General features: G+C 35.9%; 10 protein-coding genes, 8 long non-coding RNA genes and 1 pseudogene across 24 annotated transcripts; 4 read left to right on the forward strand and 15 right to left on the reverse strand.

The window, feature by feature from the left end:
- The first annotated feature begins 5,862 nt into the window (after positions 1–5,862).
- On the forward strand, positions 5,863–7,505 carry LOC109169955 (myosin heavy chain kinase B-like). The gene has a single exon (XM_019318871.1). It carries the CDS (start codon positions 5,990–5,992, stop codon positions 7,352–7,354), a length of 1,365 nt encoding a protein of 454 aa, XP_019174416.1. The 5' UTR covers positions 5,863–5,989; the 3' UTR covers positions 7,355–7,505.
- Positions 7,506–7,775: 270 nt separating this feature from the next.
- LOC109169951 (cytochrome P450 CYP82D47-like) lies at positions 7,776–10,096 on the reverse strand. Its single transcript, XM_019318868.1, has 3 exons — positions 9,120–10,096; positions 8,249–9,034; positions 7,776–8,127 (listed from the first exon to the last, which is right to left on the reverse strand). Exons 1-2 carry the CDS (start codon positions 10,071–10,073, stop codon positions 8,414–8,416), a joined length of 1,575 nt encoding a protein of 524 aa, XP_019174413.1. The 5' UTR covers positions 10,074–10,096; the 3' UTR covers positions 7,776–8,127; positions 8,249–8,413.
- A 644-nt stretch (positions 10,097–10,740) lies between these two features.
- LOC109169949 (cytochrome P450 CYP82D47-like) lies at positions 10,741–12,757 on the reverse strand. Its single transcript, XM_019318866.1, has 2 exons — positions 11,737–12,757; positions 10,741–11,660 (listed from the first exon to the last, which is right to left on the reverse strand). Exons 1-2 carry the CDS (start codon positions 12,706–12,708, stop codon positions 11,040–11,042), a joined length of 1,593 nt encoding a protein of 530 aa, XP_019174411.1. The 5' UTR covers positions 12,709–12,757; the 3' UTR covers positions 10,741–11,039.
- Positions 12,758–13,269: 512 nt separating this feature from the next.
- LOC109169974 lies at positions 13,270–15,409 on the reverse strand. Its single transcript, XR_002052318.1, has 4 exons — positions 15,361–15,409; positions 14,380–14,474; positions 14,139–14,220; positions 13,270–14,057 (listed from the first exon to the last, which is right to left on the reverse strand). It is a non-coding gene; the product is annotated as an uncharacterized LOC109169974 (long non-coding RNA).
- A 15,235-nt stretch (positions 15,410–30,644) lies between these two features.
- LOC109169959 (eIF-2-alpha kinase activator GCN1-like) lies at positions 30,645–94,991 on the reverse strand. The gene is made up of 23 exons (XM_019318875.1): positions 94,798–94,991; positions 94,270–94,402; positions 94,101–94,161; positions 93,835–93,961; positions 93,592–93,756; positions 93,193–93,305; positions 92,858–93,076; positions 92,647–92,743; positions 92,493–92,556; positions 92,230–92,370; positions 91,992–92,120; positions 91,705–91,856; positions 91,445–91,582; positions 90,991–91,088; positions 90,374–90,486; positions 89,996–90,127; positions 86,346–86,442; positions 45,564–45,662; positions 45,318–45,457; positions 45,078–45,217; positions 44,853–44,927; positions 44,101–44,103; positions 30,645–30,654 (listed from the first exon to the last, which is right to left on the reverse strand). The coding sequence occupies exons 13-20, from the start codon at positions 91,500–91,502 to the stop codon at positions 45,121–45,123; spliced, it is 834 nt and encodes a 277-aa protein (XP_019174420.1). The 5' UTR covers positions 91,503–91,582; positions 91,705–91,856; positions 91,992–92,120; positions 92,230–92,370; positions 92,493–92,556; positions 92,647–92,743; positions 92,858–93,076; positions 93,193–93,305; positions 93,592–93,756; positions 93,835–93,961; positions 94,101–94,161; positions 94,270–94,402; positions 94,798–94,991; the 3' UTR covers positions 30,645–30,654; positions 44,101–44,103; positions 44,853–44,927; positions 45,078–45,120.
- Positions 49,684–110,657, forward strand: LOC109169971. 2 transcript variants are annotated; one of them, XR_002052315.1, is made up of 2 exons: positions 49,684–49,985; positions 110,476–110,657. It is a non-coding gene; the product is annotated as an uncharacterized LOC109169971 (long non-coding RNA). The 2 variants fall into 2 exon arrangements; XR_002052314.1 differs by lacking the exon at positions 110,476–110,657 and adding an exon at positions 52,653–52,908.
- Positions 50,304–52,316, reverse strand: LOC109169960 (cytochrome P450 82A3-like). The gene is made up of 2 exons (XM_019318876.1): positions 51,242–52,316; positions 50,304–51,113 (listed from the first exon to the last, which is right to left on the reverse strand). The coding sequence occupies exons 1-2, from the start codon at positions 51,437–51,439 to the stop codon at positions 50,493–50,495; spliced, it is 819 nt and encodes a 272-aa protein (XP_019174421.1). The 5' UTR covers positions 51,440–52,316; the 3' UTR covers positions 50,304–50,492.
- LOC109169952 (cytochrome P450 CYP82D47-like) lies at positions 53,058–54,816 on the reverse strand. Its single transcript, XM_019318869.1, has 2 exons — positions 53,847–54,816; positions 53,058–53,753 (listed from the first exon to the last, which is right to left on the reverse strand). Exons 1-2 carry the CDS (start codon positions 54,798–54,800, stop codon positions 53,133–53,135), a joined length of 1,575 nt encoding a protein of 524 aa, XP_019174414.1. The 5' UTR covers positions 54,801–54,816; the 3' UTR covers positions 53,058–53,132.
- Positions 58,230–60,092, forward strand: LOC109169950 (cytochrome P450 CYP82D47-like). Its single transcript, XM_019318867.1, has 2 exons — positions 58,230–59,286; positions 59,379–60,092. Exons 1-2 carry the CDS (start codon positions 58,324–58,326, stop codon positions 60,000–60,002), a joined length of 1,587 nt encoding a protein of 528 aa, XP_019174412.1. The 5' UTR covers positions 58,230–58,323; the 3' UTR covers positions 60,003–60,092.
- Positions 60,587–70,991, reverse strand: LOC109169968. The gene is made up of 8 exons (XR_002052312.1): positions 70,809–70,991; positions 70,492–70,730; positions 70,245–70,413; positions 70,084–70,156; positions 69,686–69,964; positions 69,412–69,526; positions 69,047–69,224; positions 60,587–60,954 (listed from the first exon to the last, which is right to left on the reverse strand). It is a non-coding gene; the product is annotated as an uncharacterized LOC109169968 (long non-coding RNA).
- LOC109169963 lies at positions 71,054–79,618 on the reverse strand. 6 transcript variants are annotated; one of them, XM_019318879.1, is made up of 8 exons: positions 79,607–79,618; positions 79,405–79,497; positions 79,062–79,117; positions 78,800–78,977; positions 71,725–71,816; positions 71,498–71,635; positions 71,295–71,412; positions 71,054–71,146 (listed from the first exon to the last, which is right to left on the reverse strand). In XM_019318879.1, exons 3-7 carry the CDS (start codon positions 79,079–79,081, stop codon positions 71,379–71,381), a joined length of 462 nt encoding a protein of 153 aa, XP_019174424.1. In that variant the 5' UTR covers positions 79,082–79,117; positions 79,405–79,497; positions 79,607–79,618; the 3' UTR covers positions 71,054–71,146; positions 71,295–71,378. The 6 variants fall into 6 exon arrangements, 1 of the variants encoding a protein (XP_019174424.1); XR_002052307.1 differs by lacking the exons at positions 71,054–71,146; positions 71,295–71,412; positions 71,498–71,635; positions 79,405–79,497; positions 79,607–79,618 and adding exons at positions 71,909–71,961; positions 72,270–72,366; positions 72,477–72,545; positions 72,696–72,764; positions 72,845–73,314 and having other exon boundaries at positions 79,062–79,082; XR_002052308.1 differs by lacking the exons at positions 71,054–71,146; positions 71,295–71,412; positions 71,498–71,635; positions 79,405–79,497; positions 79,607–79,618 and adding exons at positions 71,909–71,961; positions 72,270–72,366; positions 72,477–72,576; positions 72,696–72,764; positions 72,845–73,314 and having other exon boundaries at positions 79,062–79,082.
- Positions 79,762–82,015, reverse strand: LOC109169972. The gene is made up of 5 exons (XR_002052316.1): positions 81,851–82,015; positions 81,678–81,770; positions 81,412–81,546; positions 80,007–80,039; positions 79,762–79,925 (listed from the first exon to the last, which is right to left on the reverse strand). It is a non-coding gene; the product is annotated as an uncharacterized LOC109169972 (long non-coding RNA).
- Positions 80,047–80,909, reverse strand: LOC109169976. Its single transcript, XR_002052320.1, has 4 exons — positions 80,821–80,909; positions 80,590–80,668; positions 80,279–80,357; positions 80,047–80,137 (listed from the first exon to the last, which is right to left on the reverse strand). It is a non-coding gene; the product is annotated as an uncharacterized LOC109169976 (long non-coding RNA).
- LOC109169975 lies at positions 82,050–83,708 on the reverse strand. Its single transcript, XR_002052319.1, has 7 exons — positions 83,583–83,708; positions 83,428–83,487; positions 83,245–83,311; positions 82,920–83,009; positions 82,769–82,829; positions 82,393–82,604; positions 82,050–82,239 (listed from the first exon to the last, which is right to left on the reverse strand). It is a non-coding gene; the product is annotated as an uncharacterized LOC109169975 (long non-coding RNA).
- Positions 84,611–86,091, reverse strand: LOC109169970. The gene is made up of 7 exons (XR_002052313.1): positions 85,976–86,091; positions 85,726–85,866; positions 85,455–85,596; positions 85,258–85,371; positions 84,991–85,176; positions 84,774–84,880; positions 84,611–84,685 (listed from the first exon to the last, which is right to left on the reverse strand). It is a non-coding gene; the product is annotated as an uncharacterized LOC109169970 (long non-coding RNA).
- LOC109169973 lies at positions 86,926–88,184 on the reverse strand. The gene is made up of 5 exons (XR_002052317.1): positions 88,166–88,184; positions 87,818–87,896; positions 87,612–87,669; positions 87,093–87,469; positions 86,926–87,008 (listed from the first exon to the last, which is right to left on the reverse strand). It is a non-coding gene; the product is annotated as an uncharacterized LOC109169973 (long non-coding RNA).
- On the reverse strand, positions 108,259–110,328 carry LOC109169948 (cytochrome P450 CYP82D47-like). Its single transcript, XM_019318865.1, has 2 exons — positions 109,141–110,328; positions 108,259–109,008 (listed from the first exon to the last, which is right to left on the reverse strand). Exons 1-2 carry the CDS (start codon positions 110,113–110,115, stop codon positions 108,388–108,390), a joined length of 1,596 nt encoding a protein of 531 aa, XP_019174410.1. The 5' UTR covers positions 110,116–110,328; the 3' UTR covers positions 108,259–108,387.
- A 249-nt stretch (positions 110,658–110,906) lies between the features above and the next one.
- LOC109169953 (cytochrome P450 CYP82D47-like) lies at positions 110,907–112,636 on the reverse strand. The gene is made up of 2 exons (XM_019318870.1): positions 111,667–112,636; positions 110,907–111,573 (listed from the first exon to the last, which is right to left on the reverse strand). The coding sequence occupies exons 1-2, from the start codon at positions 112,618–112,620 to the stop codon at positions 110,953–110,955; spliced, it is 1,575 nt and encodes a 524-aa protein (XP_019174415.1). The 5' UTR covers positions 112,621–112,636; the 3' UTR covers positions 110,907–110,952.
- A 903-nt stretch (positions 112,637–113,539) lies between these two features.
- Positions 113,540–114,357, forward strand: LOC109169776 (annotated as a pseudogene).
- Positions 114,358–130,184: the final 15,827 nt, after the last annotated feature.

The raw sequence follows: 130,184 nt of genomic DNA on the forward strand, positions 1-130,184 counted from the left end.
ATGGCTATCCTTATCCTCTCAGAAATATATGACAATTTCACGAAGATGTTAATAGGTGAAAATGTCTAAGAATTGGAAATGCTCTATCTTTGTTTATGCAACAAAAAAGAAATTGCAATGATCATAGTATTTCAAAATGACAATGAAGAATCTTAATAGGACAATGGGACAAAGCTTTTTCCCAATTTATGCATTTTATTTCTGCACGCAAAATATCAGAGTTCTGAATATTTCTTGGTATTTTCCAAGGAAATTCAACATCCTTGGACATAGATGAAGATATTTGTATGTACAGCTTTGATTTTTTGCTTATGTTGTCTTGCCCATTTTGGAGATATGTAAGTTCGTGTCAAAGAAATAGAGGGTCTATCCATTATTAGTAAGCCATACACGTTTCGTTCATTAGATGTACAATGTTTGGGAAGGAAAAAGAATCTAATGTAATTAAAACACCAAGAGAAAAGTTACAATTATTAATCTTATTTACAAACAAAATTTAATTTTCGTGTGGTTGAACTTTAAGTTTTTAAGGTATGAACGTAACGCAATTGACTAGAATCATTGGATAGAGATAATATTGATATAAATGAGTGATGTATAAGTTAAACATTTTTTTTTTATAATATTGATAATATTAATTTAAACATTTTTTAGACTTTGTGAAGATGAATGTTCAACCGGCTCAGAGGGTCAAGTCTAGCATCTCGCTATTGAAATGTTGCGCTGTAAGTATAAATAAATAAAATTATGTCTTCACTAATAGTTATAGTTTTTGAGGTAGTGGTAATCACTTATCCTCTCAATTGGTACGTATATATTGGCCCTGTTTGATAAAATAGTTAGCCTATCAGCTATTTTGGCTTATTTGACCATTATTAATTACTTGTTTAACTTGGTTAAAAAATAAATATAAGTGTTTGGTTAATTAGGTTTTTTTGTAACTCTAAAATGCTAAAATTCAAAAAGATGATCAAAACAAATTTTTCAGTTAGCTTTTTGAGAAAAGAAATTATATCAAACAGCTATTAACTAACAATTAATTTACTAAATTACTAAACACCCTTCTACAATCAGCTAATGTTAACTAGTTATACTCGCTAATTAACCCAATCAATTAAGAGCTAACAGTCATTTACCGAATATGACCTTATATAATTGAGAGTGACAAATCTAAGGAAGAGGATTATTGACAATAACGCTTGATCTTGAAAATGAAAATATTCATGTGTATGAGTTAAGTTTGATTGATGGGACGCCTAAGGGTTAGTACTACTTTACCTACTTATTATAAAGAAGAAAATGAAAATTGATTTTGAAACAATAGTAGTGCTTTTTCCTTAAATGGAAACCACTTAAAGCAGAAGCCAGGGCTGATTGACCCACTGTACAGTGCACCTTTTATAACTGCTCCTGATTTTCTTTCTTTAAAGAAAGAATTCTTCATACTATATGATATGATATTCCTTGTGTCATTTCCGATCTTCAGCATCCCTCGACCGTCCAATGTTAAAAAGCAAACCTATATAGTACATGCAACATTTCATGATCAATTATGCATGCATGTTCACCCCAAAACCCTCACCAACCAAGCTAGCTAGTGCATCACCTAATTTGTTGCTACCACGTACATATAAATAATAGGAAATTTTCACCACATGGGTGCCATAATACAAAAGTATATAGCTAATAACATCACACTACTATAAAAATTTTAATTTAGTTCTTAACAAACTTTATGCATTTTATTATGAGGGTTAAACTTGGGATCTTGTGATTATCAAGTTAAATGTCCGATCAATTCAACTAGGATTACCATTTTTGATTTAATTATTCTTTCCAAAAGGTTGAACTGGTAACTCAACTGAACATGAACCACAGAGGCTAGACCTGTGTTTACTGTGCACAAAGAGCCCCCTCACTTTGAGAGGTTGCTCCTACAGTGCCGCATGTGAGACTCGATCCTTGGTCATTCTTTCCAACTTTCACCTCTATGACCAGTTGAGCTGCCCATACATGCTTATTTTTTGATTTATGGGAAACCCGTCGCACTATCCAAAGATGCACTTTAATTTGATAAACTCGCTTAGTAACCCTAACCGACAAAGGACCACAATGATGTAAATCAACATAATTTGTTCATAATTGTCCATTTCAAATCGAAAAGATCAGTAAACAGTTTCCACATAAACAATGTTTTATAGGGACACATAGCGCATAATTTGAGGTGGCTAACTAGCTAGGGTTTACCACATTTTTAGTATGTAGGGCATTGTTTGTTTTCCTATATTAGTCAACAAAGGAGGGTTGTCCGGTAAAGAAATGGTCGCAATCATGAAACCAGCGTGACCTTCTACTCTACTCGAAACTAACAAACATGGCAGTGAGGATCCGATACCTCACCAATTCAATTAATCAGTTTCCTCTTACAGCTCCATTGCCCCAATTCAGATCTCTGCTACGATTTTGCTTTAATGGCATCATCATTTCTATAGGTCCAAACGTGGCGTTGTAGGATTGGGAAGGCTAGCTGCCACCCCTACTATTAACTCCTTTTAAAAATATAAAGTAAGGTGTCGAATATCATATTCTCATATCACGAATCTTATTTTATATATACATTGACTGATTTAACTTAACTTCGCTTGTAAAATATGAATTATTTGGTAAGAGTTCTTAATGGAGAAGTAAGACACGTCTTCAGATCAACATAGTGCTCTCAATCCCGCCAACTTGAGATATTTTTCAAACTCATATCTAAAGCTGCCAAAATAAACTAAACTTGCCGGTTTGGCCCACCCTAGCCCGCAATAAGGGCGGGATGTGTTTTGACTTTTGACAGACCCAACGAGTCCGCCCGGATAGTATTACTCATACTTTTCTACCTTGAACTAATTAATTGGTTTAGGACTAGTTCAGTACTGAATTGTCTTGTTACGATCTCTAGTAATTATTTGACGTACTCTTTTATTTTTATTTTATACTTTCTATTAATGTCACATATATATTATAATTAATTTAAAATAAAAAGTATATATAGCACAGTTATTATTATTATTTTTTCCCTTTAATTTTCTTCATCTAATGAAATTAAAAAATGTGAAAAAATATTTACTTCTAAATAAGATAATTGTCATTTTTTTTTTTTTTTTTTTTTTGTTGAGTTCATACTACGGAGACACTCGGGAATTGTGCGTTGAGATATTCGACGGTTCAACGGACCGTTGAACCTGGCGGCTCAAATGCATGTCCTAGGAAACTTGATTTAACCATAATGAGCCAATGCAACTCATGGGTGTGGTCACATCCAGATGATAATTTTTGGAAAATGGACAAAAACTTTAATCGCCTCACTAATCACGCTCTTCAATTTGTTATTAGTAAATCATAGTCATTCAACTTAGGAAAATAGCACTTTTTCTCCTGAATTATATACTTATAACACTTTTTTTCCTAAATTATTTAAGTAGCTATTTTAATCCTGAAATGTTAAATGGACATATTTATCCTTAAAATAAATATTTATTTATTTTTCTTCTCTAACAAATTATTACCACAATTTGGTTCAATCCAAACCGACACTATAGCAACCAAACCCAAATATTCTAATTACAATTTAGAATCGAAACCCAAAATTTAGAGTTTATTAAAATCGCGAACCGGAACGGCCGGTTCATGTTTCAAACTGAAAAAAAATAAAATACATTTATTGTTGAATTTAGACTATTTTAAAATAAAGACGGTTCAAAATCGCGAAATGGACCCAGAACCGCCGGTTCACGATCCAGTTTTTTCGATTCATAATTTTAATAAACTGAAATCCAAATATTGGGTTCTGGATCTGAATCATAACCGGAAACTTTTAATTCGATTTCTATAGTGTCCGGTTCAGTTCGAACCGAACCGTGGTCATCCCTACGTATACAAAATAATTTGTTGGAGAAGAAAAATAAATAGAATGTTTACTTTAAGAGTAGAAATGTCAATTTAATATATCAGAGGGAAAACTGCCACTTTTAGAAAAATTGAGGGGCTAATGTGCTTACCTGAATAATTCAGGGGGGAAAAAGTGATATATGTATCTAACTTAAGGGGGAAAAAGTGTCATTTTCCCTTCAACTTATCAACCGATATTAGACTTTTGCTTACTACGAACAAGGAGCCTCAGACTCATCATTATATTTGTTCAAGTAAATTGTTGGGTAGGGACAGTTCCAACTAAGTTAATCGACTGCGTGCTATTGGAGTACTGACTATGAATTTTTTTTGTAAATTAAATAATCAAAGTAAATTGTTATATATATAAAAAAAAATACTATGGAGTATATATTTTGAGTTGAAGAGTATATGCTTTTATCTTACAACTTGTATTGAATGAGTTGAAGGCTAAAAAAACTGATTATTACTCATGGGGTACGTGTGAATAAGATGGCATAGTCTGAGAAATGCAACTACTTAAAAACCATATAACTTGGCTAAGGAAGTATTCAAATGTCGTTATTTATGTGTGATGTACAAAATATAAAATATATAACAAATTTGGCATGTACACTACCTTAAAAATTGCTCAAGAAGATAAATTCTTGGTTTTAATATTTTGTGAGGTATGGGTAGTTTCCCTTTGTGATGGGGAAGAAGGAACTGTATGTCCAAGTTTCGTAGGTTTAAAACAACTCTAAATATATCCATCAAAGGGAAACATTAAAGATGATGCATTTTTAAAAATATTTTATTTTCTTAGAGTTTTGTATGTAGCAGCCGGCCAAAGAGAGCAGCCATATATGTAAACTTCATGCCACTTGCATTTTTTGGCCATAACAAATTAGCAACAGTGAACACTACTTACATCATTTTCCATGGGCTGCATCGAATTAATGTTCCATTGTTTTTGCATGCATGGTGAGGCTGCAAGAATTAATGGATGCACTTTGACCCGTTTTCTATTTAATACGGATCTCCTTTTTCAAACTAGCTAGGAAACCACACTAGATTAGTGTTTTGGAACAATTTAATGTAAACTTGATGTTTAGTATTTTTTTTTTTTTTTTGGGTACTACTGATTTTGTTATATTGTAGGATCTGTCCATACATACGTTTTCAACTTACTGAAGCACAAAAAGTAAATGCTCTCTTTGGGATTTGAACCTATGATATCCTATTTAAAAAAGTCACAACTATGTCACTCAACTACAGCGTCTTTGACATGTTTACTATATTTTGGAGTTTGATTCTTTGGAATGGAAAATTAGTAATTGGCCTAACCTGATTAGCTCAATTTAACATCTTATTAGTTTTGGAGTTTGATTCTTTGGAATGGAAAATTAGTAATTGGCCTAACCTGATTAGCTCAATTTAACATCTTATTAGTTAGCCCCATCAGACTATCAGAGTGATCAAAGATCGAAAAGTCCACTAGATCGACACACCCTATTAGGTAAAAAAAAAAAAAAAAAAACCTCAAAACATTTTGTTTGCTAATTTACTTTTTAGTATTTTGAAGCTCGAACCTATGACTTTCTATTTGAAAGAGTCATTCCATGCTGCAAACCACAAGGTCTAAATCAGTAGTTTAGTTATGGACATTTGTATTTATATAGTTAATAATAAAAATAACTATGAATAATTACTTATTAAATATTATTTGTGACATTATTTATGTATTTATTAATACATTAGCAAAAAGTTCCGTTTTGTTTGGGTCACCCTTCCGGGGCAAAGTTATTTGGATTTGGATGCACAAAAAGAATTTATTTAGTATATAGGTTGCATATTGGGGTATTTCCTAAGTCTTACACGTGTCATTTGGCATCGCCCTCCCGCCTATAGGTATAATCATCGGGTCCATTTTTGTATTCGCCTATAAACTCTCTCATTCACTCTTCTTCTCCTTCTCTGCACGCCTTTCCTTTCCTTTCGCTTCATCTTCTTCCCGCAACAATTTCTTCGGCCATTAATCTCTTGCCTCTCATTTCATAAGCTCGGCCTTGTACCTATGAGTTTGGGAATTCGAATGATCGTGGAAGAAGAAGAATACACAAAGCCGGCTTTGTTTGCAGAGACGGCTACAGGCGACATGGCTCATTCCAATACCACCGGCTCTTCTTCTTCCACCGACGAGGACTTCAACGTCAGAAACAGCAGCTACAATGGCTTCGAACCCAACCGTCTCAGCGGCGAGGGGTCTCCGATGATGATGTCACCGTGGAACCAATGCACCCCGTTCGAAAACGGTCCGTGGGACGAGGGCAACGTTAATGGCGGTGTCCAGAAGCTCCCCCAGAACGGCCTCATATGTTCTCTCGTCCGGGAAGAAGGCCACATATATTCTCTGGCGGCTAGGGATGGGATTCTCTACACCGGCTCCGACAGCAAGAATATACGTGTTTGGAAGGAGATGAAGGAATTCGGGGCGTTTAAGTCTAACAGTGGTCTCGTGAAGGCTATTATAATCTCCGGAGAAAAGATTTTCACCGGCCACCAGGACGGAAAAGTTCGGGTTTGGAAGGTTAATCCTAAGAACCCGTCTGTTCATAAACGCGCCGGGACTTTTCCGACGTTTTTCGACATTTTTAAGGCTTCGATTAAGCCCAGCAACTACGTGGAGGTGAAACGGAACCGGACAGCTTTGTGGATCAAGCACTGCGACGCTATTTCTTGCCTGAGCATGGACCCGAAGGAAGAGCTTTTATACTCTGCTTCGTGGGACAGGACTTTTAAGGTGTGGAAGGCCAGTAACTCGAAATGCCTTGAATCCGTCAAGGCTCACGACGACGCCGTGAACTCCGTCGTGGCAAGCGTCGACGGCATGGTCTACACCGGGTCCGCCGACGGGAGCGTGAAGGTGTGGAAGCGAGAGTCGTCCGGCAAGGGCGTAAAGCACGTGTTCGTGCAGACGCTTCTGAGCCAGGAGTGCGCCGTGACGGCGTTAGCCGTCACCAAATCCGGGTCGGTCCTGTACTGCGGGTCGTCGGACGGGGTGGTGAATTTCTGGGAACGGGAGAAGCAGTTTTCCCACGGTGGAGTCCTCAAAGGCCACAAATTGGCCGTCCTCTGCCTCGTCGCCGCCGGCAACACCGTGTTCAGCGGATCGGCCGACAAGACGATTTGTGTGTGGAGGAGAGACGGGTCGATCCACACGTGCCTCTCCATCTTGACCGGCCATAACGGACCGGTAAAATGCTTGGCCGTCGAAGAAGACAAAGAGTCGACGGAGTCCGACCAAAAGTGGGTCGTTTACAGTGGAAGCCTCGACAAATCAGTGAAGGTGTGGAGCGTTTCGGAGATGTCGCTGGATTATCCGCCGCCGCCCGTCATCCAAGACGCAGCCTGGGACTCCATTCCATCCGCCAAGTATTGATCAGACCAACACACTAGTCTAATGTTGTAGTTTGATCCATGACTTTCATTTTTGATTTGATCAGATGATGATCACCTTATTAAATGACGATGATGGAATGTTTGTACTATGATGTTTGTAAATTAAACTCATGGCAACCACTTTTCCGTTACTAATATTTTCTTGGACAAGAATCATAATCATAATCATAATACTAATTAAAGTGGAATTTGATATAATAATTACGTAATTGATTAGAGACTATGCTTAATGGATACAAAACATAAAGATACACGTACATACTGCATAATGTGTGCATGGATGATTAATAAAGAGTAGATAGATGGAAGATGGGGAGCTAGGAGAATTTTGAGTGGTGTGATTTTAATGTTGGGGGATCAGCTCGAAGTCTTGCCCTTTAACATTAATATTGTTATGGGAGTTTGAACTCAAGAGGATCAGACCAAACTTATGGATCTCGATGGAGTTTCCACAAGTTAACTAATAACCAAGTGCCTTTTGGAACATGAAAATCAGATATTGTGCAATCTTTAGTGAATATTCTATAGCCTCCAACGGTCCTGGTAAGATACAACCTTAATGTTTCTTTGACGATGACTTGAAGATAAATTAGACTATTTATATTGATTCGTTTATCCTTCTTTCCTTTCCATGCCAATTACCATGTCTAATTCTTCTTGGACCTTCTTCAGCACATTAGGGTGGTTCATTATCAATGACAGAGTCCATATTAGCATCACTTTGATCGTATCTGCTCCTCCAGCAACCATATTCTAATAAACAAAATTAAGATCATATATGGTTAGTAAAAAAAAAAAAATTACTGTAAATTTGAAAGTTGAAAGTGCCATTTTCTAAGTATACAGAACGTAAATATGTAAACAGAGCACATACTATGCAAGCAGATTTCGTGACCGTGTCAGCATTGTAACCGTTAAGATCTATCCCTTCTATTAAGGAAATCATCACGTCCATGAAATACATGGTATACATAAATACACTGCATGGTATTATACATAGATTCGTACACAATTACAAATACATATTAATCTGTGGTGACTAATAAAGATAAGCAGTTAGGCGGGGAGCAATGAAAATTTCAAGTGGTGTGGCTTTGACGTTGGTTAGTCCAGTTTTCTCTGTCATATCAATTCCTCTATTAGAGACATTTGAAAGTTCAAATGAATGTAACAAATTAGCCAACACCAAGTGCAACATTTGAAGACCAAAATTTGTTCCCGGGCATATTCTTCTACCCACACCAAACGGGATCAACTCAAAGTCTTGCCCCAAAACATCATGGTCTTTATGACTATTAGTAAACCTCTCAGGTTTGAATTCATCCGGGCTAGACCAAATCTGTGGATCTCGTTGGATTTTCCAGATATTAATGAATAGCCAAGTATCATTTGGAATATGAAATTCTGATAGGGTGCAATCTTTGGTGAAGATTCTTGGAGCTCCAAGAGGACCCGCCGGATACAACCTTAATGTTTCTTTAACAACAGCTTGAAGATACATCAAATTCTTAATATCTGATTCATTTACCCTTCTTTCCTTGCCAACTACCATATCTAGTTCCTCCTGAGCCATCTTCAAGACATGCGGATGGTTCATCATCAAAGATAGAGCCCACGTTAGCATGGTCGTGACGGTGTCTGCACCCCCAGCCATCAAAGTCTGATAAATATACAAAATTTACATATTTAATCATTCTTGTAGGACTTAAATTTAGGAATGATAATTTGATCAACCAAGAACATACCATGCAGGTTGATTTGATAACACTATCAGCACTAAAACCATTAAGATCAATCCATTCTATTCGCGAAAGAATCGCATCAATGAAATCTTCTTCCTCGTTGCCAGTTGTCTCTTTCTTCAGACGATGTTCTTGTAACCATTCCTCAACAAGAGAGTCCATTTCTTTAGCAACTTCTTTCATGGCTTTCTCATACCCTCCGATATCTAACCGTCTCAAAAAAGGCAGGGCATCGGCGGGTACAAAAACCCCAAGAAAGTTGAAAAATTCCCTCAATGCCTTCTGGCAACGCCGCCCCTGTTTTTCATCACCAACCGCCGTCGTACCGAAATATCGTTTTCCGACCACCATTTGAAGGAAGACGTTGAAAGTTAGGTCCCCGAACCACTTCTTCATTTCCACCAAAACACGACCAGAATGGTCGTCGGAATTTTTGTTTTCCGTCCAAAGCTTATAGAGCTCCTTTAGAGAGGTCTCGATCTCGGCCACTCTTATGTGCTTCAGCTGCTCAAGCCGCCGGGCGGAGAGTAGCTCGGTGGAAGTAAGTTTTCGCATTTGGCGCCAGTAAGGACCGTAGGGGGAGAAAGCAAACATTATATAGTCATAGCCCAAATGTTTGGCGGCTCGAAACCTGGGACGAGTTGAAATGTTAACGTCGTGGACAGTGGAGAGCTGTTTGGCCAATTTCCAGTCACTGACCACCAACACTCTGTGCACGCCGATCCGGATAGTGAAAGCTGGTCCATACTTGTCTGCCATGTTTCCCAGGGCAACATGCGGAAGCTTAGAGCCACTGAAGATGTGAAGGTGGCCGAGAATTGGCCACGCGCCACCCGCTTCCTGCGGTAACCTACGTGTCGTCCCGGAGTTGGTATTGCGTCCCACATAATAATGAATAAATACACACAGAGCAATTGCTAAGGCAATAATGGAAGGATAAAGGTGTTGGAGTTCCATGGGTGTTGTTTAGATTAGCTGCACGGCGAGTTAATGGATAGGTGAGATTATATAATGATGATTTGGTTTTCTTAGAATATGAACCAAACCAAAAAACAATATATCTATTTTAGAACTCAAATCACGTTTTTTTAGCTGCCCTTTCGTATACTTGTTTAATGATTTATGACATTATCAACTGCTTTAATAAAATCTTTGTAGAGAGCAAACAACCTATGAGCTTGCTGATTTACTGATTTACTGATAGTGTCTTTTATTTGGTTAGATTTGCTTAGATTTTTGGAATCCCAGTCAAAATCGCAATATATTTTGATGTTACAGAAATTATTATTATTATTATTATTATATTATTATTATTATTATATCCAACATAGGCAGAATGTCGCCATTCTTGTCGAGTGCTGATGTCTTCAGATCAGAGTCCCCCTGATGCACCTCCTGAGGTTCTCTTTTACTTACCCTATTTATTATTTATTATTTTTTTTATGATGTTATTTTATTTTTGAAATCTTATCATGATAATTTATGCATTTCATATATCTTTCAGTTTCGTTAGATTTCTTATTGTTTGATTATTTTGCAAATTTGGTTGGTCGAAAATAAGAGAACTTATAGTAGTTTGAGAATTATCTATTCGAGAAAATGTCTACAAAAACGGAATGCTGTCTGAATAACAAGTCCGTTTTATATTTTATGTAAATCAAATATAGGCAACCATCAACCATTATTAATTTTATATACTAGTTGAATTGAAAGTTACCTTTCATACATGCCAAATAAGAGCTGATAAATCACCATGCCCAGGGAAGAACATTATATATTTAAATTCATATGTTGTCCACTGGCTTCAAACTATATATATATTTCTGGCAGTGACCCATGCATGCATATCTTACATAGTATGGTATTATACATATATATGTAGATACATAGCACACATACACATACATATAATTGGGCTGTTGGCTAATAAAGATGATGGGGGAGGCGGGGAGCTATGAGAATTTCAAGTGGTGTGACTTTAAGGTTGGTTAGTCCAGCTGTCTCAGTCATATCAATTCCTTCATTAGAGACATTCGAGAGCTCAAAGGATTGTAACAAACTAGCCAACACCAAGTGCAACATTTGAAGACCAAAAGCTGTTCCCGGACATATTCTTCTACCCGCACCAAATGGGATCAACTCAAAATCTTGCCCCAAAACATCAAGGTCTTTGTGACTATTAATAAACCTCTCAGGTTTGAATTCCTGAGGGCTAGACCAAACTTGTGGATCTCGTTGGAGTTTCCACACATTAAAGAACAACCAAGTGCCTTTTGGAACATGAAAACCAGATACGTTGCAATCTTCCGTGAACATTCTTGGACCTCCTAGTGGAGCCCCCGGGTACATCCTAAATGTTTCTTTAATAATTGCTTGAAAATAAGTCAAATTATTGATGTCTGATTCGTTTACCTTTCTTTTCCGGCCAACTACCCTATCTAGTTCTTCTTGAGCCATCTTCAACACATGGGGATTGTTCATCATCAAAGATAGAGCCCATGTTAGCATGACTGTTACCGTATCTGCTCCTCCAGCAATCAAATTCTGATATATAGTACAAATTCTAAATAGTTAAAGCACATTATAATTGTTTGATAAATTAAACCAGGAGCACACATACCATGCAAGTAGACTTGATGACGCTATCAGCATCGTAACCATTGCGATCAATCTCTTCTAATCGTGAAAGCATCGCATCTATGAAATCTTCCTCGCCGCCGTTAGATCCGTCACCCCCGGCCGCCGCTTTCTTCCGGCGGTGCTCTTGTAACCAATCATCAACAAGAGAGTCCATTTCTTTAGCAACTTCTTTCCTGGTTTTCTCATACCCTCCTATATCTAACCATCTCAGAAAAGGCATAGCATCCGCCGGTGCAAAAACTCCAAGATAGTAAAAAAAATCTCTCAATGCTTTTTTGCAACGCCGGCCATCTCTTTCATCACTAGCTGTTGCCGTACGGAAGTACCGTTTTCCGGCCATCATTTGAAGGAACACGTTCACTGTTATGTCCCCAAGCCACTTCTTCATTTCCACCAAAACACGGCCACCTGAAGGGTCGTCGGAATTTTTATTTTCAGTCCAAAGCTTATACAGCTCCTTTATAGAGGTATCGATCTCGGACACTCTTATGTGCTTCCGCTGCTCAAGTCGCCGGTTGGAGAGTAGTTCTGTGGATACAAATTTGCGAATGTCGCGCCAGTATTGTCCATAAGGAGTGAAAGCAAACATTATGTAATTGTAGCCCAAGTGTTCGGCGGCGAGAAACTTAGGGCGAGAAGAAACGTGAACGTCGTGGACGGTGGAGAGTTCTTTGATCAATTTCCAGTCGCTAACCACCAACGCCCTGTGCACACCAATCCGGATAGTAAATGCCGGTCCATACATATCAGCCATGTTTCCCAGTTCAACATGAGCAAGCTTAGAGCCGCTGAAGATGTGAAGGTGGCCTAGAATTGGCCACCCCGCAGCAGCTTCCGGCGGCAATTTTTGCTTCCCGGACTTGTTATTTTGTGCAAGAAGATAATGAATAACTACACACAAAGCAATTGCTAGGAAAACAAGGGAAGGGTAAAGGTCTTGGAGGAGTTCCATGGCTCTTGGTTTGAATTAGCTGCACTGTGGTCTGTGGGTTACTGGATTATAAATGGTTTTGGTTTCCTTAAAATATGCGAACAAAACGATTAAACAATGATATATTTTAGCACGCGAATCGCATTTGTTTGACTTTTATATATAGATATACTAATATATTGATTCATGAACATCGTCAGCTGTTTTCAATAAAATCTATGCGGAGCGCAAACAACCAATGAGCTAGCTTGCTGATGTATTGGCGTGCTAATGTCTTTGTTTGATTGGATTAGCTTAAACTACTGGAATCCCATTCAAAATGGCAATATATATTTTGATGTTACAACTTTAAAAACATGTATGATGAATCTAGTACAAAAGATATCAATGCCCACACTTATTGTAAACTTTCTCGTTGTTATGATAATTTAGATATTCAAGACCATTCTCTCGCATTGTTTGCTTGAAATATTCCGACTCTGAGTAACTATTGACAAAGAGAATTGTCAAAAATCATTCAACAAAAAAATAATTTTATTAGTCAGCAATTAACATATTTGCGATTTCGCTCTCTTCTTGATGGCTCAATCCAGTTTTCACTGGCAATCTTCTTAAAATAAATCTTATTTTCATCCTCCATCAGCAACAAGTAAAATAGCATCAGAGAAAGAACCCCAAAAAACAAAAAATCATAGACCAACTAACCTTTTCATCATCAAAGTCATAGATATCCTCAGCTACATAAAATGAGATCTAAATTAGCCCAGAGAGGGGGAAATTGAAAAAAAGCATACAAGTATCCATCTTAAACTTGATAGCATCTTCTGTAAACTTCTTCATCTTGGTTCGTAGCCTCTTCTCCTTTAGCAATGGTCCTATTTATATCTTCATCTGTGATTATGCTAACAATAATTGTCGTTTTTCCAATATTTGCAGGTTCCATCGTTTTCTTTCTTCCCCATAAAGGAAATAGGGTAATTAGATGACATACACTTTGTATATGTATTTTAGAATCCTTACAATGACTTATACATTTTGTTTTCATTTCCAGGTGGACGATTCATTAATCCAATTAGAGGAGACTTATATGGATCAATTTTTTGATTGCCATTGGAGATTGGGAATAGATGGACTTTCTGTAGGCCTTATTTTATTGACAGGATTTATAACTACTTTAGCTATTTTAGCGGCCCAACTCGATTATTTCATTTCTTGATGTTAGCAATGTACAGTGGTCAAATAGAATTATTTACTTCTCGAGACCTTAAGATGATCATATCTATATCTTCATCTGTGATTGTGCTATACTGCTATCGTTGGAACAAAAAACCATCTCCTCACCAGCTGCAGTTGCTCATCCTTATTTACAGCTGCAGTGAGTCAAGCCAAGGATCTAAATTAGTTATTACAGATTACAACTATATATCAAAAATGGCAAAACCATGAGAAACCTTAGCTTTTTGCTCTGCCAGTCTTCCCTTGTTGGATAACCAAAGCATCAAGTGCAAGCTTCTTATAAGCTCTTTCAATGACCTTTCATCAATAGTATACATTGAGTTTATGTTTAGAAAAAAAAAAAAAAAAAGAAGTATGCATTTGAGTTTAATTACAGAATTCTGACAACCTTGTATAATAATAAAAATTTTATTGATTCCTTGTGCTTTGAACAGACAATAGAAATGTTTGATTCACCTTTTCTTTCACGAATGCTCTCCCATGTACTTAATTTCTCCGCACTTTGGTCCTCGGTGTTACCGCCGATATGCTTGAACAAGCAGTTAAACAGGCTGCAACACAAGCATATAAATAGAAATATAGAATACAATTGGGCTACCCAAGAAAAGAAAAGTCACAAGTCAACCAATAAGTTGTAGACAAATAAATACTAGGTATCTTGCAACTTCTTGACATTTTTTCTTGTATAATTTGTTACATCACAACATGAGATCATAGAAGAAAGAATGAAATCAAAGCAAGGGAAACTAAGATCCTCCATATTATCAAAATGGTGCACCATATTCCTTGTTGGCAGAGTAACAATTGAAGTTGTTGCCAAACTTCTCACCATGTGACACACAAGGAAGCCACGGTTGATACAAATTAAGGAGTACCATATTTCCTCCCAGCAAACCACAGGAAGAACTCTTATCACCAGAGTTTCCCCACAACAGAGCCACTTGGACACTTCCCAAAGACAAATAGTTCCTCATTAATTTTTGGACTGTAATGAAATAGCACACATCTTCTTTCTCTTCAACTTCAAACTCTCACCAACGCAGAACACCTACTAGAAATGAACCCCCCCCCCCCCCCCCCCCCCCCTTGTATATATATACAAAATCCTATTTCCTCATTACTCGTACATTAAAAGTCAATAAGAGCAGCTAAATTAAAATTAATGAAACAAGAACAAAAATTTATTTTCCAATAGGTACAAAATCAACATAAAACTAAGAATTTTTTTATGTGAATATTAAAGCTTATCATCTAAAAAAAAGGAATGAAAAAAAAAATGCTAGATTAAAATAAAAAAATATTTGATCCTTCCTTTGTTTCCTTTCCTTACTCTTTGTAGGAGGAAGATGTGGATAACAGGATCATTTCCTTTGGTGGGGGGACAGGGAAGTTGGGGGGAAAGGAGATTTTTATATAAACTTTGAAACTGAAATTTACTCTTGATCTGCCTTAACAATGTCATAAGAGCTTTCTGTACAGCATCGGACTGCACGTTTTCACCCAGAGTCATCAGGGGAGTTCATCATTTTACAGAATTGAGCAAGAATGTCAACAACTTTAGGCACATAATCTGGTGTATCCTTTTTTAAAATTGAAAATCATTTTTAAAACTAAAGAACACCTGAAATCCATTTTTAAATAAAAGAGCACACTTTAAAAATAATTTTGAAAGTGAAGAGCACACTTTAAAATCATTTTTAAACTAAAGAACACTTGAAAATCATTTTTAAAATTAAATAGCAATTGAAAATCATTTTTAAAACTAAAAAACACTTAGACAATCATTTTTAACACTAAACAACACACTTGAAAATCATTTTTAAAAATAAAAATAAAAACTTAAAAATCATATTTTAACTAAAGAACACACTTAAAAATCATTTCTAAAACAAAAAAGAATATTTAAAAATCATTTCTAAATGAGAGCACACTTGAAAATCATTTTTAAAACTAAAAAGCACATTTGAAAATCATTTTTAAAACTAAAGAGCACACTAGAAAATAATGTAAAAGAATACTTGAAAATCATTTTAAAACTTAAAAGAATACTTAAAAATCATTGTTAAAACTTGTTGAGACTCATTAAGACTCATTATTATGCTTTTATTATTTCCTATGACTGTTCAGTTTCTATGTCTGTTAGTATCCCTAGGGCCCTATTAGTATTCCATCTTCTACCTATATATATGGTGCTGTGTAGTTGCTTGTAGACAGAGTGTAAATAACAAGACAATACTTTATTCTCCAAACTCCTTCAACATGGTATCAGAGCCACCATTGGCCTGAACCCCTTTTTATTTCCGAGCATTTCGAGGATGAACAGTAGCAGTGCAGGGTCTGTCTACGCTTCTTCTTCGAAAACTCCTCATCGCAAGTTTTCATAAAATTCCGAAGAACCACCGCCGGTCAGGAAGTGCAGGCGACCCCGGCCGTCGAAGTCCCGTCTCAAACCGCCGCCGCACGCGCCCTCACGCGCCACCTCACGCGCAGCCTTCCGCCGCCACGCGCCTCCACGCGCCGGCGCGTGAGACCTCCTCCGGCGATATTTTCCGGCGATATTTTCCAGTTTCATTTTCGACCCTCCTCTGGCTTTCCTGGTAATATTCTTCCTTTTTATCAACCATGTCTTCAACTGGAACCAAGGAAACTTCTACCAATGTTGAAAATGCTACTTCTACCAATGTTGAAAATGCTATTTCTCGCTCAGTGTTTGTGCCTAATTTATCTGGAAATCCAGTTATTACCTCTGAAAAATTATGTGGGTCACAAAACTACCACTCTTGGTCGGATGCCGTTGAAATGTGGTTTATGGGCCAGGGTGTTATTGACCACTTGGAACATGGGGTAGAAACTGAGGTACCAGAAAATGAGAAGGCAATTTGGAAAAGGGTGGATGCACAACTTTGTAGTCTTCTATGGCAATCCCTTTCACCTGAGTTAATTCAACTATTTAGAGTTTTTAAAACATGTGTTGAGGTATGGAGTCAAGCCAAATCCTTGTACACTAATGATATTTCACAATGTTACACAGTTGTTGATAATTTGGTTAATTTAAAGAAGGATGGTATGAGTATGGAAGCCTTTCTTGGGAAAACTCAAAGTTTATTAACTGAGTTTAATAAGCTTTTACCCGTTGGAGGGACACCTGATGAACAGATTGCCCAACGTGAAAAGTTTTTTGTTGTTCTGGTTTTGACTAAATTAGGCCCCGAGTTTGAGAATACTCGAAACCAGATTCTTGGGGATAAAGGTGTGCCAGGGGTCCAAGAGTTGTTCAAACGCCTTCTTCAAGTGGCCTCTTTTCCTGGTGAAACTTCTGCATCCACTACAGAACAATCTGCTCTTGTGATTCAAGGAAGTCGTGGTAATAATCTGGGCAATCGGAATAAAGACCGTAGTGGGCAGAAAAATGCTAGATACTGTGATTACTGCAATAGATCTGGACACACACGGGACCGATGTTGGAAACTGCATGGGAAACCGTTGACGCTCCTACAAATGTGGCTCAACTCAAACTAGAAGAATCAGGTTCTAAAAATGTCTCTCTTGCAGAATATGAAGAGTTTGCACGGTTTAAGGCTAATGCCCAAGCTACTGTTTTCACTCCTTTGGCTCATACGGGAGAGACTCATGCTGCCCTTGTTTCTCAATCTGGACCTCTCGGACCCTGGGTCCTTGATTCAGGTGCCTCCGAACATATATGTGGTAATTCTTCCTTATTGACCCATCTCACAAACTCTAAGTCTCTTCCGTCCATTGTGTTTGGTAATGGATCCATATGTTCTGCTAAAGGAGTTGGTAAAGCAAGACCTCTTCCTGATTTACCCTTGTCATCAGTCTTGCATATACCTACTTGTCCTTTTAATTTGATTTCCATTCGTCAACTTACTCGTTCTCTTGATTGTCTTGTCACTTTTTCTCCTGATTCGGTTGTTATACAGGACCGTCGTTCGGGGAAGACGATTGGCTCGGGGTATGAATCAAAAGGGTTATACCGTCTATCCACTCCTTCTTCCGCTGTCTGTAGTGCTACTATTTCTCCTTCCCTTACTCATTGTCGTCTAGGTCATCCAAGTTTGAAGAAACTACAACAACTTGAACCGAGTCTCTCAAAGCTGTCTTCACTAGAGTGTGAATCTTGTCAATTTGGGAAACATTCAAGAACCTCCTTTCCTGAACGGGTTAATAAAGTGTCCTCATCCCCTTTTTCCTTAGTTCACAGTGATATTTGGGGCCCTTGTCGTGTCACTTCTGTGTTAGGTTTTAAATATTTTGTTACTTTTATTGATGACTTTTCGCGTTGTACTTGGGTTTTCCTAATGCAACGACGTTCTGATCTATTCAACATCTTTCAGAAATTTCATAATGAAATCAAGAATCAATTTGGAGTCTCTATTAAAGTTCTTCGAAGTGATAATGCCAGGGAATATTTCAATACTCCTTTGTCTACCCTCCTTGACTCTGAAGGTATTCTCCATGAGTCTTCTTGTCCAGATACTCCACAACAGAATGGTGTGTCTGAACGAAAGAATAGGCATCTAGTGGAAACCGCTCGGACTATGCTCCTTCACTATAAGGTTCCCTCTTATTTCTGGGGAGATGCTATCCTCCACTCATGTTACCTTATTAACCGTATGCCATCGTCTGTTCTACATGGCAAAATACCTTATAACATATTGTTTCCTCAAGAGTCATTACACAAGCTTCCGCTGAGGGTTTTTGGTTGCACTTGCTTTGTTCGGGATATTACTCCTGGTCGTGATAAACTGTCACCCAAGTCCTTGAAATGTATTTTTGTGGGGTACTCTAGGGTTCAAAAAGGGTTCAGGTGTTATTGTCCTGAGACACAGCGATTCTATGTATCACCAAATGTTACCTTCTTTGAGTACACTCCGTTCTTTTCATCTGACTCTATAAGGGTGGTGGATCCTTTTCCTGATGTCCTACCAGTTCCCTCATTTGAAGGAGGGACAGAAATACCAATATCTCCTGTTGTCCTACCTCCCAATCCATCACAAACCCACACTGTTTCTCCTTTCCAGTTCACCTATCATCGTCGGTCAAAATTACCACCAACCACTACTGCTGCAAACATTGAACCTGCTGATTCATCTCCTGAGCGGTCCCTTCCCTCGGATTCGGGTCCTGCTCCAATCTCCAGTCCGCCCATTGCTAGTCGGGTAGGTAACCGGTCTACTCGCAATCCCTACCCTATATATAATTTTGTCTCTTATCACCGGTTTTCCCCTGTTTACAATGCTTTCATCTCCAGTTTATCATCTGTTTCTGTTCCTAATTCGGTTAGGGAAGCTCTTTCCCATCCTGGTTGGCAGCAAGCTATGGTAGATGAAATGGTTGCTTTGCAATCCTCGGGAACTTGGGACTTGGTTCCATTACCTCCTGGCAAAACAGTCGTTGGTTGTCATTGGGTTTATAATGTCAAAGTTGGGCCTGATGGACAGATAGATAGACTCAAAGCTCGCCTTGTAGCCAAGGGGTATACTCAAGTGTTTGGCGTTGATTACACTGATACGTTCTCACCCGTAGCCAAGATCTCTTCTATCAGAATCTTTCTGTCTATTGCTGCCATCCATCATTGGCCTCTATACCAACTTGACATCAAGAATGCCTTTTTACATGGGGATCTAAAAGAAGAGGTGTATATGGAGCAACCTCCGGGTTTTGTTGCTCAAGGGGGGGAGACTGATTTGGTTTGCAAATTAAAACGTTCTCTTTATGGATTGAAACAGTCTCCACGTGCCTGGTTCGGACGTTTTAGTACAGTTCTGCAAGAGTTTGGGTTAGTCCAAAGCAAAGTGGATCATTCTGTATTCTACCGGCATCGACATGGTAAGAGCGTTTATCTTGTTGTTTATGTCGATGATATTGTTATCACAGGAGATGATGCAGAAGGAATACTCCAGCTAAAGCAACATCTTTTCCAACATTTTGAGACAAAAGACCTTGGAAAATTAAAATACTTCTTAGGGATAGAAGTTGCCCAGTCAAAGCAAGGGATTTGTATATCTCAACGAAAATATGCTTTAGACATATTAGAGGAAACAGGTATGAGTGATTGCAGACCTATTGATACTCCCATGGATCCTAACATTAAGCTTGTACCGGAACAAGGGAAGCCCTTTTCAAATCCAGGAAGATATCGAAGATTGGTTGGAAAATTGTTGTACTTAACCGTCACTCGCCCTGACATCTCTTTTGCAGTTAGCGTTGTGAGTCAATTTTTGGCTTCTCCGTGTGATAGCCATTGGGAAGCTGTCATTAGGATCCTACGATACATCAAGAAGTCTCCCGGGAACGGTGTTTTATACAAGGATCGTGGAAATACAGAGATTGTTGGTTATACTGATGCAGATTGGGCTGGGTGCTCTTGGGATAGAAAGTCAACATCAGGGTACTGCGTTTTCCTTGGTGGCAATCTAGTATCTTGGAAAAGTAAGAAGCAAAATGTGGTGGCTCGATCGAGTGCAGAGGCAGAATATCGGTCAATAGCCTTGGGAACATGTGAACTAATCTGGTTAAAGCATCTCTTGACTGAATTAAATCTTTGCGTGAAAGGGCCTATTAAACTAATGTGCGACAATCAAGCAGCCTTGCATATTGCATCCAATCCTGTCTTTCATGAGAGAACAAAACACATCGAAGTCGATTGTCATTTTATTCGCGAAAAGATTACATCCGGGGAAATCGTTACCTCATTCGTGGGTACAAATGATCAGTTGGCTGATATCTTCACCAAAGCTTTAAGAGGTCCCAGAGTTGAATATTTGTGTACCAAGCTTGGAGCTTTTGATATTCATGCTCCAGCTTGAGGGGGGATGTTGAGACTCATTAAGACTCATTATTATGCTTTTATTATTTCCTATGACTGTTCAGTTTCTATGTCTGTTAGTATCCCTAGGGCCCTATTAGTATTCCATCTTCTACCTATATATATGGTGCTGTGTAGTTGCTTGTAGACAGAGTGTAAATAACAAGACAATACTTTATTCTCCAAACTCCTTCAACAAAACTAAAAAAGTACTTGACAATCATTTTAAAACTTAGCATGGCAAAGAGGGGTTGAGGTGGGCATTAAGTAGTTAATTGAAATGTGGAGAAGAACCATGACCCACCATGAGGTAGTGAAATTCCTTCTCAAACAGCTCACTTAGTCTCTGTGTTTAAGAACTAGAAGTCATGCTGCAAGACATAAAAAGTAGAAGAAAATTAAAAGGTTTAGGTACTAGTAGATAAAATAATCTAAAATAACATATCACAGGGAGGTGCTTACGACTAAGGCATGTGAGGAATTCGAGGATCTTTGGATCTTGCAGGACCATTCTGTCACATTGTTTACTTGAAATATTCAACTCCGAGTAACTATTAACAAAGAGAACTGTCAAAAATCATTCAACAAAAAGATAATTTTATTAGTCAGCTGGCAATTAGCATACTCTTTCGCTCTCTTCATGGTGACTCAATCCAATTTTCACTGGCAATCTATTTAAAATCAACCTTATTTTCATCCTTCATCAGCAACAAGTTAAATATCAAAAATCGCAGCATCAGAAAAAGAACCCCAAAAAACAAAAGATCATCATGGAAGTCATAGATATCAGCAGCTGCATAAAATGAGATCTAGATTATCCCAGAGAGAGAGAGAGAGAGAGAGGAGAGAGGAGAAAGAGAGAGAGAGAGAGGAAAAAAAGAAAAAAGAAAAAGATAGCATATGGTCATCCATCTTAAACTTGATAGCATATTCTGTAAACTTCTTCATCCTGGCATGAAGTTCAGCTGTAGCGTCTTCTCCTTTAGCAATGATCCTATCCTATAACTTCATCTGTCCTATCCTATATCTTCATCTGTGATTGTGCCATCCTTGGAAGTGAAAACCATCTCAGCACCAAACCTCACCATCTGCAGTAGCTCATCTTTATTTACAGCTGCAGTGAGAACAATGATTTTATCACCAGACCCTGAATCGCGTATACGTTGCAAACGATCCATCAGTTCTGTGACCTTTGAAGACTCCTTCAGTCCTTAACATCAATTCTGAATTTATTTGCTTTAGGACAAGTGATCAGATCGTTTCTATTTAACAATTGACGACAGATTAGACACATTCCAGAAGATGGATTTCGCAAGCTTGATAACAGACATTCTCTGCACATTGTGTGTGCACAAGGTGCGAGTACATGGTCATCTACAGACTCTAGGCATATGGGACACTCTGTGTCTTCGCCGCCTTTACGGATTTCCTCAACAACCTCTTCAATGTATGGTCGAGTAGGCACCTTCTGAGAGGCAGAATCAGGGTTTGTTTCAACATACTTTTGTGCAACCTTGTCCAAATCAGGGTTTGTTTCAAGGAACTTCTGGGCAAGCTTGTCCAGGTTTGCATATTTGTTAGGGGAAATAAACTGTTTTAGAGATCAGAGTATATTTCATCATAGAGACATGTACAGTAAAGCTCTAATGGCATTTCACCTCATCACAAGAAAAGGATGGTTGCAATACTGTCTCAATCTGAGTAGCAACTCAAGAATGTTTGCAAAGCTGTGACGAACTTAGCCTTGTGATACAAATTCGTAAAACTGGACCTGGTTCATCGACAAGAAGCTGTTAGTTCCCAGTCCCAAAAATGCATATCAGATTTCGAACCACATGTCTGAATAATCTGAAAGAACCCTTGAAAATGTTGCTACTTCTAACACGACACACAAAAATAAAAATAAAAATCAGAGCTTTCTTGGAGGGTATTTAACGAGCATGAGAAAATGGGAAACCAAACAAACTTGCTGAGGCTGCAAATCTTACTTTAGATTTCTTGTAGAGAGCCTCATAGAAATCGCACTCTAATTTCGACTGTTCACACTCAATGACTTGGATGTCAGTTGGTGGTAGGACAAGAATTGGCTTTGGTTGCTTTTGTTGAAACCATTAGGTTATAGCACCATTCACTCTTTCGCATGGTATCAGAGCCTAAACCCTAGAATTCTATCCCTTTTCTGGCGCCACGAGATCCACCGCCGCTGCCGCCACTGTTCACTATTCCGACGCCTGACTTGTGGCTTTTCACCCAAAACCAAGCCCACAGGCCTCATCGGAACAGTGTCGCGATCCTAGGGCTGAAGTCCGATCGCCGATCGCCACCACCTGCACCACCTCGCGCCACCGACGTCGCTGGACAGCTGCCTTGTTTTCCGCCTGCACCGCCACGCACCATCTCCGATCGAGACACAGTCACCACCGTTAGACTAGTCTCGACGAGACGCTTCAGGTAGTGTTGTTCGTTTCTCCTGTCGCCGACCGATTACAATAGATTACAATAAGGAATGAACTAAAAGAAGATTAAAAAAAAAAGGTGACGAGGATGGAGAACATGAAAGAAAAAGATGGGAAAAAATAAGAAAATGAGAGGAAGATGAGAAAGAGAAGAAGAAGACGAAAAGGAAGAAGATAAAGAAGTAAGAAGAAAGAGAATTCATACAAGGACAAGGAGGAGAAGAAAAAGAGAAGCAACAGTAGATTAAAAAACGAGGAGAAAGAGCAATAAGAAAAATAGGAAGAAAAAGACAAATAAAAAGAGAAGTTGAAGGAATATGGAAAATGAGGAATGACTGTCACAAAATGGAGAAGAAGATAAACATTACACTTTAATGAAAAGAATAAAGAGAAAGAAGGTGGATGAGGATAAGAGAGAGAAAACGAATGGAGGAAGATAAAAGGAGAAAGAAGGGTACGATAAACAAAAAGATGAAAAGAGTGAGAAAAGGAGTTTGGAGAATAACATAAAAATTATTTATATATATATATATATATATATATATATATATATATATATATATATATATATATAGAGAGAGAGAGAGAGAGAGAGAGAGAGAGAGAAAAGGTCAACAAAGAAAAAACGAGAAGGGATGCGAATTAGAGTTGGTGAGTAAGAAAGGATGGGAACATAAAAATAACACTTTAACGAAAAGAATAAAGAGAACTTGGAGGATGAGAGTAATGCAGGAAAAAAAAGGAAGAAAATGTGACTGAGATGAGAAAGAGAAGAAGAAGAAGAAGAAGAACAACAACAACAAGATGAAAAGGAAGAAGAGAAAGAGTGGGTATAATAAGAACAAAGAGAATGAATATGAGAACAAGAGAAGAAAAAAAGAGTAGCACAAACAGAAAAGAGAAGATGAAGGAATATGGAAAATGAAGAATGAGGGTCAAAGCGGAGAAAATGATAAAAATTACACTTCAAAGAAAAGAATAAAGAGAAGAAAAATAAGAAGGTGGATGAAGATAAGAGATAGAAAGTGAAATAAAAGGAGACAGAAAAAAGACGAGAGAGTGAGAAAAGGAGTTTGGAGAATAAGAAGGAAAAGAGATGATAATAGACACATACATAGAGAGAGAGAGAGAGAGAGGGTCAACAAAGAAAAAAACGAGAAGGGATGCGAATGTGAGTGAGTAAGAAAGAATGGAAAACATGAAGGAATGAAATAGAGAAACGGATAAGGAAGATGGGAAAGAGAAGAAGAAAATTAAGAAGAGGAAAAGGAAGGTTAGAACAGAAAGAAAGAACATGATGAATATTAGAACGAAAAGGAGAAGAGAATTAGAGTAGAGTAATAGATTATGAAATGGGTAGAGAGGCGAAAATAAGAATAATGAAAATTTTGAAGTAAAAGATAATGAAAAATGAGACGATGAAGAAAAAGGAAAAAGAAAACGAGAGGAAGAGAAACGAGGGTCAAAATGAAAGGAGAGATAAACATGCACAAATGAGAAGGGAAGTTAGATGAGGGATAAAAAGCAGAAAAATAACAGGACGGAATAAGAGATGGAAGGAGAAGGAAGGGGAAGAGAAATAAAAAAGACGAGGATGAAGAGAGTTAAGAAAATTTGGAGAACGAGAAGGAAAAGTGTTTAAAAAAATAAAAGATAAATAGAATAATAGAAGGGGAAAAGAAAAAGAAGAAAAAATAGGAAGAAAATAAGAGAGAGTAAGGATATAGAATAATGTGAACAAAAAGAGAAAGAGGAGAAGAAAAAATAAGAGTAGACAAAGAAGAATGAAATGGAAGATAGTTGGAAGGAAGAAAAATAGGTGTGAAATAATGAAAAAGATGGGAAGATTAATAAGGAAGGAACTAAAAGAAGATAAAGAAGGAGGATGAGAATAATAATAAAAAGACCTATAAGCATAATTAAGGGAAAAAAGTATGAGAATTATTCAATGAAAGGATGGAGAACATGAAGAAAAAAGAAGAAAGAGAATGAATACGAGGACAAGATGGAGAAAAATAATACCTCACACCATGAGAAAGATAAACATGCACAACTAGAAGGGAATTTATATGAGGACAAGAGGTAGAAAGCTGAAAAATAACAAGACAAATAAGAAATGGAAGGAGAAGGAAAGGGAAGATTAATAAAAAGACGAAGAGACTTTGGAGAATGAGAAGGAAAGGGGAGGATAAAAGTTAAAGATAAAAGGGGAAGAGGTGGAAAAATAGAAGAGGAAAAGAAAAAGAAGAAAAAATATAAGGAAAATAAGAAAAAAGGACATAGAGAATAATGCGTAATAAAAAAGAGAAAGATGAGAAGAAGAATAAGTAGATAAAGAAAAATGAAATGGGAAGATAGGTGGAAGGAAAAAATAGGGATGAAAAGGATGAATAGATAACAATAAGGAATGAACTAAAGGAAGATAAAAAAAAAAAGTGACGAGGATATTAATAGAAATAGAGAATTACAAAAATTATGAGAACATGGGAGGAAGGGAAAAGAAGTAAGACAATTATTTTAGGAAAGGATGGAGAACATGAAAGAAAAAGAAGGGAAAAAAGAAGAAAATGAGAGGAAGATGAGAAAGAGAAGAAGAAGAAAGCGAATTAATACAAGGACAAGGAGGAGAAGAAAAAGAGAGCAACAGTAGATTAAAAAAAACAAGGAGAAAGAGCAATAAGAAAAATAGGAAGAAAACATACAGAAAAAGAGAAGTTGAAGGAATATGGAAAATGAAGAATGAGTGTCAAAATGGAGAGAAAGATAAAACATTACACTTTATTGAAAAGAATAAAGAGAAAGAAGGTGTATGAGGATAAGAGAGAGAAAACGAATGGAGGAAAATATAGAAGGGGAAGATAAACAAAAAGCGAAAGAGTGAGAAAGAGTTTGCAGACTAAGTTAAAATTATATATATATATATATAATATATATATATATATATATAGATGGAGAGAGAGAGAGAGAGAGAGAGAGAGAGAGAGAAGGTCAACAAAGAAAAAACGAGAAGAGATGAAAATTAGAGTTGGTTAGTGAGAAAGTATGGAGAATATGAAGGAAAAAGAAGGAAAGAAAGAGAGAAACGATTAAGGAAGATGGAAAAGAGAAGAAGAAAATTAAGAACAAAAAAAGGGGGATTAGAATAAAAAGAAAGAACATGATAAATATTAGAACGAAAAGGAGAAGAAAAAGAGAATTAGAGTAGTAGATTATGAAATGAGGAGAAGGGCGAAAAGAGGAAGAATGAAAATTTTGAAGTAGAAGACAACGAATAAAACAGACAATGAAGAAAAAGGAAAAAAAGGAAAAGATAAACACGCACAAATGAGAAGGGAAGTTAGATGAGGGATAAAAAGCAGAAAAAAATAATAAAAATGAAATTAACACATGGAATAAACAAAAAGCACATGAATACTAAAGCAGTCTCTTAACTAAGGCAAGATGTATACACTCAGGAAAATAATGCGGTCATTCAAAATGGAGGTACCTTCTTATTTAGAAGGCGAGCCTTAAACTTGGGGAATTTTGCCATCATTTCTTATTCCAACTCAGCTGAGCTCTTAAGTTTTACTGGACGGTAAAGTTGAGCTGTTTCGAGTTCAGGTTCCTTGGGCCTTGTCAGTGTAAGCTTAGGATTCCTCTGCACTGATTCCAGCCATACCATCCTGAAAAATAGTTTAAATTTTTAAAGAAAATGTACTAGAAAAATAATAGAACTTTTAAGCAAGTTATTTGTATTGATATGTGACATGGAACAATTCAAGCGTGGCATTGACATCTTCCTTGTACTAGATTCGAACTTCTTCATCATTTCTGCCATTGAAATAAATGGGGCTGCTGGTTCTCGAACACAAATCTGAAATAGAAATTTTCACCACGTATTAGATTCAGAAATTAATGTCCATAAATGAAATGCAAGACATAAAAATGCATACTAACCTTTCTGTCGTCTGTACGTGTTTCAGCAGTTGAAGTGAACAAGTTGCCGGTATATTTCCCAGGTCTTGTTTTATGTAGCTAAGTTTGGGGTTTGATCCTAAGGATATAAGCAAAACTGAGAACAAATTGAGGAGATCATATTAAAAATATGTGAAAAATGATACACTTAATAAGGTAAAAAATTTTAGTCAATAAATGACTCACCTGTCTAGCTTTTCCCTCTTCAAGTTTTTGCTCCTTATAGAATGATTTTATTGAGCAAAATTTGGAATTTCAGATGTAATTTTCATATGTGTTCCTGAGAGTCAATAATTGATAAGAAACATATTACACAGATAACTAGACAAATATGGAAACTAAAATAGAGATATCGACCTTGTTGCACTAGCTGGATTAATGCTTTTCACTTGTGATTCAGATTTTGACTTCAATGCAGAGGGGTTTGAGATCATACTTGCTATTGTTTAGCGGTCTGGTGCTTCTTAGCAATTAGCATCAGTTCGTTGGGCTGTTTTCTGAGAAGTTATTTTTGGTGGCTGAGGGGTGCATGCTCCCATTCAATAATCTCAGCAGTCAGTGAAACTTAATTGAGGCAAACCAAAAGTATAAACGAAGTTGATATTCACAGAGTAGAGGGAACCTTGGTAGTGAGGACAGTTTCAGAAAATTAATGTCCATAAATGAAATTCAAGGCATAAAAATGCATATTAAACTTTCTGGATTCTGTACGTGTTTTAGCAGTTGAAGTGTTCAAGGGTCCTAGTAGATTTCCCAGGTCTTGTTGTATGGAGCAAAGTTGGGAGTTTGATGCTAAGGTTCTAAGCAGAAGTGAGAACAAATTCAGGAGATCAGATTCAAAATATGTGAAAATTGATACATTTAATAAGGTAAAAATTTTTAGTCAATAAATGACCCACCTTTCTAGATTTCCCCTCTTCAAGTTTTTCTCGCTTCATAGCTTGATTTTCTTGAGCAAAATTTGGAGTTTCAGATGTAATTTTAATATTTGCGTTCCTGTGAATCAATAATTGATAAGAAAATATTACACAGATTTCAGCTCACCAAAATAAAGAGATATAGAACAAAACAAGACAAATATGGGAAGTAAAAGAAAGATATCTACGTTCTTGCACTAGCTGAATTAATGCATTTCACTTGTGATTGGGTTGCTGACTTTAATGCAGAGGGGTTCCTGATCATACTTGCTATTTTTTTTAGCTGTCTGGTGCTTCATAGCATCAGTTTGTTGGGCTGTTTTCTGAGAAGTTATTTTTGGTGGCTGAGGGGTGCATGCTCCCGTTAAATAATCTCAGCAATCAGTGAAACTACGTTGGCTTTGTCAGTGAAACTTAATTGAGACAAACCAAATTGTATAAACGAAGTTGATATTCACAGAGTGGAGCAAACCTTGAAGTGAGGACACCTTCTTACAGGATCCTTGAGAACTGATATTACAGCAGAAACAGAACCATGAACAGCTGACTACTTGTCACCAGATCCCTGAGAAGTTAGCGAAATGTAATAAGAACCATAACGCCCAAAACAACAGTAGAATACTATGCAGATGGAGCAAAACATACCAAATTGCTTCCCCGTCAGGAGTCACTTCTTGAGAGAGAGAGAGAGAGAGAGAGATATCAACAAAGAAAAATCGAGAAGGGATGGGAATTAGAGTGGGCGAGTGAGAAAGGATGGAGAACATGAAGGAAAAAGAAGAAAAGAAAGAGAGAAACGAATAATGAAGATGGGAAAGAGAAGAAGAAAATTGAGATGAGAAAAGGGGGGATAGAATAAAAAGAAAGAAATTGATAAATATTAGAACGAAAAGGAAAAGAAAAATAGAGTTAGAGTAGTAGATTATGAGCTGAGCTGAGCTCATAAGCTTTATTGGACAGTAACATTGAGCTGTTCCAAGTTCAGGTTCCTTAGGCCTTGTCAGTGTAAGCTTAGCCTTCCTCTGCACTGATCCAGCCATACCATCCTGAAAAATAGTTCAAACTTTTAAAGAAAACGTACTAGAAAAAACAATAAAACTTTTAAGCAAGATTTGTATTTACATGTGACATGGAACAATTCATGTGTGGCATTGATATCTGACTTGTACTAGATTCAAACTTCCTCATCATTTCTGCCATTGAAATAAATGGGGCGTTCTCGAACATAAATCTGAAATAGAGATTTTCACCATGTATTAGATTCAGAAATTAATGTCCACAAATGAAATGTAAGACATAAAAATGCATACTAACCTTTCTGCTTATCCTCATCATCATCTGCCATTTCTCTATCAGACGTCATCATCGTCATCGTCATCATCATCACTTTGAAATCCATCCATCTCAACCTCATCTTTAGCTTCCTCTGCCTTTGCAGCTTCTGAAGATTTAGAAGGTAGAAAATGATATCGAACATTAAGAGAATAATCGAATATACCATCTAAAGTGCAAATGAAACAAATAGAAAAACCAGTATGGGAAGAACATAGGAAAAAAAATTAAAATAGTTACTTACCAGCAAGTTGCTCGTTGTGCATACAAGGAGGTCAAGAATGGCCTTAAAAATGCCCTCTAAGCTTGCTGCTGGCATTTGATCAGCAGGAAGACTGAGCAATGATGTCAAGCCCAAGCAGCAAACCTTCTACTCATGCTGCTCCCTGCAATACCAACATGGTAATAATTAGAAACCTATCACTTTCCTTAGCTTTGTTTTTCTTATGCCTTTTACATCTCTCCACAAGAACTACAAGACCAACATATTGCTAGCTTTTAGAATTAGCCCGAGCTTCGCTTTTTTTAGTTTGTTGTAGCATATGGAACCAAAGATTGAAGATCTCTGTAGGCAACACCAAGCAGTATGCTCAGCGTAAATGAAGGGTTATAGTAAAGAGCATCAGCAATCTGTCTATAAGAAACAAATTTAGAAGTTATTTCACAGGAAAAGGACACAAACACAGAACGTGTGAATCTGTAGGGGAAAATATAGCAAAAAGAAGATCCACTAAAAAATAAAGTATCCACTAATTATTTGGTTTTAATACAGTAGACTTCATGTATCATTTAAAGATATTTCACACCCAGCTCATATATCAGGTATATGCAGAACTGCAAGTGCACTCACAACCTTTCATTGAAATTTGAACTCATTTACATGCCAATGAGACCTATGCCTCCTCAGCAGGAACAAAGGCAAAGAAACGAGTTCAAATCACAATATTACTTGTTAGATTATTAGCCACAAATAAGTCTTCTAATCATGCAAAGGAACAGTACAGACATAATCTCCATGTTTTATAGATTGGGAATCACTTCACAAAAAAAAAAAAAAACAAAAAAACAAAAACAAAAAAAACAAGGGAAACAAATGAATATGTATAAACAGAGAAATATTTAAGTATCTTACCACTTGGATCAGGAGGCACTTCAAGTATGGTGTTTCACTTCGATGCAGACATTCAATTAAGATTCTGAGATATGGCTCAACCCAGTGATCGACCTGTCCTGTGCAGTTCTGGAATGGAACTTCGATGAGCTTAGGTGCAGACTCGATGTCACTATCTTCTATGTTTTTGTCCCATCAATTTCAGGTTTTCTCTGAGTTCTCTCTATATATAGACCTGAAAAGTGAAAAATGCATATTATGGCTACCAAGATGATTCTTGTGCTCCACGGACATGTGCATGTGCATTGAAGGCACTGGATATAAAACCAAAGATCATTGTGAATAATAAAGAAATACTACTCTATACAAAAAGCTATAATAAGTAAATAAGCAGACACAATACTTACGAAAGGGTAAGGTGAACAAGCTTGGGAAGGATATGAGGCAGCACAGCACTGGTCCTGACACTGAAAGAAGCATCCAATACATTTTAAAAATCAGAAAAGGTGCCCAGGCAGATATGTAAGAAAATACACATTTGCAAATGGTTTTCAACCTTAAAATCTGTTTTAAACCATCCAGAGCAGTATCAGGGTTTGATCGTCCTCCAGAGCATGCAGAAGTGTCGGAACAATCTCATCTATTGCTTGCATTCAGGAAAGCAGTAAGAAATTTTTCATACAGGAAAGGCACAAACAAAATTGCTTCCTTCAATACATATGATGTTTCGTAACATACATAATAACTTCAATACGTTGTGAATTTAGTAAGCGTTTCAAGATAATCTTTGACGAGACAAATGTTTCATGTTTTCCAGGCATAATCCTAAATGTTCAGAAAGATCAAAGGGGAGCAAGCAAATGAAAAAGGTGCATACTTTGGAATATGGATGAAGGTTGGCCATCATGGATCATCAATCTTCACTCCAACTTCTCCAATTCATTCAACCTCTCTATGATAGCCTGCAGTTTCAGCAGAAATCAAACATTCATTTTTTCTGCAAAATCTAAGGAAAGTACACTTCACTAGAACAAGGATAAGGCACAAGAAAAATCCATCTTCTCGCGATTACACTCACCTTCTGACTTGTTTCTTGGAGCTCCCCAGCGAGAACAAATTCATCTAAGATTAGATATACCTTCATAAGAAAACAATCAATCAGAAGTATAAATTACAATGCAGCATACACAAGGTGAATACACTACCTTGTGAAAGTTAAAAACCAAATCTAACTCCCAGACATTACTAAAAAAGTGATCCAGTATCTCCACAAACAAGTGGATGCACTCTAAATAAGCCAACACGTTGTCCATCATTTCAACACAGCGAGAATGACCTTACACTTGTGATCCAAAGGTTCAGACAAATGTAGAGGACTGTTTTATAGTTGATACTCTAATAAAGGGCATAGTTCACTGCATGCCATAAATAGGCAACATAGTGTCTACGTATAGCTTATTTTGTTGGTTGCAATCCTTTTAATAGTCTCATAGTCAAAACTAGCAATGTGTAGAAATATAGTAACAGCTCATAACCCTGTGATTGGAATGAAAAACTCCTTTAATGCTTGCTCACTTGTCACTTCAATTAACTCTCCACGGCCCAAAGCTGCTTTCTCTTAATTCAGCAGATCCAAGAGATCCTACAATAGATAATAAAAGAAATTCACATAACCAAGCAATCAAAGCTCAACAATCTTGCATTCCTAATACTTGTTACCAATGCTTGTAATAATGCAAAACAGATTCCAAAATCAACAACAGCAATAATAAAACCAATCTTTATGTATCATTAATAGATTATACATAGTTTCTTACATATAATAATTCTTGGAAGAATTTCTATGCTATAATTATTAAATATTAGAAAATTTGGTATACAAATGAAGAGATTCTTTCAATTTATATTTTAAGTTCACAAACAAAAGATAAGCAGGAATACCTGGAGGAACATAAGAAGCATAGGTTGAAGATCTTTCCGGGGGCAAAATCCAGGTATTAGAACTGGTCCTTCCTGCATGTTTCTATACATCACGAACCAACTTTATATATGAAGGAAGAACTTCTCCAACTCCTTTGAGACGCCCCAACAGCAAAGACTTGATACCTGGTTTTTAATAAATATCCAATAAAGTATGCAGAACTTTGTCTGACTGAAGCCCGGAAGAATAAAACTTAAATAGTGTTAGCTAAAAAATGCAATTCAAAGAAAAGAAAGTCACATTATCATTATGTAAAACAATAAATCATGCCTGAATATCTCCAACTCCTTTGAGAAGCCCCAACAGCAAAGACTTGATACCTTCCTCGTCAATTACAGTGACAACAGTTTCTGCTGCTTTCTTGGCGAGACATTGAACCTCCGACATTTTCAAGGTGAAAGCATGACAAATGCAAATTATGCAATGAAAAAAAAAACACAAATCAACTCAAGCAATGACTCAAATTTAAATGATGTGAATGACGAAACCAAGTAAATGGCATTATGGCATAAAAATTAGGTTACTACCATATCAGTATAGCCCATTGCAGTGAGTAAAGCAGGAAGGATGGTACCCAAGGGGGGCATCAAGACAAGGTCCAGCAACCTCTGCTAAAGCTCCCAAAGCATGAGCATTGAAGGCACTGGATATAAAGCCAAAGATCATTGTGAATAATAAAGAAATACTACTCTATACAAAAAGCTATAAGAAACAGACACAATACTTACGAAAGGGGAAGGTGGACAAGCTTGGGAAGGATATGAGGCAGCACAGCACTGGTCCTGACACTGAAAGAAGCATCCAATACATTTTAAGGTGGACAAGCTTGGGAAGGATATGAGGCAGCACAGCACTGGTCCTGAAATTGAAAGAAGCATCCAATACATTTTAAAAATCAGAAAAGGTGCCCAGGCAGATATGTAAGAAAATACACATTTGCAAATGGTTTTCAACCTTAAAATCCGTTTTAAACCATCCACATCAAACATCCATTTTGCATGCAATAAGTGTCGGAACAATCTCATCAATTGCTTGCATTCCAGCAGTCTACACAAGGAACCATAATCAATTCATCATCAAACTAATATTTAAAATATAAAAACTGGTATGTCAACACACCAAGAACTAACTAGTGGTACCATGTAGAGAGTGCTGAATGCCAACACTGCTGATTCACGAACCTCAGGTCATGCTATAACATCGGAAAATATCAATATGAAAATTTCATACAGGAAAGCAGAAACAAAATTGCTTCCTTCAATACAAATGAAGCTTCGTATCATACATAACAACTTCAATAAGTTGTGAATTAAGTAAGCGTTCTAAGATAATCATTGACGAGACAAATGTTTCATGTTTGACAAGATATGAGATTGGACCGAAACAAAAAGATCAAGTTGAGCATTCTCACATGAAAGCACTCTCTACCTAAAAGACAAGAAAATTACCTCAATTATGAATAGGGGGAGGAAATGACCCAGCAACCACAATGTCTTCATCAATAAAAATATGTGAAAAATGATACACTTAATAAGGTAAAAAAAAAAAAAAAAATTGACAATACATGACCCACCTGTCTAGCTTTCCCCTCTTCAAGTTTTTGCCTCTTTATAGCTTCATTTTCTTGAGCGATATTTGGAGTTTCAGATGTAATTTTAATATTTGCGTACCTGTGAATCAATAATTGAAAAGAAACATATTACACAGATTAATGCTTTTCACTTGTGTTTGGGTTGCTGACTTCAATGCAGAGGGGTTCCTGATCATACTTACTACTTTTTTTAGTAGTCTGGTGCTTCTTAGCATCAGTTTGTTAGGCTGTTTTCTGAGAAGTTATTTTTGGTAGCTGAGGGGTGCGTGCATGCTCCCATTAAATAATCTTAGAAGTCAAGTTGATATTCACAGAGTGGAGCAAACCATGAAGTGAGGACAGCTTCTTACAGGATCCTTGAGAACAGATATTACAGCAGAAACAGAACCATGAACAGCTGACTGCTTGTCACCAGATCCCTGAGAAGTTAGCAAAATGTAATAAGAATCATAACCCCCAAAACAACAGTAGAATACTATGCAGATGGATCAAAACATACCAAATTGGCTTCCCCGTCAGGAATCACTTCTCATCCAATCAACAATCCTTATACATGGCTCAAAAGTTAAGGCTTATTATGCAAATTCCAGTGGATTGGTGCCCATATTACGGAATTAAGAATCAGACCAATTGTGAAATCCTATATATACATGCATTCAAGATTTATCTCAAAGCATAAAACAACAGCGACAAATTCACAAAGGTAAACACACAGCTGAAATTAATAAATTAACCATCTCTTCATTAAAAAGCATTTCATATAAATCAGTTAGTAAATAGTGGCTTCACATACTGTGACAGGCTGGTTATACCATTTGTGTGAAAAGAATGAATTACCTAAAAATGCCATGGGAAACATCCATTCCAACTATCGATGGAGAATACTCCACTGCAAGCAAGAAATTCATACCATCAAGTTATAATAAATCAGGGAAATGAAGAAAGAGAATAAATATGAGGACAAGTAGGGGAAGAATAATACCTCACACCATGAGAAAGATAAACATGCACAAATGAGAAGGGAGTGTAGATGAGGAAAAAGGGGTAGAAAGCTTAAAAATAACAACACGAATAAGAGATTGAAAGACAAGGAAGGAGGAGATTAACAAAAAGACAAAGAACTTGGAGGATGAGAAGGAAAGGACAAGATAAAAATTAAAGATACATAAATGGGGAAAAAGAAACGAAGAAAAAATAAGAATTATGAGAGTAATGAAGGGAAAAAAGGAAGAAAATGTGAGTGAAATGAGAAATAGAAGAAGAAGAACAACAAGAACAAGAAGAAAAGGAAGAAGAGAAAGAGTGGGTATAATAATTAGAAAGAGAATGAATATGAGAACAAGAGAAGACAAAAAAGAGTAGCAGTAGACAAACAGGAAAGAGAAGATGAAGGAATATGGAAAATGAAGAATGAGGGTCAAAAAGGAGAAAAAGATAAAAATTAAACTTTGATGAAAAGAATAAAGAGAAGAAAAATAAGGTGGATGAGGATAAGAGATAGAAAGAGAAAGGAAGAGGATAAAAGGAGAAAGAAAAAAGACGAGAGACTGAGAAAAGGAGTTTGGAGAATAAGAAGGAAAAGAGATGATAATATGGAAAACACGAAAGAAAAAGAAGGGAAGACAGAGAAACGGATAAGGAAGATGGAAAAGAGAAGAAAATTAAGATTAGAAAAAGGAAGGTTAGAATAAAAAGAAAGAACATGATGAATATTAGAACGAAAAGGAGAAGAAAAAGAGAGTAGAGTAATAGATTAAGAAATGGGTAGAGAGGCGAAAAGAAGAATAATAAAAATTTTGCAGTATAAGATAATAAAAAATGAGACGATGAAGAAAAAGAAGATAAAAAAAAAAAAAAAAAAAAAGTGAGAGAAAGAGAAACGATGGTCAAAATGAAAAGAGAGATAAACATGCACAAATGAGAAGGGAAGTTAGATGAGATATAAAAGACAGAAAAATAACAGGACGGAATAAGAGATGGAAGGAGAAGGAAGGGGAAGAGAAATAAAAAAAGACGAAGATGATGAGAGTTAAGAAAATTGGGAGAATGAGAAGGAAAAGTGGCGAAAAAAAATCAGAGATATATAGAATAATAGAAAGGGAAAAGGAAAAGAAAAAATAGGAAGAAAATAGGAAAAGAGTCGGGATATAGAATAATGTGAACGAAAAAGAGAAAGAGGGGAAGAAAAAATGGTAGTAGACAAAGAAGAATGAAATGGAAGATAGGTGGAAGGAAGGAAATTAGGGGTGAAATGATGAAAAAGATGGGAAGATTAATAAGGAATGACCTAAAAGACGATAAAGAAGGAGGATGAGAATAATAATAAAAAGAACTATAAGCGTAATGAAGGAATAAAAAAGTATGAGAATTATTCTAAGAAAGGATGGAGAACATGAAGAAAAAAGAAGAAAGAGAATGAATACGAGGACAAGATGGAGAAAAATAATATCTCACACCATGAGAAAGATAAACATGCACAACTAGAAGGGAATTTATATGAGGACAAGAGATAGAAAGCTGAAAGATAACAAGACAAATAAGAGATGGAAGGAGAAGGAAAGGGAAGATTAATAAAAAGACGAAGAGACTTTGGAGAATGAGAAGGAAAGGAGAGGATAAAAATTAAAGATAAAAGGGGAAAAGATGGAAAAATAGAAGGGGAAAACAAAAAGAAGAAAAAATATAAGGAAAATAAGAAAAAAGGACATAGAGAATAATGCGTAATAAAAAAGAGAAAGATGAGAAGAAGAAGAAAGGGTAGATAAAAGAAAAATGAAATGAGAAGATAGGTGGAAGGAAAAAATAGGGATGAAAAGGATGAATAGATAACAATAAGGAATGAACTAAAAGAAGATAAAGAAAGGTGACGAGGATAATAATAGAAAGAGAGAATTATAAAAGTTATGAGAACATGAGAGGAAGGGAAAAGAAGTATGAGAATTATTTAAGGGAAGGATGGAGAACATGAAAGAAAAAGAAGGGAAAATAGAAGAAAATGAGAGGAAGATGAGAAAGAGAAGAAGAAGAAGAAAAGGAAGAAGATAAAGAAGTGAGAAGAAAAATAAGGTGGATGAGGATAAGAGATAGAAAGTGAAAGGAAGAGGATAAAAGGAGAAAGAATATGAGACAAGAGATAGAAAGTGAAAGGAAGAGGATAAAAGGAGAAAGAATATGAGATAGAAAGTTTAAGGAAGAGGATAAAGGAGAGAGAAAAAAGACGAGAGAGTGAGAAAAGGAGTTTGGAGAATAAGAAGGAAAAGAGATGATAATATACACATACATAGAGAAAGAGAGAGACAGGAAGAGAGAGAGAGAGAGAGAGGAAAAAACGAGTAGGGATGGGAAAGAACGTGATGAATATTAGAATGAAAAGGAGAAGAAAAAGAGAGTAGAGTAATAGATTAAGAAATGGGTAGAGAGGCGAAAAGAAGAATAATTAAAATTTTGAAGTAAAAGATAATGAAACGGTCTAAAAAGTATCACATTCTAACATAAACGGTCTAAATAATCAGTGAGGATATCATTACCATAAACCAGATTTCGAGAACAGTCTAAAAAGTATCACATTCTCAAATGAAATGGTCCGATGAAAGCCTCATCTTTTTAGGAAATTTGATAAATGGGGACTTTGATGAGGAAACATACCTGAAGTAGAATACCAGTGAGACACCACCTGCAATGTGAAGACAATGCAAATGCAGCCCAGCACTCATAGTTCTCCAGGATTTTATGGTGTGTGCTTCATCCAGTACAATTCGATGCCAATCAACTTCAAGGAATATGCTACTCTCCACATCCTAAATGACAGTTCAAAACTGGCTAATGCGCATAGATCCAAATGAACAGAATAAATACACTTTCAAGCTCATGGGAAAAACATTGATACGGATCTGGAAAAGGCTGGATTACTTGCAGTTTCCCCAGGCCCATAGCATCTGCTAAGATCTGCAGAAACCACCTTCCGCAGAGAAATTAATATATACAACAACAAGAAAAACCAGACATCAAGATATTAAATTGGAGTTAAAGAAAAAAAGAGTTAACAAATAAAATTCACTACCCCTCTCTTGCTGTTTCCAATGCAGAAGGAAATTCTGCAGTTGATTCATCAGAGAAAATGTTCACATAAATTGCAGGACCCCTCCTGTTGAAAAGCTTGGTCAGCAAATTCCCAAATTAATAGAGCACTTGGCCAAATATTTTACAAATTTAGCTGGCAATCGATATATTCAGAAATTAGTTATTAAAGATTACAGGTATATATCAAAAATGGAAAAACCATAAGAAACCTTACCTTTTTTGCTCTGCCAGCCTTCCTTGCCGGATAACCAAAGCATCAAGTGCAAGCTTCTTAAAAGCTCTTTCAATCATCTTCTCCTCAATAGTATCTGCACATTGAATTATAATTTATGAATATTAATTTATGTCCATGCTGTGTTAAAAAATTTAAGCTAAAACTGAATAAACCTCGGTGCAAAAACGGAACCCTTGAAATTCCTTCTTCTGATCAATCCTATGAGCACAATCCTGAGCTTGCAAATCAACCTGTGGATTCCTGCAATGTTGGTGAACACAATACCTCGACGGGGGTGTAATACTTGGCCAAACGAGTCTTTCCTTACCAGTTTTGAAGCACAATGAATCGAATCTGCCAATTTCAAACCCAAAAAAACCATCAACCAATTTCCCAGAAAAATGAATCGAGAGAACACCCAAATGGCAATGCTTGAAATTACCATTTTGATAGAAACCACTGGACCCAAGAGACAAGACTGGGTTGATTCAGTCCAGCGTTCAGAGAAAAAAGATAAGATTTTCTGTTTTCCCCGCTGTCCTGAACAGTATATTATTTTGTAGTATTTATTCTCTTTTAAAAAAAAAAATTACGATCACGAATTTTATATTTTTTTTTAATGATAGAGAGAAACTATGTTACTACACGTGTTCTAGAAGCACTGCTCACACTTTTGCCAGCATGAATTATCACTCCTTTGAAAGCAATCAAAATAGCCTCATGAATTCCAACATCTGAAGCACACTGCCCATATCACCACAATATTGGATTTTGAAGGTTAAAACCAAAGAAAAGAGAAGAAAAAAACAACCATAAGATGAAGTATGTCACCTGTAAAGCAAATAAAAGATCACCAACCAAAGGATCAATCCTAATTGTGAGTGCACTTAGTTAACCAAGGGCAATAGCATCACTTGATCGAACAGTCCTGCAAACAATTTACATAACATTAGCTAGGAATATACATACATCATAGTACCGAACATAACAGAATAAACGAGTCTCAAAAAGAACCGAACATAACAGAATAAACGAGTCTCAAAAAGAACTGAAAAACCATAAGTATTAAAAGCTACCCATGCAATATCCTGCAAACACTTGACAAATGTTGTTTGAAGTTGGGGAAGAAAAGGCTTTAGGGCCAACCCAACCATCCATATTATGAGGCTCAAAGTTGAGAGAATTGAACTTTTAACTTGCCATGGGAATCTGTCCCCTATTTATACGAATCAACGGCGTACACCAAATAACAATTCATGAACAAGCAATCTAGAATGGGGTTACACTGGTGACCAAAGGTTCAGACAAGTAGAGGACTGTTTGATAGTTGACACACTAATAAAGGGAATAGTTCACTGCATACCATAAATAGGCAACGTAATGACTATGTATAGCTTATTTTGTTGGTTGCAATCCTTTTAATAGTCTAATAGTCAAAACTAGCAATGTGTAGAACAATAGTAACAGATCATACCCTGTGATTGGAATGACAAACTCCTTTAATGATTGCTCACTTGTCACTTCAATTAACTCCCCAAGGCCCAAAGCTGCTTGCTTTCTTAATTCAGCAGATCCACTTATAAGACCCTACAGATAATAAAGGAAATTCACATAACCATGTAATCAAAGCTCAACAATGTTGCATTCTTAATACTTGTGGCCAATGTGTAATAATGTGAAACAGATTCCAAAAACGACAACAGCATTAATAAAAACAATCTTTATGTATGATTAATATATTATACTTAGTTTCTTATATATAATAATTCTTGGAAGGATTTCTCTGCGATAATTATTAAATATTAGAAATTTTGGTATACAAATATAAAGAGATTCTTTAAATGTAAACATTAAGTTCACAAACAAAAGATAAGCAGGAATACCTAGAGGAAAATAGGAAGCACAGGTTGAAGAGCTTTCCAGAGGCAAAAACCAGGTATTAGAACTGGTCTTCCCTGCATGGTTCAATACATCACGAACCAACTTTATATATGAAGGAAGAACTTCTTCAGGAACTGAACTTATCACACTAGACAATGCTTCCCAAGCAACCTGTAAAAGAGCATCGTAAGATAAACTAGTACATTGAAGTGCATTGTATAAATGTCATGCAATGAATCAAAATAACCATCATGGTAGCTGAATCTGAATCACTTATAGTATAGTAAAATAATCAGGGTGGATATCACATTTGGAGCCTCAACAACAAGATATAGATCACTGGTTTTGAATAAATATCCAATAAAGTATGCAGAACGTTGACTGACAGAAGCCTGGAAGAATAAAACTTAAATAGTGTTAGCTAAAAAATGCAAAACAAAGAAAAGAAAGTCACATTATCATTATTCAAAACAATAAACCATGCCTGAATATCTCCAACTCCTTTGAGAAGCCCCGACAGCAAAGACATGATACCTTCCTCGTCAATTACAGTGACAACAGTTTCTGCTGCTTTCTTGGCGAGACTTTGAACCTCCAATATTTTCAAGGTGAAAGCATGACACATGCAAATTATGCAATGAAAACAAAACACAAATCAACTTAAGCAATGACTCAAATTTAAATGATGTGAAAGACGAAACCAAGTAAATGGCATTATGGCATAAAAATTAGGTTCCTACCATATCAGTATAGCCCATTGCAGTGAGTAAAGCAGGAAGGATGGTACCAATGGGGGCATCAAGACCAGGTCCAGCAACCTCTGCTAAAGCTCCCAAAGCATGTGCATTGAAGGCACTGGATATAAAGCACTCTCACATGAAAGCACTCTCTATCTATAAAGTTCAGAAGCAAACTGAATAATGAATAGGGGGAGGAAACGGCCCAGCAATCACAATGTCTTTTTCAAGCCTATGACATGAACACTCAATCCATCTTCTTTACGCGTAAAATCAAAAGAAATTCTAGAGATTCAAAGTCTCAAACAGAAGCAGGCATAATCCTAAATGTTCAGAAAGATCAAAGGGGAGCAAATGAAAAAGGTGCATACTTTGGAATATGGATGAAGGTTGGCCATCATGGATCATCAATCTTTACTCCAACTTCTCCAATTCATTCAACCTCTATATGATAGCCTGCAGTACCAGAAGAAATCAAACATCCATTTTTTCTGCAAAATCTATGCAAAGTACATTTCACCAGAACAAGGATAAGGCGCGAGAAAAATCCTTCTTCTTGCGATTACTCTCACCTTCTTACTTGTTTCTTGGAGCTCCCCGCGAGAACGAATTCATCTAAGATTAGATATACCTTCATAGGAAAACAATGCTGCATACACAAGGTAAATACACTAGAAGTAAAAGAAAATACAGAGATTCACAATAAGAAAGACTGACAAACCATACCTTGTGAAAGTTAAAAACCAAATCTAACTCGCAAACAATACTAAAGAAGTGATCCAGTATCTCCACAAACAAGTGGATGCACTCCAAATAAGCAAACTCGTTGTCCGTCATATCAACACAGAGCGAGAAAATTAGCCCAGCAAACCGCCTGTAGATTAATAGATTATCTTGTGTGCTCGGAACTGACAAGGTAAACATCAACTACAAGCCATTACAATCCCGCAGGACAAAAGAATTCACTCTCATACTCTGTAAAAGTGTCTTCAAAACGACACCCTCGGGGATTAACAGTATGTTTTATCTCATCTCCTTCTTGGATTAGTTAGTAGAACTGTGGAAGAGAACTAGCAAGTGAGAAACAATTAACTATTTCCTTCACATTCCGCTCTTCACCACAATCAACAGAGTCAGTATTCAATCAGAGCATCTTTGGCAGTACAGTTTAAGGAATCAATGGCCTCTTAACTATGAAAGGAATAGAACACACAGCACAGATCTTATCATTGCATGAAAAGTTTTACATGAGGCAATAGAACGATTTGTGAAAAAAAAAAAAAAAAAGTTCTAACACTCTCAGCTCCACAAAGTTGGTGAATTTGGGGTCTCTATTCATGACCAACCGATGAACCTCCAGAACCAGATCAAATGTTAAAACTCAGCATTAATGACACAAATGTATCGAGATATCATAGCAAGAACATGTTTTTGACTTTGTGTTTCTCGGATTCCTCGAGTGGGGTGTAATACTTGGCCAAACGAGTCTATCATTGCCAGTTTTTAAGCAGAATGAATCAAATCTGCCCATTTCAAGTCCAAACCAAACCATCAACCAATTCGCCAGAAAAATGAATCGAGAGAACACCCAAATGGCAATGCTTGAAATTACCATTTTGATAGAACCACTGGAGATCCAAGAGACAAGACTGGGTTGATTCAGTCTGGCATTTAGCGAAAAAGAGAAGCTTTTCTGTTTTGCCCGTCGTCTGGAACAGTATATTATTTTGAAGTATTTCCTTTCTTCTTTAAAAAAAAAAAAATACAACAACTAGTATTTTTTTTTTAATGAGAGAAACTATGTTACTAGACGTGTTCTAGAAGCACGGCTCACACTTTTGCCAGCATGTTTAATCACTCCTTTCAAAGCAGTCAAAATAGCATCACGAATTCCAACATCTGAATACTGCTGCCCATATCACCACAATATTAGATTCTGAAGGTTAAAACCAAAGAAAAGAGAAGAAAAAAAAAACATAAGATGAAGTATGCCACCTGTAAAGCAGAAAAAAGATCACCAACACCAAAGGATCAATCCTAGTTGTGAGTGCACTTAGTTTACCAAGGGCAAGAGCACCACTTGATCGAACAGTCCTGCAAACAACTTGCATAGCATGAGCTAGGTATATACATCGTAGTACTGAACCTAACAAAATAAACGAGTCTAAAAAAGAACTGAAAAACCATATGAATTAAAAGCTAACCTTGTATTATCCTGCAAACACTTATCAAATGTTGTTTGAAGCTGGGGAAGAAAAGGCTTTAGGGCCAACCCACCCATCCGTATTATGATGCTCAAAGTTGAGAGAATTGCACTTTTAACTTGCCATGGGAACCTGTCCCCGATTATACGGATGAACGGCCTACACCATATAACAATTCATGAACAAGCAATCTAGAGTGGCCTTACACTGGTTAGCCAAAAGTTCAGACAATTAGAGGACTGTTATAGATGATGCACTAATAAAGGGCATAGTTCACTGCATACCATAAATAGGCAACGTAATATCTACGTATAGCTTATTTTGTTGGTTGCAATCCTTTTAATAGTCTCTGGTCAAAACTAGCAATGTGTAGAACTATAGTAACAGTTCATACCCTGTGATTGGAATGAAAAACTCCTTTAATGCTTGCTCACTTGTCACTTCAATTAACCCTCCACGGCCCAAAGCTGCTTTCTCTCTTAATTCAGCAGATCCAATTATAAGACCCTGCAGATAATAAAGGAAATTCACATAACCATGCAATCAGAGCTCAACAATCTTGCATTCTTAATTCTTGTTACCAATGCTTGTAATAATGTGAAACAGATTCCAAAAACGACAACAGCAATAATAAAAACAATCTTTATGTATAATTAATAGATTATACTTAGTTCCTTACATATAATAATTCTTGGAAGAATTTCTGTGCTATAATTATTAAATAATAGAAAATTTGGTATACAAATGAAGAGATTCTTTTTAGGGCAAAAAATAAATGAAGTAAGCCTACAAAAGAATATTGACACCTATAAACTTAAATGAATCAACCAGATTTCTCATAGTATTTCAAAGAGAGAGAGAGAGAGAGAGCGGTAAGCATAAAGAACAAGCTTAAAGCACGTAATAATAATACATAGCCATAGAATGTAAAGCCAATGCTATCCCTTGTCTGCCAATCCAACTAGCACCAATATTGTCTTCACAAAAACCAGCATCACGGATATACAATCATTTTTAAACTAAAGAGTACACTTGAAAATTATTTTTAAACTAAAGAGCACAATTGAAAATTATTTTTAAACTAGAGCACATTTGAAAATGATTTTTAAACTAAAGAGTACACTTAAAAATCATTTTTAAACTAAAGTGCACACTTGAAAATCCTTTTTAAACTAAAGAGCACACTTGAAATCATACACCTATTAATAGTACTTGAACCAAATAAAAGGAAACATGCTGTGGTTTTAGTTTTCAGCAAAGGACAAGGTCAAAACATTTTATCTCACAGTATAGCAAAAACTAATTAACCCAAAAGGATGAAATAGGCAGGCATACCTTTGACAAAATCAACAAAGAAAACAAAAGGATCCACCCCATCAATGGCTGATTGCAACTCTTCATCATCAGATGAGTCATCCTCGTCATCATTGCAGCGGAAAGCACTCGCCTGAAAACCACAAAGTTTCAGCATATAGAGATGGATGTTAATTTCACAAAGGAAATGAACAGAAAACAAGCATGAACAAGATGCTTAGATGGGTATGATACAATTTGTCTCTTAATTCTGTTACCTTTGCTGCCAACGTTTGGAGCTTTAGGCTGTCAGCTTCATCTCCATCATCTGCCATTTCTGTATCACACTCATCGTCATCATCATCACTTCGAAATCCATCCATCTCAACCTCATCTTCAGCTTCCTCTGCATTTGCAGCTTCTGAAGATATAGAAGGTAGAAAATGATATCAAACATTAAGAGAATAATCAGAATATACCATCTAAAGTGCAAATGAAACAAATAGAAAAACCAGTATGGGAAAAACATAGAATAAAAAGAATAATAAAATAAAATAAAATGGTTACTTACCAGCAAGTTGCTCCTTGTGCATACAATGAGGTCAAGAATGGCCTTAAAAAATGCCCTCAAAGGCAGCTGCAGGCATTTGATCAGCAGGAAGACTGAGCAATGATGTCAAGCCCAAGCAGCAAACCCTCTTCTCATGCTCCCTGCAATACCAACATGGCAAGACCATCACTTCTCTTAGCTTTGTTTTTCTTATGCCTTTTACATCTCTCCACAAGAACTACAAGACCAACATATTGCTACCTTTTAGAATTAGCCCGAGCTCCACTTTTTTTAGTTTGTTGTAGCATATGGAACCAAAGATTGAAGATCTCTGTAGCAACACCAAGCTTTTGCAGTATGCTCAGCGTAAATGAAGGGTTATAGTAAAGAGCATCAACAATCTGTCAAATAATAAACAAATTTAGAAGTAATTTCACATGAAAAGAAGGCCACAAACACAGAGTATTTTTTTTTTATTTGAATGATAGAGAGAAACTATGTAACTACAAGTGTTCTAGAAGCACTGCTCACACTTTTGGCAGCATGTTTGATCACTCCTTTCAAAGCGGTCAAAATAGCCTCACCAATTCCAACATCTGAAGCCTGCTGCGCATATCACCACAATATTAGATTTTGAAAGTTAAAACCAAAGAAAAGAAACAAAAAAAAGAAACATAAGATGATGTACATCACCTGCAAAGCAGATAAAAGATCACCAACCAAAGGATCAACCCTAGTTGTGAGTGCACTTAGTTTACCAAGGGCAAGAGCACTAGATCAAACAGTCCTGCAAACAACTTGCATAGCATGAGATAGGAATATACATCGTAGTACCGAACCAAACATAATAAATGAGTCTTAAGATGAACCGAAAACCACACTGCGTAGAAATTAAAATAATAAAATATGATTAAATATTACCTTGCCGGGATGTTGATGGGATTGCGGCTGGATACGATATTGATGAACTTGCCGTCGACGGAGATGGCATCGTCGCCGACGGGATGCCAAGGCCTGCTTGACACCTCCGGCGTCATTGATGGCAATGACATCAAGGGGAAAATCCTTCCTTCCAATGCCAACACCTCAAGAAGTTCCTTCCAATTCTTCCGAATCCATGAATGGCCCCCCTCCTCTGCTTCCCTTCTCTGCCCTCCTCTATAGTCGAGACAGAGCAATCGGAAAAAGGAAACCCAAAATAAATAGCCGAGTAGCCGACTTAAAAATTTAAACCGTTGGAGATTTTCTTACAAATTTAATCCGTTGGAGATTTGGTGGAGATTTTCTAACAAATTTAATCCGTTGGAGATTTTGAAGTTTGAAACCGGAGAAGAGAAGGGAAGGATTGGAGGAGATTTTGAAGTTTAAAGCCGCCGGAGATTTGAGATAGTTTAGAGAGAGATGAGAGCGTACAGAGTGGTCTGCCTGTCCGAACAATGTGTTAGCCGGTTTGGCTTGGGCTTTAGATATTTATACGTGGGCCCGATGGATAATAAATTGGGATTAGCACAAGAAATGTCTATGGGTAATTAATTAGGCCACTTTTTTATATATATTTTGGGCCTTAGGGACAGTGTATATGTTTATGACCAATCGTTATGCGTTGGACCCTGTCCAGCATGCTTGCTGGACACGGGTAACAGTGCCGTTAGGCACTGTTATCTTCTTTTATTTTTTTTTTTAATTTCAGACCGTTTTGTTATAAAAGTATATGTTCATAAATTTATTACTATATGTTAATAACTGTACATTCATAACTCCATAATTGTACGTTCATAACTTTATAATTGTACATTCATAACTTCATAACTGTACATTCATAACTCCATAATTGTACATTTATAATTTTCGAAGCTGTATGTTCACAATTTTAGAGCTCTATGTTCATAATTTTATCACTATATGTTCATAATTGTAAGTTCATAATGTTAGAGCTCTTTGTTCATAATTCGATCAATAACTATACATTCATAATTCCATAACTGTAGATTAATAATCTCATAACTGTAGATTCATAACTCCATAACTGTAGATTCATAACTCTATAACTGTACATTCATAATCTTCAAAGCTCTATATTCACAATTTTAAAGCTCCATGGTCATAATTTTATCACTATATATGTTCATAATTGTAAGTTCATAATGTTAGAGCTCTGTGTTCATAATTTCATAATTGCATAACTGTACATTCATAACGGCATAACTGTACATTCATAATCCAAAAAAAATAAAAAATAACGCCGTTAACGACAAAACGCGCGCGATTTTTTTTTTTTTAACTAAATGACATTTTTTAAAAAAAAACGACGTCGTTTTGAGCCCGTGTCCACAATTCGACACGGGTCCAGGGCATAATTTGCTGTTTATGACTATACAAAAATAAAAGGGCCTTGGGTCATTACTATTATTTATGGTCTATAAATTTTTTGTAAACTATAAATAAAATATATTTTTTAATTTTTAATATATTAAAAGTAAATTATTTATATACTAAAAATACATTATATGAAATAATGTACTCTTAATATATTAAAAATGTACCTTACGATAAATAATATATTTTTAAAAAATTTAATGTTTATTTATGGTCCATTGTTCAGGCTTGTATTTCTTTGGACCACTATTGGGTATTTTGTACTTAGCATTTTGATATCAATGAAGCAATGTTGGTTTAAATTAAAAAAAAAATAACAAAAAAAAAATAACAAAAACAATGACCGGCACAAAAATAAATACATTTAAATTTAAAAAAAAAAAATTAAAACAATATACCTTACATCGGGAACGAAAATCCGCTCATCAGTGCTCCAAGTGCAACAACAATCCATCTAAATTTTAGAAACAAAACAAAAAAGAGAGATTATTAATCAACAACAAAAACATAATAATAATTGCTTTAATAACACCATTATCACGGACAAACCCAGAATTATCTATCACTCTGCTCATTGAGCTGAGGTGCAGAAAAAAATGGGTTTGGCGGTGATGAAAGTAATTGGGGGAATTGGAAATTCTTACCGCAATTGCGTCTGAATCCGAGCCCTAAATCCGGCAAAGGGAAGGGGAATGATGAGTGCCATGAAGATGGTACTGAGAGGAGTACAAGGTAAGAATTTCAGGCGGTTTAGCCAGCAAATAAACAACAAATGAAAATTTTGTAAGTTCAAAACAAACCTTAGCAACTCAAGAAGAACTTGAAGACCTTGTAAGTTCAAATTTGTCAGGCTCGCAATACCTAGTAATCAACACGTTTACAATAGATTATTTATCCATAAGAAAAGATCAAAACATATTAAATAAGTTCAAAAACTAACACCATGCGAAAAATGGACATTCTTAGTTATCCATGCTCAAAATAATAAATAAATTGAAATAAGACATTATGCTGCTTAATATATTCTCACTAACAAACTTCTTCAACCAAGCAAAATCCTTGTAGTACAGTTGTTAGCATATGATTAGCTTTCTAATAAAGTCTAGATGCTGAGATTGGGTTGGAATGTTGGATGCATAAAGCTGGCAAACACGAATTCATTCTAACAAACCCGATGCCTAATTCTATACTATGTTCGATATGACTATGTTTGATTTTGTTCCTATGTGTTCCCATTCTATCATATCCCACCATGTCTCCTTATCAAATTCTCCAATAAAATTAATTGAGCAGAAATCAAACGTAGATATGCAAGCCTTACAACCATCAATAGCATAACCAATATACGATCGAAACGGAGCTCCTGGCGAAGATAGGTAACACTGAAGTGTATGACAATCCGTGTATAGCTCTATAGACTGTTCATCACGAGGCCTTAGCCATGACAAGGCCTCTTTGCACGCGAATGCTTCGACAATAAGTGGGGAGAAACAATTCGGGAGTGAAGCGTTGTAGGCCGAAACATAACCACCTTCGGCGTCGAGAAGGATTGCTCAGATCGTGGCCAAGTTCGTGGTGTGATGATACCAGGCGTCGACGTAGCACCTTCTCGGCCGTGTTGTAGTAGTCTGGGTCGCAACGGTGGGCAGTGGCGGTGGAAGCAGCGTCGGCTTGGCTGGCAACGACGGTTTCTCCGGCTGGTGCACGGCCGGCAACCGCGTGGTGTACTTGTCGCCATGCTTGCATGGTGGCAGCCGCTGCGGCAATCAATTTCTTCGACATTGGTAGATAGGCGTCTTAAACCGCTCCATTTCGCGCTCCCCAAATATGATATAAAATTGCAGTTGCGTACATAATTCCATTAAGTGTTTAGAACATTCAAGATTGCACTAAACCATTTATGGAAAACATTTGTCACAATATTGGAGAGTGAAAGGTTAGATTGAGCCCATATAGAATTTGCATAAAATATTTCAAAATTTTATTACTATGACATAAATTATACTTCAGCTAGTAATGTAATTTATTGAGAAAATTTTAATAATTTGTAATTTTAATTACTTTGTAATACATATTAATAAAATATTTGAATATCAAATATCCTATATTAATAACTTTATCCAATTAAATCAACATAATTATTACCTAACAAAACTTTCTAATGGTGTGTTTGATAAAAGGCAGTTAGCAGAAGTATTAATTGGTTATAAAAATTGTTTGGTAAGAATGCAATTTTCATTTGTTTTTTACTTTTCTTCTACGGTCACCGATATCGTCTCACGTCTTTCCCCGACCTTTCTCTCTTCCATTAACTAGCTCTTCGTAACGCCGGCTGCAGGATGACTTGTGAGACCAAATTTTCTTCTGATTGTTTGCCTTATAATCCCTTCCACCATTTTCCTTTCTATGTTTTCCGCTTCTAATATGGTTGATTTGGAAGAATTTGTCGAGAGTGACCAGTGCGAGGAAGAGCAGATTGAGCTCCCATTTTGCCGATATGCCTTTCGATACTGATTTTTTTCAAAATCCCCTGGATGCTATGCACCTCCGGAGGTTCTCTCTTACCCTATTTACTCTTTTTTTTTTTGTTTTTTTTTTTTGAAAATTTATTGTTTGTTGAAATATTCTGATTATTTATGAATTTATTCTCTTTCATTGTTTGTTTATTTGGTAAATTCGTATTACTTTTTTTATTTTGTCAAAAAAACAAGAGAACTTAGAGTAGGTTTGAGTTGCTATGAGTTTCTGTTTTGCTTAACATAGGATGAGATTACTTACCATCTATTCGAAAAAAAAAAATGTCTTAAGAAACTCTTATGTATAGTTAAGAGTTGAATAACAAGTCTGTGTATGTTTTATGAAAATCAAATCTAGCCAACAATCAACCATTAGTTTTATATACTAATTGAATTGACAGGATTGAAAGTTCATGGAAGCGTTTTATATAATTACATTCATATGTTGTGCATAGGCTTCAAAATATTCTGGCAGTGACAAATGCATAAATATCTACACTGTATGAATAGATATATGCACACATACATATTAATGTGTGGTTGACTAATAAAGATTATGGGAGAGGCGGGGAACTATGAGAATTTCAAGTGGTGTAGTTTTGAGGTTGGTTAGTCCAGCTGTCTCAGTCATATCAATTCCTTCATTAGAGACATTTGAGAGCTCAAAGGAATGTAACAAATTAGCCAACACCAAGTGCACCATTTGAAGACCAAAAGTTATTCCTGGGCATATTCTTCTACCGGCACCAAATGGGATCAACTCAAAATCTTGTCCCAAAACATCAAGGTCTTTATGACTATTAATAAACCTCTCAGGTTTAAATTCGTGAGGGCTAGACCAAACTTGTGAATCTTGTTGGAGTTTCCACAGGTTAAAGAACAACCAAGTGTCTTTTGGAACGTGAAAACCAGACACGATGCAATCTTTTGTGAACATTCTTGGGCCTCCTAGTGGAGCCCCTGGGTACATCCTAAATGTTTCTTTCACAATAGCTTGGAGATACACCAAGTTCTTGATATCTGATTCATTTACCTTTCTTTCCTTGCCAACTACAATGTCTAGTTCTTCTTGAGCCATCTTTAACACATGGGGGTTGTTCATCATCAAAGATAGAGCCCATGTTAGCATGACCGAGGTCGTATCTGCTCCTCCAGCAATCAAAGCCTGATATATATACAAAATTTAAATAGTTAAAGAAAACTGTGAATTAGATACATGATATAAGTATATGTATTATATTTAATTTCAAGTACACATGGAAGACTTAAATTTAGGAATGAAAGAGTACATACCATGCAAGCTGATTTGATAACACTATCAGCATTGAAACTATTAAGATCAATCCCTTCCATTCGTGAAAGCATCACATCCATGAAGTCTTCCTTGCTACCTCTAACAATAGATCCATCACCTGTGGCCTCTTTCTTCAAACGATGCTCTTGTAACCATTCATCAACAAGAGAGTCCATTTCTTTAGCAACTTCTTTCATGGTTTCTCATACCCTCCGATATCTAACCATCCCAAAAAAGGTAGGGCATCTGCTGGGACAAAACCCCCAAGATACTGAGAAAAACCTCTCAATACCCTTTGGCAACGCCGCCCCTCTTTTTCATCACTAACCTCTGCTGTACCAAAGTATCGTTTGCTGGCTATCATTCGAAGGAACACATTAAGTGTTATGTCTGCAAACCACTTCTTCATTTCCACCTGAACACTGCCAGAAGGTTCAGAATTTTTCTTTTCAGCCCAAAGCTTATACAACTCCTTTATAGAGGTGTCAATCTCAGACACTCTTATGTGCTTGAGCTGCTCAAGCTTTCGGTTGGAGAGTAGTGCTGTGGAAATAAGTTTGCGAACCTCGCGCCAGTAAGGACCATAGGGAGTGAAAGCAAACATTATGTAGTTGTAGCCCAAGTGTTTGGCAGCTCGAAACTTGGGTCGAGTAGAAATGTGAACATCATGGACAGTGGAGAGTTCTTTGGCTAATTTCCAGTCACTGACCACCAAGACTCTCTGCACACCGATTCGGATAGTGAAGGCTGGTCCATACTTGTCAGCCATGTTTCCCAGGGCAACATGAGGAAGCTTAGAGCCGCTGAAGATGTGAAGGTGGCCTATAATTGGCCATCCCCCACCTGCTTCAGGCAGTAATTTTTGTTTCCGATACCTGTTATTGTGAGAAAGATAATGAAAAACTATATAAAAAGCAATAGCTACAGCTACAACAATAACTGAAGTATCCAGGTTTTGGAGAACAAATTCCATGGTTATGGTGTGTGGATTAATTGATGTGTGATTATCTATATATTTGTGCCATAGGGTGTAAGCATTTCTATATTTGATTGGATCTAAACTGACTAATATCTTTACAGAAAATTAGCCGCCGCAGTTTATTGTGGCCATGAAAATTAGGCACTGCAGTTTTTTGTGTGTTGATCAGAAGATAGAAAATGACTGCTTGTCTGCTAGCCCTTATACAGATTGTGTATAAGGAGTAGTTTTTTGTGTGTTGATCAGAAGATAGAAAATGACTGCTTGTCTGCTAGCCCTTATACAGATTGTGTATAAGGAGCCCATATAGATGCATGTGTATGTGGTCTATAAATAATTTAAATCATCTTTTGTTTGACTAAAGCATATACATATTTAAACTGATTCCTAAACACCATAAACTATTCAACTGGTTTCATAATTCTTTGCAGAGTACAGACATCCTATGAGAGGTAACTTGCTGATATACTGAGATGCTGATGTCTTTAATTATTTAAATGGATTAGCTTAAATTAGTGGAATCGCATTCAAAACCACAAGATGTTTTGATGTTACAGAAAAAGCACCTTTGGTAGCTTTAATATTTGCATAATGTAGTTTTGTTGTTGTTCAATTATTTAGTAAATTTGTACTACTTTATTGATTTGCTTGAAAATAATAGAGCTTATAATAGATTTTGAGTTGCTATATCTTTTTGTTTGGCTTATGATTGTGATGAGACTGCAAACTATCTATGTGTATTAATTTTATATAGTTGTGTTGAAAGTTACCTTTCATATAGGCCACAGAGATATGATAAATCATGATGTCCATGGATTCATGGAAACACTTTCTAGTGAATATACAAACATAGACACACATATTAATTAGATGCGCCAAAAAAGACATATATTCATTACATGTGTGATTGACTAATAGAGATGAGCGGAGAGACGAGGAGCTAAGAGAACTTCAAGTGGTGTGCCTTTGAGGTTGCTTAGTCCAATTGTCTCAGTCATATCAATTCCTACATGAGAGACGTTTGAAAGCTCAAAGGAATGCAACAAATTGGCTAAGATCAAGTGCAACATTTGAAGACTAAAAGTTGTTCCTGGACATATTCTTCTACCAATACCAAATGGAATCAACTCGAAATTTCGTCCAAAAACATCAACCTCCTTATGGCAATTAATAAATCTCTCAGGTTTGAATTCATGAGGACTAGACCAAACTTGTGGATCTCGTTGGAGTTTCTGCATGTTAAAGAATAGCCAAGTTTCTTTTGGAACATGAAAACCATATATTGTGCAATCTCCTGTGAATATTCTTGGACCTCCCAACGGAGCTGCAGGATACATCCTTAATGTTTCTTTGACAATAGCTTGCAAATAAATCAAATTATTGTTGTCTAATTCATTTACTTTTCTTTCTTTCCCAACTACCATGTCCAGTTCTTCTTGAGCCATCTTTAACACATGGGGATTGTTCATCATCAAAGACAAAGCCCATGTTAACACTACCATGACCGTATCTGTTCCACCAGCAATCATACTCTGATATACAAAATTTAATATTTCATATTACATTAAGTATACGTGAAAGGCTTAAATTTAGGAATGATAATTTGATAAACATAAATCATATACCATGCAAGTAGCTTTGATGGCGGTGTCAGCACTACAACCATTAAGATCAATCCCTTCTATTTGTGAAAGCATCGCATCCATAAAATCTTTCTCGCCGTCACAGATAGTATATCCATCACCCATCGCCTCTTTCTTCCGACGGTGATCTTGTAACCATTCGTCAGCAAGAGAGTCCATTTCCTTAGCAACTTTCTTCATAGATTTCTCACACCCTCCAATATCCAGCCATCCCAAAAAAGGCCGGGCATCTGCCGGTACAAAAATCCCAAGAAATTTAACAAAATCTCTCACCACCCTTTGGCAAAGTCGCCCATCTTTTTCATCGGTACCAAAGATTCGTTTTCCGACCACCATTTGAAGGACCATGTTGAGTGTTAGGTCTCCGAACCACTTCTTCATTTCCACCAAAACATGCCCGGAATGGTCCGGGTTGTTGTTTTCAATCCAAAGCTTATAGAGCTCCTTTATAGAGTTCTCGACCTCGGCCACTCTTATGTGCTTCAGCTGTTCAAGCCGTCGAGTGGAGAGCAGTTCTATGGAAATAAGTTTGCGAAGGTCACGCCAGTAGGGACTATAGGGAGTCAAAGCAAGCAAATAGCTGTTGTAGCCCAAGTGTTTGGCGGCTCGAGACTGGGGACGAGAAGAAATGTGAGCGTCGTGGGCCGTTGAGAGTTGTTTGGCCAATTTCCAGTCGCTAACCACCAAACCTCTATGCACACCGATCCGAATAGTGAAGACGGGTCCATACTTGTCAGCCATATCTCCTAGGACAATATGAGGAAGGCTAGAGCCGCTGAAGATATGAAGGTGGCCTACAATTGGCCACGCGCCACCTGCTTCCGGCGGTAATCTTCTTCTCCGAGACATGGCATTGCGAGACACATAATGAATAACTACACACAAAGCAATTGCTACGACAACAATGGACGGGTTAAGGTATTTGAGGAGTTCCATATTTGGCTCTTCTTTAAATTATCACTGCGGCTTAATGGATGGGTTATCCTTATATTATATAGGGATATTTATAGCTTTCGTAAAACAGGAATAAAACGAAAAAACAATAATATATTTTATCACGCAAATCATGTTTGTTTGATTTTAGAACACCACAACGTATTAGCTAGGTTGCTGATTTACAGACATGCTAATGCCCTTATTTGATTGGATTAGCTTAGATTTTTCGAATCTCATTAAAAATCGCAATATTTTGATGTTATCCAAATGGAAAATACGCAATATTATAGCTATATACTTGTACACCTAACTTAGGTGGACTAGGCTCCATTTTGTCGGCTGCGAGCATACTCATAAGTAGAGCAAATTAGCCGAGCATACACATAAGTAGAGCAAATACAAATTTTGCTCCCACGAGTATTAATAAAATAACAGTTTTGGTCCATATGTTTAATTATATTCATACTAATTTTCATCCACTACTATTGTTTTAGTATCAATTTTACTATTTTTTAGTGCCAAAATTCATCACGTTGATCACCACTCCAATTAAGACATGTTGAAATCTAAAAAATTTAAGGGCATTTTCATCATTTTCAACTTAAGATTCCAATTTGGGTATGAATAAAGGGATTTAAGTCCTAAGATCGATCCAATTTGCAGTTCTCCTTCTCACCCTACCTTAATTTAAGGAGGAAAACTACGAATTGAGATAGATTTTAGAGCTTAAATCCTTTTATTTATGATCAAATTGGGTTATTAATTTGAAAAGGACGAAATACCCTTAATAATTTCATATTTCAGCATGTCTGAAACGAAAGAGTGACCGGTATGATTAATTTTGACACTAAAACAATAGTCGTGGATGAAAATTAATAAGAATTAAACATGTGGATCAAAATTGTCATTTTGCTAATACTCGTGGGATCAAAATTGGTATTTGCTCCTCATAAGTAATACATATCATTTCTAGTATTCTTATTTGTGGTCCCTAAATTTTTCTTACCACATTTTATGCACACTTTTCTGTTGTCACATTTAATCTTTTGACCAAGTCTTCTAAGTAATACATATCTTTTTGTTTGGCTTATGATTGTGATGAGACTGCAAATTATCTCTGTATTAATTTTATATAGTGTTGTTGAAAGTTACCTTAGCTTTTCATATAGGCCACAGAGATCTGATAAATCATGATGTCCATGGAAGCACTTTCTAGTGAACATACAAACACACACGTATTAACTTAAATGCACCGAAAAAAAAAACATATACGGAGTATTAATTAGTGATTGACTAATAGAGATGAGCACGAGGAGCTAAGAGAACTTCAAGTGGTGTGCCTTTGAGGTTGCTTAGTCCAATTGTCTCAGTCATATCAATTCCTACATGAGAGACGTTTGAAAGCTCAAAGGAATGCAACAAATTGGCTAAGATCAAGTGCAACATTTGAAGACTAAAAGTTGTTCCTGGACATATTCTTCTACCAATACCAAATGGAATCAACTCAAAATTTCGTCCAAAAACATCAACCTCCTTATGGCAATTAATAAATCTCTCAGGTTTGAATTCATGAGGACTAGACCAAACTTGTGGATCTTGTTGGAGTTTATGCATGTTAAAGAACAACCATGTTTCTTTTGGAACATGAAAACCATATATGGTGCAATCTTCTGCGAATATTCTTGGACCTCCTAATGGAGCTGCAGGATACATCCTTAATGTTTCTTTGACAATAGCTTGAAAATAAATCAAATTATTGATGTCTAATTCATTTATTTTTCTTTCTTTCCCAACTACCATGTCCAATTCTTCTTGAGCCATCTTCAACACATGGGGATTGTTCATCATCAAAGACAAAGCCCATGTTAGCACTACTGTTACTGTTTCTGTTCCTCCAGCGAGTACCATGACCAAAATGAACTCCGGCCTCCATCATCTCTTCCAAATTGATGTTCCAATATATTTTTGTCAGTACCCCCCACCCCCCCCCCCCCCCTTTTATTCTTAAAAAAAAAAAAAAAGAAACGAGGAATTTTGAATTTAAAAAAAAAAAAATTGTTCCGAAGGAACCTTCTCCTCTATCGTAGATTGGACGTAGATATACGCCCCGAACCTTTATTCTTTTCTATTCATTTTTGTTTTTATTACCAGACTAAATGACCAAATTTAGATAGTGGATATACAAAATTTAATATATTTCATATAACATTAAAGTTGTATGTATGAATTTTAAATATAAACATAGATCATATATATACCATGCAATTAGCTTTTATGGCGGTGTCAGCACGGCAACCATTAAGATCAATCCCTTCTATTTGTGAAAGCATCGCATCCATGAAATCTTTCTTGTTGTCGCAGATAGTAACTACATATACAAAGATAATGAGTATGTAACTACATACAAAGCAATTGCTACGATAGCAATGGAAGGATTAAGGTATTTGAGGAGTTCCATATATGGCTCTTCTTTAAATTTGCGCTGCGGCTTAATGAATGGGTTTTATTTTATAGGGATATATATAGTTTCCTTAATAGGAATAAAACAAACAAAAAAACAATAAAATATTTTAGAACAGAAAATCAGAAATCATGTTTGTTTGACTTTCGAAAACGTAAACCATTTGTTTTAATAAAATCTTTGCATAGCGCAAACAATTGCCTGATTTACTGAATCCCATACGCAATATTATGTCTGGCTGCTTCACTGTTTGTACATTATAAAAGGACAAATGTAGCCTACAACTAACTCTACAAGAGTACATTTACAATCTTGCAACTAAATTTTAAATTCTGCAAGGTTGCAACCAAAAAGTTATAAAAAATTACTAATTTTCTTAGGTGACATCTGCCACCTAATTAAGTAGATTTACAATCCACACCCTCTATGGTTGTGGATAGCCTACGTCACATTTTCGAGACATTAGGTGTTGGACTTGGTACTTTATCGGGCTACGCCCCTATAATTCTCACGTCCTAGCACCAACCAGTCTTAAATGTTATTGACTTGAATCCGTGACCTGGTTTTGATACCACTTGTTAGGGTCAAACATGAGAATTAAGTGGCAAATGAGCTCTCATTGTGGAAGAGAATTTCGGGATAACCCATAATGGAGTAGCTCAAGTGCAAACGAGCTCTCATTGTAGACGATAATTTTGAGATAACCCGTGTTCGATTTCCACCAGTGATGATTTTTCTTGTGTCAGCTCCCATACTTCCCGGAGCAAACATGGATGGATTAATCGGGTGGTCTGGACCACCTATGGTTTACACAAAAAAAATCATTTTCATTGGCAGATCAGCACGCAAAATTTTGATGGAAATATATACGACGACAAATTAAAAGGGGGAGCACATGGCAGAACTGTACGTACTAACAATACAAATTAAATTATTGTATATATAAACCATTTACGTTTCCCCCCCCCAAAAAAAAAGACATGAAACTTTAGAGAAACTTGCTGTATATAACCACAAATCAATTAACCCAAGGTTCTTAATTATTCACACCAGGCCGGAACCATGCAACTTCTTCTTCAAAACCTTAATACATCAATTATCCTTGTATGTATATCTATTGCTTTTTATGTAGTTTTTCATTATCTTGCAAACAGTAGCAAGTCACGGAAGGAGCAAAAATTACCACCGGAAGCCGGTGGAACATGGCCTATTCTCGGCCATCTTCACCTTTTCAGAGGCTCTAAACTTCCTCACATAGCCCTGGGAGAACTGGCGGACAAGTATGGGCCGGCTTTCACTATCCGGATGGGTGTGCAGAGAGTGTTGGTGGTTAGCGACTGGAAATTGGCAAAAGAACTCTCAACTACCCACGACGTTCACATATCTTCTCGCCCAAAGTTTCGAGCCACCAAACACTTAGGCTACAACGACACTATGCTTGTTTTAGCTCCCTATGGTCCCTATTGGCGTGGAATTCGCAAACTTATTTCCTCGGAGCTACTCTCCAACCGACGGCTAGAGCAGCTGAAGCACATAAGAGTATCCGAGATCGAGACCTCTGTAAAGGAGTTGTATAAGCTTTGGATTGAAAAGAAAAATTCCGATCCCTTCGGCCGTGTTCCGGTGGAAATGAAGAAGTGGTTCAGAGACTTAACATTCAACGTGCTCCTTCGAATGGTGACCGGAAAACGATACTTTGGCGCATTGGCAATTGGTGATGAAAAAGAGGGGCGACGTTGCCAAAGGGTAATTAGAGATTTTGTTAAATTTCTTGGGACTTTTGTGCCGGCGGATGCCCTGCCTTTCTTGGGATGGTTAGATATCGGAGGGTATGAGAAAGCCATGAAAGAAGTTGCTAAAGAAATGGATTCTCTTGCTGAGGAATGGTTACAAGAGCATCGTTTGAAGAAAGAGGCTATGGGTGGCGACGAAGAAGAAGATTTCATGGATGCTATTCTGTCACGAATAGAAGAGATTGATCTAAATGGTTGCAGTGCTGACACCGTGGTCAAATCTACTTGCATGGTATATATGTCCTCTTTATCAAATTATTTTATTCGTGAATATATATCAAATACACAATTTTTATCAACTATTTAACTTTTGTATGTATAAAGGTTTTGATTGCTGGAGGAGCAGATTCGCCCATGGTCATGCTAACATGGGCTTTGTCTTTGATAATGAACCATCCCCATGTATTGAAGATGGCTCAAGAGGAATTAGACATGGTAGTTGGCAAGGAAAGAAAGGTGGATGAATCAGACATTGATCATTTGATTTATCTTCGAGCTATTGTAAAAGAAACATTTAGATTGTATCCCGGTGGTCCACTTGGAGTTTCAAGAATATTCACAAAAGATTGCACCACTATGTCCGATTTTCATATTCCAAAAGACACTTGGCTATTCTTCAATATATGGAAACTTCAACGAGATCCACAAGTTTGGTCTAGCCCTCTTGAATTCAAACCTGAAAGATTTATCAATTGCAATAAGGAGATTGATGTTTTGGGACGGAATTTCGAGTTGATTCCGTTCGGTGCTGGTAGAAGAATATGCCCAGGAACAACTAGTGCTCATCAAATTTTGCACTTGGTCTTGACTAATTTGTTGCATTCTTTTGAGCTCTCAAATATCTCTAATGGAGCAATTGATATGACTGAGACGGCTGGACTAAGCAACCTCAAAGACACACCTCTTGAAATTTTTATAGCTCCTCGCCTCTCCCCTTACCTTTATTAGCCAATTAATTATTAATTAATATGTTCGCGTGTGTGTTTGTATGTGTGTCCGTGCATCTATGTTTACTTGAAGGAGCTTCCATGCATGGACATGATGATTTGTAGCCTCTGGCCTTCCCAGGCTTCACATATCTACGTAATAAGAAACTGATTATTATGGTAATAAAAAAAATTATATTTAATACGAGCAATGCTTGCCAAGGGTGTAGCACACCTTCTAAGATGACCTCTAAGGATAACTTATGTCCCATGCTTCGAGCTTCTAAATGATAGTGGTTGAAATTGTTATTTATCTTTTGGGCAAATTAAATTCAATGATTATATTCATATATCTTTTTGGATAGGTGCTTAGTCACTTCCTAAATGAAAAATATGGCCGAACACGCAAGATCAAGCTGGAGCACAATGTAAGAATTTCACTCTTGTAAGAATATCCAATGAGCTAGCTAGATTGCTGATATACTGATATCTTTATTTGATTGGATTAGCTTAAAAAACTGTAAATATACAAATTTATATCTCTTATTTCCATTTATATATACTTTATTATACCACTATACCAGAGTCAAGTTAGTACAAATGATAAATTCCATGCTCAAATAATTTCTTGAAAACAATCAAATTTCCAATAAAATAACTATGATGCTCATGAATACTTGAAATAATAGTTAAAGATTAATACGACCACACTACAGATAAAACTTCTCTCTGCTAAGAATAATACAAAGCACCTACCAATCCAACATGTACCCTGCGCCCTTTCCTCTTGAGGGGGAGCAATGACAACCCAGAACTCCACAACATATGAAACAGTAATAATAGAGAAGAAAACCAAAGCCTCTCTTTCCCTTCATGTTGTTGAGCAACACTCTGAAGTGCGCAGGCATTATGTAATGGTCACATTACCGTCATATCATGATATGTGAAAGTGTCAAACTTATTCCAATAGGATTCTGCAACAAAGATTACTGAAAGTCACAATGGAAATTGCAAAACAGATCAAGATGTACAAATGCTTAGTGGGTGCTTCCAAGTTCCCTATCTAGCTAGTTATGAGAGAGATCTTAACAAATATGCAAAATATCTAACAATGCTCAAAGTACAAACAAAGATCATTCACAATTGCCTATATGCTTGATAAATAGAGAATACAAATCAATGAAATGAGATAATGATTTGGCATTTGGATCCGATATTCCAAGTTCAGGATACCTTGTAATGTAAAAATCAAGAACCTGACAACAAATTAGACACTAGCACAGAAGATACCAGCCCATGCACAACAATTTCCACCAAGTCATTCATTCAAAATTGCAGAACCAATTTGAATTCAAGAGCCCTCCAAAAAAAGGAAGTCATTTTACACTGACCTCATTTTTCCCCTCTTGCCAAACAAGAAAAATCGGGAAAATATTTTCCAGAAGTCATTTTTGGGCTTCCAAACGACTCTAAAGTCATCAGGCGAGTTATGAGCAAGAATGTCTACAACTTTAGGCAAGCAATAATTCATAGGTTATGAAACAGAAAAATAACCTGCTCCAAGGAATTGAGCAAAAATGTCAACAACTTCAGGCACATATTCGGGTGTATCATTTCTAAAACTTAGAACACTAGAAAATCATTTTTAAACTATAAACCACACTTTAAAATCATTTTTAAACAAAAGGGCACACTATATAATGATTTTTATAAACTAAAGAACACATGAAAATCATTTATAAAATTAAAGAACACTTGAAAATCATTTTTAAAACAAAAGAGCACACTTGAAATCATTTTTAAATCTAAAAAGAAGACTTGAAAATCATTTTAAAAAAAGAATACATGAAAATATTTGCTAAACTAGAGCACACTTAAAATCATTTTTAAAACAAAAAAGAATATTTGAAAATCATTTCTAAACGAAAGCACACTTTATAGTCATTTTTAAAACTAAATAGCACACTTGAAAATCATTTTTAAAACTAAAGAACACACTAGAAAATACCAGTCCAAAAATGATGTTCTTAGCACTTAATGCAGGGTTTTAATAAATAGAATGCATGGAGTCAGGTGACTGCATGAAGAATCAAAACACACCATTAATAACACCAAGTTAGGCCTGAGTGCAACAGCTCTGTATCATGAAGGATCTATGGTAGAAGATACACACAACCTTGATTCAAGCTACTATATGAAGAAAGTTCCAAACAACACAAAGTTCTAGTTTTGGCACAAGATCATTTGCCTTCCTAACATATAAAAAAACACAATGCATTAGGAATACTTGCAGAAGATACACACAACCTTGATTCAAGCTACTATATGAATAAGGATCGCCAGGATGCTTTTCTGTTAGCTCTCCGTATGACATAGCCGTAGGTGAAGCTGATCAGGAGGAGGCAACGAAGTGGAAGCTAAAAGTGCCAAATTGCGTTCGCACTTTTATGTGGCTTGTTGCCAATGGTGGAGGATGTAGAGCATGTTCTAAGATCCTGCCCAGAAGCGGATGCTGCCCTCTTCTTATGCAAGCTGTGCCACCATATCGTTTGGGAATGGTAGATGCACTCTTTGCAGTAACAACATAGTGGATATGGAAGTGGACGAACGAGGCGATCTTCAATAACTCTAAGAAGCTGTTAAGCGTTGAGATTTCATGGATTAGATGAAATAGGCCGGGCCTTTGGAACGGCAAAAGGCTTCTCGTCACAATCAGATCACTCCTCCTGGAAGCAACTGTGTTGTATGAGTCCTCCGCAAGAGTTTGTTAAAGTCAACGTGGATGGTTCTGTAAATCCATATACAGAATATACGTGGATGGGATTTACATATAGTATTGGCAACTGTTCTCCGTTAGAAGCAGAAGCCTGGGCACTCTTGAAAGGAATTCAGCTAGCAGTATCAATGGGGTTTAGAAAGGCAGTGTTTGAATAGCGATGGTAAGTCGAGGACTGCCGCCCATAATATCCAAGAAGCATGTAAGAAAGAGTTACGCAATCTGGAAGTATGGCAAGTTGAGCCAATCGTCCATGATCAAAACCAAGTAACGGATGCCCTGGCGAAGTTATCAGCTCACCTAATGAAATCTGAGGACTAATCGATGCTGATATTTCTGGTGTGCCTAGATGGCGGGAGGTTTATAAATCCAGCTAATTGCTGTACTACAACTTGGGTTTCCCCTTCCAGTTTTAAATTTTTCAAAAAAAAAAAAAAAAACATATTAAAAACAAAAAAGAATACTTAAAAACTTCGAAAATCATTTCAAAAAGAACAAAGGGTAAAAAATCCCAAAATGTGGGAAAAACCAGAAGGACAGAAAAGAAGAATTTCAATAACTCTAAGAAGCTGTTAAGCGTTGAGATTTCATGGATTAGATGAAATAGGCCGGGCCTTTGGAACGGCAAAAGGCTTCTCGTCACAATCAGATCACTCCTCCTGGAAGCAACTGTGTTGTATGAGTCCTCCGCAAGAGTTTGTTAAAGTCAACGTGGATGGTTCTGTAAATCCATATACAGAATATACGTGGATGGGATTTACATATAGTATTGGCAACTGTTCTCCGTTAGAAGCAGAAGCCTGGGCACTCTTGAAAGGAATTCAGCTAGCAGTATCAATGGGGTTTAGAAAGGCAGTGTTTGAATAGCGATGGTAAGTCGAGGACTGCCGCCCATAATATCCAAGAAGCATGTAAGAAAGAGTTACGCAATCTGGAAGTATGGCAAGTTGAGCCAATCGTCCATGATCAAAACCAAGTAACGGATGCCCTGGCGAAGTTATCAGCTCACCTAATGAAATCTGAGGACTAATCGATGCTGATATTTCTGGTGTGCCTAGATGGCGGGAGGTTTATAAATCCAGCTAATTGCTGTACTACAACTTGGGTTTCCCCTTCCAGTTTTAAATTTTTCAAAAAAAAAAAAAAAAACATATTAAAAACAAAAAAGAATACTTAAAAACTTCGAAAATCATTTCAAAAAGAACAAAGGGTAAAAAATCCCAAAATGTGGGAAAAACCAGAAGGACAGAAAAGAAGAATTTAGGACATAAAATAATCAAGAACAGACATGCAATGAAATTCAGACAACAGACAATGGTTGTATACAATAAACATCGAAGATTACTATCGATATTACCATGACCTACCACAGAGAAATCCAAATTCATTAATAAAAAAGCACTCATCATAAGGAATGATGAGTAGATAACAATAAAGAATGAACTAAACGAAGGAAAAAATAAGAAAATTAGAGAGAAAATGTGAGTGAGATGAGATAGAGAAGAAGAAGAAAGGAAGAAGAGAAAGTTGGGATATAATAAGAAAAACGATAATGAATATGAGAACAAGAAAGAGAAGAAAAAATGAGCAGCCGTAGACAAGGAGAAAAGAGAAAATGAAGGAAATATAAAAAATGAAGAACGAGGGTCAAAACGGAGTTAATGAAAAGAATAAAGAGGATAAGAATAAAAAGGTGGATGAGGATAAGAGATAGAAAGCGGAAGGAAATGTAGAAAATGAGAAAGGGAGAAAGGAAGGAAAGTCAAACGAAAAGACTAGAGAGTGAGAAAATGAGTTGGGACAATAAGAAGGAAAAGAGATGATAAAAAATTAAGAAGAGAAAAAGGTAGGTTAGAGTAAAAATAAAGAACAAGATGTATTAGAACGAAAAGGAAAAGAAAAATAGAGTAGAGTAATAGATTAAGAAATGGGTAGAGAGGCGAAAAGAGGAATAATAAAAATTTTGAAGTAAAAGATAATGGAAAATGAGATGATGAAGAAAAAGCGAGAGAAAGAGAAAAGCGGCTCAAAATAAAAAGAGAGATAAACACGCACAACTGAGAAGGGAAGTTAGATGAGACATAAAAAGCAGAAAAATAACAGGACGGAATAAGAGATGGGAGGGGAAGGAAGAGGAAGAGAAATAAAAAGACAAAGATGATGAGTTAAGAAAATTTGGAGAATGAGCAGGAAAAGTGGCGAAAAAAATCATAGATATATAGAACAATAGAAGGAGAAAATGAAACGAAGAAAAAATAGGAAAAAAATAAGAAAGGGTCAGGATATAGAATAATGTGAACGAAAAAGAGAAAGAGGAAAAGAAAAAATAGTAATAGACAAAGAAGAATGAAATGGAAGATAGGTGGAAGGAAGAAAAATAGGGGTGAAATGATGACAAAGATGGGAAGATTAATAAGGAATGAACTAAAAGAAGATAGAGGAGGAGGATGAGAATAATAATAAAAAGAATTATATGAGTAATGAAGGGAAAAAAAGTGAGAATTATTTTAATAAAGGATGGAGAACATGAAGTAAAAAGAAGAAAGAGAATGAATACAAGGACAAGATGGAGAAAGATAAACATGCACAACTAGAAGGGAATTTATACGAGGACAAGAAGTAGAAAGCTGAAAAATAACAAGACAAATAAGAGATGGAATGAGAAGGAAAGGGAAGATTAATAAAAAGACGAGAGACTTTGGAGAATGAGAGGATAAAAATTAAAGATAAAAGGAAAAAAGATGGAAAAATAGAAGGGGAAAACAAAAAGAAGAAAAAATATAAGGAAAATAAGAAAAAAGAAGAAGGACATAGAGAATAATGCGTAATAAATAAGAGAAAGATGAGAAGAAGAAAGGGTAGATAAAGAAAAATGAAATGGGAAGATAGGTGGAAGGAAAAAATAGGGATAAAAAGGATGAATAGAAAACAATAGGGACTGAACTAAAAGAAGATAAAAAAAGGTGATGAAGATAATAATAGAAATAGAGAATTATAAAAATTATGAAAACATGGGAGGAAAGGGAAAAGAAGTATATGAGAATTATTTTAGGAAAGGTTGGAGAACATGAAAGAAAAATGGAAAAAATGAGAGGAATTGGGTGCCCAAATTGGATTCCATTTCAGGAGTCATTTCTTCCTATCAACAATCCTTATACATGGCTCAAAAGATAAGTCTTATTATGCAAATTCCAGTGCATTGGGTGCATTCAAGATTTATTTCAAAGCATTAAAGAACAGGAGAGACAACACAAAGCTGAAATTAATAAAATAACCATCTCTCCATTAAAAAGCTTTTCAAATAAATCAATTAGTCAATAGTGGGTTCACATATCCGCCTAGAGTCAATAAAAGGGTAGAGTTTTTATTTCAGTTGGTCCATTTGGTATTTTCAGACGTATGGGGACCATGTCGAGTTCCGTCTAAATCCGGGTTGAAATATTTTATAATCTTTGTGGACGATTTCTCGAGACACTTGGTTATATCTCATGAAATCTAGGGATAAATTATTTAAAGTCTTTTGTAAGTTTTGTTCTATGGTTAAGACTCAGTTTAATAAAATGATTCAAGTTTTGCGTAGTGATAATGGGACTGAATATTCTTCCCGTACTTTACCGAGTATACGAGTCAAAATAGAATGATACACCAGTCCTCTTGTCTTGGCACTCCTCAACAGAATGGTGTGACAGAACGTAAAAATTGCAATCTGTTGGAGGTTGCCCGGGCCTTGTTATTTCAAATGAAAGTTCCCGAAGGGTTCTTGCCGGATGTTGTCCATACATCTTCGTTCTTGATTAAGCGATTACCCTCGACAGTACTCCCAGCCCAGGTTCCGTGTCACCTTGTCTATCCGTCCACTCTGTTATTTTCCCTACCACCCAGGGTGTTTGGATGCACGTGTTTTGTTCAGAATGTCCGTCCTCACAAGGGGGAAACTTAATCCTAAGTCTCTGAAGTGCATACTCATGGGGTATTCTAGCACTCAGAAAGGGTATCGGTGTTATTCTCTTAACTTACAAAGGTACTTCATATCTGCTGATGTGTCGTTCTTTGAGGATGTTGTGTTTAAAGAATTTCTCACCTCGTCTGACTGTAATTCAGTGTCAGACGATTTCCTTACATATACTGTTACCATTCCTTTCGTGGGTTGGGCTGAGACTAGGCCTCCTGTTACACAGGTTTATCACCGGCAGTCAAGAGAAGTTCAAGCGTTGTTAGGTCCATCAGCCAATCCTTCCTCGCCAGCGTCTTCGTCAACAGATTCCGATCTTCCAATTGCTGTTCGTAAAGGTACGCGTCATTAAGCTCATCCCATTTCTTCAATTGTGTCATATGTCCATTTAACCTCCTCTTCACGTGCCTTTATATCTTTGTTAGAGTCAGTTACATTGCCAACATCTTCGAAACAAGCTATGGGTCATGATGGTTAGAGACAGGTATGGGGGAAGAGATAGCTGCTCTTGAAGAGAACCAAACCTGGGATTTGGTGAATCTTCCATTCGGTAAGGTAGCTATTGGGTGTAAATGGGTTTATGTAGTGAAGATGAACCCTGATGGCTCTGTTGGTGGCTAAGGGGTATGCACAGACGTATGGTATAGATTATACCGAGACTTTCTCCCCGGTGGCTAAATTGGCTTCGGTATGCATTTTTATATCTTTGGCTGCTACTAATCACTGACCTTTATATCAATTAAATGTCAAAAATACATTTTTGCATGGTGATTTACTTGAAGAAGTTTATATGGAGCAACCACAAGGGTTTGTAGCTCGGGGGGGTCTGGAAAAGTGTGCAAGTTAAAGAAGTATTTGTACGGTCTAAGACAGTCCCCGCGTGCGTGGTTTGGGAGGTTTAGCAATGCGGTTATGAAATTTGGAATGCAGAGGAGTGCTTATGATCATACTGTCTTTTATAAACATACTAACCATGGATGTGTTTTATTGATAGTGTAAGTGGATGATATTGTAATCACAGGTAGTGATGCAAACGGAATTAGTGTTCTTAAGTCCTTCCTTGGAGCTGAGTTTCATACTAAAGATCCTAGGAATACTAAAATACTTTCTGGGTATTGAGGTTGCTCACTCAAAGAAGGGCATATTTCTTTCACAGAGAAAATATGTGATGGACCTTCTTGGTGATACTGGATTGCTTGGGTTAAAACCGTGTGATACGCAGATGGAACAAGGGGTCAAGCTTGTACTAGATGAGGGGGAGGTGTTTGAAGATCCAGAAAGGTATAGGAGACTGGTAAGGGAAGCTAAACTACCTCACGATTACTTGTCCGGATATTGCGTTTTCGGTGAATGTGGTGAATCAATTCATGAGTTCACCTACACGAACTCATTGGGAAGCAGTTGTTCATATTGTGAGATATCTAAAGAGTGCACCTGGGAAGGGGGTCATCTATGCTGATTACGGACATACAAGTGTTGAGGCGTTCTACGATGCAGATTGGGCTGGCTCGCCTAGCGACAGGAAGTCCATGACAGGGTATTGTGTGTTTTTGGGAGGCAATTTAATTTCGTGGAAAAGTAAGAAGCAAAGTATTGTGGCGCAATCAAGTGCAGAGTCTGAATATAGAGCTATGGCTCATGTGACCAGTGAGATAGTTTGGGTGCATAACATTCTAAAAGAGATGGGTGTAAAAGTGAAACTTCCTGTAAAGTTGTGGTGTGACAATCGTGCGACCATTCACATTACGAATAATCCAATATACCATGAACGGACAAAACACATTGAGGTGGATTGTCACTTTATACAAGAGAAAGTACACCAAGGACTGACATCTGCTGAGCTTGTTCGTAGTGGTGATCAATTAGCTGACATATTCACGAAAGGGTTGAGTGAGAGTCGGATGTCGTATATAGGTAACAAGCTGGGCATGTTTGATATTTATGCTCCAACTTGAGGGGGAGTGTTAGAGAAGTTGGGTTACAGTTGAGAGAATTTGGGTTAGGTTTGATATTTATGCTCCAACTTGAGGGGGAGTGTTAGAGAAGTTGGGTTACGGTTGAGAGAATTACTCTCAATTTAGGGTTTGAATTTTGAAATTAGTGGCTTAGTTCTTCCCTTGGCTTGTATATATAGGCTCTGTACATAAAACAGAGTAATGGATAATAACACAGACTACTTTTGCATACACTTTATTACAGGGATAAAGAGCAGAAAAAAATAATAAAAATTAAATTAACACATGGAATAAACAAAAGACACATGAATACTAAGGCAATCTCTTAAACTAAGGCAAGATGTCACTCAGGAAAATAATGCGGTCATTCAAAATGGAGGTACCTTCTTATTTAGAGGGCGAGCCTTAAACTTGGGGAATTTTGCCATCATTTCTTCTTCCAACTCAGCTGAGCTCTTAAGTTTTACTAGACAGTAAGGTTGAGTTGTTTCAAGTTCAGGTTCCTTGGGCGTTGTCAGTGTAAGCTTAGGATTCCTCTGCACTGATTCCAGCCATACCATCCTGAAAAATAGTTTAAATTTTTAAAAAAAATGTACTAGAAAAATAATAGAACTTTTAAGCAAGTTATTTGTATTTATATTGACATAAAACAATTCAAGCGTGGCATACTAACCAAAAATCGGAAATAGAAATTTTCAACATGAATTAGATTCAGAAATTAATGTCCATAAATGAAATGCATACTAACCTTTCAGTCTTCTGTACGTGTTTCAGCAGTTGAAGTGAACAAGTTGCCGGTAGATGTTCGAGGTCTTATTTTATGGAGCAAAGTTTGGGGTTTGATGCTAAGGATATAAGCAAAACTGAAAACAAATTGAGGAGATCATATTAAACAGAAGTATACCTTCATAGGAAAGCAATCAAACAGAAGTATAATTTACAATGCAGCATACACAAGGTGAATACACTAGAAATAAAAGAAAATACAGAGATTCACAATGAGAAAGACTGACAAACCCTACCTTGTGAAAGTAAAAAACCAAATCTAACTCCCAGACATTACTAAAAAAAGTGATCCAGTATCTCCACAAACAAGTGGATGCACTCCAAATAAGCCAACTCGTTGTCCGTCATTTCAACACAGCGAGAATTGCACTTTTAACTTGCCATGGGACCCTAATATATGAATCAACGGCGTACACCAAAAACAATCTAGAATGACCTTACACTTGTGATCCAAAGGTTCAGACAAATGTAGAGGACTGTTTTATAGTTGATACACTAATAAAGGGCATAGTTCACTGCATACCAAAAATAGCCAACATAATGTCTACGTATAGCTTATTTTGTTAGTTCGAATCCTTTTAATAGTCTCATAGTCAAAACTAGCAATGTGTAGAAATATAGTAACAGCTCATACCCTGTGATTGGAATGAAAAACACCTTTAATGCTTGCTCACTTGTCACTTCAATTAACTCTCCACGGCCTAAAGCTGCTTTCTCTTAATTCAGCAGATCCAAGAGACCCGAAAATAGATAATAAAGGAAATTCACATAACCATGCAAGATAAGCAGGAATACCTGGAGGAACATAGGAAGCACAGGTTGAAGAGCTTTCCGGGGGAAAAAACCAGGTATTAGAACTGGTCCTCCCTGCATGTTTCTATACATCACAAACCAACTTTATATATGAAGGAAGAACTTCTTTAGGAACTGAACTGATCACACTAGACAATGCTTCCCAAGCAACCTGTAAAAGAGCATGGTAAGATAAACTAGTACATTGAAGTGCATTGTATAAATGTCATGCAATGAATCAAAATACTACCGTCAAGGTAGCTGAATCTGAATCACTTAGTAAAATAATCAGGGTGGATATCACATTTGGAGCCTCATCAACAAGATATAGATAACTGGTTTTGAATAAATATCCAATAAAGTATGCAGCACCTTGTCTGATTGAAGCCCGGAAGAATAAAACTTAAAATAGTGTAAGCTACAAAATGCAATTCAAAGAAAAGAAAGTGCACTTTGTCTGATCACACTAGACAATGCTTCCCAAGAGACCTGTAAAAGAGCATGGTAAGATAAACTAGTACATTGAAGTGCATTGTATAAATGTCATGCAATGAATCAAAATACTACCGTCAAGGTAGCTGAATCTGAATCACTTAGTAAAATAATCAGGGTGGATATCACATTTGGAGCCTCATCAACAAGATATAGATAACTGGTTTTGAATAAATATCCAATAAAGTATGCAGCACTTTGTCTGATTGAAGCCCGGAAGAATAAAACTTAAATAGTGTAAGCTACAAAATGCAATTCAAAGAAAAGAAAGTCACATTATCATTATGTAAAACAATAAATCATGCCTGAATATCTCCAACTCCTTTGAGAAGCCCCAACAGCAAAGACTTGATACCTTCCTCGTCAATTACAGTGACAACAGTTTCTGCTGCTTTCTTGGCGAGACATTGAACCTCCGATATTTTCAAGGTGAAAGCATGACACATACAAGTTATGCAATGAAAAAAAAACACAAATCAACTTAAGCAACGACTCAAATTTAAATGATGTGAAAGACGAAACCAAGTAAATGGCATTATGGCATAAAAATTAGGGTACTACCATATCAGTATAGCCCATTGCAGTGAGTAATGCAGGAAGGATGCTACCCAAGGGGGGCATCAAGACAAGGTCCAACAACCTCTGCTAATGCTCCCAAAGCATTATAGCATTGAAGGCACTGGATATAAAGCCAAAGATCATTGTGAATAATAAAGAAATACTACTCTATACAAAAAGCTATAAGAAACAGACACAATACTTACGATAAGGAGAAGGTGGACAATCTTGGGAAGGATATGAGGCAGCACAGCACTGGTCCTGACACTGAAAGAAACATCCAATACATTTTAAGGTGGACAAGCTTGGGAAGGATATGAGGCAGCACAGCACTGGTCCCGATACTGAAAGAAGCATCCAATACATTTTAAAAATCAGAAAAGGTGCCCAGGCAGATATGTAAGAAAATACACATTTGCAAATGGTTTTCAACCTTAAAATCTGTTTTAAACCATCCACATCAAACATCCATTTTGCATGCAGAAGTGTCAGAACAATCTCATCAATTGCTTGCATTCCAACAGTCTACACAAGGAACCATAATAAATTCATCATCAAACAAATATTTAAAATATAAAAACTGGTATGTCAACACACCAAGAACTAACTAGTGGTACCATGTAGAGAGCGCGGAATGCCAACCCTTCTGATTCACGAACCTCAGGTCATGCTATAACATTGGAAAATCAGTATGAAATTTTTCATACAGGTGTGAATTAAGTAAGTGTTCTAAGATAATCATTGACGAGTAAAATGTTTCATGTTTGACAAGATATGAGATTGGACCAAAACAAAAAGATCAAGTTGAGCATTCTCACATGAAAGCACTCTCAACCTAAAGGACAGAAGAAAATTAACTCAATCATGAATAGGGGGAGGAAATGACGCAGCAACCACAATGTCTTCTTCAATAAAAATATGTGAAAAATGATACACTTAATAAGGTTAAAAAAAAAAAATTGACAATAAATGACCCACCTGTCTAGCTTTCCCCTCTAAAAGTCTTTGCCTCTTTATAGCTTGATTTTCTTGAGCAATATTTGGAGTTTCAGATGTCATTTTAATATTTGCGTTCCTGCGAATCAATAATTGAAAAGAAACATATTACACAGATTCCAGCTCACCAAAATAAAGAGATATAGAACAAAACAAGACAAATATGGGAAGTAAAATAAAGATATCTACCTTCTTGCACTATCTGGATTAATGCTTTTCACTTGTGATAAGGTTGCTGACTTCAATGCAGAGGGGTTCCTGAGAAGTAATTTTTGGTGGCTGAGGGGTGCTTGCTCCCATTAAATAATCTCAGAAATCAGTGACACTTAATTGAGGCAAACAAATTTGTATAAACGAAGTTGATATTCACAGAGTGGAGCAAACCATGAAGTGAGGACAGCTTCTTACAGGATCCTTGAGAACAGATATTACAGCAGAAACAGAACCATGAACAGCCAACTGCTTGTCACCAGATCCCTGAGAAGTTAGTGAAATGTAATAAGAATCATAACCCCCAAAACAACCGTAGAATACTATGCAGATGGATCAAAACATACCAAATTGGCTTCCCCGTCAGGAGTCACTTCTTCCTATCAACAATCCTTATACATGGCTCAAAAGTTAAGGCTCAAAACATACCAAATTGGCTTCCCCGTGAGGAGTCACTTCTTCATATCAACAATCCTTATACATGGCTCAAAAGTTAAGGCTTATTATGCAAATTCAAGTGGATTGGTGCCCATATTACAGAATTAAGAATCAGACCAATTGTGAAATCCTATATATACATGCATTCAAGATTTATTTCAAAGCATAAAACAATAGAGAGAAATTCACAAAGGTAAACACAAAGCTGAAATTAATAAATTAACCATCTCTCCATTAAAAAGGTTTTCAAATAAATCAATTAGTCAATAGTGGGTTCACATACTCTGACAGGCTGGTTATACTGTTTGTGTGAAAAGAATGAAATACCTGAAAATGCCATGGGAAACATCCATTCCAACTATCGATGGAGAATACTCCACTGCAAGCAAGAAATTCATTCATCCAAGTTATAATAAATCAGGGAAATGAAGAAAGAGAATAAATATGAGGACAAGAAGTGGAAGAATAATACCTCACACCATGAGAAAGATAAACACGCACAAATGAGAAGGGAGTGTAGATGAGGAAAAGGGGTAGAAAGCTTAAAAATAACAACACGAATAAGAGATTAAAAGAGAAGGAAGGAGGAGATTAACAAAAAGACAAATAGAACTTGGAGGGTGAGAAGGAAAGGACAAGATAAAAATTATAGATACATAAATGGGGAAAAAGAAACGAAGATAAAATAAGAATTATGAGAGTAATGAAGGGGAAAAAAAAAAAAAAAAGAAGAAATGTGAGTGAAATGAGAAAGAGAAGAACAAGAACAAGAAGAAAAGAAAGATTGGGTATAATAAGAAGAAAGAGAATGATTATGAGAACAAGAGAAGAAAAAAACAGTAGCAGTAGACAAACAGAAAAGAGAAGATGAAGGAATATGGAAAATGAAGAATGAGGGTCAAAACGGAGAAAAAGATAAAAATTAAACTTTAATGAGAAGAATAAAGAGAAGAAAAATAAGAAGGTGGATGAAGAAAAGAGATAGAAAGCGAAAGGAGGTGGGTATAATAAGAAGAAAGAGAATGAATATGAGAACAAGAGAAGAAAAAAACAGTAGCAGTAGACAAACAGAAAAGAGAAAATGAAGGAATATGGAAAATGAAGAATGAGGGTCATAACGGGGAAAAAGATAAAAATTACACATCAATGAAAAGAATAAAGAGAAGAAAAATAAGTAGGTGGATGAGGATAAGAGATAGAAACTGAAAGGAGAGGATAAAAGGACAAAGAAAAAAGACGAGAGAGTGAGAAAAGGAGTTTGGAGAATAAGAAAGAAAAGAGATGATAATATACAAATACATAGATAGATAGATAGATAGATAGATATATCTAGAGAGAGAGAGAGAGAGAGAGAAAGAGAGAGAGAAAGAGAGAGAGAAACGAGTAGGGATAGGAATGAGAGTGAGTAAGAACGAATGGAAAACATGAAGGAAAGAGAAGGAATGAAATAGAGAAACAGATAAGAAAGATGGGAAAGAGAAGAAGAAAATTAAGAAGACAAAAAGGAAGGTTAGAATAAAAAGAAAGAACATGATGAATATTAGAACGAAAAGGAGAAGAAAAAGAGAGTAGAGTAATAGATTAAGAAATGGGTAGAAAGGCGAAAAGAAGAATAATTAAAATTTTGAAGTAAAAAATAATGAAAAATGAGACGATGAAGAAAAAGAAGAAAAAAAAAACAGAAGTAAGAGAAAGAGAAACGATGGTCAAAATGAAAAGAGAGATAAACATGCACAAATGAGAAGGGAAGTTAGATGAGAGATAAAAAAGCAGAAAAATAACAGGACAGAATAAGAGATGGAAGGAGAAGGAAGAGGAAGAGACATAAAAAAAAAAGACGAAGATGATGAGAGTTAAGAAAATTTGGAGAACGAGAAGGAAAAGTGGCAAAAAAAATCAAAGATATATAGAATAATAGAAAGGGAAAAGGAAAAGAAGAAAAAATAGGAAGAAAATAAGAAAGAGTCATGATATAGAATAATGTGAACGAAAAAGAGAAAGAGGGGAAGAAAAAAAAAGTAGTAGACAAAGAAGAATGAAATGGAAGATAGGTGGAAGGAAGGAAATTAGGGGTTAAATGATGAGAAAGTTGGGAAGATTAATAAGGAATGAACTAAATGAAGATAAAGAAGGAGGATGAGAATAATAATAAAAAGAACTATAAGCATAATTAAGGGAAAAAAGGATGAGAATTATTCTAAGAAAGGATGGAGAACATGAAGAAAAACGAAGAAAGAGAATGAATACGAGAACAAGATGGAGAAAAATAATACCTCACACCATGAGAAAGATAAACATGCAAAACTAGAAGGGAATTTACAAAGACAAGAGGCAGAAAACTGAAAAATAACAAGACAAATAAGAGATGGAAGGAGAAGGAAAGGGAAGATTAATAAGAAGAGAAAGATGAGAAGAAGAAAGGGTAGATAAAAGAAAAATGAAATGAGAAGATAGGTGGAAGGAAAAAATAAAGGTTGAAAAGGATGAATAGATAACAATAAGGAATGAACTAAAAGAAGATAAAGAAAGGTCACGAGGATAATAATAGAAAGAGAGAATTATAAAAGTTATGAGAACATGAGAGGAAGGGAAAAGATGTATGAGAATTATTTTAGGAAAGAATGGAGAACATGAAAGAAAAAGAAGGGAAAATAGAAGAGGATGATAAAGAAGTAAGAAGAAAGAGAATTCATATAAGGACAAGGGGGAGAAGAAAAAGAGAGCAGTAGTAGATTAAAAAACGAGGAGAAGAGCAATAAGAAAAATAGGAAGAAAAAGGCAAAGAAAAGGAGAAGTTGAAGGAATATGGAAAATGAGGAATGAGTGTCAAAATGGAGAAGATAAACAGTACACTTTAATGAAAAGAATAAAGAGAAAGAAGGTGGATGAGGATAGGAGAGAGAAAACGAATGGAGAAAGATAAAAGGAGAAGGAAGGGTAAGATAAACAAAAAGACGAAAAGAGTGAGAGTACTGAATTGAAAAAAAGATATATAAACGGGGAAAAAGAAACGAAGAACAAATAAGAATTCTGAGAGTAGTGAATTGAAAAAACGGAAGAAAATGTGACTGGGATGAGAAAGAGAAGAAGAACAACAAGAACAAGAAGAAAAGGAAGAAGAAAAAGGGTGGGTATAATAAGAAGAAAGAGAATGAATATGAGAACAAGATAAAAAAAAAAAAAAAAAAGAGTAACAACAGACATACAGAAAAGAGAAAATGAAGGAATATGGAAAATGAAGAATGAGGGTCAAAACGCAGAAAAAGATAAAAATTACACTTCAATGAAAAGAATAAAGAGAAGAAAAATAAGGTGGATGAGGATAAGAGATAGAAACTGAAAGGAGAGGATAAAAGGAGAAAGAAAAAAGACGAGAGAGTGAGAAAAGGAGTTCGGAGAATAAGAAAGAAAAGAGATGATAATATACACATACATACATATATATATACATATATATACATATATATATATATATATATATATATATATATATATATATATATATATAGAGAGAGAGAGAGAGAGAGAGAGAAACGAGTAGGGATGGGAATGAGAGTAGTAAGAAAGAATGGAAAATATGAAGGAAAGAGAAGGAATGAAATGGAGAAACGGATAAGGAAGATGGGAAAGAGAAGAAGAAAATTAAGAATAGAAAAAGGAAGGTTAGAATAAAAAGAAAGAACATGATGAATATTAGAACGAAAAAGGAGAAGAAAAAGAGAGTAGAGTAATAGATTAAGAAATGGGTAGAGAGGCGAAAAGAAGACTAACGAAAAAGGAAAAAGATAATGAAAAATGAGACGATGAAGAAAAAGGAAAAAGAAAACGAGAGGAAGAGAAACGAGGGTCAAAATGAAAAGAGATAAACATGCACAAATGAGAAGGGAAGTTAGATGAGAGATAAAAGACGAGGACGATGAGAGTTAAGAAAATTTGGAGAACGAGAAGGAAAAGTGGTGAAAAAATCAAAGATAAATAGAATAATAGAAGGGGAAAAGGAAAAGCAGAAAAAATAGGAAGAAAATAGGAAAGAGTCAGGATATAGAATAATGTGAACGAAAAAGAGGAAGAGGAGAAGAAAAAATAGGAGCAGACAAAGAAGAATGAAATGGAAGATAGGTGGAAGGAAGAAAAATAGGTGTGAAATAATGAAAAAGATGGGAAGATTAATAAGGAATGAACTAAAAGAAGATAAAGAAGGAGGATGAGAATAATAATCAAAAGAATTTTAGTAATGAATAGAAAAAAAGTATGAGCATTATTTTAAGAAAGAATGGAGAACATGAAGACAAACGAAGAAAGAGAATGAATACGAGGACAAGATGGATAAAAATAATACCTCACACCAATTGAAATATAAACATGCACAACTAGAAGGGAATTTAGATGAGGACAACAGACAGATAACAGATGGAAGTTGAAGAAAAGGGAAGATTAATAAAAAGACGAAGAGACTTTGGAGAATGAGAAGGAAAGGAGAGGATAAAAATTAAAGATAAAAGGTGAAAAGGTGGAAAAATAGAAGGGGAAAACATAAAGAAGAAAAAGTATATGGAAAATAAGAAAAAAGGACAGAGAATAATGCGTAATAAAAAAGAGAAAGATGAGTGAGCAGAAGAAAGAGTAGATAAAGAAAATTGAAATAGGAAGATAGGTGGAAGGAAAAAATAGGGATGAAAAGGATGTATAGATAACAATAAGGAATCAACTAAAAGAAGATAAAGAAAGGTGACGAGGATAATAAGTATGAGAATTACTTTAGGGAAGGATGGAGAACATGAAAGAAAAAAAAAGGGAAAAAAGAAGAAAATGATAGGAAGATGAGAACGAGAAGAAGAAGAAAATGAAGAAGATAAAGAAGTAAAAAGAAAGCGAATTAATACAAAGAGAAGGAGGAGAAGAAAAAGAGAGGTTGTAGGAATATGGAAATTGAAGAATGAGTGTCAAAATGGAAACAATACACTTTAATGAAAAGAATAAAGAGAAAGAAGGTGGATGAAAATAAGAGAGAGAAAACGAATGGCCGAAGATATAAATGGAGAAAGAAGGGGAAGATAAACAAAAAAAAATGGAGAGAAAGATAAACAATACACTTTAATGAAAAGAATAAAGAGAAAGAAGGTGGATGAGAATAAGAGAGAGAAAACGAATGGCCGAAGATATAAAAGGAGAAAGAAGGAAAGATAAACAAAAAAAAAACGAAAAGAGTGAGAAAGAGTTTGTAGAATAAGATAAAAATTATATATACATACATACATACATACATATATATATATATATATATATATATATATATATATATATATATATATATATATATATAGACGGAGATAGAGATAGAGATAGAGAGAGACAAGGTCAACAAAGAAAAAACGAGAAGGGATGGAAATTAGAGTTGGTGTGTAAGAAAGGATGGAGAACATGAACGAAAAAGAAGGAAAGAAAGAGAGAAACGACCAAGGAAGATGGGAAAGAGAAGAAGAAAATTAAGAACAAAAAAAGGGGAATTAGAATAAAAAGAAAGAACAAGATAAATATTAAAACGAAAAGGAGAAGAAAAAGAGAGTTAGAGTAGTAGATTATGAAATGAGGAAAAAGGCGAGAAGAGGAAGAATGAAAATTTTGAAGTAGAAGACAACGAATAAAACAGACAATGAAGGAAAAGGAAAAAAAAAAAAAGAGAAAGATAAACACGCACAAATGAGAAGGGAAGTTAGATAAGGGATAAAAAGCAGAAAAAAATAATAAAAATGAAATTAAAACATGGAATAAAGAAAAAGCACAGGAATACTAAAGCAGTCTCTTAAACTAAGGCAAGATGTATACACTCAGGAAAATAATGCGGTCATTCAAAATGGAGGTACCTTCTTATTTAGAGGGCGAGCCTTAAACTTGGGGAATTTTGCCATCATTTCTTCTTCCAACTCAGCTGAGCTCTTAAGTTTTACTGGACTGTAACGTTGAGCTGTTTCAAGTTCAGGATCCTTGGGCCTTGTCAGTGTAAGCTTAGGATTCTTTTGCACAGATTCCAGACATACCATCCTGAATATTAGTTTAAATTTTTAAAGAAAATGTACTAGAAAAATAATAGAACTTTTAAGCAAGTTATTTGTATTAGATTCGAACTTCTTCATCATTTCTGTCATTGAAATAAATGGGGCTGCTGGTTCTCGAACACAAATCTGAAATAGAAATTTTCACCACGTATTAGATTCAGAAATTAATGTCCATATTTGAAATGCAAGACATTAAAATTCATACTAAAGTTTCTGTCCTATGTACGTGTTTCAGCAGTTGAAGTTAACAAGTTGCCTGTAAATTTCCCAGGTCTTGTTTTATGGAGCAAAGTTTGGGGTATGACGCTAAGGATATAAGCAAGACAGAGAACAAATTTAGGAGATCATATTAAAAATTTGTGAAAAATGATACACTTAATAAGGTAAAAAATTTTAGTCAATAAATTACTCACCTGTCTAGCTTTCCCCTCTTCAAGTTTTTGCCTCCTTATAGCTTGATTTTATTGAGCAAAATTTGGAGTTTCAGATGTAATTTTCATGTGTTCCTGTGAATCAATAATTGATAAGAAACATATTACACAGATTCCAGCACAACAAATAAAGAGATATAGAACAAAACTAGACAAATATGGAAACTAAAAGAGAGATATCGACCTTCTTCCACTAGCTGGATTAATGCTTGAGACTTGTGATTCAGATTTTGACTTCAATGCAGAGGGGTTTGAGATCATACATGCTATTGTTTAGCTGTCTGGTGCTTCTTAGCAATTAGCTTCAGTTCGTTGGGCTGTTTTCTAAGAAGTTATTTTTGGTTGCTGAGGGGTGCATGCTCCAGTTCAATAATCTCAGCAGTCAGTGAAACTACGTTGGCTTTGTCAGTGAAACTTAATTGAGGCAAACCAAAAGTATAAACGAAGTTGATATTCACAGGGTAGAGCAAACCTTGGAGTGAGGACAGTTTCTTACAGGATCCCTGAGAAGTTATCGAAATGTAATAAGAATCATAACCCCCAAAAACAACAGTAGAATACTATGCAGATGGATCAAAACATACCAAATTGGCTTCCCCGTCAGGAGTCACTTCTTCCTATCAACAACATGGCGCAACAGTTAAGGCTCATTATACAAATTCCAGTGCATTGGTGCCCATATTATTGAACTGAGAATCAGACCAACTGTGAAATCCTATATATACATGCATTCAAGATTTATTTCAAAGCATAAAAGAACATAAGGGACAACAAAAAGCTGATAAGGCACACGGGGAAAAAAAAAATTAAACATAAAAAAGAAAAGGCACACTCTCAAATCTCAACCAGTGAATACCAGGTCCATATGGAGAAGAGACTAAGCCACCACCAATGTTGCAACTGATATTTTCAGTAGTCGTTGGTCGACATAGCCGCTACAAAGAAAACAGGAGACTTTAGTAGAGAAAAACTAAATAACATATTATATACAAGCACACAGAGTGAGAGAAAAAAACAAAAAACAAAAAACAAAAAAACAAAAAACAAAAAAAAAAAACAAAAAACAAAAAGAAAAACATAACAAAACAAAACAAAAACAAAAAAAAAAAGATTAAAATTACACACAAGAAAGAAAATGCACACTCTCAACACTAAATCAGTGAATACCAGATCCATAGAGAGAAGAGACGAAGCCACCACCAAGGTTGCAACTGATATTTTCAGTAGCCGTTGGTCGACATAGCCGCTACAAAGAAACCAAGAGACTTTAATAGAGAAAATCTCCATAACATATTATATACAAGCACACAGAGTGAGGGAAAAAAAAAAAAAAAGATCAAAATTAAACATAAGAAAGAAAACGTACTAGAAAAATATTAAAACTTTTAAGCAACTTACATGTGACATGGAATAATTCATGCATGGCATTGACATTTCCCTTGCACTAGATTCGAACTTCTTCATCATTTCAGCAAATTGAAATAAATGGGGGTGCTGGTTCACGAATATAAATCTGAAATAGAGATTTTCACCATGTATTAGATTCACAAAATTAATATCCACAAATGAAATGCAAGGTATAAAAATGCATACTAACCTTTCTGTCCTCTGTACGTGTTTTAGTAGTGCAAGTGTTCAAGGTGCTGGTAGATTTCCCAGGTCTTGTTGTATGGAGCAAAGTTTGGGGTTTGATGCTAAGGTTCTAAGCAAAAGTGAGAACAAATTCAGGAGATCACATTAAAAATATGTGAAAAATGATACACTTAATAAGGTAAAAGTTTATAGTCAATAAACGACCCACCTTTCTAGCTTTCCCCTCGTCAAGTTTTTCCCTCTTCATAGCTTGATTTTCTTGAGCAAAATTTGGAGTTTCATATGTAATTTTAATTTTTGCGTTCCTATTAAAAGTGAATCAATAATTGATAAGAAAATATTACACAGATTCCACCTCACCAAGACAAATAAAGGAAGTAAAAGAAAGATATCTACCTTCCTGCACTAGCTGAATTAATGCATTTCACTTGTGATTGGGTTGCTGACTTTAATGCATAGGGGTTCCTGATCATACTTGTAATTTTTTTGAGCCGTCTGGTGCTTTTTAGCATCACTCTGTTGGGCTGTTTTCTGAGAAGTTATTTTTGCTCCCGTTAAATCATCTCAGCAATCAGTGAAACTACGTTGGCTTTGCCAGTGAAACTTAATTGAGACAAACCAAATTGTATAAACAAAGTTGATATTCACAGAGTGGAGCAAACCTTGAAGTGAGGACAGCTTCTTACAGGACCCTTGAGAACTGATATTACAACAGAAACAGAACCATGAACAGCTGACTGCTTGTCACAAGATCCCTGAGAAGTTAGCGAAATGTAATAAGAATCATAACGCCCAAAACAACAGTAGAATACTATGCAGATGGAGCAAAACATACCAAATTGCTGCCCCGTCGGGAGTCACTTCTTAAGACAGAGAGAGAGAAGGTCAACAAAGAAAAATCGAGAAGGGATGGGAATTAGAGTCGGTGAGTGAGAAAGGATGGAGAACACGAAGGAAAAAGAAGAAAAGAGAGAGAGAAACAAATAAGGAAGATGGGAAAGAGAAGAAGAAAATTAAGATGAGAAAAGGGGGGATAGAATAAAAGGAAAGAAATTGATAAATATTAGAACGAAAAGGAAAAGAAAAATAGAGTTAGAGTAGTAGATTATGAGCTGAGCTCATAAGCTTTATTGGACAGAAACGTTGAAATGTTTCAAGTTCAGGATCCTTAGGCCTTGTCAGTGTAAGCTTAGGCTTCCTCTGCACTGATCCAGCCATACCATCCTGAAAAATAGTTCAAATTTTTAAAGAAAACGTACTAGAAAAAACAATAAAACCTTTAAGCAAGTTATTTGTATTTACATGTGACATGGAACAATTCATGTGTGGCATTGACATCTGAATATGTATAAACAGAGAAATATTTAAGTATCATACCACTTGGATCAGGAGGCACTTCAAGTATGGTGTTTTACTTCAATGCAGACATTCAATTGAGATTCTGAGATATGGCTCAACCCAGTGATCGACCTGTCCTTTGCAGTTCAGGAATGGAACTTCGATGAGCTTAGGTGCAGACTCGATGTCACTATCTTCTATGTTTTTGTCCCATCAATTTCAGGTTTTCTCTGAGTTCTCTCTATATAGACCTGAAAAGTGAAAAATGCATATTATGGCAACCAAGATGATTCTTGTGCTCCACTGACATGTGTATGTGCATAGAAGGCACTGGATATAAAACCAAAGATCATTGTGAATAATAAAGAAATACTACTCTATACAAAAAGCTATAATAAGCAGACACAATACTTACGAAAGGGGAAGGTGAACAAGCTTGGGGAAGGATATGAGGCACCACAGCACTGGTCCTGACACTGAAAGAAGCATCCAATACATTAAAAAAAATCAGAAAAGGTGCCCAGGCAGAAATGTAAGAAAATACACATTTGCAAATGGTTTTCAACCTTAAAATCTGTTTTAAACCATCCAGAGCAGTATCAGGGTTTGATCGTCCTCCAGAGCATGCAGAAGTGTCGGAACAATCTCATCAATTGCTTGCATTCAGGAAAGCAGTAATAAATTTTTCATACAGGAAAGGCACAAACAAAATTGCTTCCTTCAATACATATGATGCTTCGTATCATACAAAATAACTTCAATACGTTGTGAATTTAGTAAGCGTTTCAAGATAATCTTTGACGAGACAAATGTTTCATGTTTCATGTTTTTGAGGCATAATCCTAAATGTTCAGAAAGATCAAAGGGGGGGCAAATGGAAATGGTGCATACTTTGGAATATGGATGAAGGTTGGCCATCCTGGATCATCAATCTTCACTCCAACTTCTCCATGATAGCCTGCAGTTTCAGAAGAAATCAAACATTCATTTTTTCTGCATAATCTATGCAAAGTACACTTCACCATAACAAGGATAAGGCGCGAGAAAAATCCTTCTTCTTGCGATTACTCTCACCTTCTAACTTGTTTCTTATAGCTCCCCAGTGAGAACGAATTCATCTAAGATTAGATATACCTTCATAGGAAAACAATGCAGCATACACAAGGTAAATACACTAGAAGTAAAAGAAAATACAGAGATTCACAATGAGAAAGACTGACAAACCATACCTTGTGATAGTTAAAAACCAAATCTAACTTGCAGACCAAATATAACTTGCAGACATTACCAAAGAAGTGATCCAGTATCTCCACAAACAAGTGGATGCACTCCAAAGCCAACTCGTTGTCCGTCATATCAACACAGATCAAGAAAAATAGCCCAGCATATAGCCTGTAGATTAATATATTATCTTCTGTGCTCGGAACTGACAAGGAAAACATCAACTACAAGCCATTACAATCCCGCAGGACCAAAGAATTCACTATCATACTCTATAAAAGTGTCTTCAAAACGACACCCTCGGGGATTAACAGTATGGTTTACCATCTCCTTCTTGGATTAGTTAGTAGAACTGTGGAAGAGAACTAGCAGGTGAGAAACAATTAACTATTTCCTTCACATTCCGCTCTTCACCACAATCAACAGAGCACAGATCTTATCATTGCATGAAAAGTTTTATATGAGGCAATAGAACGATTTGTGCAAAAAAAAAAGTTCTAACACTCTCAGCTCCACAAAGTTGGTGAATTTGGGGTCTCGATTCAAGACCAAACGATGAACCTCCAGAACCAGATCCAATGTTAAAATTCAGCATTAATGACACAAATGTATCGAGATATCATAGCAAGAACATGTTTTCGACTTTGTGCTTCTCGGATTCCATGAGGGGGGTGTAATACTTGGCCAAATGAGTCTATCCTTGCCAGTTTTTAAGCAGAATGAATCAAATCTGCCCATTTCAAGCCCAAACCAAACCATCAACCAATTCGCCAGAAAAATGAATCGAGAGAACACCCAAATGGCAATGCTTGAAATTACCATTTTGATAGAACCACTGGATCCAAGACACAAGACTGGGTTGATTCAGTCTGGCATTTAGCGAAAAAGAGAAGCTTTTCTGTTTTGCCCGCCGTCTGGAACAGTATATTATTTTGAAGTATTTCCTTCCTACTTTTTAAAAAAAAATACAACCACCTAGTATTTTTATTTTTAATGAGAGAAACTAAGTTACTAGAAGTGTTCTAGAAGCACTGCTCACACTTTTGCCAGCATGTTTAATCACTCCTTTCAAAGCAGTCAAAATAGCATCACGAATTCCAACATCTGAATACTGCTGCCCATATGACCACAATATTAGATTTTGAAGGTTAAAACCAAAGAAAAGAGAAGAAAAAAAAACATAAGATGAAGTATGCCACCTGTAAAGTGGCAAAGCAGATAAAAGATCACCAACACCAAAGGATCAATCCTAGATGTGAGTGCACTATGTTTACCAAGGGCAAGAGCAGCACTTGATCGAACAGTCCTGCAAGCAACTTGCATAGCATGAGCTAGGAATATACATCGTAGTACCGAACCTAACAAAATAAATGAGTCTAAAAAAGAACCCAAAAACCATAAGAATTAAAAGCTAACCTTGTATTATCCTGCAAACACTTATCAAATGTTGTTTGAAGCTGGGGAAGAAAAGGTAGGGCCAACCCACCCTTCCGTAAACTCTCAAAACTAAATCAGTGAATACCAAGATCCATAGAGAGAAGAGACGAAGCCTCCAGCAAGGATGCAACTGATATTTTCAATAGCCGTTGGTCGACATAGCCACTGCAAAGAAAACAAGAGACTTTAGTAAAGAAAACGTACTAGAAAAACAATAAAACTTTTAAGCAAGTTATTTGTATTTACATGTGACATGGAACAATTCACGTGTGGCATTGACATCTGACTTGTACTAGATTCAAACATCCTCATCATTTCTGCCATTGAAATAAATGGGGCTGCTCGTTCTCGAACATAAATCTGAAATGGAGATTTTCACCATGTATTAGATTCAGAAATTAATGTCCACAAATGAAATGCAAGACATAAAAATGCATACTAACCTTTCTGCTTATCCTCGGATCATAGCTTCATCTCCATCCTCATCATCATCTGCCATTTCTATATCAGACTCATCGTCGTCATCATCACTTTGAAATCCATCCATCTCAACTTCATATTTAGCTTCCTCTGCCTTTGCAGCTTCTGAAGATTGAGAAGGTAGAAAATGATATCAAACATTAAGAGAATATACCATCTAAAGTGCAAATGAAACAAATAGAAAAACCAGTATGGGAAGAACATAGGAAAAAAAAAATTAAAATAGTTACTTACCAGCAAGTTGCTCGTTGTGCATACAAGGAGGTCAAGAATGGCCATAAAAATGCCCTCTAAGGTTGTGCTGCTTGCATTTGATCAGCAGGAAGACTGAGCAATGATGTCAAGCCCAAGCAGCAAACCTTCTTCTCATGCTCCCTGCAATACCAACATGGTAAGAATTAGAAACCCATCACTTTCCTTAGCTTTGTTTTTCTTATGCCTTTTACATCTCTCCACAAGAACTACAAGACCAACATATTGCTACCTTTTAGAATTAGCCCGAGCTTCACTTTTTTTAGTTTGTTGTAGCATATGGAACCAAAGATTGAAGATCTCTGTAGCAACACCAAGCAGTATGCTCAGCGTAAATGAAGGGTTATAGTAAAGAACATCAGCAATCTGTCTATAAGAAACAAATTTAGAATGATAGAGAGAAACTATGTTACTACACGTGTTCTAGAAGCACTGCTCACACTTTAGCCAGCATGTTTTATCACTCCTTTGAAAGCAATCAAAATAGCCTCACGAATTCCAAAATCTGAAGCCTGCTGCCCATATCACCACAATATAGGACTTTGAAGGTTAAAACCAAAGAAAATAGAAGAAAAAAAAAAACATAAGATGAAGTATGTCACCTGTAAAGCAGATAAAAGATCACCAACCAAAGGATCAATCCTATTTGTGAGTGCACTTAGTTTACCAAGGGCAATAGCAGCACTTGATCGAACAGTCCTGCAAACAACATACATAACATTAGCTAGGAATATACATACATCGTAGTACCGAACATAACAGAATAAACGAGTCTCAAAAAGAACTGTAATATCCTGCTAACACTTAACAAATGTTGTTTGAAGTTGGGGAAGAAAAGGCTTTATGGCCAACCCACCCATCCATATTATGATGCTCAAAGTTGAGAGAATTGAACTTTTAACTTGCCATGGGAATCTGTCCCCTATTTATACGAATCAATGGCGTACACCAAATAACAATTCATGAACAAGCAATCTAGAATGGCGTTACACTGGTGACCCAAAGGTTCAGACAAGTAGAGGACTGTTTGATAGTTGACACACTAATAAAGAGAATAGTTCACTACATACCATAAATAGGAAACGTAATGACTACGTATAGCTTATGTTGTTGGTTGCAATCCTTTTAATAGTCTCATAGTCAGAACTTGCAATGTGTAGAACTATAGTAACAGCTCATACCCTGTGATTGGAATGACAAACTCCTTTAATGCTTGCTCACTTGTCACTTCAATTTACTCTCCAAGGCCCAAAGCTGCTTGCTTTCTTAATTATTATAAAACCATTAAATATTAAGAGATTCTTTCAATGTAAACATTAAGTTCACAAACAAAAGATAAGCAAGAATACCTGGAGGAAAATAGGAAGCACAGGTTGAAGAGCTTTCCAGAGGGAAAAACCAGGAATTAGAACTGGTCCTCCCTGCATGTTTCTATACATCACGAACCAACTCTATATATGAAGGAAGAACTTCTTCAGGAACTGAATTTATCACACTAGAAAATGCTTCCAAAGCAACCTGTAAAAGAGCATGGGAAGATAAACTAGTACATTGAAATGCATTGTATCATACAATGAATCAAAATAACTGTCACGGTAGATTAATCTGATTCACTTAGTAAAATAATCAGGGTGGATATCACATTTGGAGCCTCAACAACAAGATATAGATCACTGGTTTTGAATAAATATCCAATAAAGTATGCAGAACTTTGTCTGACTGAAGCCTGGAAGAATAAAACTTAAATAGTGTTAGCTAAAAAATGCAAAACAAAGAAAAGAAAGTCACATTATCATTATTCAAAACAATAAATCATGCCCGAATATCTCCATCTCCTTTGAGAAGCCCCGAAAGCAAAGACTTGATACCTTCCTCGTCAATTACGGTGACAACAGTTTCTGCTGCTTTCTTGGCGAGACTTTGAACCTCCAATATTTTCAAGGTGAAAGCATGACACATGCAAATTATGCAATGAAAAAAAAAACACAATTCAACTTAAGCAATGACTCAAATTTAAATGATGTGAAAGACGAAACCAAGTAATGGCATTATGGCATAAAAATTAGGTTCCTACCATATCAGTATAGCCCATTGCAGTGAGTAAAGCAGGAAGGATGGTACCAATGGGGCATCAAGACCAGGTCCAGCAACCTCTGCAAAAGATCCCAAAGCATGTGCATTGAAGGCATTGGATATAAAGCACTCTCACATGAAAGCACTCTCTATCTAAAGTTCAGAAGCAAACAGAATCATGAATAGGGGGAGGAAATGACCCCAGCAATCACAATGTCTTCTTCAATCCTATGACATGAACACTCATAAAATCGAAAGAAATTCTAGAGATTCAAAGTCTCAAACAGAAGCAGGCATAATCCTAAATGTTTAGAAAGATCAAAGGGGAGCAAATGAAAAAGGTGCATACTTTGGAACATGGATGAAGGTTGGCCATCATGGATCATCAATCTTTACTCCAACTTCTCCAATTCATTCAACCTCTCTATGATAGCCTGCAGTACCAGAAGAAATCAAACATCCATTTTTTCTGCAAAATCAATGCAAAATACATTTCACCAGAAGAAGGATAAGGCGCGAGAAAAATCCTTCTTCATGCGATTACTCTCACCTTCTTACTTGTTTCATGGAGCTCCCCAGTGAGAACGAATTCATCTAAGATTAGATATACCTTCATAGGAAAACAATGCAGCATACACAAGGTAAATGCACTAGAAGCAAAAGAAAATACAGAGATTCACAATGAGAAAGACTGACAAACCATACCTTGCGAAAGTAAAAAACCAAATCTAACTCGCAGACATTACTAAAGAAGTGATCCAGTATCTCCACAAACAAGTGGATGCACTCCAAATAAGCCAACTCGTTGTCCGTCATATCAACACAGAGCGAGAAAAATAGCCCAGCATACCGCCTGTAGATTAATAGATTATCTTGGGTTCTAGGAACTGACAAGGAAAGCATCAACTACAAGCCATTACAATCCCGCAGGACCAAAGAATTCACTCTCAAACTCTGTAGAAGTGTCTTCAAAACGACACCCTCGGGGATTAACAGTATGTTTTATCTCATCTCCTTCTTGGATTAGTTAGTAGAACTGTGGAAGAGAACTAACAGGTGAGAAACAATTAACTATTTCCTTCACATTCCGCTCTTCACCACAATCAACAGAGTCGGTATTCAATCAGAGCATCTTTGGCAGTACAGTTTAAGGAATCAATGGCCTCTTAACTATGAAAGGAATAGAACACACAGCACAGATCTTATCATTGCATGAAAAGTTTTATATGAGGCAATAGAACGATTTCTGAAAAAAAAAAAAGTTATAACACTCCCAGCTCCACAATGTTGGTGAATTTGGGGTCTCTATTCACGATCAACCGATGAACATCCAGAACCAGATCGAATGTTAAAACTCAGCCTTAATGACACAAATGTATCGAGATATCATAGCAAGAACATGTTTTCGACTTTGTGCTTCTCGGATTCCTTGAGGGGGGTGAAATACTTGGCCAAATGAGTCTATCCTTGCCAGTTTTTAAGCAGAATGAATCAAATCTGCCCATTTCAAGCCCAAACCAAACCATCAACCAATTCGCCAGAAAAATGAATCGAGAGAACACCCAAATGGCAATGCTTGAAATTACCATTTTGATAGAACCACTGGATCCAAGACACAAGACTGGGTTGATTCAGTCTGGCATTTAGCGAAAAAGAGAAGCTTTTCTGTTTTGCCCGCCGTCTGGAACAGTATATTATTTTGAAGTATTTCCTTCCTACTTTTAAAAAAAAAAAAAATACAACCACCTAGTATTTTTATTTTTAATAAGAGAAACTATGTTACTAGAAGTGTTCTAGAAGCACTGCTCACACTTTTGCCAGCATGTTTAATCACTCCTTTCAAAGCAGTCAAAATAGCATCACGAATTCCAACATCTGAATACTGCTGCCCATATGACCACAATATTAGATTTTGAAGGTTAAAACCAAAGAAAAGAGAAGAAAAAAAAACATAAGATGAAGTATGCCACCTGTAAAGCAGATAAAAGATCACCAACACCAAAGGATCAATCCTAGATGTGAGTGCACTATGTTTACCAAGGGCAAGAGCAGCACTTGATCGAACAGTCCTGCAAGCAACTTGCATAGCATGAGCTAGGAATATACATCGTAGTACCGAACCTAACAAAATAAACGAGTCTAAAAAAGAACCCAAAAACCATAAGAATTAAAAGCTAACCTTGTATTATCCTGCAAACACTTATCAAATGTTGTTTGAAGCTGGGGAAGAAAAGGCTTTAGGGCCAACCCACCCTTCCGTATTATGATGCTCAAAGTTGCGAGAATTGCACTTTTAACTTGCCATGGGAACCTGTCCCCTATTATATGAATAACAATTCATGAACAAGCAATGTAGAATGGCCTTACACTGGTTAGCCAAAAGTTCAGACAATTAGAGGACTGTTTTATAGTTGATGCACTAATAAAGGGCATAGTTCACTGCATACTATAAATAGGCAACGTAATGTCTACGTATAGCTTATTTTGTTGGTTGCAATCCTTTTAATAGTCTCTGGTCAAAACTAGCAATCTGTAGAACTATAGTAACGGATCATACCCTGTGATTGGAATGAAAAACTCCTTTAATGCTTGCTCACTTGTCACTTCAATTAACCCTCCACAGCCCAAACCTGCTTTCTCTCTTAATTCAGCAGATCCAATTATAAGACCCTGCAGATAATAAAGGAAATTCACATAACCATGCAATCAGAGCTCAACAATCTTGCACTCTTAATACTTGTTACCAATGCTTGTAATAATGCGAAACAGATTCCAAAAACGACAACAGCAATAATAAAAACAATCTTTATGTATAATTAATAAATTATACTTAGTTCCTTACATATAATAATTCTTGGAAGAATTTCTCTGCTATAATTATTAAATATTAGAAAATTTGGTATACAAATGAAGAGATTCTTTTTAGGGCAAAAAATAAATGAAGTAAGCCTAAAAAAGAATATTGACACCTATAAACTTAAATGAATCAACCAGATTTCTCATAGTATTTCAAAGAGAGAGAGAGAGAGAGAGAGAGAGAGCGGTAAGCATAAAGAACAAGCTTAAAGCATGTAATTATAATACATAGCCCGTTCAACAGGAAGGAGCACATTAAGATGCCAACTCCATAGCAAACATGTAAACCTTGTATATAACAACAAAATAAAATATTACCAGCGTTCGTGATATTAGGATAGTCATAACAACAGGAAGATCTTTGGTTCCAAGCACATCAGCCACAGAATGAATGTAAAGCCAATGATATCCTTTGTCTGACGATCCAACCAGCACAAATATTGTCATCACAAAAACCAGCATCACGGATATACAATCATTTTTAAACTAAAGAGCACACTTGAAAATTATTTTAAAACTAGAGCACATTTCAAAATGATTTTTAAACTAAAGAGTACACTTGAAAATCATTTTTAAACTAAAGAGCACACTTGAAAATTCTTTTTAAACTAAAGAGCACACTTGAAATCATATACCTATTAGTAGTACTTGAACCAAATAAAAGGAAACCTGCTGTGGTTTTAGTTTTTCAGCAAAGGACAAGGTCAAAACATTTTATCACACAGTATAGCAAAAACTAAATAACCCAAAAGGATGAAATAGGCAGGGATACCTTTGACAGAATCAACAAAGAAAACAAAAGGATCCGCCTCATCAATGGCTGATTGCATCTCTTCATCATCACAAAAATCATCATCAGATGACTCATCCACGTCATCATTGGAGCATCATTGGAGCGGAAAGCACTCGCCTGAAAACCACAAAGTTTCAGCATATAGAGATGGATGTTAATTTCACAAAGGAAATGAACAGAAAACAAGCAGGAACAAGATGCTTAGATGGGTATGATACAATGTCTCTTAATTCTGTTACCTTTGCTGCCAACTTTTGGAGCTTTAGGCTGTCAGCTTCATCTCCATCCTCGTCATCATCTGCCATTTCTCTATCAGACTCATCGTCGTCATCATCACTTCGAAATCCATCCATCTCAACCTCATCTTCAGCTTCCTCTGCCTTTGCAGCTTCTGAAGATATAGAAGGTAGAAAATGATATCAAACATTAAGAGAATAATCAGAATATACCATCTAAAGTGCAAATGAAAACAAATAGAAAAACCAGTATGGGAAAAACATAGAAAAGAAAAAAAATGGTTACTTACCAGAAAGTTGCTCCTTGTGCTTACAGGGAGGTCAAGAATGGCCTTAAAAATGCCCTCTAAGGCTGCTGCTGGCATTTGATCCCAAGCAATGATGTCAAGCCCAAGCAGCAAACCTTCTTCTCATGCTCCCTGCAATACCAACATGCCAAGAATTAGAAACCAATCACTTTTCTTAGCTTTGTTTTTCTTATGCCTTTTAAATCTCTCCACAAGAACTACAAGACCAACATATTGCTACATTTTTAGAATTAGCCCGAGCTCCACTTTTTTTGGTTTGTTGTAGCATATGGAACCAAAGATTGAAGATCTCTGTAGCAACACCAAGCGTTTGCAGTATGCTCGGCGTAAATGAAGGGTTATAATAAAGAGCATCAGCAATCTGTCGATAAGAAAAAAATTTAGAAGCTATTTCACAGGAAAAGAAGGCCACAAACAGAGTTTTTTTTTTTGAATGATAGAGAGAAACTATGTTACTAAAAGTGTTCTAGAAGCACCGCTCACACTTTTGGCAGCATGTTTGATCACTCCTTTCAAAGCAGTCAAAATAGCCTCACGAATTCCAAAACTGCTGCCCATATCACCACAACATTAGATTTTGAAGGTTAAAACCAAAGAAAGAGGGGGGGGAAAACAAACATAAGATGAAGTACTTCACCTGTAAAGCAGATAGAAGATCACCAACCAAAGGATCAATCCTAGTTGTGAGTGCACTTAGTTTACCAAGGGCAAGAGCAGCACTTGATCGAACAGTCCTGCAAACAACTTGCATAGCATGGGCTAGGAATATACATGCATCGTAGTACTGAACATAACAGAATAAACGAGTCTCCAAAAGAACTGAAAAACCATAAGTATTAAAATCTAACCATGTAATATCCTGCAAACACTTAACAAATGTTGTTTGAAGCTGGGGAAGAAAAGGATTTAGGGCCAACCCACCCTTCCATATTATGATGCTCAAAGTTGAGAGAATTGCACTTTGAACTTGCCCAAGCAATCTAGAATGGCCTTACACTGGTGACCCAAAGGTTCAGACAAGTAGAGGACTGTTTGATAGTTGACACACTAATAAAGGGCATAGTTCACTGCATACATAAATAGGCAACGTAATGATTACGTATAGCATTTTGTTGGTTGCAATCCTCTTAATAGTCTCATAGTCAAAACTAGCAATGTGTAGAACTATAGTAACAGCTCATACCCTGTGATTGGAATGACAAACTCCTTTAATGCTTGCTCACTTGTCACTTCAATTAACTCTCCAAGGCCCAAAGCTGCTTGCTCTCTTAATTCAGCAGATCCACTTATAAGACCCTACAGATAATAAAGGAAATTCACATAACCATGCAATCAAAGCTCAACAATCTTGCAATCCTAATACTTGTTACCAATGCTTGTAACAATGCGAAACTGATTCCAAAAACGACAACAGCAATAATAGAAACAATCTTGATGTATGATTAATAGATTATACTTAGTTTCTTACATATAATAATTCTCGGAAGGATTTCTGCACTATAATTATTAAATATTAGAAACTGACGAGATTTTTTCAATGTAAACTTTTTTAAGTTCATAAACAAAAGATAAGCAGGAATACCTAGAGGAAAATAGGAAGCACAGGTTGAAGAGCTTTCCGGAGGCAAAAACCAGGTATTAGAACTGGTCCTCTATATTTGTATACATCACGAACCAACTTTATATACGAAGGAAGAACTTCTTTAGGAGCTGAACTTATCACACTAGACAATGCTTCCCAAGCAACCTGTAAAAGAGCACGGAAAGATAAACTAGTACATTGAAGTGCATTGTATAAATGTCATGCAATGAATCAAAATAATACCGTCACGGTGACTGAATCTGAATCACTTAGTAAAATAATCAGGGTTTAGAGCCCCATCAACAAGATATAGATCACTGGTTTTGAATAAATATCCAGTTAAGTATGCAGAACTTTGTCTGATTGAAGCCTGGAAGAAAAATTAAATAGTGTTAGCAAAAAAATGGAATACAAAGAAAAGAAAGCCACATTATCATTATGCAAAACAATAAACCATGCCTGAATATCTCCAACTCCTTTAAGAAGCCCCTACAGCAAAGACTCGATACCTTCCTCGTCAATTACAGTGACAACAGTTTCTGCTGCTTTCTTGGCGAGACTTTGAACCTCCTATATTTCATAGTGAAAGCATGACACGTGCAAATTATGCAATGAAAAAAGAAAAACACAAATCAACTTAAGCAATGACTCAAATTTAAATGATGTGAAAGAGAAAACCAAGTAAATAGCATTGCGGCATATCAGTATAGCCCATTGCAGTGAGTAAAGCAGGAAGGATGGTACCAAGGGGGACATCAAGACCAGGTCCAGCAACCTCTGCTAAAGCTCCAAAGCACGTGCATTGAAGGCACTGGATATAAAACCAAAGATCATCGTGAATAATAAAGAAATACTACTATACAAAAAGCTATAAGAAACAGACACAATACTTATGAATGAGGAAGGTGGACAAGCTTGGGAAGGATATGAGGCAGCACAGCACTTCTGACACTGAAAGAAGCATCCATCCAATACATTTAAAAATCAGGAAAGGTGCCCAGGCAGAAATGTAAGAAAATACACATTTGCAAATGGTTTTCAACCCTAAACCCTAAACCCTAAACCCTATACCCTATACCCTATACCCTATACCCTATAGGGTAAACACATCAAGCTCAAATTCATTAAGGAAATCTAGGGTTTTAGAGACAACCAAATTTCGACAATCGTGGCGGTTGTAAAATTTAAAACCCAAATAACACGTACGCATTGACGGGTCGGCGAAAGCGGGGAGATCGCAGCAGTCTTTCGCAGTAGCATCATCGGCGGTGTTGGTGGAAGATGAGGTTGTGCACAGCGCCTTCCCGGCGGGATCTTGTAGGGCTCCATTTCTGCGTCTTGTCTTGCTTCTCTTGATATACGATTGCATTGAAGAAACCAAGGAGGCAAGGAGGATGATGAAATTGTGATCGGGGGAGGTATCTATATAAAAGAGTTAACAAGTGTACGTTGGGGTTTTCAAAAAAAAAAAAAAATACGGCCAAAATGTACGTTGGGGGCATGCAGCATACTCCACCGACTTAGGGGCCGTTTGGTTCACGGAATGTTAGATTACCTTAGGGAATGTTAGATTGCTAGGAATGTTAGATTACTGGGAATGTTAGATTCCCGTGTTTGGTTAAAATTGAGGTATGTAATATTATCATGTTTGGTTTAGGGTTATCTTTATATATATATATATATATATATATATATATATATATATATATATCTAATATCCTTAACATATTTTCATATATTTTAATAAATTTAATCATTAAATTAAATAAATAAGATAACGGTATCATATTAATAATAATAATAAGCTAACATAAAATATATATCTTTAAATAATTAGAATTAAAATGACAAAATTCATAAATATGCAAGGTTATCTTACATTACCTAACAAAATGAAGGGAATCACATTCCCTTCAAAATCCTATGTGGAGGGAATGTTACATTCCCTGGGAATGTTATATTCCCTCAGAGAAAATGAACCAAACATAGGAATGTAAGCTCGGGAATGTCACATTCCCTTGGTTATATAATATAACCTGAACCAAACGCCCTTTTAAAAAAAAAAAAAAAAAAAAAAATTAATTAACGAAATGGTCCCTTCACTATGCGAAATTAGCAATTTGGTCCTTGACTATTTTTTACCAATTAAGTCTCTTAATTTTAAATCTTAACCAATTTGGTCTTTCGTTTGTTTGACCGTTAGTCAACTGTTAATTTTGGACCAAATTGGTAATTCGTTATAGTCAATGGACCATTTTGGTAATTAACTTAAAGGGCGGGCAATTCGGTTCAGTTTTCTCGAACCGAACCGTACCAAACTAGTTAGATTCGGTAATATACCAAACAACCGAACGGTAATAGATTCTTGTATACCGAACGGTTCGGTAAAAACTTGAACCGAACCAAATACCGTTAGAATTTTGGATTGCTATTTTGTTATATATTAGACTTTCGATATGGACTATGTAAACACCATAACACATAATATAGAACTTTTGATAACAAATCATAAATAAATCAAATAAAACATTTACGAGAGATACCCATGAGAATATGAGCTGAACGGCAGAGCAAGCAGCAATGGACTTGGATTTACTTTTTATTTATTTATTTATTTATTTATTTATTATTATTATTATTATTATTATTATTTAAAAAAAATTCAAACGATATTCGGTTCAGTTCAATTTTTTACTGAACAATTCGGATCGATTTTTTATCGAACCGCTCGATATACAAGAATCTAATACCATTCGATTGTTCAGTATATTACCGAACCAAACTAATTCGTTCGGTTTGGTATGCTTCGGTTCGAGAAAACTAAATCGAATTGCTAACCTTAAAGTTAATTACCAAAATGGTCTCTTGACTATAGCGAAATTACCAATTTGATCCCAAATTAATTGTTGACTAACGGTCAAACAAACGAATGACCAAATTAGTTAAAATTTTTAAAGCTAAGAGACTTAATTAATTAATAAAAAATAGTCAAAGATCATACCAAATTGATAATTTCGTTATAGTCTAGGAATCATTTCAGTAATTAACTCCCAAAAAAAAAAAAAAAAAAAAAAAAAAAAAAAAAAACGACTTAAAGTTACTCTGTATTTGGTACTAGTTTTTTACGCGCATTGCGCGATTGGGATAATGCCCAATTTTTTTTTTTTTAAATAAGTACTTTAAAGTATATCAAGGTAAGATTATATTAGAATTTCCGTGCATAGATAATTGAATGTTAAATTTACGTATTTAAATAGGCAATTCTAAGTTTACAAATGCAAGATAATATAGTCAAGATTGATTATAATTGTCAATAAAATAATTGTATAGGTATGGTTGAAACCAAATACGGGGACATAAGGGAAAGTAAATTAAAATTATGACATAAAATATTAAATATATACTAATATTGAAAAGTTAACTGGTGATTGCCAAACAAGGACATTGCGAGGTAGTTTCCTACTTCAATTTGTTGTGTGATTTGAATACTCTTTTTGTCAATAAATCCCTCAAGTAGTTAATATGATTGGCTTAATTATATATATATATATTTTTTAAACTATTATTATTATTATTATTATTATTATTATTATTATTATTATTATTATTATTATTATTATTAAATATATGTATAGCTTTAGGTCATTTTACATGTTAATCTAAACAACAACTTATTTTTTCAAATATCTTTTTACCAACCGTTGATATAATTCGCTGGTCAAACCCGCTAATATAATCCGAACGCTAACTGTTAACTCCTGATTCTCAAATAAGGACATTGCGAGGTAGTTCTCACTTCAATTTGTTGTGTGATTTGAATACTCTATTTGTCAACAATCACTCAAGTAGTTAATATAATTGGCTTTATTAATTATATTTTTCTTTAAAAAACAATAGGCAATGTAGTGAATATAATCAATTGATGAATTTGAAATTTGAATGTAAATAATTTTTACTTGGAGAAATATAAAGACAATAGAACTAATAAAATTATGTCTCTTAATTAATTTATTGATAATGAATAATTTATTTTTTTTTAGTAAAGACATTGTATGGACAATGTAGCGAATATAATCAATTGATGAATTTGAATGTAAAGAATTTTTATATTGGAGAAAAATAAAGACAATATAACTAATAAATTATTTCTCTTATTTAATTTATTGATAATGAATAATTTTTTTTTTGAATAACGACATTGTAGACACATAATTCTAAATTAAAGAAATGTATATGTATTTTTTTGTTGTATCTACTAAATTATTATTTAATATAATTTAATAAGACTAAAGTAGAGTACTAATTATGCCAACTTTCATTAGGATGAGATTCGAACCTAAGACCTTTCTTATTGAAATCAATGAGTAAGTTAACGGTGAACTAACAGAAAGTAACGAAAAATATAATATTTAACGGAAAAGTTAACGGATAATCATATTCATTAAGGATAAATTAGTAAATCTTAAGGAAAAATTAAAATCTGATCAATCTGAGCCATTCATTTGATTAAAAAATTTGACCGCCATTTTTTGTACCCATTATAGGCCTAACTCTCTTGGGCTCTTATTAGTATATATATATATAAATTGATGAATTTAAATGTAGAGAATTTTTACATTGGAGAAATATAAAGACAATATAACTAATAAAATTTTTTCTCTTAACTAATTTATTGATAATGAATATTTTTTTTAATAAAGACATTGTAGGGATAATGTAGCGAATATAATCAATTGATGAATTTGAATGTAAAGAATTTTTATATTGGAGAAAATAAAGACAATAGAACTAATGAAATTATTTCTCTTATTTATTGATAATGAATAATTTTTTTTTTAAAAAAGACATTGTAGACACAAAATTCTAAATTAAAGAAATGTATATGTATTATTTTTTGTTGTAACTACTAAATTATTATATTTAATTTAATAAGAGTAAAATAGAGTACTAATTATGCCAACTTTGATTGGGATGGGGTTCGAACCTAAGACCTTTCTTATTGAAATTAATGAGTAAGTTAAGGGTGAACTAACGGAAAAGATAATATTTATCGGAAAAGTTAACGGAAAATCATATTCATTAAGGATAAATTAGGAAATTTTAAGGAAAAATTAAAATCTGATCAATCTGAGTCACTCATTTAATTAATTAATGTTACCGCCATTTTTTCTACCCATTATAGGCCTAACTCTCTTGGGCTAATAGTAGATGTCGTATATCCTTACTTTGGTTTTTTTTTTTTTTTTTTTTTTTTTTTTTTTTAGGATTACTTACTTTGTTTTATAATCTAGTTTTCAAACACCCCATCAATATTTCATCAATTATTGTTTTTCATAGAAAACAAAAAAGAAAAAAATTTGGATAAAAGAATAAATCATAAATGTAATAAGTAAATTTATTTTATTTAAAAGAAATGTATAACTATCCTATCATAATTTAGTATAATTATTATAATTGAATAATTAATGTTTTTTTATGTGACAAGAAAACTACACAAATTACATGATGTTATATACAATGTAAATTATGTAAATCGCAGGAAGAATACTTATCCGTTAGGAGTCCATATAGATGTAGTATGTATGTGGTATGTAAATAATTTAAATCATCTTTGTTTCACTAAAGCATATACATATTTATACTGATTCCTAAACACCATCAACTGGTTTCATAATTCTTTGCAGAGCACAAATATATATTATGTCCTTGTTCATTAAAAACTCCGATCCTTTTTATTTTTTATTTTTTATCTCCAAGTTATATAAGGTAACTAGTAATTCACCGCACGATGCACGGGAAAAAATTATGTTATTATAAATATAAATTAAAAAATAGAAAAAATACAAATATTTTAAATTGTTTAATATAATAATATTTTTGAGCTTCCATTGGTCAAGTATTTATTATTTGTATAGACAAAATTACAATTAAAATTAAAATTAAAATTTTGTATGGTTAATATAATCTCTAATTATGTACATATTCAAATAAACTTATAAGAGAATTTACATAATTACATTGATTTATTCTTAATTGTATTTCATCTATATTATAATTTTCACAATACGAATAATAACTAAGATAATTACATTTAGAAAGTAAATTTCAAATTTTGTAGGAGTAAATTTAAACTCTAATTGAACACATTTTTTATATGATTATATGATATATTCTTTATGCACATGTGATTCTATAAGCCCAAGAATTATGTACTGGAAACGTGTTCACCGAGAATGGTGAACACAAGGCCAAACGACGTCGTTTTTAGACAAAAAAAAAAATCACGGATGTGGAGTTAACGGCGCGCGTTGATCAAATTATGAATTTTCTGTTATGAGATTATGAATGTTATGAAAATTCATAATCTCATAACAGAAAATTCATAATCGCATAAAAGAAAATTCATAATCGCATAACAGAAAATTCATAACCTCATAACTGAAAATTCATAATCTCATAACTGAAAATTCATAATCTCATAACTGAAAATTCATAATCTCATGGTTCCAAAGTGAATGTGTAGGCATGGTTCCAAAGTGAATGTGCAGGCATGGATTCATAATTTATGAATGTCCGTGATTTCGGACGGGAATGTGTAGGCATGGTTCCAAAGTGAATGTGCAGGCATGAATTCATAATTTATGAATGTCCGAAATTATTATTCACCTCAAATTAAAGTGAAACCGCAAAATGTGAAAATGAAGAAGAAAAGTCACACAATTAATTAAGAAAAAAAAAAAGATAACGGTGTACTAACACCGTTGGAACCGTGTTCACCATGAATGGTGAACACGGTTCCATGGCATAACGCTCCAGGGGAGATGCGTGGAGCTATATAAATTTCAAGATGTGTGCGTTTGAGGTTGTTTAGTCCAGCCGTCTCAGTCATATCAATTGCTTTATTAGAGACATTTGAGAGCCCAAAAGAATGTAACAAATTAGCCAAGACCAAGTGTAAAATCTGAAGAGCACTAGTTGTTCCTAGGCATATTCTTCTACCAGTACCAAATGGAATCAACTCGAAATCCCGTCCCAAAACATCAATCTCCTTATTGCAATTGATAAATCTCTCAGGTTTGAATTCAAGAGGGCTAGACCAAACTTGTGGATCTCGTTGAAGTTTCCACACATTGAAGAATAGCCAAGTGTCTTTTGGAACATGAAAATCAGACATAATGGTGCAATCTTTGACAATAGCTCGAAGATACATCAAAGAACAAATTGCACTTTTGGTCCTGTGAGTATTAGGGTACTGACAATTTGAGTACGTGACTTTCAAAACTCCCAATTTAAACCTTTAACTATGCAATTATTGGTAGATTTGGTCCTCCGGCCAAAATTGCCGGCCAATTTTGACCAGAAAAATATAAATTGGTTCAAATTATTTTTTGACGAGGATAAAATTGTCATTTCACTCCCTTCTTCTTCATTCTCCCTTTCTTCTTCGTTCTTCTTCTTCTTCGCTCACCGGTTCTATCTCCCTTGTTGTTGGGGGTAGTGAATCTACAAAAGCGTGCAAGGAGCTTTGTAGATGCTGCAGGTGTGGTTCATCTAAACACTCATCTATAACAAGAATAATTGGTGCGGACACTCTAGTATTTGAGACTGGGAAAAAACCAGGTATTTTATTCTCAGTTTGGACATAATCAACTAACGGTGATGACAGTTCTGGCAGATTGCGAAGCTCCTCCTTGCTAGAAGCCAAATACCGACCTTCACTTGCATTCAGATTACGACAAATTACACACTGCCACTGACCAGAACCAGGTAAAATATTGCAATAAAGGTTGGCATAGGCCCCACAATTATGACAGCGAATGGGATCACGCTGAATTATTTGAGGACCTAAGGATACCTCCCTGCCTGGGGAAACTAATGCACCAAACCCTAAACTCAGAACATTTGCTAGTTTCTTCTGTTTCAATACCTGAATAAGAAGAGATAATCATATAAGAAAGAAAACATAAAGTAACAAGATTCATATCCAGCACATTTACTAGGGAAAAAAAATTACTCCATATTATATATAAAGTAGATAAGCATTCACTAAACTGCAATTTTTTAGAATGATTAATTGCCTAGAGAGAAATACACAATTTTCATTAAATTAAACAAGAGGTGGCTGGAGATGTTCGAAAAGGCACAGCAGCAGGTTGAAGTGGTGGGGAGAACATGGGAGGTCCAGGTGGAGTGCTCAGGTGAGGAACAGGGCTTCCAGTTCTAATCCCATTGGCTGGTGAAGGTAGATTAGGGGTCTTAATAGATGGAGAAGGAACCTGGTTAGGTTGTACTATTGGTGGAGGAACCGGTGAGCGAAGAAGAAGAAGAACGAAGAGAAAGGGAGAATGAAGAAGAAGGGGGTGAAATGACAATTTTACCCTCGTCAAAAAATAATTTGAACTAATTTATGTTTTTTCCGGCCAAAATTGGCCGGAGGACCAAATCTGTCAATAATTGCATAGTTAAAGGTTTAAATTAGAAGTTTTGAAAGTCACGTACTCAAATTGTCAGTACCCTAATACTCACAGGACTAAAAGTGCAATTTGTTCTACATCAAATGATCAATGTCTGATTCACTCACCTTCCTTTCCTTGCCAACTACCATATCTAATTCCTCTTGAGCCCTCTTCAATACATGGGGATGGTTCATTATCAAAGACAAAGTCCATGTTAGCATGACCATGGGCGTATCTGCTCCTCCAGCAATCAAAACCTTGATATACATACAAAAGTTGAATGAACCATCCCCATGGTTGATAAAAAATTGTGTATTTGATATATATTCAGGAATAAAATAATTTGATAAATCAAGAAGACATATATATATATATATATATATATATATATATATATATATATATATATATATATATATATATACCATGCAAGTAGATTTGACCACGGTGTCAGCACTGCAACCATTTAGATCAATCTCTTCAATTCGTGACAGCATAGCATCCATGAAATCTTCTTCTTCGTCGCCACCCATAGCCGCCTCTTTCTTGAAGCGATGCTCTTGTAACCATTCTTCACCAAGAGAATCCATTTCTTTAGCAACTTCTTTCATGACTTTCTCATACCCCCCGATATCTAACCATCCCAAGAAAGGCAAGGCATCCGCCAGCACAAAAGTCCCAAAACATTTAACAAAATCTCTAATTACCCTTTGGCAACGTCGCCCCTCTTCTTCTTCACCAACTGCCAATGTGCCAAAGCATCCTTTTCCGACCACCATTCTAAGGAGCACGTTGAATGTTAAGTCTCTGAACCACTTCTTCATTTCCACCGGAACACGGCCGGAGGGATCGGAGTTTTTCTTTTCCGTCCAAAGCTTATAGAGATCCTTTACAGAGGTCTCGATCTCGGACACTCTTATGTGCTTCAGCTGCTCTAGCCGTCGGTTGGAGAGTAGTTATGAGGAAATAAGTTTGCGAATCCCAAGCCAATAAGGACCATAGGGAGCCAAAACAAGCATAGTGTCGTTGTAGCCCAAGTGTTTTGCGGCTCGAAACTTTGGGCGAGAAGATATGTGAACGTCGTGGGTAGTGGAGAGTTCTTTTGCCAATTTCCAGTCGCTAACCACCAACACTCTCTGCACGCCCATCCGGATAGTGAAAGCCGGCCCATACTTGTAATTCTCCTAAGGCTATGTGAGGAAGTTTAGAGCCGCTTCTGAAAAGGTGAAGGTGGCCGAGAATAGGCCACGCTCCACCGGCTTCCGGCGGTGATTTTTGCTTCCGCCGTGGCTTGCTACTGTTTGCAAGATAATGAAAAACTACATAAAAAGCAATAGCTATACATATAACGATAATTGAAGTGTTAAGGTTTTGGAGAAGAAGTTGCATGTTTCTGGCCTGGTGTGAATAATAAGAAGCATGGGTAAGTTAATTGATTTGTGGTTATATTATATACAACAAGTTTCTCTAAAGTAAATTAGTACAATAATTTAATTTGTATTATTAGTACGCACAGTTCTGCCATGTGCTTTAATTAATTTGTCGTCGTATATATTTCCATCAAAATTTTGCGTGCTGATCTACCATTGAAAATGTGTGGCTGCTAGCATTCATGCAGATCAGAGCGACTCGATCTGTGTGGCTGCTAGCGACTCTGTATAGTGAGTAGTACGCATATTGTCGCATATTGAAATTTAAATCTCCTGTCTCGAAAAGGTAACTAAGTGAGTGAAATATAATTAATATATTTTAAAGTTACATATTCAATTCTTGCCTCTGCCACACACGTGATTTTTCTAGTACAATTAACTTTTTTTTTTCTTCTTTTTATTTGTTTTGACTACAGGGACATATATAAACCCACATTATATTAAACGCACATTAAGGTAATGTTATAATAATAATAATAATAATAATATTATTATTATTAGTAATGGTTAAACCAAGTATTAAATTAGTTTGTTATGAATAATGCATGGATGCAGTAGGTGGGTTATGCATGGTATCACTACATAGATTGTGGCCTTAATTGTAGCTTTACATGGAGCATTACTCCTAGTCTTTAGCTTTATTAGTGGTTATCTTTTAGTATAAATAGGTTACTATTGTTCATTCATTAATCATCAATTCAAAGAGTTATTTTTCCTCTCTCTCTCTCTCTCTCTTCTCAATATATAAATATAATATATAAATATATTATATTTAATATATATTATAGATATATTATATTATATTTAATATATATTATATTAAATATATTATATTTAATATATCTAACAGTTACAGATTCAATTATTGCTTCCGCCATTGATGATTTCAGTAGAAAAATATGGGTTTATTTTCTGAAGCAAAAGTCTGAAGCATGTGATATTTTCAAACAATTTAAGGCTTTTGTTGAAAAGCAGAGTGGTTATGAAATTAAAATCTTGAGAACTGATAGAGGTACAGAATATATTGCCTGTGATGATTTTCTGAAGAAGAAGGGTATTCAACATCAGATGACAGCTAGATACATTCCACAACAAAACGGAGTGGCTGAGAGGAAGAATAGATCTATCGTGGATATGGTGAGGTGCATGTTGAAATCCAAGAATCTGCCTAAACCTTTTTGGGCAGAAGCTGTTGCTTGTGCTGTCTATGTGTTGAATAGGTGTCCAACTAAGAGTGTCTGTGATATGACACCTGAGGAAGTTTGGAGTGGGAAGAAACCCTCTATAAGAAATCTTAAGGTTTTTGGATGTTTGGCATATGCACATGTGCCAGATCCATTGAGAAAGAAATTGGATGATAAAGGTGAGAAGTGCATATTCATTGGTTATAGTGACGCTTCAAAGGCTTATAAACTCTACAATCCTGAAACTAAAAAGGTTGTTATAAGTCGTGATGTCACTTTTGATGAATATGGTGCCTGGGATTGGTTAGCTAAAGATGAAAGTTCAGTTGTTATTCCTGTTGTTGAAAATATTGTTGAAGAGCAACCGATTCCAGATAATGTCCAGTCTCCTTCACAGCCAGAGTCGTCAGTTCGACGATCACAACGCGAGCGCCACTTACCAGCTCGCTTGCAGGATTATGTTTTGGGTCAATATAATGATATGTCGGATGAAGATATTGTTCAATTTGCTCTTTTTGCAGATTGTGACCCTTTATCCTTTGAGGAGGCTGGTACAAAAACTCATTGGCTTAAGGCGATGAGTGAAGAGATACGTGTCATTGAAAAGAATGGTACCCGGGAATTAACAGAATTACCTCCTGAAAAGAAGTCAATTGGAGTCAAGTGGCTTCACAGAACGAAATACAAGTCAGTATATCCAACTTGAAGACGAAGACATTTTTTAAATTGAAGAAGGAAATTGGGATGACCAATATATCCAACTTGGTTTAAAGGAGGCAATGTTATAATAATAATAATAATATTATTATTATTAGTAATGGTTAAACCAAGTATTAAATTAGTTTGTTATGAATAATGCATGGATGCAGTAGGTGGGTTATGCATGGTATCACTACATAGATTGTGGCCTTAATTGTAGCTTTACATGGAGCATTACTCCTAGTCTTTAGCTTTATTAGTGGTTATCTTTTAGTATAAATAGGTTACTATTGTTCATTCATTAATCATCAATTCAAAGAGTTATTTTTCCTCTCTCTCTCTCTTCTCAATATATAAATATAATATATAAATATATTATATTTAATATATATTATAGATATATTATATTATATTTAATATATATTATATTAAATATATTATATTTAATATATCTAACAGTTACAGATTCAATTCTTGCTTCCGCCATAAGTGATTTTTCTAGTGCAACTGACTTTTTTTTTTTTTTTTTTTTTTTTTTTTTTTAAATGTGTTTTGATTACATGGACATATATAAAAGCACATTAAAGACAAGTAGAAAGATGAAGAGTTATAATTAATAATTTCAAGTAGAAAATTATATATATATATATATATATATATATATATATATATATATATATATATATATATATATATATATATATATATATATATATATCGAGTTAATTTCTAGAAAATTACACATTATCCATTAAAAAAAAAGTCTAAAATACAGTTTTGGGTAACGTAGTAATTAATAGGAATAGCAAACCCTTTTAGTGGATATTAACCTTGGGCAATATTTCCTTTCATACAAGCCACAGAGATATGATAAATCATCATGCATGTCCGTGAGAGCACTTTCAAGTGACGACCATACATACACAGACACACACACATACATACAAACACATACATACATACTACACTCATTACATGATATTATATACAATGTAAATTCTGTAAATCGCATGAAGAATATTTAATGTGATTTGCTCAATCGAGAAAGTGTAAGTAAAATTAAACACATGATTATTTTTATTATTATGGATTTTTTTTTTTGAAAACTACTGACTTATTACATTGTAGTATCTGTTCATATACACTTTCTCAACCCGTTGAAGCACATGGAGTCAACGCCGCCTCTACTGAAGCTCGATCTCATGACATCCCATATGGAAGAGTCACTACATGAGTATAATTAGTTTTTGTTAAACGATCTTTTATAATAAATAGTTACTATTGACAATGAAAATTTTATAATTTATAATGTTTAAATAAAAATACAAGTCAAGCACTTTGTACTCAGATGTCACATCTGTGGCTCTTCTTGAGGGGATGTCATAGGATCGAACCCTGATGGTGTGGAAGGGGAATTGACTATTTGTGTTACAATTGTTAGAGAAAATATAGAACAGATACTATCATTCTAATAAAGTCAATAGTGTTCAAAACAAAATAAAAATGCAATAATATTTTAAATTCTCTTTTTCGCCACTTTGACTTATAGTCGTTAATTTTCTTGTAATAGAATCAATAGTGCTCAAAACAAAATAAAAATGCAGTAATATCTTAAATGTTTCTTCTTTTTTTTTTTTTTTTCCGCCACTTTGACTTATAGTTGTTAATTTGAGACCACGACACGTCGACACCTGTAAAAGCAAATAAACAAACAAAAAATGTCTTGATTTGTTTCTTGCTGACCTATTGTCCTGTTGTGCTTTGTTCCTTTATTTGACTCTATTGTTTTTTCTCATTCTTATTTTTAGTTCATTTATCAATTTCTTGGGGTTGTCTATTCTCTTATTTCGGGATATGTCCATGTATATGCAGTCATGCAGTTAACATATTATGTGCCTATAATTTATTTAAAAACACATAATTTGTTATCAACATGTACATCATATGTTAATATACACATATAATTCGAATGTCATTTTGAATCATAGTCCACAATTCAAGTTGAATCCTGGCCCATAATATAATTTACCAATAGATAACTGTTTGTATTACATATTTTGCTGCAAACATATGAGAAACCATGTAACTTATACTTACTATAGTCTACTGTATACATGCATCTTACAAAATTGAAATATTCATGTCACTTAACATTCACACAACTACTACTTAATGTTCTTATCTCTCCCCGAGTCCCCGACATTTCTCTCTTTCATTAATTAGCTCTTCGTAACGCCGGTTGCAGGATGACTTGTGAGACCAAATCTGGCCTTTTTCTTCTTATTGTTTGCCTTCTAATTCCTTTCACCATTTTTCTTTCTATGTTTTCCGCTTCTAATATGGTTGATTTGGAAGAATTTGTCGAGCGTGACCAGTGCGAGGAAGAGTGGATTCAGCTCCCATTTTGTCGATATGCCTTTCGATATTGATTTTTTTTTTTCCAGAATCCCTGGATGCTATGCACCTCCGGAGGTTCTCTCTTACTTACCCTATTTACTCTCCTTTTTTTTTTTTTTTTTTTTTTTTTGAAAATTATTATTTTTGTTATAATATTCGGATTATTTATAAATTTATTCTCTTTCATTGTTTGTTTATTTGGTAAATTCGTATTACTTTATTGATTTTGTCTAAAATAAGAGAACTTAGATTAGGTTTGAGTTACTGTGAGTGAGATTGCTTACCATATTCGGAAAAAAAAAAAAGTCTTTAAGAAACAGGTATGTATAGTTAAGAGTTGAATAACAAGTCTCTGTATGTTTTATGAAAATCAAATATAGCCAACAATCAACCATTAGTTTGATATACTAATTGAACTGACATGATTAGAAGTTACCTTTTGTACCGGCCACAAAGATCTGATAAATGATCATGTCCATGAAAGAAGCATTTTATATAGTTGTTACATTCATATGTTGTGCATTAGTTTCAAAATATTCTGGCAGTGACAAATGCATAAATATCTACACTGTATGGTATTATACATGTATGAATAGATATATGCACACATACATATTAATGTGTGGTTGACTAATAAAGATTAGGGGAGAGGCGGGGAACTATGAGAATTTCAAGTGGTGTAGCTTTGAGGTTGGTTAGTCCAGCTGTTTCAGTCATATCAATTCCTTCATTAGAGACATATGAGAGCTCAAAAGAATGCAACAAATTAGCCAACACCAAGTGCACCATTTGAAGACCAAAAGTTATTCCTGGGCATATTCTTCTACCGGCACCAAATGGGATCAACTCAAAATCTTGTCCCAAAACATCAAGGTCCTTATGACTATTAATAAACCTCTCAGGTTTAAATTCGCGAGGGCTAGACCAAACTTGTGGATCTCGTTGGAGTTTCCACAGGTTAAAGAACAACCAAGTGTCTTTTGGAATATGAAAACTAGATACGATGCAATCTTTTGTGAACATTCTTGGGCCTCCTAGTGGAGCCCCTGGGTACATCCTAAATGTTTCTTTCACAATAGCTTGGAGATACACCAAGTTCTTGATATCTGATTCATTTACCTTTCTTTCCTTGCCAACTACACTATCTAGTTCTTCTTGAGCCATCTTTAACACATGGGGGTTGTTCATCATCAAAGATAGAGCCCATGTTAGCATGATCGAGGTCGTATCTGCTCCTCCAGCAATCAAATTCTGATATAGTTAAAGAAAACTGTGAATTAGATACATGATATAAATTAAAGTTATATGTATTATTTTTAATTTCAAGTACACATGGAGGACTTAAATTTAGGAATGATAATTTGGTAAACCAAGAGTACATACCATGCAAGCAGATTTGATGACACTATCAGCATTGAAACCATTAAGATCAATCCCTTTAATTCGTGAAAGCATCACATCCATGAAATCTTCCTTGCTGCCTCTAATAGTAGACCCATCACCTGTGGCCTCTTTCTTCAAACGATGCTCTTGTAACCATTCATCAACAAGAGAGTCCATTTCTTTAGCAACTTCTTTCATGGTTTTCTCATACCCTCTAATATCTAACCATCCCAAAAAAGGTAGGGCATCTGCTGGGACAAAAACCCCGAGATAGTGAAAAAAATCTCTCAATACTCTTTGGCAACGCCGCCCCTCTTTTTCATCACTAACCTCTGCTGTACCAAAGTATCGTTTGTTGGCTATCATTCGAAGGAACACATTAAGTGTTATGTCTCCGAACCACTTTTTCATTTCCACCTGAACACAGCCAGAAAGTTCAGAATTTTTCTTTTCAGCCCAAAGCTTATACAACTCCTTTATAGAGGTGTCAATCTCAGACACTCTTATGTGCTTGAGCTGCTCAAGCCTTCGGTTGGAGAGTAGTTCTGTGGAAATAAGTTTGCGAACGTCGCGCCAGTAAGGACCATAGGGAGTGAAAGCAAACATTATGTAGTTGTATCCCAAGTGTTTGGCAGCTCGAAACTTGGGTCGAGTAGAAATGTGAACATCATGGACAGTGGAGAGTTCTTTGGCTAATTTCCAGTCACTGACCACCAAGACTCTCTGCACACCGATTCGGATAGTGAAGGCTGGTCCATACTTGTCAGCCATGTTTCCCAGGGCAACATGAGGAAGCTTAGAGCCGCTGAAGATGTGAAGGTGGCCTATAATTGGCCATCCCCCACCTGCTTCAGGCAGTAATTTTTGTTTCCGATACCTGTTATTGTGAGAAAGATAATGAAAAACTATATAAAAAGCAATAGCTACAGCTACAACAATAACTGAAGTATCCAGGTTTTGGAGAACAAATTCCATGGTTATGGTGTGTGGATTAATTGATGTGTGATTATCTATATATTTGTGCCATAGGGTGTAAGCATTTCTATATTTGATTGGATCTAAACTGACTAATATCTTTACAGAAAATTAGCCGCCGCAGTTTATTGTGGCCATGAAAATTAGGCACTGCAGTTTTTTGTGTGTTGATCAGAAGATAGAAAATGACTGCTTGTCTGCTAGCCCTTATACAGATTGTGTATAAGGAGCCCATATAGATGCATGTGTATGTGGTATATAAATAATTTAAATCATCTTTTGTTTGACTAAAGCATATACATATTTATACTGATTCCTAAACACCATAAACTATTCAACTGGTTTCATAATTCTTTGCAGAGTACAAACATCCTATGAGAGGTAACTTGCTGATATACTGAGATGCTGATGTCTTTAATTATTTAAATGGATTAGCTTAAATTAGTGGAATCGCATTCAAAACCACAAGATGTTTTGATGTTACAGAAAAAGCACCTTTGGTAGCTTTAATATTTGCATAATGTAGTTTTGTTGTTGTTCAATTATTTAGTAAATTTGTAGTATATTGATTTGCTTGAAAATAATAGAGCTTATAATAGATTTTGAGTTGCTATATCTTTTTGTTTGGCTTATGATTGTGATGAGACTGCAAACTATCTATGTGTATTAATTTTATATAGTTGTGTTGAAAGTTACCTTTCATATAGGCCACAGAGATATGATAAATCATGATGTCCATGGATTCATGGAAACACTTTCTAGTGAATATACAAACACAGACACACATATTAATTAGATGCGCCAAAAAAGACATATATTCATTACATGTGTGATTGACTAATAGAGATGAGCGGAGAGACGAGGAGCTAAGAGAACTTCAAGTGGTGTGCCTTTGAGGTTGCTTAGTCCAATTGTCTCAGTCATATCAATTCCTACATGAGAGACGTTTGAAAGCTCAAAGGAATGCAACAAATTGGCTAAGATCAAGTGCAACATTTGAAGACTAAAAGTTGTTCCTGGACATATTCTTCTACCAATACCAAATGGAATCAACTCGAAATTTCGTCCAAAAACATCAACCTCCTTATGGCAATTAATAAATCTCTCAGGTTTGAATTCATGAGGACTAGACCAAACTTGTGGATCTCGTTGGAGTTTATGCATGTTAAAGAATAGCCAAGTTTCTTTTGGAACATGAAAACCATATATTGTGCAATCTCCTGTGAATATTCTTGGACCTCCCAACGGAGCTGCAGGATACATCCTTAATGTTTCTTTGACAATAGCTTGCAAATAAATCAAATTATTGTTGTCTAATTCATTTACTTTTCTTTCTTTCCCAACTACCATGTCCAGTTCTTCTTGAGCCATCTTTAACACATGGGGATTGTTCATCATCAAAGACAAAGCCCATGTTAACACTACCATGACCGTATCTGTTCCACTAGCAATCATACTCTGATATACAAAATTTAATATTTCATATTACATTAAGTATACGTGAAAGGCTTAAATTTAGGAATGATAATTTGATAAACATAAATCATATACCATGCAAGTAGCTTTGATGGCGGTGTCAGCACTACAACCATTAAGATCAATCCCTTCTATTTGTGAAAGCATCGCATCCATAAAATCTTTCTCGCCGTCACAGATAGTATATCCATCACCCATCGCCTCTTTCTTCCGACGGTGATCTTGTAACCATTCGTCAGCAAGAGAGTCCATTTCCTTAGCAACTTTCTTCATAGATTTCTCACACCCTCCAATATCCAGCCATCCCAAAAAAGGCCGGGCATCTGCCGGTACAAAAATCCCAAGAAATTTAACAAAATCTCTCACCACCCTTTGGCAAAGTCGCCCCTCTTTTTCATCGGTACCAAAGATTCGTTTTCCGACCACCATTTGAAGGACCATGTTGAGTGTTAGGTCTCCGAACCACTTCTTCATTTCCACCAAAACATGCCCGGAATGGTCCGGGTTGTTGTTTTCAATCCAAAGCTTATAGAGCTCCTTTATAGAGTTCTCGACCTCGGCCACTCTTATGTGCTTCAGCTGTTCAAGCCGTCGAGTGGAGAGCAGTTCTATGGAAATAAGTTTGCGAAGGTCACGCCAGTAGGGACTATAGGGAGTCAAAGCAAGCAAATAGCTGTTGTAGCCCAAGTGTTTGGCGGCTCGAGACTGGGGACGAGAAGAAATGTGAGCGTCGTGGGCCGTTGAGAGTTGTTTGGCCAATTTCCAGTCGCTAACCACCAAACCTCTATGCACACCGATCCGAATAGTGAAGACGGGTCCATACTTGTCAGCCATATCTCCTAGGACAATATGAGGAAGGCTAGAGCCGCTGAAGATATGAAGGTGGCCTACAATTGGCCACGCGCCACCTGCTTCCGGCGGTAATCTTCTTCTCCGAGACATGGCATTGCGAGACACATAATGAATAACTACACACAAAGCAATTGCTACGACAACAATGGACGGGTTAAGGTATTTGAGGAGTTCCATATTTGGCTCTTCTTTAAATTATCACTGCGGCTTAATGGATGGGTTATACTTATATTATATAGGGATATTTATAGCTTTCGTAAAACAGGAATAAAACGAAAAAACAATAATATATTTTATCACGCAAATCATGTTTGTTTGATTTTAGAACACCACAACGTATTAGCTAGGTTGCTGATTTACAGACATGCTAATGCCCTTATTTGATTGGATTAGCTTAGATTTTTCGAATCTCATTAAAAATCGCAATATTTTGATGTTATCCAAATGGAAAATACGCAATATTATAGCTATATACTTGTACACCTAACTTAGGTGGACTAGGCTCCATTTTGTCGGCTGCGAGCATACTCATAAGTAGAGCAAATTAGCCGAGCATACACATAAGTAGAGCAAATACAAATTTTGCTCCCACGAGTATTAATAAAATAACAGTTTTGGTCCATATGTTTAATTATATTCATACTAATTTTCATCCACTACTATTGTTTTAGTATCAATTTTACTATTTTTTAGTGCCAAAATTCATCACGTTGATCACCACTCCAATTAAGACATGTTGAAATCTAAAAAATTTAAGGGCATTTTCATCATTTTCAACTTAAGATTCCAATTTGGGTATGAATAAAGGGATTTAAGTCCTAAGATCGATCCAATTTGCAGTTTTCTTTCTCATCCTACCTTAATTTAAGGAGGAAAATTACGAATTGAGATAGATTTTAGAGCTTAAATCCTTTTATTTATGATCAAATTGGGTTATTAATTTGAAAAGGACGAAATACCCTTAATAATTTCATATTTCAGCATGTCTGAAACGAAAGAGTGACCGGTATGATGAATTTTGACACTAAAACAATAGTCGTGGTTGAAAACTAAGAATTAAACATGTGGATCAAAATTGTCATTTTACTAATACTCGTGGGATCAAAATGTGGATCAAGATTTCATAGATGCTATGCTGTCACGAATAGAAGAGATTGATCTAAATGGTTGCAGTGCTGACACCGTGGTCAAATCTACTTGCATGGTATATATGTCCTCTTGATTTATCAAATTATTTTATTCTTGAATATATATCAAATACACAATTTTTATCAACTATTTAACTTTTGTATGTATATCAAGGTTTTGATTGCTGGAGGAGCAGATTCGCCCATGGTCATGCTAACATGGGCTTTGTCTTTGATAATGAACCATCCCCATGTATTGAAGATGGCTCAAGATGAATTAGACATGGTAGTTGGCAAGGAAAGAAAGGTGAATGAATCAGACATTGATCATTTGATTTATCTTCGAGCTATTGTCAAAGAAACATTTAGATTGTATCCGGGTGGTCCATTTGGAGTTTCAAGAATATTCACAAAAGATTGCACCATTATGTCCGATTTTCATGTTCCAAAAGACACTTGGCTATTCTTCAATATATGGAAACTTCAACGAGATCCACAAGTTTGGTCTAGCCCTCTTGAATTCAAACCTGAGAGATTTATCAATTGCAATAAGGAGATTGATGTTTTGGGACGGGATTTCGAGTTGATTCCGTAAAGAATATGCCCAAGAACAACTAGTGCTCTTCAGATTTTGCACTTGGTCTTGGCTAATCTGTTGCATTCTTTTGAGCTTTCAAATATCTCTAATGGAGCAATTGATATGACTGAGACGGCTGGACTAAGCAACCTCAAAGGCACACCTGTTGAAATTTTTATTGCTCCTCGCCTATCCCTTTACCTTTATTAGCCAATTAATTATTAATTAATATGTTTGCCTGCGTGTGTTTGTATGTGTGTCCGTGCATAGGGATGGCAATGTGCCCCGTCCCCGACGGGGATCCCCGATCCCCGCCCCGATGAATACGGGGATGAGGAAAATTTTCGGAGAATGGGGACGGGGACGGGGAATATGTGTGATTCCCCGTCGGGGACGGGGACGGGGACGGGGATACCCCTCTCCGCCCCGCCCCGTCCCCGAATAATTATATGTATATATACTGGCATATAATTATGTAATGAACTATATATATATAATTAACATAATGTCGCCACTAGCAGTAATGCACTGTAATATACATACCATTTATATATGTAATGAACTATATATATAATTAACATAATGTTGCTACTGGCTGTAATGCACTATACAAGTATACAACATATACATGTAGTATACTATACCAGTATTGCACTATACAACATATACATGCAGCATACTATATATATATATATATATATATATATATATATATATATATATATATATATATATATATATATATATATATATATAGCATTTTAATTTTTGAAATTATTATTTAGTTTTTAAATTATTTATTATTAAAAATTATAATTATTTAACATTTTGACTCGGAATTGACGGGGAATGGGGAATTCCCGTCCCCGCCTAATTCCCCGCGGGGACGGGGACGGGGAATATTTCCAAATCCCCGCCGGGGACGGGGACGGGAACGGGGACGAGGTAGCGGGGCCGGGGACGGGGTGTATACTCCCCGCCCCGTTGCCATCCCTATCCGTGCATCTATGTTTTCTTGAAAGAGCTTTCATGCATAGACATGATGATTTGTGGCCTCTGGCCTTCCCAGGCTTCACATATCTACGTAATAAGAAACTGATTATTATGGTAATAAAAAGAGTTATATTTAATACGAGCAGTGCTTGCCAAATGCCAATGGTGTAGCACACCTTCTAGGATGACCTCTAAGGATAACTTATGTCCCATGCTTCGAGCTTCTAAAAATCTTGTTATTTTTCTTGAAGCTAGTCTTACATGACAATGAGATCTTTTAATATATAAGCCATAAATGTTAATTCATACATCTTTAATTGATAGTGGTTGAAATTGTTATTTATCTTTTGGGCAAATTCAATGATTATATTCATAAATCATAACCTAACATGGAGTATATAGATTTACATATGACCACGATATAATTTGGTGAATGGACATTATGCTAAAAGTTAAGTATAGTTTAATTATATATATGCGTACCATATACAGTCACTTGCATAGTTGCATGAGAGCTAACAGACTTATTTCAAACTGTTTGCGCGCGTACTAATATACCGTCACTCTGCATGAAGGCTAGGAGACAAATAAGTAGGGTCACGTGAAAATTTTGGTGCACAGTTTTGTTGCAAATATATACGACAACGTCAAGCAGAACTAACAATCCTTTTTGGATAGGTAGCTTAGTTACTTCCTAAATGAAAAATATGGCCAGAACACCCAAGATCAAGCTGGAGCACAATGTAAGAATTTCACTCTTTTAAGAACATCCAATGAGCTAGCTAGATTGCTGATATACTGATATCTTTATTTGATTGGATTAGCTTAAAAAACTGTAAAAACACATTTATATCTCTTATTTCCATTTCTATATACTTTATTATACCTTGTGGTGTAATGGTATCGCTGTTATCGTAAAAAAGATTTTACCACTATACCAGAGTCAAGTTAGTATAAATGATGAATTCCATGCTCAAATAATTTCTTGTAAACAATCAAATTTTCAATAAAATAACTATGATGCTCATGAATACTTAAGATTAATACGACCACATTACAGATAAAGCTTCTCTCTGCAAAGAACAATACAAAGCACCAACCAATCCAACATGTACCATGTGCCCTTTCCTCTTGAGGGGGAGCAATGACAACCCAGAACTCCACAGCATATGAAACAGTAATAAAATAACAATTATGCTCATAAATACTTAAGATAAATACGACCACAATACAGATAAAGCTTCTCTCTGCTAAGAACAATACAAAGTACCAACCAATCCAACATGTACCCTGTGCCCTTTCCTCTTGAGGGGGAGCAATGACAACTCAGAACTCCACAGCATATGAAATAGTAATAATAGAGAAGAAAACCAAAACCTCTCTTTCCCTTCATGTTGTTGAGCAACACTCTGAAGTGCGCACGCATTATGTAACGGTCACATTACCGTCATATCATGATATGTGAAAGTGTCAAACTTATTCCAATAGGATTCTGCAACAAAGATTATTGAAAGTCACAATGGAAGTTGCAAAATAGATCAAGATGTACAAATGCTTAGTGGGTGCTTCCAAGTTCCCCAACTAGCTAGTTATGAGAAAGATCTTAACAAAAATGCAAAATATCTAACAATGCTCAAAGTACAAACAGAGATCATTCACAACTGCCTATATGCTTGATAAATAGAGAATACAAATCAATGAAATGAGATAATGATTTGGCATTTGGATCCGATATTCCAAGTTCAAGATACCTTGTAATGTAAAAATCAAGAACCTGACAACAAATTAGACACTAGCACAGAAGATACCAGCCCATGCACAACAATTTCCACCTAGTCATTCATTCAAAATTGCAGAACCAATTTGAATTCAAGAGCCCTCCAAAAAAAGAAAGTCATTTTGCATTGACATCATTTTCCCCCTCTTGCCAACACGGAAAACCGGGAAAATATTTTTCAGAAGTCATTTTTGGGCTTCCAAACAGCTCTAAAGTCATCAGGCGAGTTATGAGCATGAATGTCTACAACTTTAGGCAAGCAATAATTCATAGGTTATGAAACAGAAAAATAACCTGCTCCAAGGAATTGAGCAAAAATGTCAACAACTTCAGGCACATATTCGGGTGTATCCTTTCTAAAATTGAGAATCATTTCTAAAACTTAGAACACGTGAAAATCATTTTTAAACTATAGACCACACTTTAAAATCATTTTTAAACAAAAGGGCACACTATATAATGATTTTTATAAACTAAAGAACACATGAAAATTATTTATAAAATTAAAGAACACTTGAAAATTATTTTTAAAACAAAAGAGCACACTTGAAATCATTTTTAAATCTAAAAAGATGACTTGGAAATCATTTTTAAAAAAGAATACATGAAAATATTGGCTAAACTAGAACACACTTAAAATCATTTTTAAAACAAAAAAGAATACTTGAAAATCATTTCTAAACGAAAGCACGCTTTATAGTCATTTTAAAAACTAAATAGCACACTTGAAAATCATTTTTAAAACTAAAGAACACACTAGAAAATACCAGTCCAAAAATGATGTTCTTAGCACTTAATGCAGGATTTCAATAAATAGAAATGCATGGAGTCAGGTGACTGCATGAAGAATCAAAACACGCCATTAATAACACCAAGTTAAGCCTGAGTGCAACAGCTCTGTATCATGAAGGATCTATGGTAGAAGATACACACAACCTTGATTCAAGCTAATATATGAAGAAAGTTCCAAACAACACTAAGTTCTAGTTTTAGCACAAGATCATTTGCCTTCCTAACATATAAAAAAACACAATGCATTAGGAATACTTGCAGAAGATACACAAAACCTTGATTCAAGCTACTATATAAATAAGGAATCGCTAGGATGCTTTTCTGTTAGCTCTCCGTATGATATAGCCGTAGGTGAAGCTAATCAGGTGGAGGCAACGAAGTGAAATAACATCTGGAAGCTAAAAGTGCCAAATTGCGTTGGCACTTTTATGTGGCTTGTTGCCAATGGTGGAGGATGTAGAGCATGTTCTAAGATCCTGCCCAAAAGCGGATGCTGCCCTCTTCGTATGCAAGCTGTGCCTCCATATCGTTTGGGAGGTGGCTGGAATAAGAATTTTTGGACAAAGGGAATGGTAGATGCACTCTTTGCAGCAACAACATAGTGGATATCGAAGTGGACGAACGAGGGGATCTTCAATAACTCTAAGAAGCTGTTAGGCGTTCAGATTTCATGGATTAGATGAAATAGGCAGGGCCTTTGGAAGGGCAAAAGGCTTCTCGTCACAATCAGATCACTCCTCCTCGAAGCAGCTGTGTTGTATGAGTCCTCCGCAAGAGTTTGTTAAAGTCAACGTGGATGGTTCTGTAAATCCATATACAGAGAAAGCTAACTGTGGGGGGTGCGCTATTAGAGGCTGCTCTGGGGAGTCGAAAATGGGATTTACATATATAGTATTGGCAACTGGTCTCTGTTGGAACCAGAAGCCTGGGCACTCTTGAAAGGAATTCAGCTAGCAGTATCAATAGGGTTTAGAAAGGCAGTGTTTGAATAGCGATGGTAAGTCGAGGACTGCCGCCCATAATATCCAAGAAGCATGTAAGAAAGAGTTACGCAATCTGGAAGTAAGGCAAGTTGAGCCAATCATCCACGATCAAAACCAAGTAACGGATGCCCTGGCGAAGTTATCAGCTCACCTAATGAAATCTGACTAATCGATGCTGATATTTCTGGTGTGCCTAGATGGCGGGAGGTTTATAAATCCAGCTAATTGCTGTACTACAACTTGGGTTTCCCCCTTCCAGTTTTAAATTTTTCAAAAAAAAAAAAAACATATTTTTAAAAAACTCCAAAAAACATTTTAAAAAGAACAAAGGGTAAAAAACCCAAAAATGTGGGAAAAACCAGATGGACAGAAAAGAATTTAGGACACGAAATAATCAAGAACAGCCAGGCAATGAAATTCAGACAACACACAATGGTTGTATACAATAAACATCGAAGATTACTATCGATATTACCATGACCTACCACAGAGAAATCCAAATTCATTAATCAAAAAGCACTCATCACAAGGAATGATAAAGAAAAGAAAGAATCTATAAAGAAGAATGAAATGGTAGGTGAGAGGAAAAATATGGGTGAAATGATGAAAAGAATGAGTAGATAACAATAAAGAATGAACTAAACGAAGGAAAAAATAAGAAAATTAGAGAGAAAATGTGAGTGGGATGAGATAGAGAAGAAGAGAAAGATGGGATATAATAAGAAAAACGAGAATGAATATGAGAACAAGAAAGAGAAGAAAAAATAGCAGCAGTAGACAAGGAGAAAAGAGAAAATGAAGGAAATATAAAAAATGAAGAACGAGGGTCAAAACGGAGTTAATGAAAAGAATAAAGAGGATAAGAATAAAAAGGTGCATGAGGATATGAGATAGAAAGTGGAAGGATAAGTAGAAAAGGAGAAAGGGAGAAAGGAAGGAAAGTCAAACGAAAAGACTAGAGAGTGAGAAAATGAGTTGGGACAATAAGAAGGAAAAGAGATGATAAAAAATTAAGAAGAGGAAAAGGAAGGTTAGAGTAAAAAGAAAGAACAGGATGTATTAGAACGAAAAGGAAAAGAAAAACAGAGTAGAGTAATAGATTAAGAAATGGGTAGAGAGGCGAAAAGAGGAATAATGAAAATTTGAAGTAAAAGATAATGGAAAATGAGATGATGAAGAAAAAGCGAGAGAAAGAGAAAAGAGGGTCAAAATAAAAAGAGAGATAAACACGCACAACTGAGAATGGAAGTTAGATGAGACATAAAACGCAGAAAAATAACAGGACGGAATAAGAGTTGGGAGGAGAAGGAAGAGGAAGAGAAATAAAAAGACGAAGATGATGAGAGTTAAGAAAATTTGGAGAATGAGCAGGAAAAGTGGCGAAAAAATCATTGATATATAGAATAATAGAAGGGGAAAATGAAACGAAGAAAAAATAGGAAAAAAATAAGAAAAAGTCAGGATATAGAATAATGTGAACGAAAAAGAGAAAGAGGAAAAGAAAAAATAGTAATAGACAAAGAAGAATGAAATGGAAGATGGGTGGAAGGAAGAAAAATAGGGGTGAAATGATGACAAAGATGGGAAGATTAATAAGGAATGAACTAAAAGAAGATAGAGGAGGAGGATGAGAATGATAATAAAAAGAATTATATGAGTAATGAAGGGAAAAAAAGTGAGAATTATTTTAAGAAAGGATGGAGAACATGAAGTAAAAAGAAGAAAGAGAATGAATACAAGGACAAGATGGAGAAAACTAATAACTCACACCATGAGAAAGATAAACATGTATAACTAGAAGGGAATTTATACAAGGACAAGAGGTAGAAAGCTGAAAAATAACAAGACAAATAAGAGATGGAATGAGACTTTGGAGAATGAGAAGGAAATGAGAGGATAAAAATTATAGATAAAAGGAAAAATGATGGAAAAATAGAAGGGGAAAACAAAAGGAAGAAAAAATATAAGGAAAATAAGAAAAAAGAAGAAGGACATAGAGAATAATGCGTAATAAATAAGAAAAAGACGAGAAGAAGAAAGGGTAGATAAAGAAAAATGAAATGGGAAGATAGGTGGGAGGAAAAAATAGGGATAAAAAGAATGAATAGAAAACAGTAAGGACTGAATTAAATGAAGATAAAAAAAGGTGACGAAGATATTAATAGAAATAGAGAATTATAAAAATTATGAGAACATGGGAGGAAAGGAAAAGAAGTATATGAGAATTATTTTAGGAAAGGTTGGAGAACATGAAAGAAAAATGGAAAAAATGAGAGGAATTGGGTGCCCAAATTGGATTCCATGTCAGGAGTCATTTCTTCCCATCAACAATCCTTATACATGGCTCAAAAGTTAAAGGCTTATTATGCAAATTCCAGTGCATTGGGTGCATTCAAGATTTATTTCAAAGCATAAAAGAACAGGAGAAACAACACAAAGCTGAAATTAATAAAATAACCATCTCTCCATTAAAAAGCTTTTCAAATAAATCAATTAGTCAATAGTGGGTTCACATATCCGCCTGGAGTCAATAAAAGGGTAGAGTTTTTATTTCAGTTGGTCCGTTTGGTATTTTCAGACGTATGGGGACCATGTCGAGTTCTGTCTAAATCCGGGTTCAAATATTTTGTAATCTTTGTGGACGATTTCTCGAGACACTTGGTTATATCTCATGAAATCTAGGAATGAATTATTTAAAGTCTTTCGTAAGTTTTGTTTTATGGTCATGACTCAGTTTAATAAAATGATTCAAGTTTTGGGTAGTGATAATGGGACTGAATATTCTTCCCGTACTTTACCGAGTATACGAGTCAAAATAGAATGATACACCAGTCCTCTTGTCTTGGCACTCCTCAACAGAATGGTGTGGCAGAACGTAAAAATTGCAATCTGTTGGAGGTTGCCCGGGCCTTGTTATTTCAAATGAAAGTTCCTAAAGGGTTCTTGCCGGATGCAGTCCATACATCTTCGTTCTTGATTAAGCGGTTACTCCCGACAGTACTCCAAGGCCAGGTTCCGTGTCACCTTGTCTATCCGTCCACTCTGTTATTTTCCCTACCACCCAGGGTGTTTGTATGCACGTGTTTTGTTCAGGATGTCCGTCCTCACAGGGGGAAACTTGATCCTAAGTCTCTGAAGTGCATACTCTTGGGGTATTCTAGCACTCAGAAAGGGTATCGGTGTTATTCTCCTGACTTACAAAGGTACTTCGTATCTGCTGATGTGTCGTTCTTTGAGGATGTTGTGTTTAAAGAATCTCTCACCTCGTCTGACTGTAATTCAGTGTCAGACGATTTCCTTACATATACTGTTCCCATTCCTTTCATGGGTTGAGGTGAGACTAGGCCTCCTGTTAGCTGTTACACTGGTTTATCACTGGCGGTCAAGAGAAGTTCAAGCGTTGTTAGGTCCATCAGCCAATCCTTCCTCGCCAGCGTCTTCGTCAACAGATTCCGATCTTCCAAGTGCTGTTCGTAAAGGTACGCGTCATTGAGCTCATCCCATTTCTTCAATTGTGTCATATGTCCATTTATCCTCCTCTTCACGTGCCTTTATATCTCTGTTAAAGTCAGTTACATTGCCAACATCTTTGAAACAAGCTATGGGTCATGATGGTTAGAGGAGAGATAGCTGCTCTTGAAGAGAACCAAACCTGGGATTTGGTAAATCCTCCATTCGGTAAGGTAGCTATTGGGTGTAAATGGCTTTATGTAGTGAAGATGAAGCCTGATGGCTCTGTTGGTGGCTAAGGGGTATGCACAGACGTATGGTATAGATTATACCGAGACTTTCTCCCCGATGGCTAAATTGGCTTCAGTATGAATTTTTATATCTTTGGCTGCTACTAATCACTGACCTTTATATCAGTTAAATGTCAAAAATGCATTTTTGCATGGTGATTACTTGAAGAAGTTTATATGGAGCAACCACCAGGGTTTGTAGCTCAGGGGGGTCTGGAAAAGTGTGCAAGTTAAAGAAGCCTTTGTACGGTCTAAGACAGTCCCCAAGTGCGTGGTTCGGGAGGTTTAGCAGTGCGGTTATGAAATTTGGAATGCAGAGGAGTGCTTATGATCATACTGTCTTATATAAACATACTAACCATGGATGTGTTTTATTGATAGTGTACGTGGATGACATTGTAATCACAGGTAATGATGCAAACGGAGCTGAGTTTCATACTAAAGATCTGGGAATACTAAAATACTTTCTGGGTATTGAGGTTGCTCGCTTAAAGAAGGGCATATTTCTTCACAGAGAAAATATGTGATGGACCTTCTTGGTGATACTGGATTGCTTGGGTTAATACCGTGCGATACGCCGATGGAACAAGGGGTCAAGCTTGTACTAGATGAGGGGGAGGTGTTTGAAGATCCAGAAAGGTATAGGAGACTGGTAAGGGAAGCTAAACTACCTCACGATTACTCGTCCGGATATTGCGTTTACAGTGAATGTGGTGAATCAGTTCATGAGTTCACCTACACGAACTCATTGGGAAGCAGCAGTTGCTCGTATTGTGAGATATTTGAAGAGTGCACCTGGGAAGGGCGTCCTCTATGCTGATTATGGACATACAGGTGTTGAGGTATTCTACGACGCAAATTGGGCTGGCTCGCCTAGCGACAGGAAGGCCATGACAGGGTATTGTGTGTTTTTGGGAGGCAATTTAATTTCGTGGAAAAGTAAAAAGCAAAGTATTGTGGCGCATGTGCCCAGTGAGAAAGTTTGGGTGCATAACATTCTAAAAGAGATGGGTGTAAAAGTGAAACTTCCTGTAAAGTTGTGGTGTGACAATCGTGCGGCCATTCACATTACGAATAATCCAATATACCATGAACGGACAAAACACATTGAGGTGGATTGTCACTTTATATGAGAGAAAGTGCACCAAGGACTGACATCTGTTGAACTTGTTCGTAGTGGTGATCAATTAGCTGACATATTCACGAAAAGGTTGAGTGGGAGTCGGATGTCGTATATAGGTAACAAGCTGGGCATGTTTGATATTTATGCTCCAACTTGAGGGGGAGTGTTAGAGAAGTTGGGTTACGGTTGAGAGAATTACTCTCAATTTAGGGTTTGAATTTTGAAATTAGTGGCTTAGTTCTTCCCTTGGCTTTTATATATAGGCTCTGTACATAAAGCACAGTAATGGATAATAAGGGCATCCTCAATAGTTGGGGATTTTACGCCTAATTTTTGTGGGCCCCAACATCCACCTCATCATCCACTATCTCACTCAATCACAAAATCTCTTCTTCCCATTAGTTTTAAGTTTTTTGACAATTTTTTGTGGACCCACCATTTTATCTCCATATTTTAATTATTTCTTTATTTATTTCATTTATAAATTTATAATTTTGGAGATATAAACATAAATGATAAGTAAAAATAATATGTAAATTAGCATACGTAAAAATTGCAAATAAAAAGTGTTAAAAATTAGGAAAGATGTGTTATTTAAAGCAAATAAAATCATAATTATTAATTGCAAAAATCATATGTAAAAATCATAACAAAAAAAAATAATAATAATAATAATTAATTAGCAACGGCCATCTGGCCGTTGCCAATCCAAAAATCATATAATTTCATAGTGGCCGCCAACTCTGAAACGCCTTGGCGGGTGAGTGTGTTACACGCGCCCGCCAGGCTGAAGGGTGAGACGCACTTGCGTGTCTCCCCCTTCTTTTTTCTTTTTTTTTTTTTTTTAAATTCTGACAATTTTTTTTTTTTTTTTTTTTGCAGGAGAAAAATGTGGTGTGATTTTTTGCTTCCCATTTGTTAAAAAGTTAAACATGAAGATTTTACTGTTCCAAAATTAGGGAAAGAACCCCTATTGGGGATGCCCTAACACAGACTACTTTTGCATACACGTTATCACAGGGACAAAGAGAAGAAAAAAATTAAATTAACACATGGAATAAACAAAAGACACAAGAATACTAAAGCAGTCTCTTAAACTAAGGCAAGATGTCACTCAGGAATATAATGCGGTCATTCAAAATGGACGTACCTTCTTATTTAGAGGGCGAGCCTTAAACTTGGGGAATTTTGACATCATTTCTTCTTCCAACTCAGCTGAGCTATAAAGTTTTACTGGACGGTAAGTTTGAGCTATTTCAAGTTCAGGTTCCTTGGGCGTTGTCAGTGTAAGCTTAGGATTCCTCTGCACTGATTCCAGCCATACCATCCTGAAAATAGTTTAAATTTTTTTAAAAAATGTACTAGAAAAATAATAGAACTTTTAAGCAAGTTATTTGTATTTATATGTGACATAGAACAATTCAAGCGTGGCATACTAACCAGAAATCGGAAATTGAAATTTTCAACATGAATTAGATTCAGAAATTAATGTCCATAAATTAAATGCATACTAACCTTTCAGTCTTCTGTCGGTGTTTCAGCACTTGAAGTGAACAAGTTGCCGGTAAATTTTCGAGGTCATATTTTATGGAGCAAAGTTTGGGGTTTGATGCTAAGGATATAAGCAAAACTGAAAACAAATTGAGGAGATCATATTAAAAATATGTGAAAAATGATACACTTAATAAGGTAAAAAATTTTAGTCAATAAATGACTAACCTGTCTAGCTTTCCCCTCTTCAAGTTTTTGCCTCCTTATAGCTTGATTTTATTGAGCAAATTTTGGAGTTTCAGATGTAATTTTCATATGTATTCCTGTGAATCAATAATTGATAAGAAACATATTACACAGATTCCAGCATTACTAATAAAGAGAAATAGAACACAACTAGACAAATATGGAAACTAAAAGAGAGATGTCGACCTTCTTGCACTAGCTGGATTAATGCTTTTCACTTGTGATTCAGATTTTGACTTCAACGCAGAGGGGTTTGAGATCATACTTGCTATTGTTTAGCTGTCTGGTGCTTCTTAGCAATTAGCATAAGTTCGTTGGGCTGTTTTCTGAGAAGTTATTTTTGGTGGCTGAGGGGTTCATGCTGTCGTTCAATAATCTCAGCAGTCAGTAAAACTGCGATGGCTTTGTTAGTGAAACTTAATTGAGGCAAACCAAAACTATAAACGAAGTTGATATTCACAAAGTAGAGCAAATTTTGGAGTGAGGACAGTTTCTTACAGGATCCCTGAGAAGTTATCGAAATGTGATAAGAATCATAAACCCCAAAACAATAGTAGAATACTATGCAGATGGATCAAAACATACCAAATTGGCTTCCCCATCAGGAGTCACTTCTTCCTATCAACAACATGGCTCAAAAGTTAAGGCTCATTATGCAAATTCCAGAGCATTGGGTACCTATATTACAGAATTGAGAATCAGACCAATTGTGAAATCCTAGATATATAGGCATTCAAGATTTATTTCAAAGCATAAAAGAATAGAAGAGACAACAAAAAGCTGAAAAGGCACACAGAGGGAAAAAAAAGGATAAAAATTAAACATAAGAAAGAAAAGGCACACTCTCAAAAACTAAATCAGTGAATACCAGATCCATAGAGAGAAGAACGAAGCCACCACCATGGTTGCAACTAATATTTTCAATAGCCGTAGGTCGACATAGCCGCTACAAAGAATACTACTGTCGGTATGTGGTCGACATATGACCACAATATTAGATTTTGAAGGTTAAAACCAAAGAAAAGAGAAGGAAAAAAAAAAAACATAAGATGAAGTATACCACCTGTAAAGCAGATAAAAGATCACCAACACTAAAGGATCAATCCTAGTTGTGAGTGCACTAAGTTTACCAAGGGCAAGAGCAGCACTTGATCGAACAGTCCTGCAAGCAACTTGCATAGCATGAGCTAGGAATATACATCGTAGTACCGAACCTAACAAAATAAATGAGTCTAAAAAAGAACCCAAAAACCATAAGAATTAAAAGCTAACCTTGTATTATCCTGCAAACACTTATCAAATGTTGTTTGAAGCTGGGGAAGAAAAGGCATTAGGGCCAACCCACCCTTACGTAAACTCTCAAAACTAAATCAGTGAATACCAAGATCCAAAGAGAGAAGAGACGAAGCCTCCAGCAAGGATGCAACTTATATTATCAATAGCCGTTGGTCAACATAGCCACTGCAAAGAAAACAAAAGACTTTAGTAAAGAAAACGTACTAGAAAAACAATAAAACTTTTAAGCAAGTTACTTTTATTTACATGTGACATGGAACAATTCATGTGTGGCATTGACATCTGACTTGTACTAGATTCAAACATCCTCATCATTTCTTCCATTGAAATAAATGGGGCTGCTCGTTCTCGAACATAAATTTGAAATAGAGTTTTTCACCATGTATTAGATTCAGAAATTAATGTCCACAAATGAAATGCAAGACATAAAAATGCATACTAACCTTTCTGCTTATCCTCGGATCATAGCTTCATCTCCATCCTCATCAGCATCTGCCATTTCTCTATCAGACTCATCGTCATCATCATCACTTTGAAATCCATACATCTCAACTTCATCTTTAGCATCCTCTGCCTTTGCAGCTTCTGAAGATTGAGAAGGTAGAAACTGATATCAAACATTAAGAGAATATACCATCTAAAGTACAGCACTCACAACCAGCAAGTTACTTACCCAGCAAGTTGCTCGATGTGCATACAAGGAGGTCAAGAATGGCCTTAAAAATGCACTCACAACCTTTCATTGAAATTTGAACTCGTTTACATGCCAATGTGACCTATGCCTCCTCAATAGGAACAAAGGCAAAGAAACGAGTTCAAATCACAATATTACTTGTTAGGTTATTAGCCACAAATAAGTCTTCTAATCATGCAAAGGAACAGTACACACATAATCTCCATGTTTTATAGAGACTGGGAAACACTTCACAACAACAAAAAACAAAAAGCAAAAAAAACAAAAACAAAAAAAAAAACAAAAAATAACAAGGGAAACAAATGAATATGTATAAACAGAGAAATATTTCAGTATCTTACCACTTGGATCAGGAGGCACTTCAAGTATGGTGTTTCACTTCGATGCAGTCATTCAATTGAGATTCTGAGATATGGCTCAACCCAGTGATCGACCTGTCCTTTGCAGTTCTGGAATGGAACTTCCATGAGCTTAGGTGCAGACTCGATGTCACTATCTTCTATGTTTTTGTCCCATCAATTTCAGGTTTTCAATGAGTTCTCTCAATATAGACCTGAAAAGTGAAAAATGCATATTATGACTACCAAGATGATTCTTGTGCTCCACTGACATGTGCATGTGCAATGAAGGCACTGGATATAAAACCAAAGATCATTGTGAATAATAAAGAAATACTACTCTATACAAAAAGCTATAATAAGCAGACACAATACTTACGAAAGGGGAAGGTGAACAAGCTTAGGAAGATATGAGGCAGCACAGCACTGGTCCTGACACTGAAAGAAGCATCCAATACATTTTAAAAATCAGAAAAGGTGCCCAGGGTTTGATCGTCCTCCAGAGCATGCAGAAGTGTCAGGGTTTGATAGTCCTCCAGAGCATGCAGAAGTGTCGGAACAATCTCATCTATTGCTTGCATTCAGGAAAGCAGTAAGAAATTTTTCATACAGGAAAGGCACAAACAAAATTGCTTCCTTCAATACATATGATGTTTCGTATCATACAAAATAACTTCAATACGTTGTGAATTTAGTAAGCGTTTCAAGATAATCTTTGACGAGACAAATGTTTCATGTTTCATGTTTCATGTTTTCCAGGCATAATCCTAAATGTTCAGAAAGATCAAAGGGGAGCAAATGAAAAAGGTGCATACTTTGGAATATGGATGAAGGTTGGCCCATCCTGGATCATCAATCTTCACTCCAACTTCTCCATGATAGCCTGCAGTTTCAGCAGAAATCAAACATTCATTTTTTCTGCAAAATCTATGCAAAGTACAATTCACCATAACAAGGATAAGGCGCAAGAAAAATCCTTCTTCTTGCGATTACTCTCACCTTCTTACTTGTTTCTTGGAGCTCCCCAGTGAGAACGAATTCATCTAAGATTAGATATACCTTCATAGGAAAACAATGCAGCATACACAAGGTAAATACACTAGAAGTAAAAGAAAATACAGAGATTCACTATGAGAAAGACTGACAAACCATACCTTGTGATAGTTAAAAACCAAATCTAACTTGCAGACCAAATCTAACTTGCAGACATTACCAAAGAAGTGATCCAGTATCTCCACAAACAAGTGGATGCACTCCAAAGCCAACTCGTTGTCCGTCATATCAACACAGAGCGAGAAAAATAGCCCAGCATACAGCCTGTAGATAAATAGATTATCTTGTGTGCTCGGAGCTGACAAGGAAAACAGCAACTACAAGCCATTACAATCCCGCAGGACCAAAGAATTCACTCTCATACTCTATAAAAGTGTCTTCAAAACGACACCCTCGGGGATTAACAGTATGGTTTATCCCATCTCATTCTTGGATTAGTTAGTAGAACTGTGGAAGAGAACTAGCAGGTGAGAAACAATTAACTATTTCCTTCTCATTCCGCTCTTCACCACAATCAACAGAGCACAAATCTTATCATTGCATGAAAAGTTTTACATGAGGCAATAGAACGATTTGTGCAAAAAAAAGTTCTAACACTCTCAGCTCCACATAGTTGGTGAATTTGGGGTCTCTATTCACGACCAAACGATGAACCTCCAGAACCAGATCGAATGTTAAAACTCAGCATTAATGACACAAATGAATCTAGATATCATAGCAAGAACATGTTTTCGACTTTGTGCTTCTCGGATTCCTTGAGGGGGGTGTAATACTTAGCCAAACGAGTCTATCCTTACCAGTTTTTAAGCAGAATGAATCAAATTTGCGCATTTCAAGCCCAAACCAAACCATCAACCAATTCGCCAGAAAAATGAATCGAGAGAACACCCAAATGGCAATGCTTGAAATTACAATTTTGACAGAACCAATGGATCCAAGACACCTGACTGGGTTGATTCAGTATGGCATTTAGCGAAAAAGAGAAGCTTTTCTGTTTTGCCCGCCGCCGTCTGGAACTATGCTACTAGAAGTGTTCTAGAAGCACTGCTCACACTTTTGCCAGCATGTTTAATCACTCCTTTCAAAGCAGTCAAAATAGCATCACGAATTCCAACATCGGAATACTGCTGCCCATATGACCACAATATTAGATTTTGAAGGTTAAAACCAAAGAAAAGAGAAGGAAAAAAAATAAATAAATAAATAAATAAAAACATAAGATGAAGTATGCCACCTGTAAAGCAGATAAAAGATCACCAACACCAAAGGATCAATCCTAGTTGTGAGTGCACTAAGTTTACCAAGGGCAAGAGCAGCACTTGATCGAACAGTCCTGCAAGCAACTTGCATAATATGAGCTAGGAATATAAATCGTAGTACCGAACCTAACAAAATAAATGAGTCTAAAAAAGAACCCAAAAACCATAAGAATTAAAAGCTAACCTTGTATTATCCTGCAAACACTTATCAAATGTTGTTTGAAGCTGGGGGAAGAAAAGGCATTAGGGCCA

Source organism: Ipomoea nil, unplaced genomic scaffold (assembly GCF_001879475.1).
Source record: "Ipomoea nil cultivar Tokyo-kokei standard unplaced genomic scaffold, Asagao_1.1 scaffold3321, whole genome shotgun sequence".
NCBI lineage: Eukaryota > Viridiplantae > Streptophyta > Magnoliopsida > Solanales > Convolvulaceae > Ipomoea > Ipomoea nil.

Coding starts and splice junctions, on each gene's coding strand:
- LOC109169960 (XM_019318876.1), bottom strand. CDS start 51,439: ATGAAAGAAGTTGCTAAAGAAATGGACTCTCTTGTTGATGAATGGTTA. Junction 51,114..51,241: donor TTATCAAATCAGCTTGCATG/GTATGTACTCTT, acceptor TATATATATCAG/GCTTTGATTGCTGGAGGAGC.
- LOC109169949 (XM_019318866.1), bottom strand. CDS start 12,708: ATGGAACTCCTCCAAGACCTTTACCCTTCCCTTGTTTTCCTAGCAATT. Junction 11,661..11,736: donor TCATCAAGTCTACTTGCATG/GTATGTGTGCTC, acceptor ACTATATATCAG/AATTTGATTGCTGGAGGAGC.
- LOC109169951 (XM_019318868.1), bottom strand. CDS start 10,073: ATGGAACTCCAACACCTTTATCCTTCCATTATTGCCTTAGCAATTGCT. Junction 9,035..9,119: donor TTATCAAATCAACCTGCATG/GTATGTTCTTGG, acceptor TATATTTATCAG/ACTTTGATGGCTGGGGGTGC.
- LOC109169959 (XM_019318875.1), bottom strand. CDS start 91,502: ATGCAATCAGCCATTGATGAGGCGGATCCTTTTGTTTTCTTTGTTGAT. Junction 90,487..90,990: donor TCCTAATATCACGAACGCTG/GTAATATTTTAT, acceptor TATTATCTGCAG/GGTCTTATAATTGGATCTGC. Junction 45,458..45,563: donor GCAGTGCTTCTAGAACACTT/GTAGTTACATAG, acceptor ATTATTTGACAG/ATTGTTGATGCTCTTTACTA.
- LOC109169948 (XM_019318865.1), bottom strand. CDS start 110,115: ATGGAATTTGTTCTCCAAAACCTGGATACTTCAGTTATTGTTGTAGCT. Junction 109,009..109,140: donor TCATCAAATCTGCTTGCATG/GTATGTACTCTT, acceptor TAACTATATCAG/AATTTGATTGCTGGAGGAGC.
- LOC109169953 (XM_019318870.1), bottom strand. CDS start 112,620: ATGGAACTCCTCAAATACCTTAACCCGTCCATTGTTGTCGTAGCAATT. Junction 111,574..111,666: donor CCATCAAAGCTACTTGCATG/GTATATGATTTA, acceptor TTTGTATATCAG/AGTATGATTGCTAGTGGAAC.
- LOC109169950 (XM_019318867.1), top strand. CDS start 58,324: ATGCAACTTCTTCTTCAAAACCTTAATACATCAATTATCCTTGTATGT. Junction 59,287..59,378: donor TGGTCAAATCTACTTGCATG/GTATATATGTCC, acceptor GTATGTATAAAG/GTTTTGATTGCTGGAGGAGC.
- LOC109169955 (XM_019318871.1), top strand. CDS start 5,990: ATGAGTTTGGGAATTCGAATGATCGTGGAAGAAGAAGAATACACAAAG.
- LOC109169952 (XM_019318869.1), bottom strand. CDS start 54,800: ATGGAACTCCTCAAATACCTTAACCCGTCCATTGTTGTCGTAGCAATT. Junction 53,754..53,846: donor CCATCAAAGCTACTTGCATG/GTATATGATTTA, acceptor TTTGTATATCAG/AGTATGATTGCTGGTGGAAC.
- LOC109169963 (XM_019318879.1), bottom strand. CDS start 79,081: ATGACAGAAATGATGAAGAA. Junction 78,978..79,061: donor ATGACAGAAATGATGAAGAA/GTTCGAATCTAA, acceptor ACTAATATTCAG/GATGGTATGTCTGGAATCTG. Junction 71,413..71,497: donor TTGTCCACCTTCTCCTTATC/GTAAGTATTGTG, acceptor CTTTATATCCAG/TGCCTTCAATGCTATAATGC.